Source organism: Choristoneura fumiferana, chromosome 23 (genome assembly GCF_025370935.1).
Source record: "Choristoneura fumiferana chromosome 23, NRCan_CFum_1, whole genome shotgun sequence".
Lineage (NCBI taxonomy): Eukaryota > Metazoa > Arthropoda > Insecta > Lepidoptera > Tortricidae > Choristoneura > Choristoneura fumiferana.
The window spans coordinates 5,667,238-5,811,416 of NC_133494.1; the positions used below are offsets into that span (position 1 = coordinate 5,667,238).

General features: G+C 38.1%; 6 protein-coding genes across 6 annotated transcripts; 2 read left to right on the top strand and 4 right to left on the bottom strand.

The window, feature by feature from the left end:
• Positions 1 to 2,855: 2,855 nt before the first annotated feature.
• Positions 2,856 to 25,988, bottom strand: LOC141440744 (uncharacterized). The gene is given in 10 exon segments (XM_074105290.1): positions 2,856 to 3,549; positions 3,552 to 3,582; positions 12,408 to 12,524; positions 13,471 to 13,577; positions 13,853 to 14,027; positions 14,884 to 15,109; positions 17,884 to 18,038; positions 19,996 to 20,214; positions 22,297 to 22,458; positions 23,249 to 25,988. Coding segments are annotated over 10 exon segments (3,843 nt in total). The 5' UTR covers positions 25,829 to 25,988; the 3' UTR covers positions 2,856 to 3,478.
• A 757-nt stretch (positions 25,989 to 26,745) lies between these two features.
• Gp210 (nucleoporin 210) lies at positions 26,746 to 53,429 on the top strand. Its single transcript, XM_074105220.1, has 28 exons — positions 26,746 to 27,019; positions 27,089 to 27,239; positions 27,441 to 27,561; positions 27,950 to 28,037; positions 29,375 to 29,605; positions 30,026 to 30,497; positions 31,115 to 31,200; positions 32,482 to 32,658; positions 32,784 to 32,915; positions 33,518 to 33,603; positions 34,382 to 34,545; positions 34,848 to 34,976; positions 35,607 to 35,749; positions 35,984 to 36,191; positions 36,380 to 36,499; positions 36,871 to 37,071; positions 38,987 to 39,229; positions 39,986 to 40,132; positions 40,647 to 40,757; positions 41,336 to 41,525; positions 42,034 to 42,134; positions 43,055 to 43,342; positions 44,588 to 44,760; positions 45,139 to 45,278; positions 45,757 to 45,938; positions 47,235 to 47,427; positions 48,184 to 48,651; positions 49,545 to 53,429. The coding sequence occupies exons 1-28, from the start codon at positions 26,856 to 26,858 to the stop codon at positions 49,760 to 49,762; spliced, it is 5,127 nt and encodes a 1,708-aa protein (XP_073961321.1). The 5' UTR covers positions 26,746 to 26,855; the 3' UTR covers positions 49,763 to 53,429.
• Positions 53,430 to 55,052: 1,623 nt separating this feature from the next.
• On the bottom strand, positions 55,053 to 58,625 carry OSCP1 (Organic solute carrier partner 1). The gene is made up of 4 exons (XM_074105233.1): positions 58,536 to 58,625; positions 58,304 to 58,443; positions 56,618 to 58,038; positions 55,053 to 55,306 (listed from the first exon to the last, which is right to left on the bottom strand). The coding sequence occupies exons 2-3, from the start codon at positions 58,413 to 58,415 to the stop codon at positions 57,224 to 57,226; spliced, it is 927 nt and encodes a 308-aa protein (XP_073961334.1). The 5' UTR covers positions 58,416 to 58,443; positions 58,536 to 58,625; the 3' UTR covers positions 55,053 to 55,306; positions 56,618 to 57,223.
• On the top strand, positions 58,472 to 64,415 carry Smyd4-4 (SET and MYND domain containing, class 4, member 4). Its single transcript, XM_074105231.1, has 2 exons — positions 58,472 to 59,877; positions 61,438 to 64,415. Exons 1-2 carry the CDS (start codon positions 58,472 to 58,474, stop codon positions 61,844 to 61,846), a joined length of 1,815 nt encoding a protein of 604 aa, XP_073961332.1. The 3' UTR covers positions 61,847 to 64,415.
• On the bottom strand, positions 62,072 to 83,848 carry LOC141441203 (trifunctional nucleotide phosphoesterase protein YfkN-like; the record flags this gene model as incomplete). Its single annotated transcript, XM_074105877.1, has 6 exons — positions 62,072 to 66,334; positions 68,886 to 69,852; positions 70,500 to 71,683; positions 72,616 to 73,902; positions 78,933 to 79,086; positions 83,685 to 83,848. Coding segments are annotated over 6 exons (5,187 nt in total), but the record flags the coding sequence as incomplete, so codon positions are not given.
• Positions 83,849 to 142,660: 58,812 nt separating this feature from the next.
• insb (insensible) lies at positions 142,661 to 143,939 on the bottom strand. The gene has a single exon (XM_074105259.1). It carries the CDS (start codon positions 143,629 to 143,631, stop codon positions 143,218 to 143,220), a length of 414 nt encoding a protein of 137 aa, XP_073961360.1. The 5' UTR covers positions 143,632 to 143,939; the 3' UTR covers positions 142,661 to 143,217.
• Positions 143,940 to 144,179: the final 240 nt, after the last annotated feature.

Sequence of the window (144,179 nt, forward strand, 5' to 3'; positions counted from 1 at the left end):
TAGTGACGGTGACGCCTATTTAAAATAATTAAATAAAACGTGATTTACTTCCGCAAATGTTTATTTATTTCGTTTATATGAACAATAATGTTAAGCATTTCGAATGTTTTTTGTATTCGAGTACAATTAATGACATTACAATGGGACTATACTACAATGGAACGAGGGACGACTCTTCAACCGCTAGTCTACACATTTCCAATAAATTTAATTTGAAAACAAATTAATTCATAATCAAGGCAAGAATATTCAAGTAGTTGAAGAATTATATTGAATATGATTGAAAATATGAGGGTGATAATTACGGAAACCACTTTACAATTTCATTACTGTAACTACATTAATTCACATACAGCATGATTTTATTATTATTATTGTTCGTAATAATACTTTATAATAGCTACCAATTATGCGCGACTTTTGATGCTAGTGTTACTTGTATCCAGTTCAGTGAAAAACCATGAACGCTGTCGCTTATTCGTTAGAACAGCGAGGAAAGTTGGACTGACATTGTAAGAGAAAACCCTAGCATAGGTTTAGTCGCGAGCGCACCATCGACACACCAATAGAAGATATTGTCATCATTTGAATTCATTTAATTTGGAAAAGAATCATAATATCACTGACAAAAACATTGCGTGCTGATATAGCTAATAAATAACATTAACTTAATACGATCATACATTTCATTATAATAATAAGCTAAAACATGGACTAATAATATTATTATGCAACAATAAACTTAATAGTGAACAACACAAATCACAGAGACGTAATCAAAAGCGCATAAATACCATATAAGCGCTCCACAACGATTATAATATAAAATTGATCATTATTAATTAAACAAAAATAGGCCGATAAAAAAATTACACCCTGTATTAAACTAAACTAATGAAAAACTTGGTAAACATAATTCATAAAGTAACTTAAAATCGCATAAAAATATATAATCTTGAATGTAAAAATAAACATGCATATGGTATTCGACAAAATGATCATAACATCTATTGATTCACTAGAGCCTACCCTAACATATATTAATATCACACGGCCATACAGTGGCCTTATGCATATACGTAATGATATCATACATTGATATATTTGGTAACAATTTGAATAGCAACCACTGGAAAAATTGTTCTAAGCGTAAAGGCCGGGCCCAAAAATACAAAATACAACCAATGGTACTTCACAAACGAGTCAAAATAATTTTAAAGTCAAGTAAAAAAAAAGAAACCATTAAAAATAGCTTTAAAAAAATAAAGCTACAAAAGGTTCGACATTTTTTTGTTCACGTATAAAATCTACTCTACTTTAGCCAACATCACTCGCCAAGCGGCCATATTCTGTAAAACTTGCAAGAGTTATTGTTGTCCGTAATGTCCATACGCAAAACTCGCGAGTTGAAGTAACGCGTTACTTCAACGTTTCGTCTCTGAATAGGTACTTATGCACAGCAAAAACATCAAGTTCAAGTTTCAGAATGGCGCGTTCTCACAAAACTCTGCCAAAGCCAACTGCGATACCTCCAACATACAAACAAAATAAAACGTAAATGTTACGCAGCATTCAGTTTTGAAAAACGAAATCGAATTATTTCAGTTAAGATATACTTGGAAGATATGCAATTATCATTTTTAATATAATAAATAGATCAAGCCGCGTAAACATCGTCATAAAATACTACATATATGTTTACAATCGTTAAAAGTCCGAAAACGTCAATATCCATAAGTAATTTCATTTTCTAAAGAACTTCTGTATTACAAGGAATGGCTAATCGAATATTCCGTTAAATATCGCGTACAATGCCTTATTCTACAAATATTAAAAAGTTATGAGTTATTTTGGGAGTATTTGCTACGCTGACAGGTTTTTGTATGATCGTGTGGGGAAGGGGGTACAATTAACTTGATCGTGCTTTTAGCATGTTTCACAGAAAAACGTCTAGGATAGCTTTGCGAACAAGTTATTTGATTTCCACAATCAAACTAGTCAAAACTAGGGATGAGATAAAACAATATAAATTTCCAAAAATAAATTTACCATTAATTGTGAGTCGGCAGAGTATTTAGGCTACTTTGAACTATCAACTTGCCTTTGAAAACCAATATTACTAAACTTGAACCTTTCAAGGTTTACCTACTAAAGGCAGCATCATACAATTTCAATTTGTTCGGTCTGTTATTGTATCGTGTTGTTGTATTTGTATTTTTTGTTATTGTTTCTTGTGGAAACTGACTGTTTTTATTACAGTAATAAATAAATAACTTGAAGCAAATCGACAATATTCTGTACACAGTCAAAAGCTTATGAAATCATTAATTTTACTACTGTTAATCAGTTTAGTTTAATTTATAAGTGTACTAATACTTATTATGCCAGATTACAAACGTTACAAATTTACATACATAATTAGTATTTTACATAAGAAGCTTATCTGAGATTTGTGCTTCCGAGATCTATTATTTGAAGTTAGTAATTTATGTATTTCTCTCCATTTTTGGCTATCAAACGCCGCGAGAGCGGCTCCAATCACAAGTAAGCTAAAATTTGCTTTTTAATTAAAAAGCCAAATAACAATAACTAAACGTTTTTTTATTAAGAGGAAATCAACCTTCACCTGACCGAACAAGTTTCTATAGTGTTTATAAGGTTAATTTCCTTTTATAATTGCATAAGTAAGCTGCTTATCGACGTTTTCTATCTCATTCTGATAGTCTAATTTTACATAATCATTTATTTTTAACCACTGTGTACTTAATACCGGGAAATCGGCATCTATATTTTCAAATACAGTTTTTATCTCATATAGTTGATACATTGGATTTATTTTAACAATGATGTCTCTGTTTTCCACTTTAGCTGTGACAGTAAGAAAGGCACAGTGTTGCTGAAGTGAGACTGCCAATACTATAGCGTTTTAAAACAGCTTTTAACAACGCTTTTTTGTGACAAGAAAATTCAATCTCGACTTTCTTTTTCTTTAGTAACTTATATTAAAATAAATCTACTCTTACTTTTCGACTGTTGGTCTACAGACCGTTCGCTCCAATAGTCTGTATGGGCAACAACGACATATTTAATATCCGATGCAGGCCCTATACGACGAAGTGCAAAATTCGAACTTCGTATCATGCCATCCCGCTGACGCTAATATAATTTAATACGAGAGTGAGAGGGACGGTACGATTCTCGAATTTCGGAGTAACCCCCCCCCCCCCCGTCTTTCCAGCGCAGACGTTGAAACGAGACGGCAGTATACTTATAGCGGCTGCTCATGCAAACTATTAGAGCGGACGAACCGTACACAATTCAAACTAACTTACATTATAGTTGCGTCGAAAGAATTGCACGAAAGCTACGGTATCATAATTTATAAATAGTCGATTTAAGTCGATAATCCATCTGTTCATTAATCTAGAGCTCATTTACAAACGCGGATATCCGCTATCCCTACGTTACCTTACTGTATCTACTGCTGAGGCAACATGTGCGTCCATTCTGCTTCGAATTTGGAGTGGGCTGTGCTACAAGCGGACTTGAAGCTTCCACTACGCTCAGTGGGAATGGCTCGCTCTGCAAAACAATATACAACATTAGAATGAGACCAAGTATTAAAACAACCTTACTCCCTTTCGTTGAATGGTTTATTATGTTCAACAATGGTGCCGCAATATACTATGATAACAATCTGATATCTGTTTCGGAATCACCGATGGCTCGTTCCTTACAATTTTCCTTTTTTAACACCCAAACTTCTATTTTTGCATCATCCTCCTTTTCAACCAAAAACAATCCCTCCTTCTCTCTTGTTTTTTTTTATCATCCGAAGCCAATTCCGGAGTTGCCTTTTAAAAAATCATAACATTCGGCCATCCGACATCGTGCCGACTCCTGGCGCACGAATTTGTATAGTCGATCAAGAACTCTCTTGGAATTGCATGTCACTTGTGCGGCTAAAACATCATGGACTAATGTCACACACATGTATTTATGCATGTATGTTGTATATTATCTATATATATATATGCACACACACATATATATTTTAGTACTCATAAAAATAGTAACTTGCTCGACTATACTTAATTAACTACTATTACAATTCGAACGGTCATAAATTACACACATCACAGATCAAACACAACCGACTGTACAGTTAGTACAGGAATAATTTAAGCCGTAACATCTTTTATTACCAAATTGTGTACTAAAATTATTTTAATCATAACAGATCATCAACTAACACAGCCGCGTCTTACCATTACTAATTCTTAGAACAAATTGTTATTAAATTATACCAAGGAAAACAATAGGGTTCATAAACCGAGACACAATTATATGAGAAAGTTAAAACCTTATTTAACTTTTCTATGACAAAATAAATATATCAATGAAAATCATAACATTCTGCTTAGAACTTTCCTCATCTGTGTAACAATGACATAAAATTATTTATTACTATTACAACAACATCAATTAATATTCCTTTAAGAGTTCTAATTAACTTGCACAATCAAGTTAGCCAAACATATACACATAAAATGTTAGAACAATCAGTATTTCAACAATACAGTTTTATTCGTCACTATCAGTCAGGTTGCTCCCGCTATTACTAGTGTCGCTGTCATGTAATTCCAGTGTTTTTACGTGTATCCAAGGCCTAATTCTGTCTGCTGCTATGACGGTCTTGTAAGGTTTACCTTTTTTATTAAAACCTGGAACGTCAGCTATCCTGTACCGATCGTTACCCAAGATTTCCGTTATTTTGTACGGACCTATGAATTTAGACAATAATTTAGTACTTTGGCCGCAATTTCCAAAGTTATTCCTTGAAACTTTTACTAAATCGCCAATGCTGTATGTGGCTGCTGGAATTCTGTTTTTGTCATACCTTAGTTTCATTTTAGTTTGTTGTTTTTCTATGTTGGAGCTAACACTCTGTCTTAATTCGTGTAAGTCAGTATTTGTGTTATTAGTCACGTTCACGTCCAGTTTGTTAGCTAGGTCATTTCGCATTTTTAAACCAAACATAGCTTCTGCTGCAGTTTTCCCTGTTGAAGCATTAATTGTGTTATTAATGCCCCATTGGACTTTACCCAGGCACTTGTCCCAGTCCCGTTCATGGCTTGGAAAATTCTGAGCTGCCAATGAATTTAAAATTGTGGCGTTGAACCTTTCGGCCTGCCCGTTGGCCCTGGGACAAGCGACAGAGTTTAGTGTATGTTTAATCCCATGACTATCACAAAATGCTTTAAAGCTGGTCGAGGTAAAAGAGGAACCGCGATCTGACACTATTCTGGCTGGAATACTGAAGTCATGAAATATTTTATCCAGAGCTTTAATCGTGGATTTGGTCTTGAGGTCTCTAACTGCTTTAACAAAAACATATTTGGTGAAAGAATCGACCACAGTTAATATATAAGAGTTTCCATCTTTACTCTTAACAAATGGACCGAGGTGGTCCATGTGTATAGTATGAAATGGAACGGGTACCTTTTCGATTGGATGTAAATGACCAGATTTTTGTCTTGATGCCGAATCCTTATTGTAAGCGCATTCCAAACAAGCTGCGACGTATTTTTTTACAAATTTTCGTAACTTCGGAAACCAATATTCGCCCTGTATCTTGTCAAGAGTCTTGTTTAAACCTAAATGTCCAATGTCGTCATGATTGGCACGACACACTTGCCATCTAGCGTTTCGTGGTACAACTAGTAATGTCTTATCGCCTACTTTTCTATGCACCGTATGGTTTATAATTACATAATTTTTCCGAATATCCTTACTTTCTTGATCGTCCTCGGGTTTAAGAACTTTTACAATGCGACAAATGTCGGGATCAGCCATTTGCAGAGAAAGCAGCCAATTTTCTTTCGTTATGTTATATACGCCGACAGATGTACTATCCTCGGGTTCCGCGGGTAGCTTGGTGTTCCGGCTTAAGGCATCGACGTGCGCCATTTTAACGCCTGGACGATATTCAATATCGAAAGTGTACTCACTTATTTGTAACCACCACCTTGCTATCCGCGGAATGAGATCTCTTTTTGTCAACGTAGTGCGGAGAGCAGCACAATCAGTGTAAATTTTGAAATGGATGCCTAGCAGATAAACCCTAAACTTTTTCAATGAACATACGACGGCCAGAGTCTCTAGTTCGTAGGAGTGCATATGCTTTTCTTCTGGCGTGGTCTGGCGACTAAAATAAGCTACTGGCTTTAGAACACGCGTAACAGGTTGCCACTGCATGAGAATACCTCCTACTCCCAGAGAGCTCGCATCCGTATGGAGTTCGGTCTCAAGTTTCGGATCGTAGAGCGCCAGAACTGGGTGTTTGATAAGCTTTTCCTTCAATAGATTAAATGCCTGCTCCTCTATATCGGACCATTGCCATACGGATTCTTTTCTCAACAATGATGTTAAAGGACGTGCAATTTCCCCATAGCTCTGAATAAATTTACGAAAGTAACCTGTTAGCCCAAGAACTGCCGAACCTCATGCACGCTCCTAGGCACAGGAAATTCTTTAACAGCTAAAACTTTAGTTTTACCTGGCTGAATACCGTCAGAGGACACCTCATAACCGAGATAATTAACACGAGTGTCGAAAAAACGGCACTTGGCAAGTTTTAACGTCAATCCATATTCTCTAAATAGTAGGAGAATTTCTTCCAGGCGTTGAAACATTTCTTCAACACTCTTAGCTGGGATGAGAACGTCGTCAAGGTAAGCCAATGCGTATTCAAATCGTCTATTCCCCAAAATCTTATTCATCATCCTTTGGAAGACTGCCGGTGCATTGGCGAGCCCAAACGGCATCCTTTTAAATTCATAATGCCCGTCGGGCGTGACAAAACCAGTCAGATGTTGACTATTAGCCTCCATAGGGATCTGATAATAGCCCGACGCTAGGTCGAGAACGGTGAAGAATTTGCTACCACTCAAGTTTGATATTTGATCGTCTATTATAGGTAAAGGGAAACGGTCCTTTGTTGTCTTATTATTTAGTGCCCGAAAATCGACACAAAGCCTTTGCTCACCAGTTTTTTTCTTCACCATCAAAATGGGACTAGCGTAACTAGAATTTGACTCCCGAATTATATCATTACGCATCAACTCATCAATTGTCTCTCGTACTTGTTCACGCTCTGAGTGAGACAGGCGATACGGGCGATAAACTATTGGTTTATTATCCATCAGCTGTATCGTCATTTCTACGTCAGCCGCACGACCTATCTCACCCAGATTCGTAGCAAAGCAGTCACGGTAGTCCTGTAGAAGTGTATATAGACGGTCAATTTGGTCAGCGTCTAATCCTGGGCCTACTTGAATCTCGGACTTATCAAGTGGATCTAATGCATTAGTGTCAGTGGCTATTCTGTTAACTTGCCGGACTTGGCTTTCGGTGAAGGGGATAGATCGCGCTAAAATAGTGTTTTGATCGAACTTTATAGTATTGTGGGACAAATTAGACACAAGCACATCGCCCTTACCTTCTTCAACGTGGTACGCTCCCTGAAGTAACCGATACTCCCTCCCAGGTTCTAATGCGGTGTAACCTTCGATCAGGACATCCCCAGTATAACTGGATCCTACGTATATCGGTACAGCGCCAGTCTTTGTAACGTCTGTGGAACTGTCTACATATAATTTAAGGCTACCTTGGTCAGCATCGACGGTGTCGTTGCCAGGACTTCTATAAAATAGTAATTTCTGATGATTTTTGAGAACAGTTACAAATGGAAGCTCTGTAAAGTCCTGACCTATAATTAAAGGTGTCTGTAAATGCTCATCATCTACAACCAACGCTTCAATGGTTGAATCGATTTCGTCGACCTTAAGGTTAATTTGCGATTTGTACAGAGGTACAACGGATCCTTGGCCAAACCCCTTCACTATCGGAATGCCATCAAAATTTTTCTCCAACTTCAAAACGTCCGCTTCAGTTTTACGTAGTAAAGTGCATTCACTGCCGAAGTCGATATAACCTACGAAGTTAAGGTCATTTACTGTGACAGTCTTGTAAAATTTGTCATTGCCTCGAGTTGTCATATCAATTTTCATAGTTTTCCTTTCTTTACCACTGTCAACACGTCTCGCATTTGAACTAGATATGTTTAAAGGTTGTAACCCACAATTGTCAATGTCATGTCCTACTCTGTTACAACGTTTACATCTCACAATTACTTTTGTACATTGATAATAAGGGTGACCTTTGGTCTTACAATTATAACAAGTGATAGAACTTGAAGTCGAAGAATTGTTAGAACCGTTTCGCCCAGTTACATTAGCTCTGTCTTTTAAAATACGGTCGCGCGACTTACTGTTAGTATTGAAAACAGGTTGAAATTTCTGTGAACAGAGAAAATGAAGCAAATCTTCCGGTTCTGTACAACTAAGTGCTTGCGCTCCATTCCTAATAGACCTGTCACTGATACCATACACAATACAATCAACGGCCTTTTTGCCTTGAATTTCGCAACGAGTAAGTAAACTAAACTTATCATGGAAATACTCTCGCATACTTTCGTCGCTGCGACTCGTTCGATTTAACATTTCCTCCAAAAGACGCGCATAATTCTCCTCACTGGGGAAGGCCTTTTTTAGCTTTAATTGCCATTCGGCCCAACTATTTACAACAGTAGGTAAAGCCTCAAACCATTTCTTTGCCAATCCCGTGAGTTTCTGGAGCGAGAAGTGTATAGTTTGCGTTTCGCTCCAATCGTATATGATGGCGCACTCGTTTACCTTACGCAACCAGCAGTCAATGGTTTGAGCTCCATTAGACGGATCAAACTCAGGTACTACGTTATTCATATTATTGCTACTCAAATTAGTTGACTTATTCTTTTCGCCCCTCCATGTGTGTAGTATCTTCAGGACATCTTCTGCGGTTAACCTGCTTGAAGTCTTGCGACGCTCCCGTGTTGCGTTTTCATCAGAGGAAGTCGAGGATGACGGGCTCCTTCGTTTCGTCTTCCTCTTATTCCGCTTTCGTCTAGGAGGTGTATTGGGTGGGGTGCCGCCTTCCTCCTCACTAATCGAAACGGGTCTACGTCTGAAATCATACAACAACTTGCCAGTTTATGCTCCCAATTCAACGTCATTTTAATATTTATGCATCTTCCTGCATTCTTCCTTCATGGTTAATGTCTAATACCAGAACTAATTCAATACTATTAACCAAGAACTAAATTAATGGTTAAATCTGTTTAATCCTCATGAGATGCTTTGATTAAACATTATTATTATTATTATTATTCTCAAGTCATAAACTGAATCACAGCTATTGATTCAAGAAATTAAAATCTGTACTATTGTCTTCTAAAGTTCTAAAGTTACCCTATTATTACACACATATATATATTTTAAGTATACAGTGGTATTAATTATTTCACTGTACATAGTGAATTAAGTGGAATAAATAGTAACAAACTGAGATCATCATATAAAGTAGCAAAATCCTCAGGAATTCAGTTCACTCAGTAGCCAATGAAAATCATATTCACTGAATTACTGGCAAACATGCATATTCCATTACTTCATTTGTTTATGAAATAACTAGTCCTTGTACACCGATGAAGACATGCAGTCTACTCAGTAACCAGCGAATAACATATCCACCAAATTACTGGCAAACATAAACACATCTGACTTCTGCAATCCTTAACTGATGCAAATGTGCAGTCTACTCAGTAACCAGCGAATAACGTATTCACCATATTCACTGAATTACTGGCACACATAGACACATCAACTTCCACAATCCTTAACTGATGCAAACATGCAGTCTACTCAGTAACCTGCGAATAACATATTCACCGAATTACTGGCAAACATAGACACATCTGACTTCTACAATCTATAACTGATGCAAACATGCAGTCTACTCAGTAACCAGCGAATGACATATTCACTGAATTACTGGCAAACATAGACACATCTGACTTCTACCATCTTTAATTGTTGCAAACATGCAGTCCACTCAATAACCAGCAAATAACATATTCACCTTATTCACTGGATTACTGGCAAACATAGACACATCTGACTTCCATCTTTTCTAGTAATTAAATGCCTTATTTGTTTACTTATTACTATTATTATTTTTCTGTGTGTGATCAAATTTCATATGTAAGATTTGACCCACACTTACATACATACATGGCAGTTAAATAAAAGCTTGTAAAATAATCACCAACATCAGAATTTGTTAACCTTTGAAATTACCTGTTAATGTGTAGCTGTAGTAACAGGATAATTATGCACAATTAAATTATAGACTAAATTAATGAGATCATCTTTGCAAATGTACACAATTATTATCTTGTATATGAAATGTTTTCATGGATACTTTTATCATAGGTACCCAGGTAAGTTACTATAAGTATACAAAATGTTTCTTCCTCAATCGGTCATGGTTAGAAATAAAACCAAATAATATATTCAATGAAACACATCAGTATTGCTGAACAGCCTGAGCTTTTAGGTATATAAAGGTTGGTATGGGTATATCCTACAATATATAGATGTTTGTTCTCGGGTCTTGGGTGTTTAATATGTATTTAAGTATGTATCTATATCTATAAAATAATATTTATCCGTTGCTTAGTACCCATAACACAAGCTTTGCTAAGCTTACTTTGGGACTAGGTCAATTGGTGTGAATCGTCCCGTGATATTTATTTTATTTATAGATAATTAACAGATCATGTTTAATATATATATTTTTTTAATTGTGGTCAAACTTCATTGATAATACTGTAATTACGTTATCGCTGCTTATACACCGTAGACACCGCGGTCTCTTAGATAATCTAAGGCCGCGGTAGGCACAGTATTTTTAGAAAATTTTATTCGTAAAATGAGAGCCATCAAGCATCGACGCTCAGCATAGTACCTGGGTTCAGATCAGGCCTAGCGGTGGTGGTTCATTAGTAAAACGTTAATGCTAGTAAATATTACAGAATTATCGTGACTTTTAGGGAATAAAACAATATTGTTTGATATAGAAGTAAGTAAGTATCATGATCTCTAAGACATAAAATAATTCGTACCTTTTTCTTCCCTTCCGGTTCATTGCCACTTCTGAATTATTAAAACAACCTTACTCCCTTTCGTTGAATGGTTTATTATGTTCAACAATGGTGCCGCAATATACTATGATAACAATCTGATATCTGTTTCGGAATCACCGATGGCTCGTTCCTTACAATTTTCCTTTTTTAACACCCAAACTTCTATTTTTGCATCATCCTCCTTTGACAACCAAAAACAATCCCTCCTTCTCTCTTGTTTTTTTTTTATCATCCGAAGCCAATACCGGAGTTGCCTTTTAAAAAATCATAACACAAGAGGACAAGTAGATCAGGAAACAGTCAATAGACCGGTCGGTTACAATTTTGTGGTAAAAATTAGCATTAATCTTTTTAATACCCTACTATTTCTACTGATTAGTTAGAAAGAGACATTTTTGTTTGCTTGTGACAAAACCTAACATTTTCGTGGGATAAGTACTTTTTATTAATGCGAGAGGAGGCCACAATAGAAATCTTCCCCGAGGGAGATGCTATGCCTGGAGTTCGAAGTGGTATTTATACTTCAGATTTGATAAACCTTACTTACACGATGGGTAGTCCTGTCAGCATTTTAACTGTTATCATTATCAGTATGCTGTTGTTCTACACCGATTCTAAGGTAATCATAAAATGATACAGCATGCTTGAAGTACGGTCACATGCATTCAAATCTGGCACAGCTGAGCGTGCAAAAATATCTGACATGTTCTACTGGACTTAGAAATACAGTTGTATTAGGTATTTATGCACGCTTTGTTGTATCAGATATTGGTGGAAAACTGTACAATTTTAATGTATCAAAACTTCAATCTAAGGGGCTGTTTCACCATCCATTGATTAGTGTTAACTGACGGTTAAATGTGATGCCGTCTCTATTTGTTTTGTTCGAATAGACGGAGACGGCATCACATTTAACCATCAGTTAACACTAATCAATGGATGGTAAAACAGCCCCTAACTGTCGCTCATTTGTCAGGAAACTGATAGCGATTGAAACGCTCGTAGAACTCCCCTGATGTTTTAGTTTAGTTGTTCCACATTTGAAAGAAAGAGACAGAGACATTGGATTAGGTAGGCTGCATTAGGATCGCCAAAGTACTACAAAGTAGGTGCTACACGGGAATGTTTGTGGGTATTTTAACTCAGCCGGCCTCAGACATGGCGTTAATGCTTTTTAGGTTGGCTGATGTGACAAGAAATTAGTTATCATCAATTGCGAGATGTACATTTTTTTCTGGTTAGTTAATGTTTTGCCCCAATGGACAATGTGACTAATTTGTACGTTGCCCGTTTCAAATAAAATATTAAAGTAGGTGCTGACCGTGAGATTGCAGAAAGCGCGCTCGACGGCGGCGATGAAGCGTTCCAACTCTGCGCCGCTCGCCAGCACCAGCGCCAATCCCGAGCCGCGTTCACGCGCCTCGCACACACTCCACTCCTGCGCAAGACAACCAAGTATTTTTTTGACATTGGGTCCAAAGAGGCTAGGTCCTTGCCTGCTGTTTACTTGTTTTTAGCGTTCTTTAATTGTATATGAGGTGCTTATACGTGCAGTCGGGAAAAATCCAAGGGGAGGGGGGAAGGGAGAGCCCAGACAGTGCCAGATTATCACCGGCTAAAAAACCCGGCTGCACGTCCCCACAAACATTATTACCTTCGTGACAAAAATTCGAATAAAACTGTTCAAAAAACTGGGTTAGTGTAGAAGGAATATAATGAAGTGGATTTAATTAGGTATGGTTGACAGCATCAGCCAGTATCTGTCATTGTTTACTTTGCGTCTAGCGCAATAAGGTTTTTATTGCATTGGCGCTTACATTCGGTTTAGTCCGGCATTTTCAATACTCGTTTGCGCCGAGTTGCCGAAGTATAACTTATATTTGCGGCCCCCCTGTACGCAATTCAGTGTCCTCGACGGTACTTAGGAAAAGAAACAACATAGCCCTCCTTCAGACAGTCTGGTAAAGAGCAAGACGGGTGGTTAAAATCGTGTGATGAAAGTAATGTTTTCTATATTGACATAAGAATAAGTTTTTGGTAAAATTTTAGTTTTTAATGCAAGCTTTTTTTGCTGACTGTACTTTTTGTTGACTGTACTTGTATTGTCACCCAAATTATATTTGCATACCAAATTTCAAGTAGATGCCAGTAATCGTTGAAGAGTCCCGTCCTGTGGAGACGATCCTGGCCCGACTAACAGGATGTCACTACCTGATTATTGTATTGTCACGCAATTTACATAAGTATACCAAATTTGAAGTCAATCTAACTACTAGAAGTTGGTCGAATTTAACTTGTAAGATTTGATTACAGACAGACAGACAACGGGACAGGTGAAACTAAATAAAAGCTTGTAAAAAAAGTAATGTTTTTTTTTTACTTACCAAACAGCACCAATTCTCGTCCGTGTCGGGTATTTTGAACGCGGTCAAATTCTTGATCGAACCGCAAGCCAGTATCTCAACATCTGATCGCATTTCTTCCATGTATTCTGCAAAAAAAAACATGTTTCTGTAAGAGACTCGTTTGGTACAGTCGAGGTCAAAGATATCTTTAAACTTTATTACCTTGTCGCTGTCACTTCATGTTTGACAGTTTGTATAAAACTATCAGAAGGCTTACATTGATAAAGTACTAAAGTGTAAAGATATCTTAGATCTTGACTGTACATAAAAATAAACTGTCAGGAAAGAATAAAAAAAAGTTGAACGGGGATCTTGTGCATCGGAAGCGTTTGGCGGTGTTTTTCTCTTACGATCTTAATACCTTTGAGCAGTGCGTCGGAGCCGCGATCCCGGAGGTAGGCGGCGGCGCCGGCCACAAAGGTGAGGTCCAACGTGTCGCGCACGCTAATGACTTCCCGCGGCGTCACGAGCACCGTACACGCGGCCGGGGCGCCGGCACGCTCCGCTTTCGCTGCGCCGTCCTTTTCTTCGAGGGCCTGCGAAAATTGTTATTATAATATAATAGATTGTACAAAAAGTGAACAAAATGCGTTAAAGCCGGAGGCGAGGGTTGAGTTAAAAGTCGAGGGTAAAATGGGTTTTATCAACAGAGTTATGTAGTTAGGTTTACATTTCGATTGCAAGGAAATTAAACAGCTGCAAGATTTGAATCGTTCAGATCTTTAGGCGTGGTAAGAAGCCATCGCCCGCCGCAATTTAACCCCAACAAAAAAAAAAGCGTCACCGGCTTAAACGAGATGGCGCTGTGGAGGAGAGAGTCGCGTGGTCCCCACGGGTTCATGGTGTCAATTTTCCTATTGTTTACCTGTGCAGCGTGTAACAGAAACGACTACAGCCAGTTGGAGGTGATGGGATCGTTGGACGCGGTCGCGGTAAGAACGCAATCCAACCCAATCTCGAAAAAAAGCAGCCACCAATGAGCGCGATGGCACTGGGGAGAAGGGTAGCTAGCCAAGACCCCACTGTAATTATTGGTTATCGATGTCAAGTTTACCTGTGCAGTGTGTAACGACTGCAGCCAGCTAGAGGTGGTGGGATTGTTAGGCGTGGTAAGAAGCCGTCGTCCCCATGGTGCTAGGGAGAAGGGTCGCAAGGACCCCACTGTAATTATTGTTTTTCGGTGACAAATTTACCTGTGCAGCGTGTAACAGCAACGACTGCAGCCAGCTAGAGGCGGCGAGGTCGCCGGGCGCGGCGAGCAGCAGCAACCCACTGGACCTTAACGCTATCTCGAAAAAAGAGGCCACCAATTTGATCGCGATGGCGCTAGGGAGGCAGCCGTAAGTACCCTATTGTAATAATTGGCTAATGGTGTTACGTTTCCTTGTTTACCTGTGCAGCGTGCAACAGCAACGACTGCAGCCAGCTAGAGGCGGCGGGGTCGTCAGGCGCGGCGAGCAGCAGCCGCCCGCCGGTCCCGAGCGCGATCTCGAAGCAGTGCGGCCGCCGCGAGACGTCCACGTGTCTCCGGACGCCGACCACGGACTTGAGCGCAATCGCGTTGGGGAGAGGGGTCGTGCCGTCCGGGGAGTGAGGGCCCCATTGGAGGACGCCCGCGCTGTAACAACGTCACATTTTAAGATACAACAGATTTTATCAGGGGGACGAAAAGTTCTCGAATAGAGACCGCGCATCGGCAAGCGCAGCGTAGGACGTTACGGCCACGAACGAAATGGGCTGATGGATGAAGCCATAGGTGCACGATGGATGCAAGCCGCTTCCAACCGAAGCAACTGGAGGTTTATGGGGGAAGGCCTGGCTGATATGATGACATTTCATAAATGCGAAAGTTTGTCAGCGTGTTTTTAAAGAAGAGAAGAATCGACATAATCTAAATAAATAAAAATTAATCGTAAAATGTGTAGCAACACAGTAGTGTAGTGTGTGTGTAGTGTGTGTGCTTAGCAAAGCGCAAAACTCGTCAATGGCCACAACCCCATTCTGACGCAATGTCAGGCCGGTTCTTTGCGTACATGTTCTTTTTGTACTTTCACTTTCCATTCAGTCAAGCTGTGGAACGATTTACCCTTGGCTCTAAGGGAATCTCCGTCTGTGGCCTCGTTCAGGGAGAGTTTAAAGAAATTATGGCTGGACACCGACACCTGAGATGAGACTGTTTCGCTTTTGTAATTGTTTGTTATATTTCCTTTGATTTATGTTAGTGTTAATGTCAATAATGTTGTATTTATTTTATCTCATTTGAGTATTTCTGTTTTGTCTCTTTACCGCACGTAATTTTCCGCTTATCCTCTATATAACCAAATGTTTTTTCCTAACTAGGTTAGCTGGAAGAGATCCCTTTTAAGGATAAGCTCGCCTTTGTTCTCCTCTCTGTGTATTTGTATTTTTATTTTTATGTGCAATAAAGAGTTTACATACATACAGTTGTGGTCATATAATTAAGAACGATTTTTTATAGAGAAGATTTTTTCAAACTGACAAGTGTTACTAACTGCATGTATATTTTTGTACTTCTCTCGGTATCGTAAAACTTTTCCGTACTAGCGGTAAATTCATTTATACATATAATTGGCTAAAAATAAATAGATAAACTTTATACATTACATCTAAACCTAGTATTACTACTTACTGGCTGGTCATATAATTAAGAACGCTGAATAGTTTATTTTTTATTCAAATTTAAATAGAGAACGGACCGCCGCTTTGTGGTTTTAGGTTATTATTCGAATAATTTTGGCGCCATTTAGTGCCGTAATAGTCTTAAAGGCGATTGCTTCATATAAAAACAATGGGGAAAAATAAAAGTTGTGATAAATCTACAAGAGAAGTAATACTAAAACTTCGCGACAAGAATTGGTCGTATAAACACATAGCCGATCATCTGCAATGTTCAAAAACTATGGTTTTCCACGCCATAAAGCATTTTGCCACGTATCAAACTACTTCAAATGTTCCGCGTGTACCTAAACAAAGAAAGTCATCTCGTCGAGATGATCGAAATATCGTTCGTTTGGCAAAACAAAATCCTTTTAAAGGGTCTAATGAGTTGAGAAAAGAATATTTTGGCGAAAACAACCCTTCAGCAATCTCGGCACGCACTATTCGAAGGCGTTTGGTAGAAGAAAAGTTGCACGGAAGGATAGCAAGGAAGGTGCCTATGTTGAAACGGTGTCATAGGCAAGCCCGGCTTGCATTTGCAAGAAGATATGAAACTGGACAGTCAGACAGTGGAAAAACGTTCTTTTTTCTGACGAGACAAAAATAAATAGGGTATGTTCTGATGGCAAACGATATGTAAGACGGCCTCCAAATAAAGCATTCGACTCAAAGTACATAAAAGTGACTTTAAAGCATGGCGGGGGAAATGTAAAAATTTGGGATGTTTTTCTGGACATGGTGTTGGACCTGTTAGGCTGATAGAAGGAAACATGGATCAATTTCAATACAAAAACATACTGGAAGAAACAATGTTACCATATGCAGAAGGCGTGCTTCCGGTTATTTGGACATTCCAGCACGACAATGATCCCAAGCATACTGCATGTATCGTTAAGGAATTCCTCACATCGCAATCAGTTTCTGTCTTAGATTGGCCAGCCAACAGCCCCGATCTTAACCCAATAGAGCATCTTTGGTGCGAAGTCAAGGAAAAGGTTTCAATCGACAGTGTGGCAATTTAAGAGAACTGTATGACGTATTCTTAGAAGAATGGAACTCTATCTCTCTCGCGAAATGTCAAAATTGATAGATTCAATGCCTCGCCGGTGTAAGGCAGTAATAAAAAGCCGTGGACATGCTACTAACTATTAATTTTAGTTAAAATGTATTACATTGCTTTTTTTGTGTACAAACTTCACGTTAGTGTGATTTAGTTAATCTAAGTTTCAAATAAAAAAACTTTCGAACAGTTCAATAAATCGTTCTTAATTATTTGTCCAGCTTCATTACTATTTCAATTTGTTACTAAAGAAAATAAACACAAAATTTGTAAAAAAATTACAGCAATTTTATTCTTAATCCCGTTTGCTCTATTCATGTGGCTGTTTCATAACGTAACTAGTTACTTCTAAGAAGGAACCACGACTACACATGACATAATTTAGTTAAAAATAAACTGGAACTTCAAATCGTTCTTAATTACATGTCCACCACTGTACATACATGTCCAAATCGTCCCGCCATTGACGACGCTTGCCGTTCTCCGGCAGCGACTAGTGACAAAGTGAGCCCACCTTTGCGGGTGCATACGACAGACGTGACCAATGAGTGTTGCTCTTATTAAAAAAAAAACTGAGAGGATGCTAGAAATATGGCGAGAAAAGTGAATAAATAGATAAGTAGTGGACATCCTGGAGTTGGAAAGAAGATTACCGTAGCAGAAAGTAGCAGGGCTCGAAGCGGCGGCTGCGGTCGGTGCGGCACATGAGGTAGCCCTCCAAAGGCGGCGCGAAGGCCCCCGGGGCCTCCATCAGCCTGTCCCCGGCGTCCCCTGAGCATGCGCGCCCGTAGTATAAAATTTCATCCAGCTGAAAAATAAAATACAATGAGATTTTGTCAAACAGAAAAGCTTGATGATGTAATAATGTTCGCAAGACCGGCAATTTATACCTACAGACATTGAGCGTGCCAGTCACGTGCCGTACTTTTATTGGGTGTATAAGTTTGAATTCAATTTTCTCATAATCACCTTTTCTGGCTTTTGAGCTTCAACATTTTTTTTTTAAATATCTATTAAACCTACATGCATGTTTCTTACATGGTTCGATAGCTAAATGCATGTAGATTATGGGGATATCAATAACTCAATACCAACAACAAGGTACCTTTTCCCAGATAACGCCACAATTTCATTAATAAATTGGGTAGTTTGAATTCAAGACATTACAGTACAGAGAGATTCCACCGTTTATCAAGGCGATCTTGAAATATCTAGAGCTCTTTCAAGGTACGAGTAATCACGGTCTCCATTCTATAGCAAATATATCTAATATAATTAAACCGTAATTGTTTTCGTCAATTTATTATGAAGCATTTACTTTAAATATCAGACCGTTGTTTACCTAATTTAATCATCATTTAATTTAACGTAAAAAAACAAGACATGAAGCTTGACTGTATTTTGAAGAAAGAAAACTTAGTGTAATCAGAATCACCGTTCAAGGTGCCCTTAATTATAACTTATAATTACGATTGGTAAATGTCAATGTATGTATTTTGAACTATCTGTTATGGGCGGAGAGCAGACGGGTCGATTACCTGTTTGATAACATTCAATGAGATAGGCCAATGACTAAGTATGCGTGGGTTATCGTATATTATTCTAATTGTATCAATTCTGCCATTGAAACACATAATGAGTATTATGGGCATGATTGACATAATAGCTTTTGTACCAACAGTTGATTAGAACTGTTTCCATCTCTGCAGTAGTACCAGAATGTTAATGTCGTGTGGGACTCGTCGATTATCTTCTTTTTCCTCAAGTGTGAAACGAGACGAGCGTAACTTTTTGAGTTGTGAGCCGCGATAAGTCAACTCATTTTGAGTCGCCGTGTAGCACAAACTGGACTTTTGTATAAAACCGAATGCAGCAGAAATTACGCGACATCTGAAAAAAATATGCTCGTCTGGCTTCTGGCTGGCCGCAAAGCCAACGAGTTTGTGGTGCTCAATCGAGGGCCGCAATGTAATGCAACTTGCACAATTTTTCTTGCAAGTCTAAACTAAAAAAAAAAAAATCGATATGGGTTTTACGGGATGACCGTAAAAGTAACAAAAATTTTGGAATTGAAATAAAAAATACAAAAAGATTCCAAAGAAACAATCTTAATTTGATTGCTTAATAACGACATCTCTTGTCCGGGTGAGCGGTTAGTTAGGGGTGCTGAAAGTTTCTCGATGAGGGCTAAAGCATAGATGTCGCTAGTGTCGCTGCTTAAATGACTAAATAAGAAAACAAAAAGCTGAGATATGTGGTGCATAGGAGAAATTCGTGTCTGTATCACTGTCCAGTGGTGGTGTAGCACGTGGCACGGAATGCCGAGGACCTGGGTTCGATTCCCAGCGCTGGTCTTATTTTTCTGGTTTTTTTATGCATCTATATTTCAGTTTGTATTTTCGACACTTGAATTAAATCAAAAATTAACAAAGAAAAGTGGTAATAAATCATAACAAATATCGTGCTAATTATAATAATCTAGTCGCTTTTATCATTAAATTATTTGTATTATTGTTGTTTCATATAAAAAATTCAAGTGGGCGATTACTGTAACATGGCCGAATTACCTACTTTATGGTTTACCATATTTTGTGTCTAATTTTAATGTGTAGCTATTAAAAGTGTTATTTAATATAAAAAGCTCAACTTGATAAGTTTTATTAATTCTACCGTTTTCACCAAATGGACTATAGTCGGCCTCATGTGAAGCCAAAAGTACTTAACTAACTACTACTACTAAACTAGTATAGAGATTAAAAACTAACCTTATCCTGATGCCGTTGCCTAGCAACCGTAGCGGCCAGCTGCCTACAGCTGAGCGGTATAATGGCTGGAGGTCGTTGAACCTTCAGCGGCGAAGTACGAGCGCTCCACTCCAGAGAGCTGACGAGTCGGTTGCCAAGGGACGCTTCGCCCGTCACCACGGAACAGGCTACGTTGCCTGATATGTCGATGACTTGCACGTATTGAGCTTCAGGACCCACCTGATAACAAAAATGGGCGAATTATTAACATATTCGTTTTTTGTCTCACTAGATGAGCACTGTTGCGTGAGGTTTTTAAGTGTGGCTTTCAGAGCCTGTTATTACATTTAAAACAAAGTTTAGAAAAATCATATTTTAATACACCTTAAAACCTTACATAAAAATATCAGCAACCACAGTGTTGCTTCGTCCCGTTTTGTTCGGAAAAAGGGAGGACAAAAGTTTCCGAAAGACAAAACTGTCTCAAAACACAGACATTAATTGCCCATACCGCATATTGCCATAATTAATTTCAGGTAATGCAAAATATTCACAAAATTATTCTAATTATAAATAAACCCCGGTAGCTCACAAAAAACTATGAGAGTTGACATTTCGGAGACTCACGCTCACTAGCGCCCCTAGCAAAAGATTCGATTCGCGATAGCCCTCATTCTACATATTTCTTTTTAAGCCGTGGTGGCCTAGTGGTTTGACCTATGGCCTCTCAAGCAGAGCATCGTGGCTGCAAACCGGCTCGCACCTCTGATTTTTCGAAATTCATGTGCGAAATTGGGCCAATCAAATTTACAGTGAAGGGCGTATCGTAAGGAAACCTTTACGAACCTACGAAAAGTAATGGTGTGTGAAATTTTCAATCACTAATAGGCCCGCGTGGGGACCATGGCACGTATGCATTACAAGATCTATTAAAGCAGTGAAAACATGTTTAATACAAAATCTGCAATTGTGAAAAATTTCGCGACAATTAGTGTCGGTAAAAAAGCAAGTGACACCAATTACATTTGAAAGTTAGAGCCAGAGGGGGGGGGGGGTCGTGAGATGCACAAACCTGCGAAGCGATTCAATGGTTCGTGCGAAGTTCCCAATCCGCACGGTCGAACGTGGGAACTATGGCCCAATCATGTCCTGAGAGGAGGCCTGTGCCCAGCAGTGGGACTATATAGGCTGGATGAAAATGATGATGATGATGTCAACATGACATTAGTAGCACAAAGGTCCACCCTGGGTCATGGTCATGATTCCATTTGTTCAACTGTATTTCCATGATAATATTTCCCTACTTATTTTAGACAGGTAATATAAAGCTGGTCCAAAATAAAATCCAAGTAGGTACTTTATGTACGTTTCGATTCAGAGTGACGTACGGTTATTTCCCCAACTAGTATGTTATTGCTAGGTGTAGTGCATATTTGAAATAGTATTCAAAACATAATGAATGATACAATACCTTGTTTGGTAAATTGAATTCTAATAAACATTACTTACTGCTGTGCAAGCTTGCAAATTATATCATTACGTATGTGTAGTATCTTATACTTCTTTAATACATTACCTACCATAAACCTTTTACACTGCCTTTTACTTAATAGTTGTATTTCCTATCTCAACCGAGTATAGTCCAAAATATAGACTGGTTTGCACCTTTTATAACAATGTACATGACTTTACAATGAATAAATGAAAATGAATTTAGTGTCGAGTTTGACGTTGTCACAACAAGAATCTAGTGGAGTTAATGTATGAATTATTTTCGCCCCATTATTTTGGCGTTCTAAGGGGGAGAGACCTTTCTTCGACAATGGAGTGGACGTCTTCCAGCTGATGAGGATGATGACACGAATTATCGCGAGTGCATTATAGTCATATAAATAAATATTTAGGTCTACATTAGCTGCATCCAGTGCGAGGTCTTTAAAGCATAGTATAAATAAAAATTATTCTTATTCTTATTGGATAACGTGTTAAAACCCTTTGAACATGAGCTAGTCCAATAAAAATAACCCTTTTCAAAGCCACCATATTTTTTTTCGTAACAAAATAAGGCTTATTTTGATAAACTTACCAAAGATTAAGAAGTTTAGTTACGGCCTTACCATACTTTGACCGCGCCGAAATGTGTCAACTCCGAAATGAGTGAGCTCACTCTTTTGGAGCCATGATAGAGAAAGTAGTATTTGCAATTACTGTAAGACAGAAAGGCCTGGTACTACTTTCTTAGTACAGCACTGTAGTGTATATATTTCCTTTCTTTTTCACTGCGAAGGCATGCCTGAACTTCGTAAATGTTTTGAAACTTACAGCAATTGCGTCAAGTTCGTTGTGTGGCAGACGGCAAAGGATGTCATACTCGTTGCCGCCGGGTGTCAGGCCCGCGACGTATAGAGCATAGTCTGTTATGAACACCAGGAGTGGCGTCCAGGAGCCATCGTCCATGTTGTAGGGAGACTGCACTTTCATCATCTGGAACAGATGTTTATTTATTAATTTAGACATGACAGACAGTACAAAAACAAAACATTTAAATTAAAAGAATTACAATTATTTTTTCGAACTTCCGCCAGGTGCCGCTCAAACTTCTCTTTGTGCCTTAGACGCATATAGGCATTCATTCTGGGTTCATAGTAATATAGTAACATTATATGAACTCACAGTAGGGTTTAAGGGACTGGGTGAAATTTAACAAAATGATTTTATGCAGTCACATACATATATAATTATGGAGAAAAACTGTAAGTAACAACTGAGGAAAATTTGTTCTAAATGCATGTTTCAATATAAGTAAATAGTTAAATCAAAATACACGACTAAGGAAAGTAGCAGTGCTATTGAATTTTCAAAGAGTCATTACAAATCAAAGAAAGTGGGTTATATTTGGACAAGTAAATGTAGAAAGTGGTTTGAATGTAAAATGCTGAATTAAATTGTAATTTCATATAAATGAAGTTGCAATTTAGCCACTTTATTGTTGTTATGGTAAGAAATTTTATTAAGTATATAATTATTCTTAAGGCACTATAATCTCGCGGTTAGTAAGGGGTCATCCATTAAGTATGTCTCACCAATTTTGACCATTTATAGCTCCCCCTTGTCACACCTATTGCTAAGAAAATCAACATTATTTTGTTTCTGCATCAAAAAACTGCCTGACCCTCCCCCTAATTATGTGACCTAATTACGTAATTTATGGATGACCCCTAAAGCAAAGGCGACGCTGTTTGGCATTAGACAAAGAAGTAAACAGTCAACTTACCCTGTTCAATGTTTCATTTGGATATGAGAATATCTGCAGTCTCAGCTTTTCATTGCACTCAATGGCGACATTATCTTCAAAGCTGTCAAAGTACGATGGTTCTTCGGCCGTGAGCAGGCGCACTGAGAGCCTTTTGTTCTCAATCAACTCTTTGTCCACAAGCCGCGACATTCGCGCGGCGGATATGTGGAATGTTTCCGACACATCCTCAAATGGATATATGATGGAGGGAAAACCTCTCTCCATGCGCAACTTATTATGGAAGAATTTGTTATTACGTATTTTAAGTTCAAGATCTTTTCGTTGACACACATTTTTCAAGTATCGGTTGAGAAGTGCCGATTTGTCAGACTGAAGTTTCTGATTGGAGGGACTGTCAAAAAACTCATCATTGAAATCTTCACCACCTTTAAGGGTAGAATTGTCAGTGTTAGAACAGTTGTCACTGTTCACTTGCGGTTGTTCATCATTCTCTTTTTGTACCACAGTTGTTGTTGATGCTGATTTTCGACTGTACCGGTTCACATTTTGTCTTTTTGGGGAAGATAAATGCTTGGGAATACCATTTTTTTGTTCGGTTTCTTCTTGAACATTCTTGTTAAAATGCCTCTTTGGTGTAGATGTCCTGCTAGAAGAGTCTGTTTCAGTCACCTTGGGGTTCAAATCAACTTTAGTCGTACTTGTTATTAGTTCTTTGACTGGTGTACTCTCAGGTATGGGGACAAAGGTTTGTTTGGGAGCATCAAATGCAGTTTGGAATGTATCATGGACATAGCTGTAAGATACCCCCTTGTGTTCATAAACTGTGCTTTCACAATTCACTACATATTTGTTCAGTGGAGGGAATGCATCAGCTTTATTAGCAGTTTTCTTGTCAAATTGGGTTTTCATATTAAGAGTAAGTTTGTGACGAGGGGAGCCTTCTTTAGGTGTCCTGTCTCCAGTGATGCTTTTCGTTGATGACACCAAGTCCTTAGGTCCTGCCTCCAATGGGGTTCCATTCAGATTGATCTCCACAAAGTCATCTTCATCATCGATTTGGAAACCTGAGTCTAAACTCTTAGACAGTTTTTTGTTCTGATTTACATCACAAGGCAAGGCTTCTACCACATTGGTCAGCTCAATACTGTTTTCAGGTAAGCCTTTCTCTGGTGTAAAATTGAAAGTTTTATAAAAGCTTTTCAGTGAATCAATTATATTATTAGCATCTAATAAATTTAATACTTTCATATTTTGCTTCCGTTCTTCAACCACATTGGTAGTTATATAGCGTTTCTTCTTCAAAACAGATTTAACTGTATTTGGACTTTGTGACACTTCTAAGGGTATCTTTGCTCGGTCATGGGGCTGGTCTATATCAGCCTCTGAAAAGTATGTCTTCCTCATGAAGGCTACATGCGCATTGTTTTCAAAACCATCACAGGAATATGATTTTTGAGCCTTGTCACACTTCCTATGTAACAGAGTAGCTTCAGTTTTATTAGAATGGGAGGAGGATGAGTCACTGGATGAAGTCTCAGAATCGCAGCTAAAATTAGAATCAGAGCTGTTTGAGTCACATCCATACAGTTTACCCCTGGGTCTAATCTCATTATTATTGTCTTTGTCCTTGTTGTCATTTTCATGATTTCCATGGTCATAATTTTTGCAGTACTCAAATACCCCACTCCTGTCACTTTTGGAGTCGCCATAGACCAAGAGATCCGACATAGTCTGCTGTGCCACATCTGCAGCATATTTGGGGGTCTTGTCTCCTGATGCACACCATGAAAACCTATCAGTCATAATATTATTCTTTTGCCTAAATCTATCACAGTATGAGCTATCTGGTCCATAGGAGATAAAACCCCGTTCAATGTGAATATTGTCAGTTTTAGTATTGTTCAAAATATCTTCATGAAATGAAACTCTTTTTTTCTGAGAACTCGCACCATTTTGTGACTTCTTTCTACATTTTCTCCTATACACAATGTCTTCAGAGAGAGACTTCTTTGGCTCGTTGGGTCTAACGACTGGCTTTTCTATATTTTCGACACATACCTTTTCACTTTCTAAAGCTTTCAACACTACATCTGGTAAGTTTTCGTAGACAGGGGATTTTTTGTTAGCTTCCACAAGTAGCTCGGGCACCATGTCGTCAGATGCGGGCGCGTTCTGGTTGTCGATGTCACTGCGAGTCATAATGCTGCTAGTGGTGCTTCTTATCATGTCCTGAGAGCAAGACGGCGCAGCATCGTAAAGGCTGTCACACGCTAATTCTTCGGCTCCTACCAAGCTGTGAGACATTAACGCCTGGCTAGTCACCTCTGAAGCCTCACTGTCCAAACACAAAACACCAGAATCACCGGGCGTATCGGCCAAACTGCTCGTAGTACTCGACACCAAATGTAAATTGCCTTGTAAACACAATTCTGTAGGCTTCCCCGCTCCGTCCTCCACACTCTCCATCTTCACGTAATGTTGTATATCTCCCCCGCCACTCAATGCCGCTGTCGCAACAACAGTGTCGTCAGTTCTGTGACGACGTTTGCTTTTATCGATCTCATTGCTCCTTAACTCTACAGCCTTGTCGACCGACATTGCCGATTCTGGTGTTTTGCTATAGCTGTAATAATGTTTTAGTTTTGGGAACCTTTATAGCGATGGTTTTCAGTTAGTAATTGCATACATTCCCATTTTATGTGTAAAATTCGCGCAAAAAGGACACCAAACATAATAATGACGAACACAAAGCAGCCATTTTTCTATTTTGACGTTTTGGTTTTTTTTATTTAATTTGACGTTTTGTAGTGCTGCCCCACAAAAGTGTTTTGTTAACGGTTTTCATTACCATTTTTTTTTAAAGGTGCGGCCACATGCAGTCGCACGTCGCTCGTTTGCAGTGATAAATCTGGTCACGTGACCCCATTTTGCATGTGGTTTTGAATTTGCCGCGACTAAAGTAGCGTCAAGTCGCCGCGTCAGTAGCAGCTCAAGATGGCAGCATCTTGGTCTTGGAAGCTGATTTCTTAATATCATTTAGTAGCAGTCATGGCAGTGGTACAAATAAAAGAAATTGGAGAGTTTTTTTTTCCAGCGATAAATCTCAACATTTTCAGCTTTATTGCTATATGTCAAGTGACCAGATTTATCGCTGGAAACGAGCGGCGAGCGATTAGCATGTGGCCGCGCTCTTACGCTTAAAATGTGTATATTTTCAAGGTATTTAGTTTTCTCTTAATCATCCCATGATGATAGTAGTAAAAACTTTATGTTGAAACATTTGTTTATGTTGAACTTTATTTATTTATAAATCAACATGTTCTGACTTCCGTTCAAAATATATGCGAAAATTAACATATCGACAATTATAAAAGCAAAGGAAAATAAAACAAAAACTAATTTAAAGGATTCTGTAACCATAAAAAACCTACATTTACAATATTTACCCTTTATGTAATATAAACTAAACTATTGAATAGAAATTATGAAATTGTAGTTGGTAACACTGACAGACTGTCAAAAATTTTAAAATGCGCTGCTTCAGCTGCTTGTTTTTGTAGGTTAGAGGTGATCAAGAAACTGTTAATACTCTAGTTTTACACATGTAATTCTATTAATAACAAGTATGGAGGGATTGCAAAGGACTCTTGTACTCACATTAATTGCGTGTTTGTGTGTACATACTTGTGAAAGTGCGAAAATAAACACTCCAAGGGTGCTCTTGCCTTGGTTTGATAAATTGACTGTGAATTTCACATTTGAGATCATAGAAGGCGGCTGTTATACCTGGTAAGTAGTCGTGGGATTATTTCTTGATGATGATATGTGTAGATTGGTTATACAATAGTTTTTTTATAGGAGTTTATCTCGCGATGACATCATCGACTTGGAGCCGATTTATGAAGACTCCTGGGGGCATTGTTCACGATCCGCAAAGGTTTCCGTATCCAAAACATGCGTACCACCGGGCTCCGTGATTATTCTTGCCGAAGAAGTGAACAGCGGCGAAGTAAGTGCTCTGTTTGTTATGGCGGGAAATCGCTAGTGCAGCAATAACAACAAAAATAAGTTCTCTTTTTGTTATCTTTCCTCAAAAACAAGATAAATAAAGTGAATTTAATTGCAATATATTTTTGTCTTAGCATTTAATGCTACAGAATAGCATTTCTACTTCAAAATATACTAAGAAAACAATGAATATTCATTACAGATACTTCGAGGTGATGTCAGCATTGATAAAATAAGCTCTCTCAAAGTGATGAGCACAACATGGAAATTGTATTTAGAAGAGGCACCTGAGGCTTTTGAAGTAGTTGCTTATGATGAACTAGGTAAATAATAGTACATTGTTACTTAAGGACAATAGTAAAGGACTGCAAGAGTTTTTGTATTTCATTGCCAGGCCATAAAGTTAATGAGTGGTTAACAAGTCGAAGTGGTCCATCGAGTGCCACAATGAAATATAACCTGTATTGTCAAGGCTAAAGCTATCTTTATGCTTTAGTGCCTTGCCACTGTATGCCATCTGTCAATTTTCTTCAAATGTTCAAACATGAAGTGATAGTGACAAGGTAGTAGTGTAAAGATATCTTTGACCTCAACTGTACAATTTCACTTGTAAGTCTAAACAGGGGTCTAAACAGTGTAATGCCATATAGTGTAACTTTGTCTTGCAGTTGAAAAGATCAATCAATAATACCATTGCTGTTGTTATTTCAGGCAATAAGTTCTCAACACTAGAAGGTGTGACTTTCGAATGGACCATTGCCAATCTGGGCAGTAATGTTGGAGAAGATCCACTGGTTACGTAAGTGATACATAACTGAACCAGATTTTAAAGGCTTTGGTTAGATTATTATCATCTTTGACTTTAGTATATTGGTTATAATTAATAATAAGATATGTCTAATTCATAAAGCCTATATGATCACATTACTACTTATGATTACTGTCCTGTATTGTATTGTATTATATTATAATGTGGCACTAGTGGTGGCTTTATTGCTAATAGTATTCATTACTCTAGAAATTTTGATTCTGTACTTAACGCTACTGTAATTAAGTGGTGTCAAGGAAAAAGGAGATGAGTAAAAAAAAATATTGACTCATCTCCTAATTGCCGTGACACATAATAGTGTTTTGAACCAATGAGTGCAAAAATCTCATTTTAAAATTTTTTTTTACTCATCTCCTTTTTCCTTAACACCACAGAATTTTAAATTTCAATTAGTAGTTATTCTACTGAGTAAAATTTTTGTACTATATGATATCATAATATTATTATTCATCATATGAGCATATATTTTTGCATCATCAGCATATATTTTTGCATCATCATCATTATCATCATCAGCCTGATATTCTAATTTGCACAGCTCTTTTTAGATCATTTTTTAATTGGATTCAAACACGTTTTAAGTGTTTTTTATAAAAGGTGAGGGTTTACATTTTGCCTGCTTTAAAATAAAATTGATTGAAGAAAGTCATCTAATTATACTAGTTATATATATATATTATATATGCAACCTCAAAGTAATTATAATAGGTGAAAAAATCAACAAAACCACAAAGTTAATTGACTCTCCCTCTATATTTTTTTTTAAATAGCCTATTATTGTAATAAAATTCTATAGTTTTCACGCAAAATAGGCGCACTCAGACGTCGAGTTGCGGAAAACAGCGTGCTATACATGTACCATAAATTCTATAGTTAATTTTTTTTTTCTATTTTTTTTGAGGCTTAAGTGCACTTGTGTGACTATGCCAGCCTCATTGAAAGACTCGATGTCCACATTCATCAAACACTCCTATTGCGATGTCCAGATTATCTGGCTGCAAAGGAGTGCTTGATGAACCTGTAAATTCGTACTGCATCTTCCGATACCAGACAACTCAAAATAACATTCACTGCACCATTGAACAGGTCCAAATCACTCAACCACCTATCGCGGATATCCTTAGTCAATACACACTCCACCAAAAAATGTATTAAGTCCTCAATCTTATTACAATCCGTGCACATTGGGGATTGAACTACTTTCATCATATTTAAAATAGTCTATAGTGTCTTACTGCTGGGCAAAGGCCTCATACTTGTAATTGACTTTAATTTAATTTGCGTTCACTCACAATAAAAAATTCTAGGCTAGTGAGATGGCGCGACACAGACTACGAAGCGCCCCGCAGCATAGCTGAGCTGGAAAGCCTCGGAGCCCGTTCCTACTCTGTGCTACTGTACGGGCAAGCCATGGGAGAGTGCCTCGTCACCGTCTGCCTTAAGGCTATATGCACAGATTTCCAGCTGCATGTAGTTGCTAGCGTGGTGCTTACTCCTGCAACAGCGAGTATCGCTCCAGGGGATACTTTGCGCTATAAGTAAGTTTTTTTTTGGTCTTGAGACGCCATAAGGGCCACTACATCAGGGCTTCCCAAACTGTGCGTCGCGACGCCCTGAGGCCTTGCGATATTGTCTCAGGGGCGTCGTGTGTCGGTCAAAAATAGATGTAGAAAAAGAAAAAAGGCTGGCAACTGGGCTAGTACTAAAATTGGTAAGTATTTTTGGGAGCTAGGTTGAGGGGCGTTGTAAAAACATGCCCAAGTCCCAAGGGTGTCACAGTACAAATAAGTTTGGGAAGCCCTGCACTGGGTTGTTGCTTTTATTTACTTGTTTTTAGTTTTTTAATTTTTATAAATATGTGTTTTAGGCCTGTTTTCGTTTCTCATTGCTCTCAAAGATGCCTCGTTGTAACTCTAGTATTGTTTGAGGATTTAATCACATTTATTAACCGTTTCCAGAGTCGTAAGAGCGCGTGCCGGTCGCCTCACGATCCAAGACATCGCAGACACCCTCTACTACATAAAAGTACCATCCACCGACGTAGCCCGCCTCGAAGACGCCATCAGCCTCGTGAGGGGAACTGAAATAGGCACAACCAATATTCACCTCATGTCAGGTGCCACAGAAGTCGCTACAGCCATCCTAACAGTAGCAGAACCATATAGAATCCGAGTTTCAATACGACCAGCAAATTTGGTGATACAGTCTGAACCATTTGTGATACACAGTCTTGTGTTGGATGTGAATGGGCATCCGTTGACAGCGGGTGATGAGATGCTGGTTAGACTGATGGTGGAGGGTGAAGCTAATGTGGATTTGGTGCGGTCTACCGAGAATGGGACCATTACTGATGCTATTGCTCAGAACGCTGGCCACTTTACTGTAACGGCTAAGCTATATTCCATTGCTGGAAGAATCATTTCTAAGCAGGTGAGCTATTGTTGCCTATTTTTTTGTAATTCTTTTGCTTCTTTTTTTTCCTCAATAGAAATAAGGTCAACAATTTTGTCATGCCCATCCCATCCCAGCCTATATACGTCCCACTGCTGGGCACAGGCCTCCTCTCAGAACAAGAGGGCTTGGGCCATAGTTCCCACGCGGGCCCAGTGCGGATTGGGAACTTCACACGCACCATTGAATAGCTTCGCAGGTTTGTGCAGGTTTCCTCACGATGTTTTCCTTCACCGCAAAGCTCGTGGTGAATTTCTAATGTGATTCCGCACATGAATTTCAAAAAACTCAGAGGTGTAATCCGGGGTTTGAACCCACAACCCTCTGCTTGAGAGGCGATAGGTCAAACCACTAGGCCACCACGGCTTACTTTTATCATGACCTTTAACTGAATAGCGCTTTTTAAAATTTAATGATCTTATATCACAACACTGTAATTTACTTGTCACTTGCAGTCAAATATATTCTGTAAACATATTTTTCAATAAAAGGACAGGTCAAGTTATATTAAAATTCAAAATTGTTTATTGCATGTCACATTACAGGTTTACCTTATTTCTATTGCTAAAAAAATAATTAATGTATGGTGGTTCCAGGTTGAAGGCACAGCGTCGGCGGTTGCTGTGGAACCCTTGGCTGTGGTACCTCCAGAACTTTATGTGGCGTGGACAGATGCTATTCAGTAAGTTAACATTATTTTCTAGGGGAACACCCAAATACTCCGAAATATTTTATTCCGAATTTGTTAATTCCGTTTTTCACAATTCCTAAGACATATAATTCCGATTATATAAAAACACGAAGTTTATTTTTCCGAATTTCAAAACAGTTATTATTGTTTTAGGCCAATCTAAACTACATAGCTTACGTTAATAAGTCGGGATTTGTTATTGATCGGTGTAATGATATTCGGAATTTTGAACATGATATTGTAACGGATAACTCACGTCTTAAATCGAGTTTAGCTCGACATGTTTCAGGCTATTTCGTAGTGCGCGTGTTGCGGCAGCCGCCGAGTCACGTGCTCCTGTGAAAAAGGGCTACGAAATAGCCCGAAACATGTCGAGCTAAACTCGATTTAAGACGTGAGTTATCCGTTACAATATCATTTAACATGATATTTGGAATTTTGAAAATCGGCATTTTAGTAATCGGAATTCGTATTTTTGGCATTTCGGATTAGTATTGAGTCAGACTTCTTATCGTTCGGTGTATTAAAATTCGGAATTATGAAAACCGTAATTTTAAATTACATATTCCTAATTTTTGGATTTATAAAGAATCGGAATAGTCATATTATACTGACTTCTACTTTGTCTATTGTATTAAATATTAAATATTGGTGCTGGCTGGTGACTACTGTATTGGTGCTGTAGGATAGTTGTATCCTTAAGAACACCCTAGAATAATGTTACTAATTGAGATTTCGTGGTACAGTCACCACCACCAATATCTGACACAACAAAGCGTGCATAATATCCGATACAACTCTTTCTAGGGCTGGTAGGACGTGTCAGATATAAATGCAGGTGACTGTACCCTATGTGTTATTCTTAATCTCAAGATCCAGCTACACATCAAATCCATACTTATTATATTAAAAATACGAAAGTGTGTATGTTTGTATCTTTGTCCGTCTTTTACGTCAAAACGGAGCGACGGATCGACATGATTTTTGCCATAGAGATAAGGCTACTTTTTTATCCCGAAAAAATGTATAGCTATAACCGAATTCCACGCGGGCAAAAGCTAGTTTCATCTAAATACACCCAGCGCTTTTAGCGTGAAAGATTAAACATACACGCACACTAACAAACTGTCGCATTTATTTATAAAATTTGTGGGATAATATAGCTTACTTTGACCTTATAACACTCGTACAGTGATGATGCCCCTTTATTGAGTGAGTGTTGTATTCTCTTTTATTCTCCCACTCGTTACTAACCGTGAAACGTATTTCAAGGGATATCCAACTAAATCACCGCGGCGGCGGCGAAGAGCCGGTCGCGTGGTCGGAGCTGGAAACAGCCTCTAGAGCTGTCTCGCTCGCACCTACGGGCCTTGTCACTATCCGAGGTATCGGCGAGCTCGACGTGCGCGTGCAACTGAAGAAGTATTCTCATGTGCGCGCTCTTGGAAAGTGAGTAGATCTTTCTTTTTTAATGATGGATTGTTTGCTTAATGACTAGGATATTGGCGTAAGCAAGTGAAATTCTGCCGTTTAGTTTTCAGAAGTATTTGTGATGTGTTTGCATTATTCTACAGAGTGTTGTCCGCTCCCCCGGAGTTGATACAGGTGTCGAGTTCGGGGCACGCGCGAGTGGGAAAACCGCACCAACTGCATATTGCGTTAACCGCCACACATCCCACTACCGGAGAATATTATAACTTCCACAAGTAAGTATTTAAATTTCAATCATAATATTTCAGCTTCCGGCTTCAGTCCTATTAAGTTTAAGCAAAAAAAAGTTTTTCTGAAAAAAGTTCTTAGTATTACAAGATTTGACCACATACAAACAAGCGGGTGAGCAAGGAAATTATTTTAGTTCATATAAGTAATGATTTACCAAAAACCATAAAAGATAGCAAAACACTAAATATTTATAAAAACAAAGTTAAAACACTGTGCACTGTATAAATATAAGTCACTGTATCTATCAACTACTATGAAACTTAATAATTATTCTACTTCTAGATAGAAATTGTCTTGTAAGTGAAATTAACTGTAATTTCTTTAGACAATAAATGTTCTTTTAACTGATTTTGAATAGCCGTTCGGAGAATAATATCACAGTTATTGTTGCAATGTTTATTCATTATTAATTATAATAAGTTAACTTTATTTGTGTGCTTCAAAGTTTAGCTTAGTGTATATTATTAGTTATATTTGTTATACGAGTTTTTTTTTAAATTAGTAACGATATTTTTCCTCAATTTCGCGACTTATGACGGCCATAAATCTATAACAAAAGAGCACCTAAAGAGTAACCGATTTCTAGGTGTAACTGCGCATCATTCTCAGTGTCCCTACTGGAAGGGCCGGAGCCACAGAATGTCACTGCCGCTCCTTGGGTGCAGCCTATTGGTAAGTTCACTTTATTTTTTTTTAATAACTCACATGGCGTTTTAATATGCGTAAATCTCGCCCTGGATCCGGTTTGTATGCGCGGAGTGGCAGTGAGTTGCATGTTTGGATCGAGTGATAAGTGAGAATCAAAGGTAGTGAGTGACTGTGGACACAGTCAACGTACAACATTTACATCCACCCATAAAATCCACATTTTTTAAATACCAATCTCAATTTCTTCTTAAAATCCGTATATTAGCAAGAATTTTATTAAATATTTGTGATGCCATTTACCTTTCCACATCAATGCAGGTTAACAGTGTCTCAGACAAATACGTGTAGTGATTGAATTAACAGAATGTTAGCGTGTGTTAATGCTCAAAGTAATGACCAGATTATTATTAGTGTATAATGGTGTATGAACGAAGAAGAACGAGGGTCACCGACAATTTACCGGCGATTTGGCTTCTTCAAGTGACAATCGGCAGGCCGTATAGCACGGAGAACAGATGGTTATTGGGACCGTAAAGCTCTCAAATGGAGATCGCGGATCGGCAAGCGCAGCGTAGGACGTCCACCATTGAGATAGCAATCAAATTACAGATTTCACATACAAAAACTGTCATTAAATTGCGATTGCGAGCGTCAGAGACGTTAGGCAGTACGGCGTCTGATTAAAACCGCGGGTTCACGGTGGATGCAGGTCGCTTCCAACCGTAGCAACTGGAGGTCTATGGGGGAGGCCTATGTCCTACAGTGGACGTCCTACGGCTGATATGATGATGTGTTGTTTCAGACGGCGCGTGCTGCGTGATAGAGTGCGCGTGGGGCGCGCGCGGCGTGTCGCTGCTGCGCGTGTCGCGCGGGCGGGCCGGCGACACGGCGCGCGTGGCCGTGCGCGCCGCGCCGCGGCTCGTGTGGCCGCCGCACGCCGCCGCCCTCGTCGGCTCCGACCTGCCTGTACGTATACCTGAGATCGAATGGCGTGCATTGAGTAGGCAGCAGGATAGGCAGTGCCTACTCTGCTGGGGGGATGGCGGCGCGCTGCTGCGGCGCAAACTCGGCGTGAATTGACCCAATGCACTCCTGTAGAGATCGTGGCCTATTCTGGAACCTTTTTACAGCTAATTACATTTTCGCGAATTCACATTGGTGTTAAATGGTAGCGCATCGGGACCCCATACATCCCTAATTTTTTTAATGTAATTTTTATCTTTAATTTAATGCCTATATAATTTTTATCTTTAATATTTGGTATCCAGGTATTAGCTGAAGGCGAGGCTCTGGAGCCCCGCTCGAGCGAGCCGCGCGTGGCGGAGCTGGCCCCGCGCTCCGGCCCGCCGCCGCACCGCCACCCTGACTTGCAACTGTTCACCTTCACATGCCGCAGGGTACGAACTTCTTTATCCTACTAAGGTCGTCAGCTGCGTTAAGCTGGGTACACGGACCAGGTGCCCTCGTGTCGTGCAGTTTCATGTCATCTAATTGGATACGCAGTGCTGCTCTATTCAATGGCATGAATTTTGCACTAATTTTCCAATCAACTGCCAACCCTTAACGGTTCACGCAAGCAAAGCTGCGGATAAGTAAAGGCTGGTAAAGTAAGGAACTAGGTCCGGTAAGTGTACAACCCCGTATTGGTCGATCCGGAATGAACGACAATAATTCACGACCCTTAGTTGCAAGGCTGCGTATAGAAAGCGAATGTTGAGATATTGTTCCGCTTTTCGCACCTCACGTCGGAGGCATGTAGGAAACCGCTGTTCAATCATTAAAATTACAGTTCGTCTTAACTTTAAGACCAGATGCCCTATTCTCTAATGCATTCGAAATTACAGTCGTTTTCACCACTTCTTTCTGTCACACGATATAGGATGATGGTAGAAAGGGATAGTATATACGATCGTGAGCGTCGAGCGGCCGGGCGTTCGATAATAATTATGGCAATCGTATTGAGAAGTAGCTAGGTTTAAGTTGCTTCAAATCAACGATGATAACTGACTATTTCTTGTTGTTAATAGAAAGGTGACTCTCGTCTTGCGCTGGTAGCGAGCGCAGACGAAGAACAAGAAACTGCGGAGTTCGAGGCGGCTTGCGCGCCGTACGTGTCCCGGATACGGCTGGAGCCCGCTGACGCGCCCACCAACTGCTCCGGCGGGCCCAGGTAACTATATAAACATGAGACACAAGACGGTAAGTAGGACCCCGCTCGGCATGATGAACACTTTGTCACAAAGACGTAGCTGTTTTGCACTTTTAGTTGCAAAGTAGCCTTTTTTATCATAGATTTGAACCTTTGCAAATGAATGCCTAATTCAATCAACTATTTAAAGTTACGCAGTTATACTGTAACTACAGTTTGGAATATTCAGCCCTGAATGTTTTCTTTTTCCTTCAGAATTTGGCTCCGTCCCGGTCACGAAGTGACAGTCAAAGTAACTCTCCTTGACGCGATTGGCCGAGAGCTGCTGGACGAGCGCGGGCCGCGTGTGTCATGGGAAACTGACCCTAAACACCCCGGCATAGAGTTTAGAGCGGTCGACAGACTGTTCATCGAGACGCATCCAGAATATGCGCCGGTGCCGGTGCCTTATAAGTATTATCAGGTGATTATTTTAAATATACAGGTAAAATAATCTGAATGTAAATTACATTTCACGTAGAGAAATGTTTTCAGAACAACTAACATTTCAGTATAAGAACTGCCATAAATCTGAACAATGTCTTTTATTCTTGTCTGTCACGGTTTTTTTGTATAGTTTCAAAACTTAGCTTAAATTTTTTTTTTTTTTAGCTTGTAGTAGCAGATGAGCAAGCCATCGGTTGGAGCGGGTCTCTGAAGGCGAGCATTCCTGAAGCCACAGCCAGCATCCAAGCCAGGGTCGTGGCGCCCCTGAAATGCGACCCTTCAAAGGTTTGTCCAATAAATAAATATAATAAAATAAAACTTTTTTTTTTGTTTAAAAACTATTTTTTATAACAAAGATAATATACAAAGAACTATCGGAAAATGTCATCCAAAATGTCGTTACGCGTTACTCTTTGAATATAGAATACATGTATAAAATCATATGTCGAGCGCAATTAAAAATTCTTGATTTTATTTTACAAGTATGTTCAGTCATACTTAGCCAAAAACTGGCTCAAATAATCTGGATTTATTTTGTGATATCTTCTGAAGAGATGCTTCACAAACACTCCTTTCATTCACCAGGTTCTTTACTGCTCCAATACATATTTTAACCTTGCTTGTACTTCTAAGTACTTACAATACTTATTCCTCAGGTCAACATAGCATGGGAGAGCGAAACAGTGTCCAACATAGCGACTATAACAGGCGGGAGCGGCCGGTATGCCGTAGAGGCGCCCAAAGGCTCGTCCGGGACGGCAGACGGCGGTAAACTGACGGCCGTCGTGCCGGGACCCGGCAGTTACGACCTGGTGGTCGCCGATCAGTGCGTCAGCGGCGATCGGCAGCATGTTGAGGTGAGGTTTGATGCCTAGTTGATTCCTGGTTGTGACGGAGGTAATTGACCTTGACATATTGAGCCAAGGGCTACTATTACTAGTACTAATACTCGCATAATAATAATTATTAAATCCACCTGAACCCGCGTTGTCTAACGCTCGAGCGTCTGCAATGAAGGCTATCGTTTTTTGTGTCACTAGATGGCGCACTGTTGCGTGAGGTTTTTAAGTAAGGCTTTCAAAGTCTGTTATTCCGGCCGTGAAAACAAAGTTTAGATTTAAATCATATTTAATACACCTTAAAACCGTACCATAAAAATATCGAGCATGCCACAGTGTTCATAGTCCCCGTTTTGTTCGGAAAAAAGGGAGGACAAAGGTTTCTGAAAGACAAAACTGTCTCAGAACACAGACATTCATTGCCCCGGAACGCATATTTGGGTTACCTAATGATTCGCCGACTATTTTTAGGCAGATTATTGATTGGCAGACAACGTTTCGCCGAGTAACGGTACGCCGATGAATTTGTACGCAGATGTATTGTTTCGCAGACTAACGTTTCGTAACTCAACCTCTAGCAGACTATTTACTTGGCATATGAGTCAGTAAGCGGAACAACTATTCACAGAAATTCGTTTAGCCTATTAATCACTACACATTTTGCACATTTGGTCGAACAACCTTTCGCTTTTGTAACGGTTGAACTATTATTCAGTGCGCATATCAACTTTTCGCATCTTTTCGTTTCGCATGGGGAATGGCATTCAATACCGCGAATATGTGTGGATTACACTATGGCTTATTGGCATTTTTACACGCCGTGCTGACCGCGCATTCTTTATGATTTTTTTATGTACCCTCACAAGTTTCAAACGTATAACGCAAGTAATAAACGTATTTTTGACCATAATTTGTATTTATTTTATATTCGAGTTTAAACAAACCAAGTCGCGATGCTAGCAGTTCGGTTCTGGCACTTCGCCGGCCGCTACCGCGGCACGCTCGCTTCGCTCGCTCGGCTCGTGCGTTGTTGGTCGCAATTCTACCTAACACTCCTCCTCGCTGACGCTCGTCGTCGCACCTAACTACATTTTGATAACAGCTAGTATATATTGTCAACTCAGTAAAATCCTACCTGTCGTTTGGCCGATTTTATCTACGCAGATTACGAAACAAAAATCGACTGAACATTAAATCTACTTAACAATATGAATGCCATGTGATAACTCTGCTTATCGTGTCTCGACGAACAGTTGTTCGGTTAACTGAAACAATTACGAAACAAACAATCTGCTAAACGTAAATCTGCTTATCGCTATTCTTCCTACCGACTACTCGGCGAAACGAATAATAGGCGTAATGAAATTATACCAAACGTTGCTCGGCCAAAAGAAAAATCTGCCAATAGTTATCTGCGAAACGAAAATCTGCGTAATGAAACTCGGCAAAACGACAGGTCACCGCATATTTGCCATAATTAATTTCAGATATAGCAAAATATTCACAAAATTATTCTAATTATAAATAAACCCGTGTAGCTCACCCAAAAACTATGAGATTTGACATTTCGGAGACCTCACGCTACACTAGCGCTTCTAGTGGCGAATTCATACGCGATAGCCCTCATTTCATTCACAGTCTCTTTGCTGATTTCGTGTGCGTCAGACAGTGCTGTCTCAATGTCTTTTGTATTTCGAATATAGACAGAAAAGGTCCGAGCAAAAAAGTGTTCGAATTCATCCCATTCAAAACCACTAGTGCTCATATCCGAATCCATACTAACTAGACGACATTAAAAAGTAAACGTTCTAGAACACGACGTGCTTAAAAGTTTCTTCTAAATATTACTCTACGAAGTTTTATCGTCTGATAATCTGTTTATTAATAAACGATAAAAAAGTGTCATTGATAATTCATATCCAACATCTCTCAGGTCCACATAGAAGAAGTACAAAGCGTGGAAGTGTCAACATCGCGGGCAATTTGCGTCGGTGCTTGTGTGCCCATCGCAGCGATAGTTAGGGGCGTGTCGCACACGCAACTGAGCGCCGGCCGAGCGCCGGAATGGAGGCTCAGTGGACACTTCACTGTCAAAGATGGGCTGCTGTGCGGAGTGAAAGAAGGCGCCGGGAAAGTCAGAGCGACTTTCGGAGGCGTCTCTAGTGCTGATGTTGAGGTGAGAATTGTTTTATTCATGTTTCATCTTTGTTAATTTTAGCTACTTAACTTTAGAAGTGATTGCCAGCGGAAAGTACCAGGCTCAACCATATTAAGGGGGTACCTGACCTGACTCGCGAGTGAGCGCCGGCCGAGCGCCGGAATGGAGGCTCAGTGGACACTTCACGCTGGTGGTGCTTTCTTCTGATGTGCGGAGTGAAAGAAGGAGCCGGGAAAGTCAGAGCGACGTTCGGAGGCATCTAGTGCTGATGTTGAGGAGTATTAAATATAAGATAAAATGATTTATTGATAGAAAAAAACAAACTGTTTGCAAAATTGGTTAGGAACGACAACAGAAAACTCTTAAAACTACGTATCAACATTTATGTTTTTTCTATACAGTAGTATAGAAAAAGCATAAATCTGAAATAAATAAATCAGACTGTCAAACGATACCAAACAAACTAGATATACAAATTGCCGAACGACGAAACGAACTGGAAACAAAAGTCCTCATTATGCTCGTAGAATTGCTCCTCTGAATGGTTATGGAGATCTACTGAACAAGCCACAACCCTGAACGAGAATATTGACGATATTGTTGATTAGCGTTTTGTTTTTATCACTTAGCGTGAATATCATCAAGTTACTCAAACATTAACCTTTTCACTGCCGAAACTATATGAGCTGGCTAATTTGTGTCTTATAATTGAGACAATGGCGGTTAAAGGGTAGGCCAAATCAAAGGTATTCGAATGTAATTTGTACGTTACAGGTGCTAGTGTTCCCGCCTTTGAGCGTAGTGCCGGAGCGGGCGCGGCTGCCGCCGGGCGGGCGGCTCCAGCTGCGGCACGCGGGCGGGCCCCCGCCGCACCTCGCCGCGTTGCACTACAAACTGGTCTCACACGCTGCTTCTGTCGAGGTATACAATACATTACATTAAAAACAATAGAAATAACATGACCGCCTTGCGCTAGCGAACACAGACGAACTTGTATGTCATAGAGTCTGCGAAGAATTCGTTTATGCGTCACTATTTTTTTTTATTTGTTATTCTGTCCCGTTGTCTAAGAGACTACTAATGTGATTAGGAGTCCATAAACTCATGGTTTTAAAGAGTTGTCCAGGGGATGTAACCATGGCAATGAGGTGTTAAAAAAAGTTGATGGACCCGTATCGATATCCCGCGGGAATAAAGCAATTTTCCGAGATAACTATCCTATGTCCTTTCCTGGGACTCAAACTATCTCTTCCACCAAATTGCACCTAAATCGGTTCACCGGTTTAAGCGTTAAGAGGTAACAGACAGACAGATACGCTTCCGCATTTATAATACATATAATCGTCGGGATAAGTCCTAGTTGTGGCATAATTACTAGTAGAAATCGCAAAAATTTTAAACTTTATCAAATATTATTTTGTGCATTTTTTGATAGGTCAGTCAGTCAGGCCTGGTGTTGGGTCAGGCGGCGGGAGCGGCGCGCGTGAGGCTCGTGGCGTTAGACATCGCGGACGTGGAACTGGCCAGCGCGGAAGCTGAACTCGAGGTGAGATTACCGCTGAGCAATCCTGCCCGATTCACTGAGTCATTCCTTCCCGAGTGGCTATAACCTAACCAATGGAACCAAGACGTACTTGTTTGTTACTTAACTTTGGGGTGGTTAAATTTCTATGAAGGTCTTCATACACTGTAACAGCTCAACAGCCACTTGACTCAAAGTTAAATATGGAAATTTAAGCCTTGTGTCGTATTTACTACGGTACAATTTTCTAAATTTATGCAGTGTACGACGCGTGGTCCATGCGTCAACTATGCGTCTTACATTTTAGGTCCACTAAAAGCCATACGTCGGCCCGGCGGCGGCTACGCGTTTACGAGTGGTGGGCAACCCGCCATGTCCAACCGAGAATTATATTACCCACTTGTTGACACCACGTTGTCAACTAGTGACCATTGGGGGGATTATACCTAGTTGACTACTCAACCGAGGAGTGGAATTGGTGCCACAGTAATTCGGAGTTGATAAGTGTGCAAAGTCCTTAATTGTCTCCATGTACTCTATGACTTAGGCACACTTGTAATCAGATCCCGTACTAGAAATTCATGTAGTAAATCAATTGGCAGGTTATCCCAATAACGGGTCTGCGCGTACGTGCGGCGACGCAAACCTTGCTCGTGGGCGAACCGGCACCGTTGTGGCTGGAAGCGACCGGCCTCGGGGCGGCGGCGCTGGCGGCCTTGCAACCTGCGCCGCGAGTCGCCTGGGCTCTGAGGGATACGCGCACGGCGCGGCTGCACGTCTCGCATATCGATGGTAGGTTGATGCTCTTCTGACCCGTACTATTAAAGCGAGATACATAGCTGTACATTACACAGCAGCTATACACTGTCTGGTGTTGCTTCAAGCGAGGCTGCGGGTAGTTACGCTAGGGGCCTTGGTTGGAGGTTCATCTACACGACTCGCAAAAGCCGTTCTGCTCTGACCCGTACTCTTTAAGCGAGATAGCTGTACTGGTGCTGTTTTAAGTGACGGGGCACCGGGTTAGCGGCCTTGCATCTGAGGGAGGTTCATCTAGACGAATCGATGATATGTTGATCAAGCCATTCTGCTCTGTCTGACCCGTACTCTTTAAACGAGATAGCAGTACACTAGCTGGCGACTGAGACTCGGCTGGTGACGCTGTGTCCATAATCGACGGCGCTAGCCGCTTGACTTCGACTGTACAGTAGCACAAGTGGCAACATGTCAATATGGTTCACAATTTTGTTGCTGTACCTTCTCTCAGAATAAAAATATCTTATGAAATTACAATTGGTTGCAGATAAACTGGAGAGAAGCGTCGCCGAGGGCTTGTCTGTGAGGGTGATTCCTCTCAAGCCTGGAGTCATCACGATCGACGTTAGAGTGCGGAATATGGGACAGGTAACAGACATACATAACTAATCTTTATTAGGACTATATCTTTGAATTATTGATTAACTAGTTACCTTCACGAGAAACATTTAGGGGCTGTTTCACCATCCATTGATGAGCGTTAACCGACGGTTAAATGTGATGCCGTCTCCGTCTATTCGAACAAAACAAATAGAGACGGCATCACACCTAACCGCTAGTTACCACTAATCAATGAATGGTGAAACAGCCCCTTACAATCTTAGATAGGTAAAGTGAGATTGTCTACACCGCTTCCTCGACTCTTAAAAGGCGCCATTAAAATTTTATTTCGCACTGGAAACTGAAAAATGGCGCCCCTTGCCATCTGGCGCCGAAGAGCGACCACTCCTCTTGCTCTACTCCAGGGCCGGCGCTGAGTAGGATTAAGAGGATGTTTAATGAAATAAATCCGGAAAACTCACGTCTTAAATCGAGTTTATCTTGACGTGTTTCGGGCTAATTCGTCGTTGGGGCAACACGATTCGGCGGCTGTTGCAACACGCGCGCTGCGCGCCACCGCTCTGCTCGCGCTACTACCGGGTGATAAACTCGATTTATGACGTGAGTTATCCGGATTTAATTAATTAAATAAACAATTTTTCTTTCTGTGTACTTGTTTTCTGTATCGCTTACTATTTGTGGTGTACAATAAAGAGTCATTGTATTGTATTGTAAATATGAGTGGGTCTCACGTTAGTTTCATGTTAGGAGGATGTTGTCAAAATCTCACAAAATTCTAAGTGGCCACGTGAAGAATACCCGTGAAGCGGTGTAGGCAATCTCGCTCTAGCTTGATCAAGGGCTAGAGTCGACGCTGTCTCACTAATATATGAGAAAGTTTGTGAAGATATTTTAATGTTTAGGTACTCAATAACGCACTATGGACCTTTGACAAATTTGAATGCCAGGTAGCAGAAACGCGTTCCTGGGACAGCACAATAGAGATCCTAGCCGTAGCCGACATCCGCGTGTCGGTGCACGGGCACCCGAGCCCGGCCGTGGCCGCGGGCGACCGGCTCGCCGTGGCCGTCGGCGCCACCGTCCGCCTCAAGTCGCTGCCTCGCGGCGCCTGGCAGTCATTCGGAGACGGCTCCTTTGAAGTCACGCCTAACGGGGACTTGAAGGCTTTGAGTCCGGGGTACGGAGTCGTCGTGGCGCAGCATAAGGATGATCGGAATAATATTTACAGAGAGACGGTGAGTGCTAATTAAAGTCTTGATAAATATGTATTTAGTTTAGTAGAACGTATGTTTAGTCAAGTGTAAAAATATGAACTTATTCAAAGTTTCAAAAATAAGTACCACAGACTCTTATTCCGATGCAATAAGGCCGTAGTAACATATTTTTGAGTGGTTCGAATAGATATACTTATTTTTGCACTTGACTATACAAGATTTGCTTGGTTTGGAAGTAGTTCGATTTAAGTCGAATTGTCCCATGATATTGGCAGTCAGTAAAAAAGTTTCTATTTTTTAATTTTTGTCAGAAAAAAACATATCTTCCCTTGGGTGTCGTAAAAGGCTACTAAGAGGTCTAATCTGAGAGTGGACAGCGGCACCAGCAGCCAGCAGCATATTTTTGCGCCACTGTGTAGACACCATGACCCAAATATACGTTGACAATTAAAAAAGTAAACATTTTTAAAATGGAACGCGTTATGAGTTCATTTGTTTATTTTTCTATTTTGAAAGAAGAAAAAAACATCACACTATTTTCCCAAGAAAGTCCTCATGAAGATTCACTACTGATCCTGATCCGACGACCACGTTCGCTCTGTCAAAAATAAAAAATTACGAACGAGAGTATATTAGAAGCCCGAAGTCGAAGACTGGTTCTAGTACCGCCCGTGCGACAAACAATGTTTTTCATCACATAGGGGGAAGGCGGCGGGGAGCTGGCGCTGCCAAGAGCGCAGTCAGCGGTATCGGCAATATTTTAAAAATATTAGTTTTTCTTTTACAAATATACAATTTTACTCGCAAATGTTATGAAAAACATTGTATGTCGCACGGGCGGTACTAGAATTACGAACATCGACACACTAAAGCCCTCAGTCTTCAACTTCGGGCTTCTAATAGACTCTCGTTCGTAATTACTTATTTACCGCCCTTAAAACACAATGTACTATTAACATTTGATTATCTCCAGTGACTGGCGACTCGACCTCGGTCTCCTAATTAATAGACTCTCGTTCGTAATTCCTTATTCACACACAATGTACTATTACAAAAATGCCGCTAACTGCTTGCGTGTGTGTGTGTGTGTGCGTGTGCGAGCTCCTGCTGCTGGCCGTGCAGCAGCTGCGCGCGCCGCAGTATAGTACGGGCAGTGACTCATTTATCGACCACGGGTTTCATGACAAGCACATTTGGGGGGTTGCAACCAAGATAGCCTCCATGTTACGACACTGTTTACGGAAAATAATTGTCTGCTCTGTACAGGTGATCCACGTGGAAGTGGCGGTGCCGACATACTGCACTGCGGAGCCGAGCCTCGGCGACGAAGGCGCGCTGCGGCTCGTGCTGCGGACGGCGCTGGGCCGGCCGCTGCTCGCGCCCGCCGCCAACGCCAGCGCCGCGCCGCTGCCCGCGCACGTGCGCCGGCTGCCTGACAGGTTAGGGGATTTGGGGCCAATTCGAAAGCTATGATAATAGCCCCCAATATTTTAAAATAAAGTCAACCGGGGTTTTATTTCTAAAGACCTTTCTTTCTTTCGTAAAGACAACGCGTTTGCTGTCGTCAAATAAAGTCAACCGAGGAGAGAAAGAGAGAGAGAGAGAGAGAGAGAGAGAGAGAGACGAGAGAGAGAGAGAAGAGAGAGAAGAGAGCGAGAGAGAGAGAGATTAATTTACACATAGTCGATACACAGAAAAAACACGTTAGGAAGAAATAATAATTAAAAAAAAACCCCACTGGGCATTCTCAGCATAATGTTGCGGGCAAGCTGTTTTTTAGTGGTACCCGTATTTAGTAACGATATTTTACCTTACAGTGCATTAGGACCGGAGCTGCTGATAACGGGCCTGGATGCCGCAGGCGCGTTTATGACGTTCCACGGCACGGCGAGCGGCGTCACGGTGAAGGATGAGGTGTGGGTCACTGGATCCGAGTCCAACGCTGACAGAATCGCTGGTCAGTGCTCAGATTTATTTGCAGCTAGAATTTATTGCAGCAGAATTCATTGACAGCCAGGTCTGTCCAATGTAGTTGACGTGCCAAAAAAAAACATGAAAAGGAAAACCTTTCTAAAACTTCAACAATAAATAAAATGACATCAATTTATTTCCAGTCCAAAGCTCAATTTAGACCTGCAAGAAGAATCGCGCAAATTGCATTATATTGCGAGGCATCAAAGGGAACATGTTTGAATGTTCTGCAACTTGCACGATTATTCTTGCAGGTCTATACTGTACATACATACGGCCCCACTAGAATAAAACAGATTCTGTAAAAAAAACACAGAGCGTTCTGTGTGTACAACGACGTACCCACACCCACAGGGAGCTCTCTATTTATGCTACTCTTGAAGTTGTCTCAAGTTATGCGAGGATAAGAATGTGGATTTGTATCCGGTGGTATTTATTTAATTTTAACATTTGACTATCTCCAGTGACTGGCGCGTGGGGGGTTTGCCTGGACGGCGTGGGATGGGCGGCGCCGGCCGGCGTGAGCATTTACGCGGGCACGGGCGCGTCGCTGGCAATACTGACCCGCGCCGATGCCGGCAAGCACGCGCTGCGCCGCGACCGCCCCGCCGCCGCCCGGACGCTCATACAACTGCCAGTAGACAAGGTATTTACATCACCATTTAAAAAAAAACACGATATTGGAGGTCTATACCGGTTGGAGGCGGCCTGCATCTACCTTGAGCCTGCGGCTTTAACCAGTTCATCCGTCTATCTCGTTGGTGGACGTCGTTCGTGGACGTCTTACGCTGCGCTTGCCGATCCGCGGTCTCCCATCGAAAACTTTTCGGCCCAAACAGCCATCTGTTCCCCATGCTATATGGGCCATTGCCACACAACGAGCTAATCTGCTTACTACTATATCGTAATCGTGACTAAAGACTAGAGTCTTCGACCAGTGTGCGTTGCCAATAATGATGATGACAATACAATACAATAACTCTTTAATGCACACCAACACAGTAAGCAGTACAGAAAACACAAGTATATACATAGAGATTTTCTAAGGTAAGCAATAGGCGGCCTTATCGCTTCAGAGCGATCTCTTACAGGCAACCTTTACAATGGACAGAAATAAGGAATACATTTTAGCAGGTGGTGCAATTTACAGTAGATTAAAGCTGTATCAATAATACACAAGAATACACATACACAACAAATCTAAACAGATAGATAGGTAGATAGATACCATAACAACATATAAATAAGCTAACTATAACATTCATACGCAAGATGACAGATAGTGCTCTCTAAGCATAGACTTAAAGATAGGCAAGGAGTTCGCGCATCTCAAGTCTATCCGTAGGGAGTTCCACAACCGAGTGGCCTTGACAGTGTAAGAATAAACATAGAATTTAGAGTTTGAAAGTGGGACAGTAAGGAGAAAGTTCTGAGAGCAACGGACAGAAGTAACATAGCTAAATCGCTCTTTGAGGTAGCAAGGAGTGACCTATGGCTCTGAGACGTGATCCTTGACTGTTGGAGAGGCTCAGAGTCAACAAACTTTGGAGAGAGCTATGCTTGGAGTTACTTTTTTATTTTTATTTATTCTCCTCAATATATGTATGTTCTCATAAATCATATTTCATAAATGTTTTCTTTCTTTCGTAATACGGAAATTCGTCGAAGATCTAAAATCACCGACATAGCTATAAATATGCAAGTTGAAGTGGCAATGGGCGGGCCACATCGCTCTAAGAACAGATAGCCGTAGGGGGAGAAAAATGCTCGAGTGGCGACCGCGAACCGGAAGACAAAGCGTTGGCAGGCCTCCCACTAGGTGGACTGACGACACCGTGAGAATTGCGAGCAACCGGTGGATGCAAGTGGCGAGTTGTCTTTCATTGTGGCGTTCAGCAGTGGACGTCTTCTGGCTGATGATGATGATAACCGTAATCTTCAGATGGAGTTCCTGCAAGGCGAATGGCCGTCATCAATGGTGCCTTTGTCCGTCGAAGCGGTGGGCCTAACGGCCGGCCCTCTTCTCTGCTCCGAGGAACAGAAGTTCGCGCTCGAGGGCGTTCCCGTCGAGCTGCCTTACTCGTGCCGCACCAAGCTGCCGCACTCCGCTAAACCTGTGTTGGACATACTCAACGGTAAGACTGGGATTGGAATTGAATAGCTTTGATTTTGATTTCCTTCGTATCACCGTCGCTCGCTAAGTGTTAGAGATGTATTTGGCGAATGCGATTAAATGTATTTAACTTTATTTTTACGTTGTACGATCTAAGTAAAAACCACGTGGAAGGTTACAAAGGTGTTCGTTAATTAAATTAAATTCAAACATTTAATTGAATTTAATTAACGAACCATGGTTAGTGTTGTGAATCTTACTAATTGACCCGATTTGATTTTCGCGATCTGTGGTCAAAATACACCCTAAAAACCCCAAACATGGTTAGGTTACGTCGTTCTATCTTGGAGTACCAGTGTCTAGCTTCCGACTCCATAATCAAATCAGCTCGATGGTACCATATTCTTGTACATCAGGCCTTAGTATAATACCCAAGTTTCTTAGCATTACCACAATAAGTACATGGTGGAAATCAAATTCAAAGATTTCGTTACATGGAAAGATTTAGAAGTTTAAATATGCCCTCGCTGCGAAAAAGTGTAGTAATATTAGATGCTGCGGTGCGATATTGAGAACGTAGTGCCATCTCTTTCTGTCTTACAGTAATTGCCAATACTACTTTCTCTTGATTCCACATGAGTGAGCTCACTCATTTCGGAGTTAACACATTTCGGCGCGGTCAAAGTATGGCAACGGCGTATCTAAACTTAAATGTTTGGTTACATAGAGACAAGTGAAGCTAATATAAAAGCGTATTAAAAAGCACTTTTAATTTCAGGTCAACTAGGTTGCTCAGTAATTCCCGCGGGGCCTATCACGGAATCCTCCGAAATCGAGCTCTGCGCCGAATGGGGCGTATTCCGAACATGCACCAAAGTCTTACTACTGCCACCGATCCGTGTATCGAGCACCAAAGTCTCGCTACTCAATCCGCCGGCGATATTCACAGTGTATGGAAACACGCACGCGTTGAAATCAGTGCGGTTGACACCGTCGCCTGCTTTGAAATTGGAACAGAAGACGTCAAGTGAAGAGATAAGTGTGACAGTGAACAGTGAATCGTCTGTGTGTGGGTTGGGGTGGGTGAATGTTGTGTCGCGACTGACGGCCCAAGAGTTGCGAGTGGAGGTGGAGAGGGAGTGTGAAGTGGCGTGCGGGACGCTTCTCGGCGCGTTGTTCGCGCTGCTCCGGCCTTATGTGCCTACTATGATCGCGGTTGCTGCTGTCGCTGCTGCGTATACGTTTAGTGAGTAATTTGATCATACTGTTGTGTTAGTTCGTAGTACAGTCACCAGCAATAATATCTGCAACAGCGGAGCGTGCAAAAATATCTGACACGTCCTTCCTGCCCTAGGAATAGAGTCGTATCAGATATTTATGCACGCTTTTTGTGTTAGATATTGGTGCTCGTGACTGTACCAATATCTGACACAACAAAGTGTGCATAAATATCTGATAAGACTTTATTTCTAGGGCCGGTAGGACGTGTCTGGTATTTCTGCACGTACTTCTGTGACAGATGTTAAATAATGCAGCTTACTTCCATAACTTAGATTTTAGACGTGTGACCATGCTATGTCGTTTTATTGAATTTGACATAACTCCATTCTGTTTTCAAGAAGGCTTATGGAGTATAGGAAAGGACCAATGTAATTTAATTAACTATCAACATCATCAGGCCTTACATCTCCCACTGCTGAGCACAGGTTACTACCTCTCAGATGGAAAGGGCTTTAGGGGGTGGAAGAGGTTGTAGTTCCCACACAGGTCCAATGCAGATTGGGAACACGAACAACAGTTAATTGTTTTGTAGGTCTATACAGGTTACCTCATGATGTTCTTCTTTACCGGAAAGCTCATATTAAATTTCATGTACAAATTTCGCATGTGAATTCCGAAATACTCGAGAGGTATGCATGAACCCGGGCTAGAATCCCGATCCTCTCCTTGACAGGCCTTGAAAAGTAACAAATATTTAAAATAGAGATATTTTTATCAAGTGATTATAATAAGTAAAAGTTTTTCCCAAGTTTAAAAATAATCTTTTTCCATTCTTAAATATACTAAACTCATTTTAATGCGCTATCTCGGCATGTCAAATAGGCAGTCCCACTAATCTTGCTCATCCTCTTTCCACAGTCCAACAGCGTCTCCACCAGAAGTCAATTCTACGGCAACCGTCTCCTCCAGAGACGGTGCTGCCTCCAGAGTCCCCGCCGCCGTTCCCGCGCCGTAGTTGGTCTCGCAGTCCGTACGCTGCGCCGGCGCCGGCCCCGGTGTACGGGGACGCTTCGCCGCCGGACCAGAGCTTCTCGCCTAACAACACCCGCCTTACACGCTCCATGTGGACCAGTTAGGTATAACCAATGTAGACATGTCGCAAGTGGAGTGAAAGTAGTGTGTTTCCCTGCTTACAGTTACCTGCACTTAAATTGACCAAACTGAAAAAAGTTCATGATTCAAGCCTCGTCGTTACCATATAGTCCAAAAAATTCTATTTTTTATTTTATTTGACTGGATGGCAAACGAGCGTGAGGGTCTCCTGATGGTAAGAGATTACCACCGCCCATAAACATCTGCAACACCAGGGGTATTGCAGATGCGTTGCCAACCTAGAGGCCTAAGATGGGATACCTCAAGTGCCAGTAATTTCACCGGCTGTCTTACTCTCCACGCCAAAACTGCTACCACCATCTTGCTCACTAATCCTAAGGTCCTACCACCTGCAAAAAAATACAAAATATAGTCTTGAATCGTGTTCGTTGTGTCGCACACTGTCAACTTAAAGGTGCCACAGCGGAGCTTGCAAAAATATCTGACACGACCTACCGGCCCTAGAAATAAAGTCGTGTCTGTTATTAATGCGCGCTTTGTTGCGTCAGATTTTGGTGCTGGTGACTGTACATCGGTAGTACGAAGACTCACGAATGTGTTTCATTGGTCCGCTCTCGTGACTAATATTTAAATCATATTACTAGAAAATACCATTCGAAAGTAAACTCAGTATCATGCTAGTGTCTTAAAAAAACGTAATGAGTCAGTAAGATTATCAGAAAATATCAATCATCTTTGTAATGTTTTGATTGATTGGCAAAAGAAAAAAATACTTGTCGAATATTTTCGGACATTTACCCCCTGTTTCACGATCTATTGATTAAAATTTATCTGACGGATAAATGTATGCCGTCTCTGTTTGTTTTGTTCGAATATACGGAGACGGTATTACATTTATCCGTCAGATGAAATTAATCAATGGGTGGTGAAACAGCCCCAATCTAATTGACGGGCTAAATAGTGTAATTTATTTTTGCTCTGGAAATTGCCCAGTTAAAGTTCAAATTAAATTGTCGACTATATGACACAAGCAATCAGACGTGATTTCAAATAATATGGACGATGTACCTGCATACACACTGAGCTAGTGAATCCACTAGTTGGTCTAATGTGTACAGTAGAACAAACTGAATCGTCCACTGTAGAACCTTTTCGTAGGCTTACGGCCTGTTTCACCACTCGTTGATAAATTTTAAGTGATAGATAAGTTTGATGTCGCCTCCGTTTATTCGGACAAAACGGACAGAGACGGCATCAAAGATCTGTCATCTATGTGTGATGAAAGGGCCCGTAAACTCGTCATTTTACGAAAGTGTGGTAACCATTTCTGAAGTGGTTATTCCAATTTAATAAAATTTCTTATACAATACCCGTCGATAAGTGACATCTTTAACAAAGATTTGATAGACGGTGTGCTAGTAAAATGTCGTTCCACATCTATTGTTATGAAGGATTTTTTTGCATGATTTCCATTGGATGGAATGTCAGCTTTATGTAAATAGTAAATATGCGAAGTCGCTGAAGATGTTTTGAATTTTTGTAAATATATTGAGAACTTTGTTAAATATTTTAGACTTATTCTTGCATGTAGTAAACTGATTTGGGATTAATGTATTTTTTTTTAACATGAGACATCGACTTACCTACTGAAGTTACTGCTACATGAAAGAAGGGTATCTCTTAAATTTTTTAACCAATACAGTTTTTGGACTGGCATATTGAAATCAAAAACAACGTCCAATTGTAGACTAACAGGAAAAATACTTATAATTATAACAATCGTTTTGTTTTATGCATAACTCCACGTTATTAGTAATGATGGGCCGAACTTTGGTTTAAAACATGCCTCTAGTGAATTTGATATACGAGTGAATAGATAAGAAAGAGATTGTTAAATATGATGGTTGAAAGCACCCTTTCATGATTAAAAATAGGTACTTAATATTTATCAATGTTTAATTTGTGAAAATTTTGAACCAAATTTTTTTTTTTATTAAATTTACGGATTGTAATCAAGATTGTTAATTAAAAATTTATAACAACAAATAGAACCCACTACAAAAAACCATGAAAATAATTTTCTGCCAGTCTGAAGTCGGTGCCTCAGCACGAGCCAGCAGGAGTGGAACTATAATCGTCTATCTCACCTACAACTATACGAGTATATTGGGCTTCAATCGCTTCTGCTGGCTCATGCTGAGGCACCGACTTCAGACTGGTAGAAAATTATTTTCTTGGTTTTTTGTAGTTGGTTCCATTTTTTGTTATATTTTTTTTTACGGTTTTTAGTGTAAAAGATCTTTTCATCACTTAAGCTCTGAAAGTAGGTTGGATTTAACTTGAAATCCGTGTTGTAAATTCGATTTACATCTTTAGGGATGTAAGTAAATTTAAAAATCGAATGGTGCTCCTTTGTATTCACGAACTGGTAAATAAGGAGATTGTAATGCGTTATACTTACCTCGAAACCTTCATGCTGGCATAATGCTGCTGGCCAGTGCTGGCTGAATGTGCCAAAGCCAAAGAGCGCGAGACCATTAAAAAAAAACAAAAGACGGTTTGGCGCGATACATTTTCTTCCGCTCTGTTACAATTTGCGTATACATTTATAACAGTTTTTCTTTATTTCCTCGCATTTGTAATGAAAAGTAGTGTTCAACTCGAGTGTAAATGATCAATTGCACCTGCGAACTATAAGCACCCTCGTTCGCTTTGCTCGCTCGTGCGCCTAAATATCTTGGGTGTAATTGATCACTTAGAACCCTTGTTTATCAATCTACAGTTACTAAAGATACAATAGTTTAATGTCAACTGCTCGTCACCTTTTACGAAAAATTGCTTTTTCCGATGCAGAGACGTTCATTATCCTTCATCACCCGTTCCATTTCACATATGAATTACGATGAGCTTAAATTGCTTAGCAACTGCGTTAAAGTAATTGAAATTTAACCCGTGAAGTATTCATTATTGAGTAGTCGCTCCGTTGGTAAAATTTGGTCTTCATCATCAGTTCCACTTCACCAAATGATGATTTTCAAGAGCAAATGCACGAGTTACTCCTAAATATATCGAAATTGCCATAGGCGTTCCGACGATATTTGAAGAGTTCCCTCGATTTCCTTAGGATCCAACCATCAGATCCTGATTTGGTGCTTATGGAACCTAATTGAAAGCATTACTAGACGAACGAAAAAAAAATTTTCAGATCAGTTCATAACTGACGGAGTTCTGAGGAAGCAAACATTAAAAAAAATACAACCGAATTTAAAACCTCCACTTCATTTTTGTTGCATATTTTACTGATATTAAAGATATCGTCGAAATAGTACAAGGAGGCTCTTTTCATCTAGTTGGATTTCGGCCGAATGCCGAAATGCGGTTAAACCTAATTTAAAACGAATTTCGGCCCATCCCTAGTTATTGGTCCAAAATTTGGTCGGTTTTTTATTTTAGTTCTCCCTATGTTGATAAAAACAATAATTTAATGCTCTGCATGCTTTTTTCTAGCATACCCCTGATGTTGACTTATTTTGTTATGATAATTATTTTTATTTAGCATCATCATTGCGTCCTGTTTGTTATCGCTAATGAGGGACTCAGTATTATTTTTTCCATTTTATTTTTATAATGTATTAATTTTGAGACATGTACCTTACGCACATTACAGCTACATACCTACCTACACACATATTTTCATACAAAATCGTTCCAATAGGGCTTTATTATTTTTCCAAATCAACTCGATTGCTAATCCTAAATTTATTTACGTGACTATCCAAAGAAAGGAGTATTGTTTCAGGATTTATACTTTTGCCAATTTGTAAATTCATGTCAACTATTAATTTCTAGTTCACGTTTTTGTGAGACTATTCCGTATGATTTTTTTATGTTAAATGTGATACTAAGAAAGGGTAATTTTAGTCAGGACTGTGTAAAATATTTACTTGTTACACTGTCATTACATATTAATTGATTGGTTAATATTTGGGACTTCTTAAAATAACTCTTTCTCACACTGTTGTACTTAATTCTTTTGTTTCTTACTTTAACCTATTTTTACCATCTAGCTGGAGCTAAATTTCTAAATACCTATAATATTTCTAAACACATTTGTTGCTTGACACAGAAGCGTTTATTCAAAAGGGGCTTATTACCATTTTTTTTTACAGAGTGCAGTTCTGTTTAAAATAGATAGATGATAATTATTCATGTTATCTGTAAGACTAAGGCTCTAAGAAGCATTTCATTGTTTGAAATAAAAAAAAATCAAGGTTTGTATTAAAACGGCTTTATTCTTCTTTGTTACCTGCATCAAAATATAACCAGTATAGTTGTTTTTATTGACTTCTAAATCAAGAAATAGTGGAAATAAACCCCTTTAAATAAGACTCCTAAAATGTTTTGTTTTGTAACTTCACTTGGAAAAGGAAGGTACAATCTTTGTAGACGTTTTGTAAAAAAAAACTGTTTTGATAAATTAGTCTGTAATTAGTTTAAGATAAAGACAAACACACATTTTTATTATGTTATAAAAAAATAAAAATGCCAAAGGAACTTGACTTTTTCGTATTATTTTGTGATATACATTTTGGTAATAAAATGTGTCAAAAATTTGTGTTTGTTACCTATACTGGGTATAGGGGTGAAATTCACATAATTCTCATAGGTTGTAATGCTGTTTGAGTAAGGAATAAAGTATTTTTCAAAAATCTGAGTTTTCCTATCTTTACCTCATTATTCAATCTTACAGTGCACTGTGTAGTACTTGCAAGTGTTAAGAACAACCAGGGCTTTACCTTAAAGTTGCCAGGACACGTAGGATCTGTTTCACCAGTCTGATATATTTTTCGTAGGTAGGTATTGCATGCGGCAGATTTACTCGAAACATACATTTACATTTATTTAGACATAACACAATTTAAGTAGACAGAGTGGCAGACGTCTGCCACATAAACAAACAAGGAAATTATGAGAGGTGAACAGGCAGCAGGCTCTTAAATGAATAAGATCTCATAGACCAGCAGTGCTTATTTTTTTAGGATGACAACGCAAAGTATAAATACATTATTTCAAGTTCGCTACAATAAGATAAGCGCGAAATTTAATTTATAAATTATTAAAAATATGTATTAATATTTTGCACATGCTTTATTTAGAGAAGTCTGCGACCCATGCCAATACCGCCCGCGACCCGAATTTGCGTCACAACTTGAGGTCAAGAAATGCTGATCTAGCTAGACTGTTGTTTTTGTATTATGCATCTTCCTTACATTACTTCAAACATTTGGTATATTCAAAATCAAATCATTAATATTAAAGTTCACATGTTTATTGCTGTTAGAATCTATAAAATTATGGACCCATAGTCCTTGACATAAGAAGAGAGATAATAGTGCCAGCTCCAAGGCAACCTCCGTACCAGGAGTGAGCAGAAGCAGCCATGCTCCCGGCTGCTATTCCGAGCTTGGTGAAGCCGAGGATGGGAGCAATCCATGTTGCTCCAGTCAGCAAGATCATACAGCCAACGGAGTTGACAACAATCAAGGATATAAAATTCCCCATTTGTCCTGTGAAGTGAAGGATAGTTATAATCTTACAAGTACACAATGCTTTTCCTCCTTGTGTTGTATTCCTCAGTGATGAGGGTCGTGATCGTGACCTTCCTTCTGCATTAATCTGCATCATGAACAAACATGATGCTTTTAGTCTCGATAGAATTCAATCCAATGTTTTTAAAATATAAATTCATCAAGATTATCAGTTATTACGCTGTTTGGTAACTGAGTAATGTTATGTACTACAAAGATTCTAATTTCACACTTAACTGCCATGCAAAATGGACCAGGAGGCGGGATCGCTGGTTCTCTATTTGGTAAGTTTAGGGTTGTGTGATCATTTGATCAAATCCAATAACTCGGTGTAATAATTCGTAAAAACTTCTTCGGTTTCAACAGTCAATTATTATGACTTTTCAGGTGTAATCACGCAACCCTGTGTTTTTATGTATTTGCTTAGGCAGAAACACATGGCACGTTCAAGGACTACTCATGAGGTTCATGAGCCACCATGCAACCTTTTCAAAGGCATAGTCATTATGATTTTCCTTGTTAATTAATGCGATGTTACTCACTATGACGTTTACTGTGAAATGGTTCCTCCATGGTGGCTAATGAATTAAAGTTCTCTACTGTAACGACTGTACGTAGATAGATGTCGATGCAGAAAGAAACAGCACTTCCTACCCGGACTGCACACCCCAAAGTGTAGTAAGTACTTACCAGGAATCTCTTCTAAATGAAAGTAAAGCAGTAAATATTTTCTGTTATTAGCAGTTTCAGCGAAATGACGCAGCACAAGTTAGTCAATACAGAATTGATGTAGGTACAATGACAATATCAAAGGGAACATTCGATTTGTCCGGACCAGATGCACCGCGTAGTTGATTTATACCTACATTCATACTCTTTGGAATGCACGGGCCGTTTTCATAAAATATTTAGCTTTTATTTCAATTTCTTTTTACCCGACTGCTCGAAGGAGGGTATTTATTTCCGTTCTTCAGTAAATCGTTTTTGATCAAATCGAGTCTTTTTCTTTTTGCATACCTTTATAGCGACTGAAAAATTGGGTGACCTTTGAGTACCTACAATAAAGGCTCAAGAGGTTCGCCCTTGACAAAATATGAGACCTACTTAATAGATTTATCGCGTCAAATACCTATCGACTGTGAATTGCATCAAAATCGTTAGTCGTTTTCAATAAACGCACCTTTCTTGTCAATCAGGATCTTGTCAGGAATCATTAAACAAAAAGAATAATGAACTAAACGACGGCTTTCCATGCACTATTTCTTTTCTAAATAATAATTCGTATTATACCTTCTCTCTTCCTCTCATATTTAAAATCATTAGCGTGGTTAAGATGGCACTAGTACCTAACCTAGTTAAAAAAATAGGGCTAAGGCAGACCTGTCAATTGTTTATTACAGTGCCGTTGGTTTATTTAATACTAAAAATACTTATATGTATATATCACTTTTGAACTTCTGTTTTTTTTTCTATTTTTGTATTCAATTAAACTTTTAGGGTTGTAATTGTAATTTAATGTACTTATCTTCAATTTATAGAAAAAAAGATGTGTAAGTACAAATTTTATGAAAACGGTCCAGATATTTGCAAAGCGTATGAAGCTGTTTGGGGAATGTCCCAGCATAGACAATTTCTTTTAGTTTTATTTTTTGTGTTGCCATTAAAACATGACTTTACCACTCAGAAAATATTAGGTGAGCGTAAATAAAATAATACATTTTTACGTAAGTCGTCACTGAAAAAAAAGTAGGTAAGTACTTAGGTACATTTGCTACAGCTAAAAAGTAAATGTAATCAATCATAAAAAAGTAGGTAAGTAAGTACATTTAATATTTAATTAAGTACCAGTAAAGCAGTGATTGAAAAAGAAGTGTCAGAACATTTACTATTTATTTACTAAGTAATGCTCAAATCTTCCATCATTTCTAATAAATCTTCCTGAGGAGATTTTGGCATATCAGGAACAAAACTTAGGTCAGTGTTTTTGTTCCTTACTTTAGTAGTAGTTATTGTTTCAAATTGGGTATTTCTATTAATTTCAAGAGTTTTTTTCTCAGACTCTTGTTTGCAGAGTTCAATTGGTAATTGTAACTCAAGCACTGAGTGAACGGGAGAGATTTCTATTGGACCCAAGAGGCAGCTAATTTCATGCGTATCGGCACACTGGCTCACATATTCCTCGACAGAGTTTTTCTTATGATCATATTTATAAATATTTTCACCCAAATTATTAGTTATATTTGATGATATTGTAGAGGGTAAATTAAATGTTCCGTCTTTTCTTTGGAGCCCAAGTCTAAGCAAGACTGATATTTTGGTATGATATTCTGAAAACCAAAGGATCAAAGTATTATTCAGGCACTTGTAGTCATCGTCAGTGAATCGTTGGGCTAGTGCTTCAAATTTCCTCATAGTATGTTCTACAATGCATTTGGGGAAATTTTTTGGCATTATAGTGGCTACACCTTTTAAATGTCGCAGAGTAATGTCAAAAATGTTTTGATTAGTGGCTACCGCCAATTGCCACTTGTATATCATGGTCATTAGATCCCATAGTTTGCTCATGGAATAATCGTCTAATTTCATTATTGATGTGGCGGAGATATCTTGTAGAAGCTGCTTGACAACCGCGTGTGTAGCGACAGGCTGAGGTATAAATAGCTCTTCTAAAAGTGTCGGATGTAGCAGCACTGTGACAACTTCAGTGAGTACTGTAACGAAATAATTAAATCTTTAAATAATTACCTCTCAAATGTTGTATTCTAATTTTTTTTTACTAAAAAACGGCCGATGTTTATAACATAACTGCCTATTACTCGACATTATCCACCTAAGGACAGTTTCATTGATGATCATGATGTTGACGTCCTGCTGTCTGTAGGGATATAGGACTCGAATAATACTTCACAATATGCTAAGTAGTATCGATAAAGCAGTTAATGTTCATAATTTCTTTCTTTCAGTTTATTAACTAACCTCTTTCGGATTTTTCTGCCGGGATATTCTGAGCTTTTAATCTTTGCTCAATAACATAAATCATCTCGCAGCCCAAGTTTACTACGATACACGGCGTCGCAAAGTGAGACATTTCTTTTGAGTATATATCCACTTGAACACTGAAAATCAATATAATAACTTGTCAAAATGAGTATTGATTTCTGTTATGAAGATGTAATCAAAACATTAGTTAAACAAAAGAGAATTCAACCTGTTTCTCAGGCACTACTATCTTGTAAGACTGATAATGAAAGAGTTAAGCATGTTTATGAAGTTCTAAGCAGTTTAAATGCTTTTCCTGAGGTACTGGAGGTTAGTAAGACCAGTGATTTGTCTACATACTACCGTAACCATGGCAATGAGTGTTTCAAGAAATCTGAGGATTTCAAAGCCTGGCAATACTACAACTTGTCCCTTCTTCATGCTCCTGTGGAATCAGATGATTATACACTAGCCTTATCAAACAGATCGGCAGTATTTTTTTCAATGAAAAAATACCAAGAGAGTTTAAAAGATGTTGAACAAGTGTTGTCCTTAAAATACCCTGAAAAACTTAAAGATAAACTAACTAAGAGGCAAAAATCCTGTGTGGAGATTCTTAAAGGAGAATCTGAAAATGTAGTACCAACCATATCAGATAAAATTGACAAGATTTTGAAATTACGGGGCGATAAAGACAGTACTTATTTATGTGCTAGCAATAAACTACAAGTGGCTTATAATGAAGATATGGGGCGGCATGTTGTTGCTCGAGAGGACATTAAAGTTGGTGAAGTCTTGGTGGAAGAGGAGCCATATCTAGTTTTACTGCAAAAAAGTCAATACTTATTTAGTTGCAGTTATTGTCTTTCAAGAGAAATGAATCAGTTCCCTTGCAAGAGTTGCTGCTTTGCTCTGTACTGCAGTAACCAGTGCAAAGAACTGGCATGGAATGAATATCATTCAGTAGAATGTCCACTAATGGCCTCTTTAGTTGACTTAAAATTCACTAAGCTCGAACTACTTTCATTGAGAGTTACAATCAAGGCACGCAGTGATCATGCCGACTGGGAAAGCCTTTTAAAAACAGTTGAAGATGCAGAATCAAATTTAAATTCAGAACATAGAGGTTGCATTCTAAAAGATAACAAGTGGATATATGATTCTAAACACTACACAGCAATTCATACACTTGCTTCCAATGTGGAAAAGCGCTCCGTTTCAGATATTTTCCAGAAAGCTGTGACGGCGGCAGTGTTTTTGAAATTTTTGAAAGACAAGACTGATTTTCTTCCTGAAAATGAGGAGATTCATAACTTTGTTGGTGGAATGCTGCTTTTACATGTAATGACAAGTCCTACCAATATGCACGGACTAAGTACAGCCATGGAGGATGCTTACGGCAAATTTGTAGATGATGTGAGTCTGGCCAGTGCTCCGTATGCCTATCACAGCCTTGTGAATCACTCCTGTGCGCCCAATGTGGTGAGATTCAGCAAAATTGGGTCGGGACAGATGAGCTTATTTGCATTGAGACCCATTGCCAAAGGAATGCAAATCTTTGACAACTATGGGTAAGTTTTTTACCAATAACGTTAAAGGCTATAAGTAATTATAATATTATAAAGCCAATATCAGTATTTTTTTGACCATTTATATTCCAACAACCGAAGCAATACTATATGAGGGCAAGGTCTATAGGTACACACATATTATAAGGGAGGCCTATGTTCAACAGTGGATATCCTCTGGCTGATATGATGACGATGATTATAAAAGTCATATAAACAATGAGTCAGTTAGTTAGTTTCATAGTTATCATCACTGATGTTATCATTGTTTCATGTTACAATTATACAAATTCTGAGTATTGTAGAGTAGTTACCTACACCACTTGAATAAAACAGAACATAAACCACAGCCTTTTTATTATTTACCATGAATCAAAGATGTTTGATAAAATGTAAAATACATCATCTCATCTTGGCCTATATACGTCCCACTGCTGGGCACAGGCCTCCTCTCAGAACAAGAGGGCTTGGGCCGTAGTTCCAGCGCAGATTGGGAATCTCACAGTAACCATTAAATTGCTTCGCAGGTGTGTGCAGATTTATTCACGATTTTTTACTTTACCGTGTAGAGGTCATGGTAAATTTCAAATGTAATTTCGCACTTAAGTTTCGAAATACTCTGAGTCAGAGGGTCTCTGCTTGAGAGACCATAGGTCAACCACTACCACTGCTTTATAATACATTATGTTCGACAAACAATAGCCCTCCTTCGGGCCGGCGGGAAAAAAGGAAGTTTCTAAAGTCTATGTTATTTGGGCACGCTTTCATTCGCCCCAACTATCTGCATATTTTTGACCAAATCTGAGTCTTAGAGGCTTTGCACACCGCGTTTTTTAAACGAGCTATCGACTCGCGTTTTTATAAATAAGAATGTTTTTTAATTAATTTTAAGAAATCGGTCCTTTTAACTTTCCATTGTAGTATCTACTCTTGTTTCTGATGTCCTTTCAATTGTGCCTTTGTATATCTCTTTATTTTAATAACTGTTATTTTCATATGTTTTATGTACAGTAAATTAAGAGTTATATAATACAATACTCTACCTGATAATTCAAACTTACCGGCAATTACATGAGGTCCTCCTGAAAAAGCCTCCAGCTTCAAAATTGTTGAGGTTCTCATATGCATACGCGGCGAGTAGTGTTGTTTTTGTTTAACTAAAGTCTAGTATGTATGTATATTTACTCGTATATTGAGAACTGAGCTCGCGAAACTGAGCGAGCGGCCGGATGTAACTGGATAGGGAGATGTGGTCAAGAGGAAGAGACAAACACACTCCATTTCTTCCGTGGATGTTGTAAGAGGCGACTGAGGATATAGGTTAAGGTATACCGTAGGCGACAGGCTAGCAACCTGTCACTATTGTACTGTTTTTGTCAAACTTAGAACCTAAAATTGCTAAAAGTGGCTCCGAAGCGGTAACGTTTCGTATGCTCTGCCTACCCCATTTAGGAATACAGGCGTGATGTTTGTGTGTGTGTGTGTGTGTGGGACACAAATATAAGCTAAGAAATAAAAAAAAATATTATTGTGATAGCTAAACTATGCCTTTAATCCTTACAGACTTCACCATGCTCTTCAAAATCGGGAGGAACGGCGAGCGCTCCTCAAATCACAATACAAATTTATATGCTCCTGCGAAGCATGCGTCGATAATTGGCCTACATATTTACATATGAAGGCAGGATTTACAAGGAAGACATTAACTACAAAACTTCATAAACGCGTAAAGAGCGTCTTAAATGAAGACGCAATAGAAAAGCTTCAGAAAGGAGATAAAAATACTGCCTTCGATTTGTTTAAACCTCTTTGCAAGTTGGCTGAAGATTTGGATGCCTTTGCTCCTTGTACAGAACTGGCAGAATGCCAGGAGTCCTTAAAACAATGCATTGTGATATTTCAAGGATTAGTGCCTTTTGGATACAGTGAGCTGGTTGAATGGGAAGCAAAACCATTCCATCACTCTAAGTAAAATTTTACAGGGGTAATATTTATTAGTATGTACAGTCAATAAATACCTATACAGCCATAGCGTCAAATATATGTATACATCGACCTTACGGTAAGTAGCATAAAGGTTTATAGATATTTTTGACGTCTTAGTAACGTACATATTATTATACTTATTTATGCCGTTGACTGTACTGAAACTAGATCTGGTGCTTAAACGGTAAGCTTGCAGGAAATAAAAGTTGAGTTAAGTTTGTAAATTAAGTTTATTGACGATATTTTATACGTAAGAGTAGCTTTTATATATAACACTTTTAATCAAAATATTAATATTTTCTAGTATAAACAAACTAAGCGTAAAAATAAATAAAATAATATAGAGTGATTCGGGAGACATGAGCAGGACCAACCCTAGACCATCAGTAATTTATAATTGATCTTTCACAATCATATTTAATCATACTAGGTGGACTGACGACATCGTGAGAATTGCGGGTAACCGGTGGATGCAAGTGGCGAGTTGTCGTTCATTGTGGCGTTCTAAGGAGGAGGCCTTTGTTCAGCAGTGGACGTCTTCTGGCTGATGATGACGATGATGAATCGTATTTAACTAAAACCCCCACATTCTAGTTACAGAGAGACCATGAACTTAGCACATAAATTACGTAATTTAATAATTTTAGTTTGCAACATTAGGGGGCTGTTTCACCATCCATTGATTAGTGTAAACTGATGGTTAAGTGTGATGCCGTCTCTATTTGTTTTGTTCGAATAGACGGAGACGGCATCACATTCATCATCAATGGATGGTGAAACAGCCCCTAAATAAAACGTTAATCTCACTAATACTGGTACGTTATAGCAGCCTAAACTAACGGAATACGGTAGAGTTGGTCCTACTCACGTCTCTCGAATCATTCTGTATAATAAAATTCAAAGCTTGAAAGCAAGAATTACAGTTATTTGTAAGTGATCTAATCTGTTATTAGCATTACCATCTGCCAAATAAGTGGTCTATCAATTTTTAAACAAGTTCCTATCAAACGAATAGAATATGTCGCTAAAGTCGAACTTTCAAGTTGACAGACACGTCTATTGGCATTATAGTTTTATGAAATGCAAACGATTATCAACTTTATGGTGGTAGACCACATATTGGGCTGATGGTACTTCGCATTACCAAAAGTGCTGTCAGAGAGAACGCGATTCCTGCACGGATTTTGTGTGGCAATAGCAAACGGGCGTCACTTAATTGCCAACACAATTGTCTATAATCTATTCTAATGTGAGGGATGCGTGGTCAAACCCGATACCCAAGTCGATCTATTTTGTAAGAATTTTAAATTTAAAAGGCTTCATAGTAATCTTTTTTCCACTGTCAATCGTTCCGATTTATCGGGTTTGACCACGCAACGTACTCCTTTATTTCAATAAAAAAATAATTTTAGAGCACTGCGATTCGTCGCAGCATCATGCTGAGTGTGACCCTTATTTGTGCTTTTCAATAGGTACTACTGATATTGACCTGTATTTTCACTTTTTTTTTTATTTTAAAGATAGTTGAAAACTAATCCAGTTCTTCAAGCTAAATAGTAGTGATCTTCTTTTATTAAAATTGTGTTTTGAAATCATTGTTTAGTAGAGCTTGTCTAATTTAAAATGACTCTACTAAATTAGTTAATTATGACTAGTTAGACAGAAAATCTTACGATTCCCGCCTGAGTCTAAAGGGGATTTTAACGCGTCATTTTAAATTAGACAAGATCTAGTGTGAAGTGAATTACCCAATGGGGAATGTCTGAAAAATTTAGAAACACTTGAAATTTTTTATATCAATAGGAATAACCTTTCTAATAACGGCATCAATTAATTAAAAAAATTAAAGAGTTTTCTTTACCGCCAAATTACGACAGTCCGGTCGATTACCGGTTGTTCCATAGTCCAGAAAAAAAACATTAAAGAAGAATTTATGTGTCTTTGACTAGATCGTTTTGACAGGGGACACTCTTTACCGGGCCGAATAATACTGACATGGAAATACCGACCCTATTTTTTCATGTACACGCCCATATAAACTGACATGAATGAGCTTCTATGGGTGTGTAGATGAAAAACAGGGTCGGTATTTCCATGTCGGTATTATCCGAGCCGGTAAGGAGTGTCACCTGTCAAATCGATCGAGTCAAAGACACATAAATTCTTTTTTTAATGATTTTTATTCTGGACTATGGAACAACCCCTAACCGACCGGACTGTCGTAATTTGGCGGTAAAGAAAACTCTTTCATTTTTTAAAATTATTTTTTAATTGATGCTACTTAAAAATCTGTCATTTTTTTCTGTTCCTAAAATAGTTGTTCCTATTCATAAAAATAGTTTTAAGCGTTTCTAAAATTTTCATCCATTCCCCATTGTGTTCCGTTAGACTATTGGTTGAATAACTTTATGGTAAACATTTTTCGTTTAAAAGTTCCTGCAAAATGTTACCTTCAATTTTGTTTTTGTAAGCAATTTATAGTATAGCATTGTTATTAAAAGTTGAGTATTATTATAAGTATTATTAAATAAATATTGTGCCTTACGTTTATAAAATATTTCTATCATTTGAATGTAAAAACCCGTACTTAATAACTTAAACACTATAGACGTATACCTAGTTAATAGTTATTTGTGTCACAAGGGAGCAAAATGGTGTATTTACGGCGAGGGCGTACATTGAATCCAGAATGTAGCGAAGGATTCTACAATAGAATCCTGAGCGTAGCGAGGGATTCTAAAGTAGAATCCTAAGCGTAATGAGGGATTCAAGTGTTAACGCCCAAGATGAAAATAATTTTGCTCCCGAGTGGCTCATACAACTTTTCACACCGAGCATTAAGAAACTTGAAAAAAAAACAAATTCTAAATATTATTAAAGAACAACCAGCATAGAAAATGGCATGGCTTTACAATTATCAATTTCAAAAATGGCCTTTGCAATAAAATACTTAGAAAAGCCTTGAACAGAAAAGTTGCACTTTGCTCCCTCTCCTCAGGGAGGAAAAGTTACTTTTCTGAAGGAGAGGTGTGAAAAGAATATTTTACACCGTAAGATAAAGTATACAGAAAAGTAGAATGATTATACTTTTCCCATAACTGCTTGAGTGCAGAGACTGGCTATTTGATGGTAATCGTCTATCCATTCTAGTATTGTTATCCTTGAAAATACGGACAGCTTGGTCCTCATTTAGCAATTTAATCCTGCCCGTCAATGTTGGGCTTATCGTAGGATATTTCTCAAGGAACTCATAAATGCACGATAATTCATTATAGTTACAAAGTTCTTGCGGCAAACCGACGAATATGCTAAAGCCATCCCCACCTTCGGCGAGGAAGGACGGCATCATAACTTTGTACTCGTAATTATCTTTTAAAGCTGTTAACTGGTCTCCACATTCGGAGCAGACCGCGTAGGCTTCGATGATCCTGGCTCCAGCTGGTTTCAATAAGTCGTATACAACGGTCATTCCCGAAAATTGCAGAAATTGTCCAACGCTATCGATCGGTCGCCAAAGGGCCACTGAATGTTCCAGTACAATCCTCAAAACGGACCCGTTCATTGTCACTATAGTCATAGTGTCCGTAAATGGCAGGACGCCCATCCAGTCTCCTTTTGTCAGGTTGAACGGTTTCTCTAGCGCATCTATCGACGCTCTAATTCTGCCGCTCTGGCATATTGCGATGGTAACATCTGGGTACTGACCAGCTGAACAATTTAACAGTATGTCAGTAATGAAATTTCCGATATTACACTCTCTCAAACGGCAGTCACCGTTCAAAAAGACGTTTGAGACGCCAACAACTTCGCTACTTATACGGTTTATGTCGTTTCTGTAGGTTTCAACAATTTCTAAAAGCTCTGGGTCCTCCGGTATGCTGTTATCTAGTAATATAGGTGAACCATCAAATTTAATTACTTCTCCTTTAGAATCAAAAGTCAAGTGTAAGTTTCCCATATATTTCGTGTAAGCGTATGCCTGTACGACTAATACTTTCCTGCCCGATGGATCATTCACCACAACTGGATAAGGACCTTGGGGTATCTCCGGTTTTTCAGTACTCTCTCCATTCCATAGAAATGTGTTCGAGTGTCCTCCGATAACTAAATCAAGTCCTTCCACATTTTTAGCAATTTCTACATCTTTTAAGTATCCGGAATGTCCTAAAGCTATAATGATATCGACCCCACGATTTTTTAATATTGCGACTTCTCTTCGTATGCCTGGAATTTCATCTTCATATAAAATTTTGTTTTTCGGAGCGAGAAATGCAGTGTCTGGTGTTAAGTACCCTATTATTCCGATTTGAATACCGTTTTTCGCTAGTATCACAGAGTTATGTAAATTTTCTATTTCCTTTAATTGCGGTACTTCGTCCAGGATAAGGTTTGCTGCTACTACGGGCGGGGATATATTCTTAACGAAAGGAATCAGTCCATCCACTAACTCGTCGAACTCGTGATTTCCAAGTGACTGCAAGTAAAAACAATAACAAATTAGTAAAGATATTTCCTTTTCACACTAATGAACAAACTTCAATAAACACCCACCTTAAATTGGACTCAAGGAATGGGAAGTATTTCTGCTTTTAATATATAATAAGAATAAAATAATTGGAGGAATTAAAACACTGATTCATTTATTTATTCAGAAGCAGTCAGTACATGGCTAATTATCTACTTAATATTAAAAGTACCGGGTAGGTACAGTAGGAACGCGACAATATGAAGAAGTGGTGAAACTTCTTTTATTTATTTATTTACACCTTTCTACACAGAAGTGTACTGTCATGCTTGTATACTTGTATACCTACATACTAAATAGTTAGATAGTAGTGTAAAATAAACTAAGTCTTTTGAGCTCGTTTTAATACTTAAGTAATATTTTCTGACTGATAATTTGTCATGCTTTATTTCCATCAGTACTATATGCAGATCATTGTACTTAATTACAACAGTTCCAATACCTTTCAATATACAAATACCTACTGATTTTCATTATTATTAGGACGGCTAGAATTAAAACGCCTTATTCTATAGCACGTTGCGACGACCACACATAAAATATAAACAGCCTTTCAATTACTCGAAACTTAATTAAATTCACCTGTTAGCACTATTTTGACCGAAACATATTTTTTTACTTCTCATCTCATATTCGTAAACTTCGTACTTAGACTCTGCCCAGCGCAAGCTGTCTACGCATTTTTTACGAAACTTTAATCTGGTATCATTTTTGAGACTGTCAAAATTGTTATGTTGTGCCGACAAACTGCTCTGTAGTTTGGCACAACAAATGTAAATTAAACATGTAACTCTTAGCAGAAATAAACTATTCTATCTATTTATCTATCTTATATTGTTATCCTACCCTGGCTTAGATAATTTTGATACTTCTGCTATAAGAAAAAAAAATTTTTTTTGTTTAATTCAACCTCCTATACTATCCTCAAAATGCAAATGCTATAAGATTATGTTAGAATTAAAATGTTAGTAGATATATATTCAATGTCAATCTGGTCAAAATGGTCCAAAAATGTATGCGTCTGGACTGTATGTAAATGGGCATTGACAAAGATCATAAAATTTACCAAGGGACTCCTAAAGTGCATCATCAACTTTCACACATTAAGTACTACATGAATTTTGATGCAGCTTGAAGAATTCGGAATTTAATATCTGGAAAATTTAAATAATATCTAAGTATCAACATCGATTAATCAGTGTATAGAAAGTGTTGTCAGCTCCATTTTTTTTAAATTTGCCGCGGTTTCTCGTGGACAGCTTTCGTTGGCCAGAGTTTATTTATGCTGGATCTAGGCGACATAAAATTACTTTCATGCTCTAGTGCAAAAGTAAAATATTCGTCATCGTCTAAGACCAATGCCATCAGGTGTCAACAGCCAGAAACAAAAATTTATAGTTATATAGCAATGTATGAAAAATAAATGTACCAAATAAGTGAAAAAATTGTTTCCACTGTTGCTATGTCAATTCCTCGCATTCGAAGTGAAAAGCAGACTGTAAAACAACACTGTGCATTAAACCCGTTTTCCCCTCGACGTGTCTAGTCTATCCAACCTCGCTGTACCGGCTCGGGTAGCTATATGTAGGTCTCGGGTAAAATGGCTCGTTTTATGCTCTTTTGAACAATCTACTATTAAGCATCCCGTAGACGTTTGGTAAAATAATGTTTTAGAGCTTGAAATGTGGATTTGGATGAGGACGGGTTGAGGATGTGGAATTGTTTGTTTTTCTTGTTTTACTTAATCCCGTCTTTACGGTCATCAGTGGCAAGCACAGAAAAATCATGAATCAAGCCGATAAAAACTGTTTCTGAAATGTAGATTTAGTTTTCGTTTCTAGGGAATTATTTAGTTAATTATAGTAGCCTCGTTATTTTTCCATTTGTATCATGCTAACATATTCTTTTTTATCTGCCATGCAATAAGACTAAACTTACTCGTAAATGCTGGCACAGCACTGGAAAATTTATGAACGTTCTAGTGAGTAGGTAATTAACTATAATGTTCGCTTGGCACACTGATCGGCATCGTAAAGAACCTTACGAGCTAGTAATATGTAGGAATAATTGTCAGATTTATTGCGAAGGTTAGAATTAAACTTAGAGGCACTGATAAACTCTGAGAAGAGTCTTTATGATAGTCATCATCATCATCATCATCACCAATTGTTATAATTCTTCCTTCAACTTGAGGAAAGACGGGACTTCTATGCCTGACGTAATATTCTGTACACTGCAACTCATTGAAATACAAAGTAACTTTGGGCTGCGTAATAAGCATGGAATACCCGTCCCCGCCATTGGCGACAAATGAAGGCATAATAACTTTGTATAATTGTGTTTCATTAAATTTAAAGTAACGAGGTATTTGACATTCCGAGCATCTCACGTATGCTTCAATTACCCTGGATCCAGGCGGTTTTTTATAATTATAAACCACTTTTACCCCGGAGTACTGAAGGAATTCTCCCGGTGGAGTTAGCGGGTCAGGTTTAGCTACAGAATGTTCAAGCATTTGTAATAAAATGCTGCCATTCATAGTTACTGTTACTAAATATCCTTCAAATGGCATAACAATAAGCAAGTCTCCTTTGGTTAGGTTTGCTGGCATTTCCATGTATGATACAGAAGATCTTATGCCTCCTCCTTGAATAACAGCAATGGGAGCGTCTGTCCAGTACTGTCCCTTGTAGAGCATCGCGTAATGGTAAACCATAGCATCGGTTATCAAATTTCCCAAATTGCATTCCTTAAATTTACAACTTTCCCCGTCAAGCACAACGGACGTACTTCCAATAACCTCATCTGCCACATTAAGAATATCGCCTCTGTATCGTTCAATTATTTTGACAACTTCTTCGTCTTGAGGTATTGAATTGTCAAGAAGAATCGGTTTTCCAGTTATTTGCTTGATTTCTCCATTTGAGTCGAAACGAATCAGTACGTTGCCAAAATACTTAGTATACGCGTAAGCTTGAACCACAGCTACAGTGCGGCCTGAATCTTGCTTAACGTATGTTGGATAAGGGCCCTGGGGCTGCTCTGAATCAGGACTCGTGCCGTTCCAAAGGAACGTGTTAGTATGCCCACCAATCACTAAGTCTACACCGTCCACTTCCTTTGCTATTTCTAGGTCTTTAACATAACCTGAATGGCCAAGTGCAATAATTATGCGTATTTTATTGTTTCGTAATTTCTTAACTTCTTCTCGAAGAGCTAAAACTTCATCAACGTACTCGACGTCGTTTGGAACAGCTAATGTTTTGGTATCTGGCGTAAGATATCCGATTATTCCTATTTTGACTCCATCGACATCTATAATGGTAGATTTCTTAAGATTAATTTCCCCTGCTAGCTCTGGCACTTTAGTGAGGATGAGATTGGCGGCCAGCACTGGACATCTCAAATTTTCAATAAACGGAGTTAGTCCCTTCACGCCGTTGTCGAATTCGTGATTTCCCAGAGACTGTAACAAAAAGATGGGGTTATTGCGTGCTAATAGAAACTATATATTAACATAAGATAGAGGAGTATTACCTGTTGCCTTTTGGCTTCGATTTCTATTAAAATTAGTTTATCTGAACAACACAAACAAACAAGAAGGGTTCTCGTACGAGTTGTAGGAAATTACATAGTTAGAAATAAAATATACGTTTGTGACTCGAGTGAAACATGCAGGAAACTGAAATTCATGTCTAACTAAACAAACGGTTTGGAAGTAACATTTTATTAAACTTATAAAAACAAAATCTTTCTTAACTAACAAATAGATACCTACTGGTAACAACCTTTGAGGTAGGTAGGTATTTCTCTCTACATATTTTATATTGTTCTTGATGAATTTTGTATAAAGCAGACAGTGTACTCTACTTGTAGGTATTTATCGCATCGTTAATTATATTAAAATTTATTTAAAAGATCACTTAGTAGAATTAACAAAGCTGAACATAAAAATCCAATAGACGCAGAAATAGCGGAAGCAGAGTTTGCCATGTTAAGTATTATTATACGACCCTCAGTGGCTGGGTATACTGGGCTACTTTTACTGATGTATTCAGAAGTCGCATGTAACTCATCATAATGCAAAGGGGATGCTGATCTTCCCTCAAACATTGAAAATCCATCGCCTCCCATTGATAAGAAAGATGGCATTAGAATATTGTACATTTCGGTTTTGTTCAAAACGGAATACATTGGTATAGAACAGTTCCCACATCGTACATAGATCTTTAAAACTCGTTTACAAGGCGGATATTTGAAATCATACTCTACTCTTAAACCAGAAACTTGCAAGAATTTACCAGGAGCACGAATAGTGTTATAATTTGCAACAGCGTGTTCAAGCATCTTCCAAATAAGCGTACCGTTAAGAGCTACCTTAACCATGTTTCCATCAAACGGCATCACTGTCAGTAAATCACCTGTCGTTACCACAGCGGGTAAAGTTATATGTGCTATAGACGATCTTATACCACCACCCTGAATGATAGCGATCGGGGCATCAGTCCAGCCATCCCCCTCGTATAATGATGCATATTTATGGACCATAGCATCGGCAATGAGATTACCTAAATTACACTCATTCAATCGACAAGAATGTCCGTCTAATAAAACTGAGGTGTTGCCAACCGCCACTTCGGTTATCTTCATTACTTCACCTCGATAGCGGTCAACTATTGTTAACACTTCAGGATCTTGCGGCACTGAAGAATTTAATAGTACTGGATTACCATCATAAGATATAATTTCACCGTCAGAATTAAATACTAGATGTAATTTTCCTAAATATTTTGTATACGCATAAGCTTGTACTGCAGGGACCAATCGTCCAGAACGTTGTTTCACCAACGTCGGATATGGCCCTTGAGGTGTTTCCGTATCCGGAGTGGTTCCATTCCACAAAAACGTGTTAGTATGACCACCTATAACTAAATCGATACCCTCAACTTCCTTTGCTATTTCTAAGTCTTTAGTAAAACCTGAATGCCCTAACGCAATTAATATGGTAACGTTCTCGTTTTTTAGCCTAGCTACTTCTTGTTTAATTGCAATTGTTTCCTCGATGTACTCTACATCGTTTCTTATGGCTAGGACTTTAGTATCGGGTGTGAGATAGCCTATGACCCCAACTTTAGTTCCGTTTATGTTAAAAATGACAGATTTCATTAAGTTTTGTTCAGTTTGCAGCGCTGGCTCGTTGGTGAGGATGAGGTTGGCTGCCAGCACTGGGCAGCTCAAGTTGGCGATGAAAGGTGTGAGCCCAGAAACGCCTTTATCGAATTCATGATTTCCGAGGGACTGAAAAATGAACAAAAAACATTAGTAAGTACATTTAACAGCCTGTTGGCATGCACCCGTTAAATTCATATTAGGTGTTTCAGTTCATAAAATAGCATTCCCGATAGTTAAATCAAACAACATAAACGTAGAAATTGCTGCAGAAAATTTAGTGGAACTGATACCTAACTGCAGATAATTAGCTTATTGAACTATATTTTGTTAGCATAGCATGTTTTACAAATATATTCTTACCTCTGTTAGTACAAGCCGTAGTATTAATAAACAGATAAAGCAGTATAAGTAGTTGCTAAATTAAAACAAATTTAATCATGATTAATTAAATTAAAACGTTCTCCCACTGACGTTCTCCCTTAAGAATGCCATTAGTTTACACTTAAGCTATATTTGCTTCATTGGTATGTTTTTTCTAGTAAATTAAGAGATGAATTTCTGTGGTAGCAGTGTTTTATTTAGCTGCTCATAGCAAGTATTTACGATATTGTTTTTTTTTAAACAGTCAGTTCAATGTCATGCGATAGAAATCAAAATTCAAAAAATAATAAATATTTCAATACGATTCATGCTTCATATTGAAAATTATAATGAACTTACTTTCCAAAACAAAGTTCAGCATTTGTGTCTAACTAATAAATTAGTGTATTTAATAAACAAAACGTAAAATTATGAAAAGAATGGCTTCATTGCCAAAATTAGCTTTCTACGTTTGATCTTTGGTTACATTATAGGGAGTTTACGTTCGAAAAGTTATAAAACTGTTTTTTTATCACTGAGTTTGCACTGGTCTCTCATAAATAAAACGACAAATTATCTTTGCACGAGTTTAATTAATATTATTATTGCACTAAGGAAAAAGAAGCAGATATCGCTGCCAAGAAGGTCATTGTACAAGTAGAAGTAAGAGAAACCGATGAATCATCTAAAGAGTCTACGTTGAGTAGACTGATTCGTCCAGAGACTTCAGGGTACACAGGACTGCGCAAGCGGATAAATTCATCGGTACACGTTAGCTCATCATATTCAAAATCTACTCTTGGCTGACCTCTTAAAATTTCAAAGCCGTAGTCACCATTTGCTAATGCCGCGGGCATCAGTATCGGGTAATCCCTCCAGCTATCAATGACGTAGAACGAAGGCAGGTAACAGTTATGACAGCGAACAACTGCACTAACCACTCGCGAGCCCGGCTCCCGAGCTAAATCGTAGACCACACGGACACCAGAGAAATGCAAGAATTGGCCTGTAGGATTCCGTATGCTGTAATCGGCAACGGCATGCTCTAGTATTTGGTTCAACACAGTACCACTTACGGTCACAAGTGCAACATTGCTTTCAGTAGGTAGAGCAGACATGAGATCTCCTCTGGTGACAGCCGCCGGTCTGTTCGATGGCGCTATGGAGTCAGCTATTGCTCCGCTGTGAATTATTGCTATAGGAGCGTCAGTCCAACGTTCTCCTTCGAAATCCAGGGCATGATGGTAAACCATAGCATCTGCTATTAAGTTTCCTAGATTGCACTCTTCAGTCGCACACGCGTCACCATCCAAGACTACTGCTGTATTACCAACAACTTCAGTTGACCATGCTGCGACGTCATTAGAGTATTTTTGAACAATTGCAACGGATTCTGGGTCTTGTGGAATAGATCCATCTAAGAGAATTGAATTTATCTGTATATTTTCCAAATTACCGTTAGCGTCAAATTTAATGCTCAATTTTCCGAGATATTTATCATAGGCTACTGACTGCAAAACAGGAACTTCTTTACCGGATTGCTGTTGTTGGGCAGCGACATTGCTAATAACTGGTAATTCATCGATCATAGATCTTCCATTCCAAAAGTATTGGTTCTTGTAACCGTTTATGACCAAATCGACACCTTCGATTTCTTTGGCAATTTCTTGGTCCATGTTCGTATTAGAATGACCCAAAGCAATTACAATTTTGGCATCTTGAGCTTTAAGATTGTTAACTTCATCTCTTACAGCTATGAGCTCATTTATATATTCAACGTTTTTGTTTTCAATAATGTTATTATTAGGTGTCAGATAACCAACTATGCCAACTTTAACTCCGTTTATATCAAAGATTGAAGATTTCTGTAATTTCTTGTTTTCGTTGTTTAGAAAGACGTTGCTTGTTAAAATGTTGGTTTGGATTTCATTGAGGAAGGGGGAAAGTTGGTCCGATCCTTGTTCAATATCATTGATGCCCAGTGACTGAAAAAGGAAATGTTTGTTAGTATGTTAGTAGCATGCAAGCACAGTACCTATCGAAATTATTTTAGTAACGTATTAGTTTATTACTGTTAATAATATTAGAGATGAGGTAGTAAACTATTAAAGAGTAACCAAGAAGAGAACAAATAATGGAAATCGCGGCTTGAAGTGATCAGAAGTAAAAATATATTAAATTAGTTAAAAACTAGGAAAAATCTATTTTTTTTTTGCAATAATTAATTTAAATAACTATGTAAAAGCGTTAATGTAAGTATTATTAAAGATTTCTTCAGAGGATTTCGATTCGAATAAATATTATATTATTAATAATATCCACCACCATAAACGCAAGCATCTATTATTACACCACAAATAAGATGTGAAGATAGTTGAGGATACGTACGGATACAATAGTAAATAGTAGATCGTTAGATGTCGACAAGAGTAGGTAAATAAAATGATAATCGTCACTACTTTGAAAAATCTCGTATCTAAAATCAATATGTCAACAAAATTGAACCTTGAAATAATGTTCATAACGTTCACTCAGAAAATTATCTATTATGAGGTACGAGTTTTTATTAAAGTAGTGACTAGTTAGGTAATGTTAGTATCTCAGGATGAGTAATCAGAAAGCAACGTGTGTTAAGTCTTAGAGCAAACAAATTTAATTTTAGGTTAAACTTACACTTATACCGGAACTTATACTCGTACCGGTTATACTTAGGTATAGCGGAAATCCCAAACATCCTGTGATAAAAATATTGACTTACGCAAAACCTCTTTTACTGAGAAGTTATACCTAAATGCAGTTCAGTTCAGTAGATAAGTACTAAACTACGAATAGACAATATTTATCCTGTTTTTTTTTCTTTTCTAGTGAATACACAATTCTGAAAAAATACTTCGTACAAACACTAAAAACATTTTTGTGTTAATGATATTTTTTTTTTAAATTTAATCGCAGAAAAACAGCAACACAGAAACGCAATTGAAGCAAAAAAAAACTACAATGTCTAACCGAAACAACTGTGGAAATTACTTAAGTTTAGAATCGTTTTACAAACATTCTAAATTCCAACATTAGCGGTTTGTTGGCGAAATCAGGACAATATTTGTCAACAAAATCGACTTATTCCCTCCTATAAATACGGATTGTTACATTGATGGTGTTTTAAAAACAGCAGCTCGTCCGGTGGATTTAGTGCAACCAAATTACGGGGACAAAATATTCCGCGAACGATGCTCGAAGTTAAATTAAATGCAGACCTATGTACAGGTGCTGTGTACATTATGTAGCTTTGAGGCTAGAGATGGGCATAGGCTAAGGTAATTAAATAACGCTGATATATATATATTTTTTTAGTGTAGACGTACCAAACAATGATAAAAGTGTAATTACAGACAAACTAGCTGTTGTCTAGGAGCCATTCACCGCTATCGCTATCTCGCGGGAACTTTCTAATTCCAAGATAAAAATTATTTTATGTCCTTTCCTTTTTAAATTTCATGTAAATCAGCTCACCGGTTTAAACAGGCAGCCAGTCAGACAGACAGAGTTACTTTCGCATTTATAATATTAGATAAATAAGTAACGATATGACACAATTAAAGTTACATTCTGTGCCTAAAAAGAGGTTCCTGGGTGCTTTCATGCTGCACAATGGGTACGTATCTGAATATCGAAAATTGAAATATCGACGGTCAAAATATCTCTAAACTTACCTAACCTAACCTAACCCAACCTACCTTCGATATTTTGACCATCGACTTTTTAACTTTAGATACATATTAATTTTTGATATTCAGATACGTCCCCCATACGTTTGATATCTTTTGATATAGATATTTCATTCGCATTTAAAACGCCTTGCCCGAGTAAGATGGTAAATTAAACAGTTTCGCAAATTGCATTAGTGATGGTAGGTACATACATAAATACATAAGTATTCCTTGTATTCCTCTTTATACTAGAGGCGAGCATGAAAATGAAGATTCAAAATAGACCTAGTGTATTACTTTTCCAACGCCCATCTCTAGCTGTGACGCAACAAGTTGGCTATGTATTGATTTTTCCTATAATTCCACCAACGCAGGGATCTGCCAAACCTTATTATGCTCGCGTTGGGAACAAAACATTGGAAAGCAACGCTACGGAATGTAAAAAAAACTTTTTTCAAACATGCTCGGAAATGTATGCGTTACTAATGTCATGAAATGGAGACATGAAGTTTTTTATTTATGGCTCCCTACATAACTTCTTGGCCTAGGCCATGAAGTATGTATGAGAAAAATGAAAATCCGTTATTGTCCGCTGCTCTAACTTTTCATGTTCTAAATTGCTCTAACTTTTTAAATTTGCTCACTAAAATTAAACCGACAAAGGAAAAATTACAAACAGCCAACTACCACTACTCTGTAAGCATTTGCGATGCGATGCGATGCGATGCGATGCATGGATGGATAGACGGATGGATGGATGGACGGATGGTCGGATGGTCGGATGGACGGATGGACGGCTGGACGGATGGACGGATGGACGGATGGACGGATGGACGGATGGACGGATGGACGGATGGACGGATGGACGGATGGACGGATGGACGGATGGACGGATGGACGGATGGACGGATGGACGGATGGACGGATGGACGGATGGACGGATGGACGGATGGACGGATGGACGGATGGACGGATGGACGGATGGACGGATGGACGGATGGACGGACGGACGGACGGATGGATGGATGGATGAAATATCTCTTCACATTGTTCGAGAAAAGCACTATACAGACCTCGACCAGAACAGGGATTGCTGGACTCGTTTTATCCCGAACTCGTCCATCAATCCCTTACCACAATACAATACTGTTACTTGTATTGTGCCCTTACGTCATGGCCTCTGCCTGCAGTAATGTACTATTGGGTTGTGTACCCAATAACTCGATCTAATAATTTATAAAAACTTAGAATTAAAACTTTGTAATTTTGACTTATCGGGATTTACCATGCAATCTTGAATCAGCAGTATTTTAACAAAATCCAAGTGATTTCAATTAAGTAATTTGGCAAAATTAGTAAATAAGTTGATATTATATTGTCATTCATGTAGTTTTTTTATTGGTTGATATGACGTTTACTGCGAGGCACTTTCCCAGTGTCATTTCAATAGATGGCTTTGTTAGTTTCCGATTTTTTATCTCATCTTGCTTCTTTACCGAATCGACTGTTCCTTTATTCGGTTAAAAAAAAAACTGAGGTTGCAGAGGTATCAGCAGCAATAGAGACCGCTGTCGATTCAAGGAACTATTCCTACTTGATCAAGTTTACTGAATACTGCATAATTGATTGGATCAGGCATTACTTTGCAGAAGGCCATATCGATGAACAACTGTAAGGTGACCCGAGGCTATTGTAGCTCGGGGGATATTGTATCTGAGCCGTCTGATGGCGTCCTTACGACGCCATTTTCTTCTCGGCCATTTAACGTTGTTTTCACCAAAAGACTCTTCACACAACACATGAACATGGCGACGTAAGGACGTCATCAGGCGGCTCAGATACAATATCCCCCCAGCTACAATAGCCCCGGGTCACCTTACCTATTATATACGCCCTGTTTAGTAAATATTGAAAAAAATCAATTATATACTCGTAATACTTCTATTAGTTTATCCTAAAATTAAAGCGTACGGTTAAGTTAAAGTAACTATTCTTAAACATACTTAAAGTGGGCAATATTTTTTAAAAACTTGCGCATTTTAATATAGGTATAATTATTCATAAACATCACGAACACAAATCACGATAAACAGACACTTTATCACGGCACAATGTCACAAGCAATTGAGCGATAAAATGGCCCTCTTCCTTTTGTTGCAGCTAAATACTTGATTACGGCACACACAAAGGTAACATACAATATTTTACATCACTTATCTTGACTGAAAGTGACCTTACTCGAAATTTGCAGCTATTAGATTGAGAAACGAAAGTTATCATTATAAATTCAAATAAAATCTAAAACTTCGTGATCGAGTAAGTTCTCTTTAATAAAACAAGTGTCAAAATTAAACTTAGGTAAATTGTTTTGACTTGTTTTAAGCGAAAATGAAAAGGTTGACTTTGCCGGAAAAAAAAAAGTTTTATTCAGAATAAAGGGTTGTTCTCTATGCGCTTGACAAACGTTAACTATTCCTTGTACATAGTAGAAAGGAGCTTGCACTAATTATGTACTTTCACCAGCATCAATATCTGAGACAACAAAACGTGCATAAATATCTGGTACGACTATATGTCTGATGTGGTAGATATTAATGCAGGTGACTGTACAAATATAGAACAAATACTTTATAAAGGTAGTTGCTTAATTTGTCCAGTTAGGGCTTATTGTTCATTGGTACGTGCTTTGTTGGCAATTCACTAGTGACTCGTAAACATCATTTACGAGATACTTAATATAATTTTCAAAAAATAACTTTACCCTTGAGCTCACTCTTACATTGTTTAATAAATTCCTATGTGTTAGCCAACCATTAACTATATAGCGCGTAGAGTTCACCTTACATTTGCATCTACAACGTGTGACTTTCATAAGAACATATATTTTAAGGGCTGAAAGCATATATAAGCCCTAATGAACGTAAATTAGTATTTCTAGTAAAAAAAACAATTCGGCACGCAATGTATCGGTAATAAAGCTAACATTACTGACACTAGTACTTGCTGCCTCTCTGAAATGTCAAATAAATGTTTGCATTACATCGCGACGCGAGAAAATTAAAAAAATTAATAACTCTCCATTAGTAAAAAGGTAATTGTTATATTTTTTCGATAAAACGGTTCTCAATAGTTAAAACTATCTTTAATTAAAATTCATGTTCTTATGGATGTCACACGTTGTATATTAGTCATCGAGTTACAAAAGTTTCTGTCCTTTTAAACAAACGTCATGTTTTTTACTGGCCAGAGACTTAAGAACCTTTTAATAGTGTTTAACGATAATTAGTTGTTAAGGATATGTAACTTACCACGGCGTCTGGCCTAAGAGCGTTGATGAATTCGGCTGCGATCTTCCATTTGTATATGGTGAACCACGCTGTCCCTGTGTATGTATCGCCTGCGTTGAGGTAGAGAACGGGTGGTCCTTCGCCGCTTGCTGCCTTCCTTCTCGCCTCCTTAACTCTGGAAAGAGATAAAGTAATCATCAGCATCATCTACAGTCTAAAGGTACTAGTGTGTAACCGAATTTTTAATTTCGGCAAGTTTCGGCTTTAAATTGGAGTTTTGGTAAGTATCGGAAAAATTGCCTAAACAAAAATCGAAAAATGAAACTGGCGAGCTCGGTTTTCAAGACACAATCCTCTGCTTGGGAGGACCTGGGTGAAGCCATTGGGATACCATTGCTTAATTAAGGTTAGGGGAGACCGGGGACAAAAGTAACATTTGGCATTTGTGCTCCAATTACTCGCTATCTATTATGTATTTGCTCAAATGAATATGCGTCCATTTTTATTAAATAAAGTTCAATTTTTTATAGTTACAAGGCTTTGAAAAATTATTGACGATTGTTACTTTTGTCCTCTAGGGGTAGGGCGAAAATAACATGGTTAGAATCGAAAGTATAACCCATGAAACACCACTTTACTGAAGTGATCTGCATAACCTATGGTCACTTCTTTCCGTTTCATGTAAGTAAGGTACTTTATATTATGGAATTTACGATGTCTAATTTTTTCTGCAAAAAATGCTTCCCAGCTCTTCATAATCCTAAGCGCCATATAAACATTTAGAGGGAGAATTGAGTGTAAGTTAATGATTTTTGGTGTACTTTATGAGCTCAATGCAATTTATCAAGTTTTTATGATCCAGCCCGGGCGTTATGTTACTTTTGTACCCATCCCAGTTTTTCTCATTTCATACGTCCTTAGCATAAAAGTAAATGTTTTGCATAAAAATAACTTAAAAGGCTCTATAAGCAATGTAATAAAGAATTACAATTAGTAGTAGTCTTGTTGATACTATCGCCCTTATGATAAATAAGCGCCAAATAGATCAATCTGTTTATACTTGAGGTTGAGATATAGGGTTGATACCTGATCACAAGCAGAGAAATGATATTTGCCAGCTCTGGACGGCTGCATGTGGTATTTTGATCACTGCATAACTCTACAAAGTCGTTGTTACTTTCAACCCGCTGTTACTTTTAAAATATCATAAATCATAAATATCATGGGACACTTGACACCAATTGACCTAGTCCCAAACTAAGCAAAGCTTGTTCTATGGACACTAGGCAACGGATAAACATACTTATATAGATAAATACATACTTAAATAGATATTAAACATCCAAGACCCGAGAACATACATTCGTATTATTCATACAAATATCTGCGCCGGCCGGGATTCGAACCCGGGACCTCAAGCTTCGTAGTCAGGTTCTCTAACCACTTAGCCATCCGGTCGTTTTGTCCCCGAACTCCCCTACTTGTAGGTCTTGCATGATTGAAGTTGGACCACTTCAGGGGGGCTACTACGACATTCGATCGAGAATCGAAGTTCGTATCGTACAATGCATCACTCGTATTAAATAATCTTTATAAGCGTCAGTTGGACGGCAAGATACGAAATTTGAATTTTGCACTTCGTGATATAGGGCCAGGCCCATGTTTATTTGGAAAAAGGCCATTAAAATGTAATCATTCGTGTATGCGAAAGACACAATGTACTGGATAAAGTCTGGTGGACTTACTAGAGCCTATGAATAAGTAGTCATCAGGGCACAAGCTTTGAAATCGATTGGAATGAATGAAACAAGCAAAAGGAATTCGCAGGAGGTGTACTGAGTATAGTTTTAGATAGTAGGTACAGTCGAGCTCATAAACTTGTGAGTAAAAGTTTGATCAAAAATATATGAACACGACTATTGTTAACGGTGTAGAAGCGGGTTCAGATATTTTTGATCAAATTTTTGCTCAGAAGTTTACGAACTCGACTGTACCTAGAAGCTTTTAGAGGTTGTCTTATTTTGTTTTTCGTCGCGGTGATGATCAGAACAAAACCAATTGAATCGTTACTCGTCTTAGAACGTTCTGATAGTAAAGCTACCATTAACCATTTTCATTATTATCAGAGATCGTGATGTCGTTAAGCTTCAATATGAAAAAGAGTTCTACAAGTCGTGTGCGTTTGTGTAAATCGGTATTGAGTGATATTATTCAAGTAGTCAGGCCATTATGTATTTCCACTGTCTCTTGGACCTAGCTTTGACACGAACTTCATTTCTGTGCTCAGTGGCTTGCCTAGTCTACCCGAAAAGGAAAAAGCATATTAAAAAGCAAGATTTACCCCCTGTTTCACCATCCATTGATTAGATTTAGGTATTTGACGTATATCAATGTGATGCCATCTCTGTTTGTTTTGTTCGAATAGATGGAGACGGCATCACATTTATCCGTCAAATAAAATTAATCAATGGGTGGTGAAACAGCCCCTGTCTATCGATCGATAAAAGTTAAATATAGCACATTGAAATTTTGTTCTAAATATAGGCTTCAACTAGATACTGCATGTGACACTGTAGGCACGATAGCAGACAGTTAAAAATGCGGAACATTTTAAAATAGCAATAAATTGCGAAAAGGCAGATTAGAGTACAATTAAAATACGAGCGTAGATTCGTTTTAATCCCTCGGATGCGGATTAGTTGAATCGTACGGTATTTGTGATGCTAGAGGATTAGTACCTACTCACTTCCTGTTATACTGTTCATTTTAGTCATTTGTGTGTTTTATTTAACGCATAGTATTTACCTGGCCTTATCATATCAACGTTAAAAGTGCACAGGTCACTCACGTATTAATAGTCGAGGAATGTCCGACATGTTTCGACCCGATTCATTGTTCGTTTTCAGGGTGAGCACGAAATGAAAGTAATTTAAAAGTTAATGTAAATTGATTTTAATTGTTTATCCTGCTAATATTACACTTTCACGCTAAAATCTAGACAGATTTAGATGATATTTCCTATAAAGAAATCTGAATTTTGGGAATAACGATGGGATACTTTCTACTCCGATATTAACACGTGATACGTGATGTACATACATATTATTATGTAAAATCGGCCGCTAAGTTAAAGACATGAATTATTACGGGAGTTCTTCAAGAACACGATGTAATTGGAAATAAATAAGTGTGATTGGTTTTTTGGAGTCTTTTTGTATTTTTTATTTCAACTCCAAATTTGTTACTTTTACGGGTATCCCGTTTCGAAATAAATAAGTGCTCATGGAAATTAATAAAATTCTGATATTTCATGGCAAGCGCATAATAATCCACTTAAGATAAATAAACATTTCATTTCATTTTTCGCGAGCGGACCCGTGGTTAAAGGTAGGTATAGGTACATAAATATTTTTGAAATTGCATTATCAGGTTGGTGAACGAGCGCATGAATACATAGGTATACCTATAAAATTTTATTATTCTATGAAATTACACCGTAAAGATGACTTCATACAACCTAAGCTGCAAGTACCTTTGCTTCAACATATTTGTTTGATTTGATCAAATTAAGAAACATTTTAAAATGATAATCTTTCAGTTTAATAGTTATTTGTGACACAAGGGAGCAAAATGGTGTATTTACGGCGAGGGCGTACATTGAATCCAGAATGTAGCGAAGGATTCTACAATAGCCCTCGCGACGCTCAGGATGTAATGAGGGATTCAAGTGTTAACGCCCAAGATAAAAATTATTTTGCTCCCGAGTGGCTCTTTTCACACCGAGTATTAAAAAACTTGAAAAAAATATCTAAATATTATTAAAGAACAACCAGCATAGAAAAAGGCGTGGCTTTGCAATTATCAACTTAAAAAAATTACATTGCAATAAAACACTTAGAAAAGCCTTGAACAGAAAAGTTGCATTTTGCTCCCTCTCGTCAGGGAGTGAAAAAAACATTATTAATAGCAGCAATGTGAAATTTGAAATTTTGCATAGAAGTATTGCGAAATGGATGGTAAAATAAATATTACTTGATTTTTTCGTCATGGCTACGGAACCCTATCTTGGTTGTGTCCGACACGCTCTTGGCTGGTTTTTTTCTATGAAATACTATGAATGGGCTGTAGAATTTGATGACATTTTCGATTATTTTTTAGACGTCCTGTACTTCTACTAAATAGATAACCTGGAAACAGTACCTGCCTAGCAGAATCTGTTAAGCGCTCGGTATTAGGGTTCTAGGGTTCTGTTAAAATAAAATTTATGGTCTTAATGATACATTATATATCGATTTTGTCCTTTAAATCGTATTTCGTCGGACTAAATGAGTTTTAAAGGGCCATAAGCTACGTTGTGCCTTTTATCGTCGCAAAGTTTGAGGCCACAACTACCATTACGACCAAATTGTAGTTGTTAAAATATTTGCGTTTCAACATTTTTTTAATTTTAGTATTTTTCTTGTAATACAGAAAGAAGTGGCAAATAAGAAAGTATATTTTATTTTTATTTTCTAATTTTTTTAAACCATAAAGCGTAGGTATGTATGTACCCAAGTAATTCTCTAAAATAAAACAAGTCCCATATAAGGAAACAAGTGAAACATAAAAAAAATCATAAACTAAAAAAATCTTATATATTCTTTCTCTATTAACTAATTCAAAAACGTGATTTTTTGCCGTTTTTTGCTAATGTCTAATGAATGTTGTATAAGTAGATGGAACTCTGCGTGCGCGAGTCCGACTCGCGCTTGGCCAGTTTTTTATTTTACTTACACATGGGCAACTCTAGGGAACCCTCCATAGCACTTCCCCGCAGCTCTGTCAGCCGTAGTGCAAGCGCCGCTCAGCTGCGAGGTCTGTTCGAAGCGCGCGTGCATGTCATTGTTGTGGAGGATCAAAAGCTCGAAGTTAGGGGGGATGGCTCCATTCTCCGGCGACTCCGGCGACTTTATGACTGTACTGGAGGAGAGCACTGCTGCCCCCAGCACGATGGTTACCGTTAGAATGTTCTGGAATTGAGAAAATTAAGTCATCTGTAAAAGGGTGATTGTAGGTAATGGTTTTAGTCCTGAAATATCTATGAGAAATAATTTATTGAATCAGGCGTTACTTTGCGGAGGTCTATATCAATGAACTAAAAGAATTTCTTTGCTCACCCGCGACCTTATGATAACTAAGTTTATGCAAGATAATCGTATGCATGTTCATGCAGTTCCTCCACCTTCATACTGTAAGAACACACACAAATCATACAAACCCATCTATCACCACCACCACAATACACTGACGCGTTTCGAACTCAGCCAGAGCTCATCTTCAGAGCGACACAACCGTACACCATGCTACCAGATTTTAGACTCCAGATTGGATTAGATCCAGGTTGGATTAGAGTCTAGCATCTGGTAGCACCCAGAAACTGAGAAAATCGTGAAATAGGCATGTTTTATTCGACGCAAAATCTCGCATGTAGTGTGTCTACTACCTACACAACTGCTGACGACACGTAAAAAATTTAAGCGACCCGGTGGGAGTCCAGTTATTATTGCTTTATGCCAATAGACTCACATAGCTAGGCTAGGTTAGGGTCAAATGTTGAAGAAGTTGTACAGCTTTTTTGTAGGTCTATATCAATATAGCAAGATTTTTCTGTTATTTTTTTTAAATATCATGGGACACTTGACACCAATTGACCTAGTCCCAAACTAAGCAAAGCTTGTGCTATGGACACTAGGCAACGGATAAACATACTTATATAGATAAATATACATATTAAACATCCAATACCCGAGAACAAACATTCGTATTATGCATACAAATATCTGCCCCGGCCGGGATTTGAACCCGGGAGCTTGAGGTCTGCGTAGTCAGGTTCTCTAACCCTTGACCATCCGGTCGTCAAAATGTTTAACTATTATTTGCATTTAACGATGGATAGTACGTAAGCTATTTCGTATTCATTTTCTTAGTGTCTCGCTGGCCTCCAGTTGGTCTCGGCGTGACTGCATCTCAATTGGTGTCCTCTGTAATTCTGCATACACTCATTGTATGAATGAAGGTGTATAACGACTGAATTTTTGTGTGGTAGGCGGCAATATCCTGTTCGTGCTATAATTTAATCCTATATGTCCCAATGGTACTAATGCAAAAGTTTGTGTGTGCTTGCATGCGTGTTTCTGTTACTCTTCGCAATAAAACAGTTGAACGGATTAAAATAATACTAGTACAGTCAAGGGCATAAATAAATGTACGTTAAAAATTTCTAAACCTTCACTTTTATACCACTAACCATAAGATCGATGTATGTATATATAAAACGCTATGGCTGTATAGATATTCTCGAGTATTTATACACTAATTTTTATTACGTAATTCCCATGATGTCAGGATAAAAACTCGAAAATTTAAAACGTCAATAAAGACCACGATAATAATATCCGGGCTATGTCCTGGTTTCCCGCGAAATTTTAGCGGACTATAGGAAATTCTATTCAAACGCCAGTTAATATTTAACGAGATCGAAGCTGCGGGTAAAAGCTATGGCAGGGTAATAATATTGGCGTGTGTGTGTCTCTTTTTTACTGCGCAGGCTCATAATGGGGATATGGGGGTGTTTTCTCACTAATGAGTATTCCATTTTGTAGTATTTAACCCTTAAATAGATAGAGGCAATTTGACGACCACATACATTGACTTGGAAATTCAACTCTATTGTTTTAATTATAAGTTACAATATCCATTGTATACATTGAAAATACTACTAGCTTCAAAAATATCCTTGGTCAAGTATGTATTCGATAGCTGCTTTTAATTCTGTGGTATTATGCTCCAAAAAATGGGGCCTTATTAAAGGTTAATACTGGGAATTCACCATTATCAAACTCAAACTCACAACATTTATTGACATAAAAAAAACACACTACATCACAACAAAAACACAGTAAAAACATAAATAGAAGAAGAGAGAAAAATTAGAGAAGTTGTGTTGTAGTGTGATGCCAAAAGGACTATGGGCAGCTGATACCTTCCACTTTTCATTTGATATATAAAACGAACTATTTATCACATAGGGCTTTGGTTGCCAAAAGGTAACTACGGCTCAAAAGATATGTCAAAATTTAGTGTATATTAGTGCATGTGATATAAAGTTCCATTTACCTACTCAAGAAGTAAACTTTTTTTTTGTTTTTGTTTTAATCTGCAATCAGTCGCCAGACTATAATCAGGAGGTGTATGAAGAATGGCGGTATGTAGGTAAATTTAGAGACCAGTGGCTCTTGCATTACTTAAATAATGGTTACGTTTTAATCTTTTTTTTAACCACATTGGCATTTTGGAGCAATCCTGAAGCTAGAGGATTGGAGTGATGGGTGAGGCGAGCGATGTGTTGTTCTTTATAGCGTTCAATCTCTGTTGACACGGTTGCCATATTCACATATTCGTGTATTTCATCGTTCTTTGCGAACCACGGAGCTTAGCAGAATTAGCAGACTTATTAAAACTTAGCAGAATTATTAATATAATTTCAGACATAAATATACGTCCAGTTGCGGTTTGGCATTTCTGTATTATACTTATGGGACAGCCATAACCAACGTTTTTTTTTGTATGGGCCTCAAATGGGTGAAGACCAAAAAGTTGCACAGCGTTGAAGCTGCGTTAGCACGTAGTTTTTTTTCCACTATGACATTGTGACACGAAAATTAATCATACATTTGTATGGATAATTTACGTGTCACAATGGAAAAAGTTAATGGAAATTAAAACTAAGTGATAACGCAGCTAGCTTTTTGGTCTTCACCCAAATGGCAAAGGTGCAGCGGGCCGCAGCATTGATTGTCAATATCATTAAAAGTCAAAATGGTTGAGAAATAGATATTATAATTTTTATGCACGGCACGATATGCCACTAATAGAAGCTGTGCAGGAAAGGTTGAGTATCTACAATTCATCGATCAATTTTGTCAATTTGCTATTTTCCGGTAGTCATTTACGATTCCCGTCAGCGATCGAGCTTGCGTTGATCCCTAGCCAATTTGGCCAGGGCCGGGGCAATTGACTCCAGATGCCTCATTCTGCTCAAAACGACACGCTCTTGTTCTTGTTACCAAATAAGCAATTTGCTGCACGAGCATGGGATAAGGGAAATTGAAGTGTGAAATGTAAATAAAAATGGATTTTCTTACACTAAGGACGAAGAAATTGGCGTACATTTTTTGACGTGCTCTAAGATATTTTACATATGGTTCCTGTCTTACCAATATAAAAGATAATACAATGATTTTTTCATCACCTTAAGCTCTGACAGTAGGTTGCATTTAACTTGAAATCCGTGTTGTAAATTCGATTTACATCTTTAGGGATGTAAGTAAATTTAAAAATCAAATGGTGCTACAAACGTACAAATGTATTCACGAACTGGTAAACAAGGAGATTGTATTGCGTAATACTTACCTCCAAACCATCATGCTGGCATGATGCTGCTGGCCAGTGCTGGCTGAATGTGCCAAAGCCAAAGAGCGTGAGGCCATTAAAAAAAACAAAAACTGTTTGGCGCGATAAATTTTCTTCCGCTCTGTTACAAATTGCGTATACATTTATAATATATAGTGTTAAACTCGAGTGTAAATGATCAATTACACCTGCGAACTATAAGAACCCTCGCTCGCTTTGCTTGCTCGTGCGCCTAAATATCTGGGGTGTAATTGATCACTTACAACCCTTGTTTATCAATCTACTATTTTATAAAATACCACATTAAAAATAACCCTCCTTCGGGCAGTCGTATAAAAAACAAAAAAATAGTACATTGACAAAATTGCCAAGGTAATGGATGGCCTTGTCGCTACAGCGATCTCTTCTAGACAACTTATGGATACCTACGCTATCTATATATATCTAAGAATTTCAGCTTGATCTTCCACGCGTTCCTGAGACAAAGAACGTACAAACGCACGGGAAAGTGGACCTTTAAGGGTTCTGTTTTTGTCGACTGATGTACGGCACCCTAAAAAACGACTTGTATACATTTACCTACTGTATAATTTAAACGGTTTCAATCACTTTGTCTGTATGAAGTATGAAGCCATTTAGTTATTATTACAACTTAACTGGTAAGATTGCCGGTTTATTATGAAATTATGCAACACAAGATGGCGTTTGGCGGCAAAAAAGTCCGCCACGTTCATTGTACTCCCTAATTGGTCTCCAGAGTGCTACCTGCGCTTCTGAGAAACGATAATGTCGGCAACGGGATAAAAAGTGCCTTTCGGGAATAACGGCTGCGGTCAAATAAAACCTATTGTGAATAAAACTTCTTAAGTACGTAAGCGACGGAACGTTATTTAAATGATTATAGTTTACGACCAGAACGAGTTTAGAAGTTCGAAAGCTGAACGAGATAAGAGAGTGTTGAGATTATTTTGAGCACCTTAAAGGTCTCTACCTATTACATCGTATCATACCATGATCGTAATAGAAACGTGTCCGGCAAAAATATACGCTAGCACGTTTCCTAACCAACCGTCGCCGTCGCGTGTCATGTTTGCGCTTGACATTCCGTTCCTAACACGTTTCTTATTACGGTCATGACATGATACGGTGTGTAGAGACCTTAACCGCTTATCTACTTCTGTTGCAGACTGTACAAGATGTCTCAACCATCGCCAAATTAAAGTGAGCTGGTAGAGAAACTAATAAGGCATGCCATCAGACCGAATTTGATATTGCTTATATTTGAGGCATGATTTTTGGCTCGAGTATTTCTTAATGCCCTTTAGATGTGGTGCTGGAGGCGCTTGCTGAGAGTAAAATGGACTGCTTGCAGCACTAACGTTTCCATCTTGAAAGAGCTTGGCATCAAGCAAAGACTTTCGTCAATTGTGCAAGTGCGAATACTCAAAATGTTTGGATATATCCTTCGCAACGAAAGCTCTGGAGCGATTGGTGGTTCAGGGAAGATTAGAGGGGCAACGTTCTCGCGGCCGATCTCCCACAAGATGGACAGACTCCATTAAATCTTCCACAAAGTGTTCCTTTACTGAGTGTGCGCGCAGTGCCACAAATAGAGAGAGATGGAGAAGTCTCGCAAAAGCCGCAACCAATCTAAAAGACAATCCATAACCACCACCACTCCGTCAGAAGTGTACGACTGAGAAGAAGAGAGATTTCTTAAGCAACTTGAATAAAGACCACGATGTGATTTGTAACTATTCTTACGGGAATTTTAGGTAAATCCTGGATTCTTAGGTTACCATTGAGCGAACCCGCGGGTAAAGGCTAGGTAATAGTCATGATCGAGTTCCGGATGTGATATTAATTCTGAGCGAAAATCGCGAAAGTTTTTATCAATTTTGATATACTTATGATGAAATTATAGTTTTTTCGCGAGATTAATTTTTGTTAGTTAAATATAACCAAACCAACCTAGAAATGTTGAAAAGCCCCCGATATTGTCATTTTAAAGTTGAATATGTCAATCACGGCTGAATTGATTTAAATGAAACATAAGAACCACCGCAAAAAAAACTCGCTTTCACAAGAAAAAACCACATCGTAATCGGTCCATCCGTTTGAGTGTTACTGTTACAGACAGACATATACATATAACACCCCTTTTTGATTCGGGGGTTAAAAAATGGGAATCACACAGACTTGACGGCTATTTCGCGCGGATCGGTAAGCCATAATATTTATTTCAAATACAAGAAGCTGATAATTTAATTATCATAATTCGTTGCGGATAATGCTAATCTGCATCTTTATCAGGTTAATAGTCGTAAATGTTATCACAAGGTTTTAGATTACTTTGCAGGCCAGGCTTCGAAACAGAAATGAGGTAAGTAAGTCAAATGAACACGCCCTTATACAAAGACGATTCATTTGTCATTTGTATGTATGAATTTGGTAAATTACATAAGTAGTTCAGTTAAGTATACTACATTATATTTAAAGCGTGCTATTGTGTAATTTTTGTAATTTTATTCTGATTTATAATAAACAGTTTAAAAAAATTTTTTTATTGATATATTTCCGGCCTTAGAAATAGAGTCGTATCAGATGTTTATGCACGTTTGTTGTGTCAGATATTGGTGCTGGTGACTGTATCTAACTGTCTCTCTGTATGATACCTCTTCACGCTTAAACCGCTGAACCGATTTAGATAAAATTTGATAAGGAGATAGTTTGAGACTCTGAAAAGGATATAAGAAAGTTTTTATCCCGGAAAATAGCATTTACCGCGGGATAGCGATTAACGAATTCTTCGCAGAAGGAGATTCTGAATAATTTTATTAGATACCTACCTGTATTTTTTAGGGGTTTTGTCAACATATTGGAAGCTCAATAAAGGGTTTCAGTGTCTACATACGACTAGTACAGCAAAACAAATGTAATTAACCGTTGTCAATACACTAAAAACTGTACCTAATTAAAATAACTCTACTGGCTAATTGAGAGGCATTGTATTAATGACTGGCTTGTTGTTTTTCATTTTATTTTTTTATTTTTGCGCCTTTCTGTCTATTACTTACCTAATTCCTTTAGCAACTTCTTATAATAGGGTAGGTATTGACAGTCTTTTATAATCCACAATTGTTAATGGACGACAATAGAGTTAAAATTAATGTATTTGGAAATGGATGATGCATAGCTCTCTTTAAGAATTTCAATTAAAAATATTTGGAAAAAATGCCGTCTACCGCTGTACTACCAAAGTATTGTATGTGAGTACTAGAGGTTACCCGCGGGTTCGCACGCGTAAACTATTCGGTCTGGTTGTTACAATTGAAATTCAGGGATTTCACAAAATTCCCCTGAGAATTCCCAAAATTTATTATCATGGTCTTCATTGAGGTTGTCTTAAGAACAGCTGTCTAAAATTTCAAAACTCTAAACACAGCGGTTAACATTTTTCAAGATTTTATCCCTATCCCGTGGGAATATCGGGATAAAAAGTAGTCTATGTTTTAATCCAGATTATAAACTAACTTTTTGCCAAATTTCATCCTCATCCGTCCAGCCGTTTCAGCATGAAGAAGTAGCAAACATACTTTCTCACTCATTAACTTTCGAATTTATAATATTAGTAGGATAACTTCAATTTTGTTCTGAATTCATTTTCAAGACTTAGCATTTATTGTGCAAGGTAATTTAGATATCACAGCGCACGAAACTGAGCGCGTTATTCTTAATTATTTAATCTCAAGTCTACCTATATAGCTGGATTCATTATATTTAACGATGATAGACAGTATCGCATATTAGGCAGGCGATAGCCTGTTTCGTTACTTTGCTGATTTTTATCTGCAATTTTAGTTTTGTCACCACGTACGCGATGGTATTAAAATAATAAAGTGGTTTACAATCTTCCGCTTGTGGACTGTGAATAATGATTTGAGATTTGCTGATAGCAGGCTCCATAAAATGACACCATGCCCAAAACGATAGAATCAGAAATAGCGCTGACTCTATGGTACCTTCCGGTAGGTAACTACATATATAGGTGTACTTCAGTTTTACAGTGTGAATAAAATCTTGGCTGAATAGTACTTTTAACGGACTACCCGAAGGAGGTTTATTATAAAACTAGCTTTTGCCCGCGGCTCCGCCCCCGTTTTATTCGGTTATCGCGCGCTGTTCTCTCGGAAACTGTGCATTTTGCCGGATAAAAAGTAGCCTATGTCACTCTCGGGCCCATAAACTATCTCTATGCCAAAAATCACGTCGATCCGTCGCTCCGTTACGGCGTGAAAGACGGACAAACACACAAACATACAGAAACAATTTCGCATTTATAATATTAGTAAGTAAGTATGTATGGATAATTAAGTATAGTTAGTGCCACCAGAGTTGAGGTCACGCACACAAGAACATGTCATGTAATGACAGCGGCATTTTGACACTCATTCATTTCATACATTCTCCTTTTATGCAATCAGTTATTCATGTAGCTGCGTGTGTAAGTAATCATTCACTTCAACTCTGTGGCACTACCTATAACAACAAATAATATATATGTTCATGTATCATCAGCCAAATAAGTGGTCTATCAATTTTTAAACAAGTTCCTATCAAATGAAAGTGCCGCTAAAGTCGAACTTTCAAGTTGACAGACAAGTCTATTGGCATTATTTTTTATGACATGCAAACGATTATCAACTTCAGGGTGGTAGACCACATATTTGGCTGATGGTACCTATAAGTAATTAAAAAAAAGTTTCTCAATTGTAATCCGAAAAAAAATCTAGTTAAATTACAGGTAAATCTATCTGCTTTAATTCCATTCGATTTTATTTTAGTTTTTTGTTTTCAATGCGTAGCAAGAGAACATAATAAATAATAGTACCTACAAGAGGCTTGAGGAAATATCTTTTAAATTAAAATAAGACTATTGCTTACCTTGTAATTTTCTCTCTGTGTATCTGTTCTCTGTATCACTTACCTACGATTTTTCTGGTGTACAATTAAGAGTCCTTGTATTGTATTGTATAAAAGCACAAAACCAGGAATTATATATTGTATTGTTTTTACGTATCATTATAATGCCATCCTTTTGTGCTGTTGAACACCTTCGATGAATTTAAATACCAGTGCCAACCATCCATTCAACCATTTAGGTGCGTTTGACGTGTTTAATTAATTTCATAATTATTCGTTAATTGAATTCTGATTTACCGCTCTTTTAACATACAGGCATGCAATTTGATGAAATAATACGCCGTAATTTAAAGGGAAATGTAATATTGATTTGTAAATTTGAACTAGGTAATCCTAATCAGAACGTTTTGAGCTGGCCCCTGTTTAATAAAAGTAATACAAGTGCTACCATCCTACTTACATTATAAATGCGAAAGTTTGTGAGTGAGTATGTTCGTTACTCAATCACGCTGAAACGGCTGGACGGATTTGGATGAAATTTGGTATATAGGTAGATAGCTGAACATCTGGAATAAAACAAAGGCTACTTTTTATTCCGATATCCTCATGGGATAGGGACAAAATCTTGAAACAACAACCGCTAGAGTCATGAAATTTGACATCGTCAATGAAAACCACGATTTAGTTTTCGGGAATTCCCACGGGATTTTTCAATAATCCCATAATTTCAATTCAGCTGCTGGATCTAATCATTTAAGTGTGCGAATCCGCGGGTAAACACTAAGTAGTTCTACATAATTGTCACTTTTATGTATGAGAAACTTAACAGTTATGTAGAATTGTAGCACTTGTAACTTTTATTAAATAGGGACCTCTTCTAGGTGGAATGGATAAGAGAAGATCTTGTCATTATTAAAGCCTAAAATTGGATAGTTTTGAATGATATCAGCCAGACCTTTGTTTTAAAACACTATTTGGATATGTTATACTCATCAGATGAAATCTGTTGCCTGTTGCGTTTAAAACAATGAGTCCTATTAGTTATTTAATACTCATTTACACTAAGTCCGAGTGGTGATGGCTTATCGCGTAATTGCGATATTCTAGGAAATACTAGGTTTTATACTAGTTGAGAGTAGAATCTAGGTCACCCAGTGCACCGGTTAGGCTCTGTCGATCTATGGAGCGATGACACAAGCGTATTTCTTTATGTTGAACACCCTTCTAGGTAGGTATTGGGATTTTGTTTTGATATCTGGTAGGTAGGTTCTTGTTTGTATATTTCTTTATTCAATTGTAAAATCATGTACATTTTAATATTAGATGTTATAGTTGTGTCAGTAAGTCCATGACGTCTTGCAAGGGCCCACAATATGCTTAAATCCAAATTTATTCCCATTTCAATCGTGAGCTACTCCTCAAAGTTTTCACTGTGAAGTAAGTAAGTATCTAAGTATAAATATTTTTTGTCTCAAGCGACTATAATACTTTACTCATCATTTTACATTCAGTATTTTAGTAGGTACATGCGTACCTACAATGATTTAGCCATTTGATTCGCATGATTGATGCATGAAACACGTGCAATAACGGTAGTTTGTTTTGCAATCAGCCTTCTTAGTGACATTTTTTACTTTTTACTTCAATTCAATTCTTGAAAGTATAGCTCCATCGATACTTTCGATGATTCCGCCAATGTCGAGGTTGGAAAAGACAATATCAGTTTAGCCGACGTTCGGTAGATCTGGGAGCAAGATAGTGCCCCCGTAAATCGAGCAAAACAAAAACAAAGGCTCGGCCGTACCATACTTTTCACGAAGCCATTCAAGCTATTTTCAACATACTTTTTACTTCCAATGATGGGTACCAATTTAATTAATCAATTCGGGAAATGGAACGAATGTGATTAAAACGATTAATTCTTTGGCTGAAATCAATTATTGAAAAAAAAAAACAAAACAAAATGAGTCAAAACAAAATAGAATTGCTACTTTGTCTTTTTCCAGTAATTAATTGTTCGTTTGAATATTGGATACCATTTATTCTTAATTCGTAGTCGGTTCCAGACTAACCTAACTTTAGTTTATGTTTAGAAACGTATTTAAGCTTACCTAACGTATTCAGATTGACTTGATTTTTTTTTATTCTGCTGGATGACAAACTAGCAAGTGGGTCTCATGATGGTAAGAGATCACCACCGCCCATAAACATCTGCAACACCAGGGGTGTGCGGAGGCGTTGCCAACCTAGAGGCCTAAGATGGAATACCTGTATTAGCTAACCTGGTATAACTGTAATAAATTATTTTTTGTAGCATTGAAACAAATAAATAAGTTGTCAATTGGGTTGGCTAAAAAGTGACGTCAATTTTTAGCTATCCTAACGCCCCGTAGACATGTGAATGAATCGGATGTGTTTAAAATTCTTAAGTTTCGGAAATAGAGATATTTTAAGGCAAATTAACTAACGTAACCTTCTTTTGTATTTACAAAACTAGACATACAATTATACATAAAAAATTTGGGCTTCAATAAATAAATAAAATAAATGTTAATGCGTGTCTCAAGTTTTTGGCCAAAAACAATGTAATATATAAGGCCAAGGTTGAGTTGAGAGGTCACTGTAGTTGAAACTTTGTCACTATCGATCGACATCACATTTTTCATTCGGTACTTACATTGTAAATTTTTAACACAACAAACCATCTCAAACACAATCGCGTCAATATCTACCTATTCTTAAATTTAAATTTTTAATTTTATGGAATTCTGTCAGTTTGTCATAATCAGATGTTTTGGGGACAACAAAGTTTTTTTATATGTAGGTATTGTGTAAATTATTTACTGGTAGACTGATGTTACATTTTGAACTGGTCAATTTAGACGAAGAAGAAACCTAGAGCAAACGCATTTGAGCATTTAAGTTACTAGCCGAATGACATAGCGTACGTTTTTTTATGTGGCTTTTCGATGCATGTGATGATATAAATTAATGCCAAGGATCAGAATGATGATGACGATTTTTTTATTCAGAAAAAGAAGTATGTATTTCAATAAAGGTTTTTGAATAAGTAGAGCCGTAGTATAACTGAGTTTTTTTTGGGAATGTAGAGCATAACTGATAACTGATGAGAACTGATAACTAGATGTAATAAATAAACGTGACATTTGTTCAGGGAACAAAACATTTCGAAGCATTACACCGTCTGTACTTATTACCGTTTGTTGACAGAGCGACTGTTATCTGTTTTTCAGTCTTTATCAGTTTACGTAATTAGCGCGACTGCCTGAAGTTACTTCTTCCATGGTCTCAAAGGCTTTGTTATGCAAATAGGGAGTGGAAGATAATGGCTGCTGACAGGATCTTGCGTAATAAAGTGACCATATATATACCTTATTAATTTTCCCTTATTAATTCGTATCTGGAATTTTAGACGTTGTTTTTTGGAGAACCGTATCCGTGAATTAAACGAATTATCTTAAAGATCTTACTTTACATTTTTGGTACCCAATACAGAAGCAAGTGTTGTACTTAGTTACTACTTCGTGACAGCAACGTTTTAATACAAAACAATACAAAATTTATTCGCTTAATAATTCACAAGTTTACAGTATAGATTAGGTAGGACCCCCAAATTAGGGGAACTTGTTAGCTATTAGGTTATAGTCATTGGCATCTATGTAGGTATGTACTAGACCGCATATGTTTCTTACATCAAAACGGCGCACAAAATTAGCGCGGCACGGTTTTGTGAACAGTTCACTATAGTTTGTTGACGTCCGTGACAGGGGTTGTGTGTGTGTGTGTGTGTGTTGTGTCAAAGTAATATTGATGATTGATGCGCCGCGCGTTTTGTTCTAAGCAGCCAGTCTAGTGCCGTAAGGTACATACATAGATGTCGATGGTTAGAGTGCTAATATAACAATTGACCCCAAACTAGGCTGAACCTGTATTTTGGGACCCTGGAGTGCAATATGAAGTGTGCAATATATTGAAGGGTAGTGAATTAAACCACCGTATGCTTAGGCATGAATCCGTTCAAGATTTAAGGCTATATTGTTATAGACCTATTTTTAGTATAATCTGCAAGGTTGGTATTATTTAGAGTGAAACGAGTCTATAATGCAGTTTTTTTACTTCCCACATACGATGGGTTAATACATAAATCATATTAATCCCTCATATAAAACATGTCATTAATACGAGTAATATATCTAACTCTCTCACTACTTTTAAATTCAATTATTGACGCGGATTAATTCAAAATGTCTCTGATAACAATTACCTAAAATGTAAATATTCGTTTTTGAAGTATCTGTGTGATACAAACACTGTTTGACCCCCAGCAAAAAACGTAGCCGTAGTGACTCTACATTCTGTCTTTTTTATACGGAGCATGATCATATTAAAAGTTTTTATCAAAGTGAAGCCGTGGCAGTAAGTTTCGATAAAAGTTTTTTACAGATAATTTATTAACGTTCCAAGAATTCAATTTTTTATTCTGAAGAAGTATATTTTTTGTATTGTAAGTCTTCACAAAGGACATCATAAAAGTCACTACACCTGTTTATTTATTACTAGCTGTTGCACGCAAATTTGTCTGTATCTACCTATCCCACGGGAACTTTAACACTTCCCCCACATGATGCTTGTTATTCAGAAATAGTGTACATAGGTACCTATATAGCATTGGTGAAAGATTTTTTTTTAATCGGTTTCCCGCTGCGTCCGATCCGAATACGGTAAAATACAATTCGGAGTAATCATAGAGCACCCATTATGAGTTCCATTTGAGCATGACGGTAATGGGACTTTTGGGACAATAATATGATAAAAATATTAGTGCCACTTGTTCCATGGGACTACTGGGAGTAAATCGTCTCAGTTGTCCCATCAATGGGACAACTCAATGGGACTAGTGGGATAGACGGGAATATTGCCGTCTATGGTAGTATTGGTAGTTTACTAGGTTACCTTACCTACTTCATACTTTATGAACTTAAACACTCTACCTAGACCTAGTCGGCTTAATTATTTAAAGATGTGCGCGGGTCAGACTAGCCTTGGCCGGTTTTTTAAATCACATTCTGATGAAAAAAAAGGAGCAAAGAATAATTACGCTACAATGTTACACTACTGTACTGATAGGTTCATTTGACAGTCAGTATCAAATAGCGAAGACGAAAGCATTGCGATTTGAAAGCCATTTACCGTGAATGAGACGTTCCGTTGAACAGGAATACGAAACCTTCTGTTTTAGTTGCAATTGCAATCGTAAGACCCGTGACCGTGAAGTGGATCACTCAATGGATAATAAAGACGAGGTGACGGATCAAATGACGTGAATAGTATTAAGAATTTTTCAATTAATGGCATGTCCAAATGATTTTATAGCGACATTCGAAAATACGTGACGGGCGGGACGCTAACCCAACCTAACAACTCGATTCCCAGCGGACAGTACGGTTAATATACGTCCGAGTATTTGTCGACCCGAATTGTGTGACAATAATGTATGATCTGATAATTCGAGCTTTAAAATGGCAATTTATGAGGGCATGAATTACCAGGTCGTGAACCGGTCACGGGGTTGCTAATTCTTTTACGTGACGTCTGAGATGACAATCGTTGCAAAGGTTGTGTTCACTAAACGCGGGCTGTAATTTATTGTAAGATGATGGGAAAGAATTATAAATAAAAAAACATGGTTAAAAAGGCATCAATTTATTTTTCCGGCCTTTCAGCCTATAGCGAAATGGGTTATTGCAGACTGTGCTTCCAAAACACTACCTATCAAATGTTTACTTAGATGATTTTATTCGTTATTGTTTCCAGTTAAAAGAACATATGCTATCAGGGATTAGTCGTTGTAAAACGTAATTATAATCTCTTTAATAGCACTTCTCGTGCTCAAAGCATTATCGTTCTATTTATTTCCAGCGTTCATGCAATCTCAGAGAACTTGATATTCTCATTATGATAACACGAATGACCTGTAAAAATCTAAATGAAATGAAAAATAATCTAACCATAAAAATTGCATTTTTAATACAAGCTTTTTTTGCTGACTTTATGTTAACTGTACTTGCATTGTCACCCAAACTACATTTGCATACCAAATTTCAAGTCAATGCTATTAACCGTTAAAGGGTTCCGTCCTGCGGAGACGATCCTGGCTGGACTACCAGGATGCCACTACTAGATTGTTGTATTGTCACGCGATTTACATAAGTATTCCAAATTTCAAGTCAATCTGACTACTGGAAGTGAGTCAAATTTAACTTGCAAGATTTGATTACACACAGACAGACAAACAATGTGACAGGTGAAACTAAATAAAAGCTTGTAAAATGAAATGAATCAATTAAACAAAAAAATATAAAGATATAATCAGTTAAAGTTCCGCGTGACGTCACAGGCCGCTTCATCTTTAGCATGGGGTGACGCCACAGGCCGCTTCATCTTTAGCATGGGGTGACGCCACAGGCCGTTTCATCTTTAGCATGGGGTGGCGCCACAGGCCGCTTCATCTTTAGCATGGGGTGACGTCACAGGCCGCTTCATCTTTAGCATGGGGTGACGCCACAGGCCGCTTCATCTTTAGCATGGGGTGACGCCACAGGCCGCTTCATCTTTAGCATGGGGTGACACCACAGGCCGCTTCATCTTTAGCATGGGGTGACGCCACAGGCCGCTTCATCTTTAGCATGGGGTGACGCCACAGGCCGCTTCATCTTTAGCATGGGGTGACGCCACAGGCCGCTTCATCTTTAGCATGGGGTGACGCCACAGGCCGCTTCATCTTTAGCATGGGGTGACGCCACAGGCCGCTTCATCTTTAGCATGGGGTGACGCCACAGGCCACTTCATCTTTGTCATTTTTTGTTTTATTGACGAAAGAAGCATACGTGTCCAATGCTTTCTGACAATCTAATTGACACACTAAATAGTTTATTTTAAATTGGTCAGGAAACTACCAAATATTTAAGCTAGAATTTGTGTGTAGCAAGATACCTACTTTTTTATCAATTCAGAATCATCATCATCATCTCTCACCAAGATAACACCCTACTGCTGGGCACAGTTCTCCTCTCAAATCGAGAAGACTTGTTCTACAGTTCCCGCACGGGCACAGAGCAAATTTTGAATTTCACTCACACCATTGAACTGCTTCGCAGATGAATACAAAGTACTTCAGGATGTTTTCCTTCGCAGGTAAGCTCATTAAATGGATTCGAACAGACGCCCCTCTACTTGATACCTATAATCCTAGAAATCAGGAATTTTTGAGAGAATAATAAAGGACAATAAAATAATGTTCAGAAATTTTAACAACTAATCGATACAAGATAATAAAGGATACTTAAATTTATCTCTGATAAAACTGTTGATTAAATCTTTATTTGAATACGCGCCATACGCGTTGAATAGGTTAGTAGTTTGAAGAATTGTGTTTTTAAGATAAAGTTTGAACAATGTTTATTTATATTATGGGTCCTTGTCAAAGTGTCTCAAAGAAAGATTGAGCTATGTTCGGAGTTTCTCTGCGTGATGCAAGGTCACTGACGTCTCGCAGAACCTACGGCTGATGAAGCAGTAAGGTTCAGGAGTTGGAACCGCGAACTGGAAGACTTAACATGAAAAGGCCACTAACAACTTGGAGCAAGATATGTTGAAGGTCACGGGAAGCAGTTGGTAATGGGGACCGTAGGACCAATCTTAGTGGAACTCTTTGGGGGAGGCTCTTTGGGTCTTTGTCGTAAAAGGCAACTGAGGATATAGGTTAAGGTATACCATAGGCGACAGGCTAGCAACTTGTCACCTTTTCTGTCAAAATTAAAACCTAAAATTGCTAAAAGTGGCTCCGACGTTTCATGTGCTCTGCCTACCCCATTTGGGAATACAGGCGTGATGTTTGTGTGTGTGTGTGACTCTTTGGGTCTGCAGTAGATTCTTTCAGCTGAAATGATGATGCTAGATACTTAGCTCGAAGGATCGAATAAAGGCTTAACAATGTACACAATCAATTAAGATTACATAATCATCAGTGGAGAGGAGTGGAGTGTGGAGCTCTGAGAGGAGGCGTGTGCCCAGCAGTGGGACGTCCCCAATATAGGCCGAGATGATGACGACGAATCATCAGTGGATGGTCAGGTATTTCCGTATTAAAGCCGAAGCAAAGATGGCTAACATTTTTCATAAATTTTGTATTACCTGTTGTCCTATTTTGAAAACATTGGGCAAACCGGTGGCAAGAGCGTTTTATGCTCACCATAGAGATTATAAAGATTTACAATTTTAATTACCGCATCTTACGAACGAAGTTTAGCAGGAGTATTGTACACACCACTATGTCAGGGCTGTATTCTGTGCCTGTGATTAATTGTAAAGCACTTGTATATTTAGTTAACTACATTGCATCTAGTACAATATTTATCACGACAACTGCCTCTAGTCACGATATATTTGAGTAGTTGAGTATGATATCATAACAACTACTAAGGATTTCCCTGGGAAAGTAGCACTGCTACATCGAACCTAAGTAATAAGATCCTGTAGCCATCCTTTAGACATAGAGCCCTAATTAAAATGATTCTTCTCAATTATTACATTACATGTTTCCTACCTACCCCCATAGATGGGAGCTCAATCAAATAGTACTGGTTTTAGGTACCACACAATTTTTTACAAGAATAAATGTAGGGATGTTTGTTACCTACTCTTTCATGTTAAGACGGTTAATAACCTGCATTAACATAGGATACTTTTTGTCTCGCGAAATTACGTAGTCCTGTGGAACAGCCATAACCCAATTCTATGCAGACAAGGTCGTAGGTAACAGCTAGTTATCTATAAACTGATATGTGTTAAGCACGAGTGCAATGGTTGACGACGGAATAGGTAGTTAGTCTCTACTCTACCTCTTAATTCACTTGATCGACAATATCCGCCCAATGTGAGGTTAAGCGAAAGGGGCTTCGAATTGTTTGAAAAAAACTGGAAAAGAGCGTGTCGGACACGCCCAATATAGGGTTCCGTAGCCATTACGAAAATATTAAGTAATATTTTTCTAAGGATTTCGCATTTTGTACGGAATATTCCAAGTTCAGGTATATTTTGTACCTTAAGCTGCTATTTACACTTAAACTACTAATAATTCTCAAGAAAACTTAACCGTTATAGTTTTCCTTGTAAGTTTGATATACTTAATACCATCCTGAATTTTTTCAAATTTTTCCACCCACCGGTTTAAATTTTAGAGGGGGGGGGGACGCGATTTAAATGAAAATTTGCACTTTAAAGTTTAATATTTTGCAAACAAATCACTGAATCGAAAAATCGTTTTAGCAACCCCCTAATGATTTTAAAAGAACTATCCAACGATACCCCACAGTACAAGGTTGGATCAGAAAAAAAATCACCTCCACTTTACGTCTATGGGAGGTACTCTAAAAAATTTTTTTTTTAATTTTTTATTGTACCGTTTTATCGGCATAGTTTATGCATATACATATATTCGTGCAAAATTTCAGCTTTCTAGAATTGATAGTCCCTGAGCAAAGCCGCGGACGGACAGACAGACAGACATGGCGAAACTACAAGGGTTCCGTTTTTGCCATTTTGGCTACGGAACCCTAACAAGGTGATCTTTGCAATACGTGTCTAGCTAATATGAAATATACCGTAAACATTTCTAGCTTTATACTATTTCATCAGTGACTTTATCTACATACGTCGCTTTGGGAACTCTTAACTCAAGGTTTGTTCGACGACCGAATGGCCAAGTGTTTAGAGAACCTTACTACGAAGCTCGAGGTCCCGGGTTCGATTACCGGCCGGGGCAGATATTTGTATGAATACTTAATACGAATGTTTGTTCTCGGGTCTCGTATATATATATAAGTATGTTTATCCGTTGCCTATAGTATCCATAGTACAAGCTTTGCTTAGTTTGACACTATTGGTGTTAGGTGTCCCATATGATATTTATTTATTTAATAGTGTTTCAAACATGCATCCTGCTTAGTTTGGATTTCTCGTGTATTTTTGTCTGATAATTATGTGTGTGTGTGTGTGTGTGTGTGTGCGCGTGCGCATGTGTGTGGGAACTATGCAAGTTCTCTGAAGAAAGAGCATTTAATGGCCATCGTTGGGTCACCTGTTTATCTATTCTATTCTATACCAATATAAGACGTGACCGAAAGCATAGCCTAAACAACTGGACGTAAAATCTTGAAATTTGGCAGTTATAATCCTGGAGTAACATAGAGGTGCACTAAGATGGAATTTTTAGGGCTTCAAACAGGATAGGGAACCAGTTTACTTTTTATTCCTCTGCTGGGGTGAAGCCAAGCTGGAGTCCAATTATTCACACAAATCCGTGCTGTTGTTTAAAACCAAAAACTAATAAAATCACGTTTACATTTAATTTTATGGCGTTAGTAAGACACAGTCGAGGAAAAAATATACCTGTCTGGACGAGTATTGCACCTTTTTACAGTAGGTATGTACTTTGAGGTAGAGTCACCATCAGAGATTTCGAAGCTGCCAAGGTGATCAAAAATATCGATACATGAACTGTAATACCTTAATAGTAGATTATTGTCGGCTGTAGGCTTGCTGGCTGATTATGAGTATTAAACGGACGAGCTTGCGAGAGACTAATATAAAGCTTTTCTCAAAAATGGTGAATAATTCTGAAATAGAACAAACTTTTTCCCAAAATATATTATAACATTTAATTTTATTTCAATATTTTTCTTATGCTTTCCCGCCTTTTACATTAAAAATAAACTGCAGGTGTATTCTTCTACCAAAAACACCACAAGCTGTTTCAGACTCAATAAAAAAAGCCCAGAGTTCCAACAAAATATCTGATACCGGCCTTGGCTGTATACGACTTGTGTCAACACTTCTATGGCCTTTTTAACTTTTAAAAAAAATTGTGCCTGATTGCAGGCGCGCTAATTTATTATTGTCGAGCTAGCGCGCCTGCAATCTTTTTAACTTTTAAATTGTTCGCTGACCATAAACTATGGACTTCACCTTCTGATATGTAAAGAATAATGTCAACTTTTACGGACATTTTTGAGAAAATTAATAAAATTAACACTCTAGTGCATGTGCTGATATTTTGACCACCTTGGCCGCTCCCAAATATCTGGTGGCGACTGTACATCACTCGAAAGGTGATGTGATAGCACTCCAACCTATTTCAAATAATAATATCCAACAAGAAACACTTTCCTCTTACTAGAGTCAAATGATCCTGGCAAGAGACCTTGATTTTTCGCGGCAATCCCATTAATATTATAAATGCGAAAGTTTGTAAGTCTGTTTGTTTGTTACCTTATTACGTCTAAACCGCTGAACGTTTCGTTAAATGAATCAATGTAAATCGAATGTAAATCGTTAGATGAAATTCGGTATACAGATAGTTTGACTACCGGGGTAGGAGATAGGATAGTTTTTATTTCCCGGGAAAGCTGTAAACTAATTCTACGCGGACGGAGTCGCGGGCAACAGCTAGTTAGCAATAAATGATTAGTGCGATTTAATGGCGTTGCAATTTAGTACTCATAAATATTACTCAAGTGTGTCTAGGATAACTACAGTACAGTCGAGTTCATAAACTTGTAAGCAAAAATTTGATTAAAAATATCTGAACACGTTTCTACGCCTTGAACAATAGTGTCCAGATAGTTTTGATCAAATTTTTGCTAACAAGTTTATGAACTCTACTGTTCCTAACAAAAACGTGGAGAGCTATTGCAATTACTTTAAATTAAAACACACAGGTGACACACTTTTTATACAAGAGATATCAAAAAATTACGCGTGTGCAGGCTACATTCGCAGTTTTACGATGATTCGATGAAACAGTTCGTTCAAACAACCTCAAAAATCCGTGTCAAATTATGTCAACAGCATTCACGACAGGTGTTAAATTGTAAAAGTTTCTTTACTGCAAATTTATTAGCCGAAGTCTGCAGTTTTTGCTAAGTTTAACCTTAATCATCAAACGTGTTTTTCTTTTACCATTTTGTAAAATCCATCACGTGCTTTAAGAAAAAAAATGGAACGATACACCACAGAAATTCACAATGGTCACAGGGCACTCACCATGATTTAAGTTAACACGCGATCCCGTCTCGCTACGCGCGTGCGCTTATGTCGGCGGTCAGCACGCAACTGCGCGCGCGCGTTTTGATCGAGGATAGAAAAGACTGCGCCGACGCATCTCTATTGATAATGTTGATAACACATTTCCCGCCGATCCAGCTGTGTCTTATTCTTATAACACTAATACACTAAACTAATTGAATCAGGCGTTAATTTTTTACTTTTTCGCGTTTCTGAATAAGGGTTCATCCATAAATAGCGTGGTGGGGAGGTGTCAGGCGGGGCGATTTGTGACACAGGAACAAAACGATTGCAATTTTTACAGCAATACGTGCAACACGGGGGGGGGGGCTAAAATGGTCTAAATTGGTGTGACGTGCTTTATGGATGGATAGCCCCTTATAATTAACTAGCTTTTGCCCGCGGCTTGGCTCGCGTTAAATTTAGGGTAACATACATTTACTTTTGCGATCCTTTTTTAGTTTTTTTTTTTTAATTTACTAACCAAAAATACAAACTGAATTATAGATGCACAGAAACACCAGAAAAATAAGACCAGCGCTGGGAATCGAACCCAGGTCCTCAGTATTTCAGTTTGTATTTTCGATATGGGTTTTAGGGGATGACCGTAAAAGTAACAAAAGGAGTTGAAATAAAATATACAAAAAGACTCCAAAAAACAATCTTAATTTAATTTATTAAGGCAACAAATAGTCACATAGTTCAACATTGCATTTAAGTGTTTTGATTGATTTTTGGAGTATTTCATGGAAATACAATAAATACAGACAGACGTCGTTTTAGACAGATGGTGCAAATTTTGGAATTCAAAAATCAACATGCATAAGTAATAATCATAAATTCATAATTCGTACCAACTTTGAAACCCTGTTGCGCTGATTCAGGGGTGGAATTTTGGAAAACGTTAATGTACTACGCGTTTCTTTTTCCCGCGACTTCATACACGATATAGGATTATGTCCCGAAAAATTGTAAAGTTCCAGTTAATTGTTAAATTACTGTTATGATCTATTTTAATATTCTTAACTGTCGATGAGAGGCACATTGTAGCTATCTATTATTGAAAGAATTTTGAAAATCGGCCTCGAAATTGAATTCGCTTATTTTTATTCAGCGGAAATTTTGCATTTTTTTTAAAGTAGTCTATAAGATGTCAATCAGGGATAGTGTAGCTTTCTATTGGTAAAAGAATTTTTTAAATCGGCTAAGCAGTTTCAGTTATTACCCGTAACAAACAAAGAAACAAACAAAGTTGAGATATTTTCCTATTCCATGGGATTTTCTAAAAATCTTTCCCTAGTGCACCTCTGTATTACTTTTGGTCCACTTATGCCACATTTCAAGTCTCTAGCACCAGTAGTTTTGGCTATGCGTTGTCTGTCAGTCAGCCAGTTATAGTCTGTAAGGTTATTGTATGGGCCAAGTTGCCTGAAATAAATGGATTTATTTATTATAAATAAATTGTGTTACATAATGAGTTGATTGATTTGGCGTAGGTATTTAATGTTTATTTTCGTTTTTTAGAGAATATTTAGGTTATAGCTTGTTTTTGAAAACTTTATTTTCATATTTTTAGCTTTATTTATTTATATTTTAGTCTCTCAACTAATGTGTACATCAAAACTGAACCTACATGGTAGCCATCCGGGTGGACCTTGCACAAGGTTCTACCACTTGCTGGTTTGGGCTGTGCATAGATCTACAGGGTGGAAAGGAGTATACCGACAGATTTTAACCATGGATTCCTGGTGGTGTAACGAGTAAATAATGTTATGTCAACATGGGTCCAAAACTGCCTTATTAACTTACTTAATTTCTGGAACAAAAAAAAATATCGATAGTACTTCCTTGTGAACGAAGCCTTAGACAATAGAGTGAAAAAGAAAACTTCACACTACACGAACGACTCCGACAAAATACGATAAACGACGAGTGGAGTATGACGTCCGTATGACACTTGATTTAAGAGCTCTAGACAACAAATTATTATGTCAACTAATAGGATTAATAATTTCTCTGAATTTCGACGTATTACGTTACTGGGACTTATTATCTATATTATCGAATTAGCTGTAAAGCCGCAACACGATCTTGCCAAAACGGCTGAACCGATTTTTATCAAATGTAGCAAAAACCGCATCGAAATAGGTCCATCTGTTTGAGAGCTTCGATGCCACACAGACATTGGCGTCAAACTTATAACACCCACCTTTTTGCATCGTGCGGTAAAAATACAATAAAACAATAACTCCAGCCCTAAAGTGTGTTCAATCTCGAAGTAGGTATGTTTGATTTCATTTTCATAAATCAAATCAATAACATCACAGTGCAGTCCAATTTTAGTTGCATTGTTTGACATTGCACAAATAAAAATACTTCGTCAGGTTATAATGTAACGCAAACTCGTTAGTTATTTATGCCACAAAACCGCATTAAAATTAAAAGAGTAATCGAAGCGAAATTCGTAAATTGGGAATACATATTATATGGTGCGGTTATTTTGTTTTACGTACGAATATTGTACAATAAAGCGTGCATTCGGCATCGTTTTAATGAATCCCTTTGCAACTCTGAAAATGAATTGTGTACCGGGAAATGACTAGTTGATTACGAAGAGTAGTCCGCTTTTAACTAGGTAGGCAGTGATCTCGATTTACTGTTCGCATCGGGCATTACTTGATTAATGAAACGAATTGCATAAAGTAAAAAAAAACTTTGTGGAAAAAGCTGTTATTTTATTTGTTTGTTTGGTTATAAATACTTCTTATTATTTAAAAAGGAAATAAAAAATTGTTATACAAAAAAAGAACTAAGTACAAAGGCGGACTTATCCATGAAGGGATCTCTGCCAATCAAGGGCTTATACTTTCCTAAAAGGCCGGCAACGGACCAATGACTCTCTTTGAATAGTTGAGGACGGTGGTGATCATGATCATATTTATTCCCATCAGACCGCCTCAGGGTCACCGCTCGCTCGTTTGCTGCTATCTCTCATAATAAAAAAAACCTTTGAGTGGCTTTGAGTGAGTGGTGGCGGTATTTTTTTTTAAACAAGCTTTTGTAGCTCCATCTGCAAAGAATTTGTTTATCGCTATCCCGCGGGAACTATGCAATTTTCCGGCGTGTTAAAAGCGTGCTTTCCGGTGGTTGTAGTGCACGTTTGGCAGCGGAGAAGCAAGCTAAGAATATTTAATTCCATAAATAAATGCACAACATGGATTTAGATCGTCCAAAGTTAGTTAATTAATTCTGTTTACTCTACTAGCCTAGGGTCAATTCTGTACTGGATGGATACAGAGCAGCTAATTATACAAAGCATTGCCATTGCGACCAGTCATGCTTGTTTAAATAGGATATACACCGTGAAAATATTATCGGATATGGAAATTACAGCGCACTTTATCTTGCCCCGTATAATAATAATTATTATAAATGTATGGTTTGTGAGTGCGTGCACGCGTATGTATTTGTGGCTCCTTCATTCATTCATCTTCTTTCCCTAGCTGGAAGTCTGGGATAACACATAGGCTACTCTTTATGCATATTCATGCGGAATAATAAAGTCCGTTAAATTTCAACCGTGAGTAGGTATTAAAAACATGAAATTTGGCGCAGAATTCCTTCGGGATTTTTTGCTAAATCCCAGAATTTAAACTCAACTGATAAAACTAATAATATAAGCGTGCAAAGCAAAGGGTAAATGCTAGTATAATTATAAAATTGCAACGAGCGACAAGCGTGAAAACGGCAAGTGTAAGAGCCGAGTCGGAGGTAATTTTTTTAAATCACGCCGGTGACAATAGCATTCGAAAGCGATAAGGTTGAACATACAACATTATCGCTCTAATTGAATTACATACTAATATAATATGCAGCCCTTAACGACGTCATCCGCCGGGCCTTGGTCAGTGCCGGAGCACCAGCCGTTTTGCTTCCTTGGTCCGCGACGACGGCAAGAGGCCCGACGGCATGGCTCATGCCATGGAAAATGGGACGGCCGTTGGTTTGGGACGCCACTTGCGTTGACGGCCGTCCCACCTTCCATCTACAACAGGCCCGGGCTGCACTCTGCGGAATCCCTCAAAAGGCGCAAATATGTAGGCATCAGTAGTGCCTACATTTTTGAGCCGTTTGGGGTAGAAACCATGGGTCCTTGGGTTTGAGTGCTGTTAATATTTTTAAATCATTGTCGTCCAAATTGATTACGGCTTCGGGTGACCAGAGGGCTGGCTTTTTCTTAGCACAAAGATTAAGCATTGCCATACAGCGTGGTAATGCTGCCAGTCTTCTGGGCACCTTACCACCTGGCAGTGATTTTTGGCAATTTTTTATTTATAATTTTAGTTTGTATGTAGTTTTAGTTACCTTTATTTTGTTTTATATTATACAGGCATTTCTTCGAATGTAATAAATAAATTTTATAAATTGTCAAAAAAAAAAATATAATATAAACGTCCCCATCCAAAACACCCTGCGATGCAGTGCAGCCCTCCACAAGCTGTTGGTGTCCAGGCTTCTCAGCAGGAATACAAAATGAAGTATCTATAAAACTGTCGTAAGACCTGTCCTTAACTATATACGGCTGTGACGCCTGGACACTAACACAAAAAGATGAATATCAAACTCCTTGTAGCGGAAAGGAAGGTCTTGCGTAAGATCCTGGGACCTGTCAAGAGAGACGACGGCACGTGGAGGATCCGTAAAAATATAGAGATCCAAGACTTCGCTGGTTCGGCGACCTACTCCGAATGGGAGAGGATCGGGCTGCCAAGAGAGCGTACGTGGGACGACCCGGTACCGCTGGGAGGACAGTGTCCAGGCGGATCTGCGACGTCTTCAAGTCGACGACTGGCAGAAGGCTGCGCACGATCGGGACAGATGGCATGCTCTCGTTTCGGAGGCCAAGACCCTCTTTGGGTCCCTGAGCCAAATCAGTTAGTTAGTTATATAATAATAACTCTCCTTGGGGTAGTCGGGTAAAAAGACGTCGTGTTCCAGCGGTACCGGGGCACAATGCCGCAATGTATAATAATAACTCTCCTTGGGGTAGTCGGGTAAAAAGACGTCGTGTTCCAGCGGTACCGGGGCACAATGCCGCAGACGAATGTAACGTCAGAGACGGTGACTCAACGGGCCCACGCGGTGTTGTCACCTAATTAGTTTTTAATATTTAGTTTTTTATTAATTAGATGTATGTTATATTAAGCCGTGTGGGTCATGTTGCCCGAAATAAATAGTTTATTATTATTAATATTATACATTTTTTTATTCCTCCCTTGTGCTACCACACCATTACATTGATATGGATATGACCCTAACGCATTCATCAAATCGGATCAATTCAATTTCAATTATCCAGTTACATTTTTATTACAGCCGTAATTTTCTACAAACCTTACCTACATGAATTTACATTTTTGAATGATATTTTCACAAGCATGATTTTAAAAATCGCCCCCCGGGTCGCTCACGTTTCTCGCTAAATGCAATCAACTCTGAAAAATTCTCACCAACGTCGGAAAATGTATTTCCACGTATATCAGACGAACGTAACGGTATTTTGAATGTTTTCATCCTTTATTAATACAAGCGGCCGTTTCTAATATGCATTATGATGGAAATGATTCAAAGTCCCCTCTAATTGCAGTGGTAGTATTGTTTACTAGTGTATTCCTTTTCAATTAAGATGCTCTATTTTTATGCTACTATAGACCGTGTATCTCCACAGAGCGAAGTATAAAAGCGGCAAAAGTAACGCAGTAAATACTATATAATGTAAAATAATTAACCAACAATGCCGATATTTTAGTTTAATTGAGAGAACTTAGAAGACTACTGGTCCATGAAGGAGCACATGAAGGGTGACCTAAAATATGTTTTTCACTTCTCATGCTCTAAAATGTTACTTTAGTCTCTGCATATCGGGAGTAAAGCTTCTCATTAATCACTAGGGATTAAAGTATTTTTTCAATTTACCAAGGAAACCCCTAAACAGCCAATGATTGTCTAAATTCAGTGATTGTCTAAAGACAATTTTAGAGCGTGGAAATAGCCTCAAAATGACATCTGTACATGAATATTAAAAAAACACAATTTAATTTCGTGAAAAAAAAATATTTTTTACAAATATGAATCTAATACTATCCAGTACGCTTAGTGTAAGTTTTCGGTTTTCGGTTACAAAATACGTCTCGATCGCGTTCGCGTTAAAAATCTCAATTTATATGGAAACACGAACAGCGCCTCTAGCGCAACGTTTACGATGTTCGTGTTTCTTGACAAATTGAGATTTTAACGCGAACGCGATCGAGACGTATTTTGTCAATGTGAAACACCGGTTACATCCGTGTGTATGGGTGGCGTTCACCTAAACGTCCGTAAATTTTCAAACCTACCAGCAATTTTTATGATCCAAAGACCCTTATAATATTACAATCGAAAATTGCAAAGATTGTGCTTCAAAAAGGATTAGTATGTTCTAACGGTACGCAACTAATTTAGTAAAATCTATGAATGTACAATTAAGTGTGAGCAGAAATAGCAGGAGCGCCAAAAAAAGTCGCGGCAACGTTCGCGGAAGAAATCTTCACTACTTTTAAAAAGCTCTTACCTCAAAACCGACCATTTTTCTGAGTAACTTTACGAACATCATCAAGGGTTACTTTAGTTTATTGATTTGAGTAAGTACAAGATTTTGTAAGTAATGACGAAATACAAACGATGATATTTCTGCTTCTCTCATATCATTATTAGATACCTCCACTTCTGTGGCATCGACCATAATAATAAAGTGCACATGTTAAAACTTACCTAAATGAAATAATTGCACTTGGATACTTTTCGTTCCCAAACTTGAACCGAAGCATCGCTCACCAAGGACAAACTTGCGAGATTCAAACTAAGAACTAAGTAATACTTAGTTTGCAAAACGATCCAACTCGAGCTAGACTTGTTATAAATCCCCTTGGATTAAAGTTGCACATAGATTGAAGCTATAGGTAGGTCCTGATAGATCGGAGACACTTAATCCTCTATCGCATTCGGTTGACGTATACACATTAATAAAATTGATCAATAACAGAAGTACAGTCGAGTTAATAAATATGTGAGCAAAAATTTGATCGAAAATATCTAAACACGACTCTATTGTTAACAGCGTAGAAGCGTGTTCAGATATTATTGATCCAATTTTTGCTCACAAGTTTATGAACTCGACTGTACATACGTATTACAAATATGATTTTTATATATTAATTTTGTCTGGAAAGTCACAAGGCAAGTTTATAATCCCTCTACATCTATAATATAGCAATTCATATATCTTAAATATGAACCTATCATTGAGTTTCTTATCTGGTGGTAGATTTTTTGACATTCATAAGTGCCTTTTATAGCCTGAATTGAATAAACATATTTTGACTTTGACTTTGAATATTAACAGCCTAAACCACTGGGACTTCAGTCTCTATATACTTTGAGTTTCATACTCACTAAGAATTGATTTAAACTAGCCGGGAAGGTCGGTTTACTATTTTTCCACGAAAGCAAAGTACGAGTACAGCTATGCTTGTAAATAATAAGCTCTTATGGCGGTTGATGAGGTTTACGTCGCTCTATCCTATAAGAGTGAAAGGAATCCGGTAACAAAGAAAAAATAGGTAAGTACTTCAACGACAAGACAGTTGACCCACAAAATAATCTCCTAACCACTAACTAGGTTTCTATGTATAAACGAATAGGTCGTACATATGTTGAGTGAAACTAGTTGGATCACATACAACACAATTATTTACTAGCTAGCGATTGTTGATTTGAGCTCCTGATTTTCTTCGTTAGTCTTAAACAACAGACACTATAATGTAGAGTCTACATTATAACGTTATCTGTAATCTCCCTTAATCTACCGTGGGATCTAAGATTTTTTAAATCAATCAAAACCATGGACAAATTATTTGCCAGTAATGTCATATGACATTACTCAAGACGATTCCTATATTATGTGTATGTATGTATGCATGTCTGATCTTAACTCTTTATTGAACCAAAGAAAATAAATAAAATATAACAAAGGCAGACTTATCCCTTAAGGGATCTCTACCATTCAACCTTTGTGTGGATAAGAGAAGCAATCAGGGACCGGCAAACAGTGAGTTTAAAAGTCAAACATAGTGGAAGCTACAATAGTTACATACAATACACTATAATTATGTGGGTTTAGGTGTGTTTTGTTTGTAGTAAGTAACTTGCTCGTTATACTAAAGCTTTAGTAGCAATCAACTATATATTTGTGCGTTGTAAATTTTATTCAACCTTAATATGGGTACATAGAACCAAGTCTGTTCGAGGTAGCGCGGTCTATTTCGAAATTCCTATTTTACTCGCTGTCCCGACTGCCCAAACATTTGTCTAACACGTAGTTTAGACACCTTTCTAAGACAACGGTTTTGGAAACAATTTTACGGGCCTATTGCATAATTAGACTAATAATATTAGAAAATAATACAAGTTACTAAGTTAGCAATTTACAAGTATTTGTGTTTTCACTGCTGTGTGTGAGCTGTGTGAGCTGTGTTGATGATTTAATTCTATGTTGGAGGGGAAGCATGCGACAGCTCGATTTGTTTGTGAATGGTTTGAATAACAAATATGTTAAAATAAAATTCAAAAAAGAATTAGAAGAAGATTTAATAATAAACATCAATTCAGAATTTACCGAAAGTCCACGTACACAGATGCCGTGATACCAGCATCATCTAATCACCCGTGGCAGCATAAATTAGAAGCTTTTCATTGTTATGTACATAGATAGCTAACTGTAGGTACCTCTTTAGGGAATATTTTGATTTAGAGTTAAATACTATTTATCAGATAGCGATGTCTAATGGTTATACTAAATCAATGGTAAATAGTTTGGTTCAGAAGAAACAGGCACGGATAGTGAATAACATGCTTTACGCCGTGTTGCCTTCGCAGTCTTCTAACAAATAATATATAGGTGTAGCATTTCATACGTTGGTCGTTTGTCTGATAGAATTTATGGCATTTTAAAATCAAACAATATCAAGGCAGCCTTTAAGACTAATAACTCTTTGTACTCTAAACATTGTAACCACAAAGAGAAGGTTGATAAAGGAACTAGATGGGGTGTATACAAGCTCACTTGTAATGACTGCAGTAAAGTATATGTTGGTCGCAGTTTTAATGCTAGATTTAAAGAGCATGTTTCGGCATATAGGAATGAGCATCCTGATAGATCGAATTTTGCCAAACATCAGTTAGAATTAAATTATTCTTTATCGGACTCAGATTCGTTGAAGTGTTACATTATTGTGGCAAGGGGTGTCTTCTCGATGTTTTAGAATGCATGGAGATAATTAGGTACAACTGTATGGGGTCTATTATTAATGAGCAGGTACCTAAATTTAGTTTCATCTACCTTGCTACGGTTTGGATCTAATTTCAGCAATGGTACTTAATAAAACGTGCCTTGACAGTAAACAAATAAAAATCAAGGTAGTTTTGAAGGACGGTTAAAATTTATTAATAATTTGTGGGTAGTTTTGTTTTCTTTGATAAAATATATGTGGGTACTTGGGAGTTACAGTGACAAATTAAAACGGTGGTTGTGGTTTGTTAGTCTAACAACTGGTAGCATGGTGTACGGTTGTGTTACTCTGAAGATGAGCTCTGTTTGAGTTCGAAACGCGTCAGTGTGGTGTGGTGGTGGTGTTGATAGATGGGTTTGTGTGATTTGTGTGTGTTCTTACAGTGTGGAGGTGGAGGAACTGCATGAACACGCATATTTTGCATAAGCTTAGCTATCGTAAGGTCGCGGGTGAGCAAGGAAATTCTTTTAGTTCATGCTATGTAATGTTTATGTTAGCCTGCAAGCCTTTCTTTTCGGGCCCCTGCAGTAATTAACTATCAATCCGAAGTTTTCATACTGAATTACAGCGTATTATAACCTAAATGTTTAAACTTGAATCTGGCCTAAATATGTAAGAATTAATTGGTAGCTATTGTACCTTAGAGGTGAGACGTACCTATTTACTGGAATAGGTTTTGGCTTGGACGCGTGAGTACGCGTTCCCGCCCGCGATTCTTTTAGCGTACGAGTATTTAGGAGTACGGCGGCTGACAACGTTCCGCCAACTTGAAAACAAGCATTAATGTACACTTTTCAACTGAAAAAATTATTAAAATTGCTGACAGTCCTAAGCTTGTATGAAGTATAAAGAGAAGTTTTTAGTCGGTATTTCAAAGCCAAAATCAAAAGTAAAAATATCTTTATTCAATTTAGGCCACAACAAGCACCTATGAATGTCAAAAAAAATCTACCACCGGTTCGGAAAAACCTCTGCTGAGAAGAATCCGGCAAGAAACTCAACGAGGTATATTTTTTTTAAACAGATTTACAATATTATTAAATGATATGTATACATCCCAAGTATTTAACACAACTTTATTTTTAACACAGTAGGGTCGCTATTTGAAGGGATCGCTAATGCGGATCGGAATTATTTCCAAATATCCCTGTCCATGATATAATCATTAACTTTATAATACGCCTTTGATATTAATGTCTTCTTGACATTTAATATACTTACCACGAAAAGAAGTCATTATGCCGTTATACGTAAGAAAAAGTCTTGAGTTTTATTTAGAGGATTGCAACCAAGTTAGCCTGCATGTCACGACATCGTTTACGAGGAAGTGCAATGAAAAAACTAACCTATAGTCTGTTTATCATATGTAAACATTCTACATGATTTTATTTATATTATAATTACTTTGACTGCTATCAAAAGAAGAATGCGTCTTTACCAAACAGCTATATTTTTTATACAACTCTTCGACATGCTTAGTCATGTCTGTATAGTTCGTCCTTTAATTATCTACTTTTTGGGTTCGGTAGTCAAAATAGTAAATACGAAATCCTTATAGTTTCATTACGGCTGTCTGTCTGCAGCTTAGCTTGGATACTCCAAGTCCTATTTAGAAAGTTGTTAATTGATATTTATTCAGTTAAAATCAAACCGGCACAGTGATATTAAAAAATTGTACCCCTAGGCATCAGGTCTCTTTAAATATTGCAGGCATTAATAATAAAAGCCTTAAAATATAGCAGGTCTACGAAAGCTATTTTTCGCTTTAGTGATTAATTTGAGTAGTATTGCCTGCCCCCTTCCATCCAGCTAAATGCTAGTTTTTACATATGTGAAAATGAAAAAAAAATACATATGTAGAAAACTATAAGAAAAACTAATACAACAGTGTAACAACAGTGTAGGCTTAGTACCTAATGATGGGTTAAAACATAATATTTGAATATTTATTTATATAGGTTGCCTGGAAGAGATCGCTCTTAAGCGATAAGGCCGCCTATTGCTCACCTTGTAATTTTTTATCTGTGTATCTGTTTTCTGTATCGCTTACTATGTCTGGTGTACAATAAAGAGTCTTTGTATTGTATTGTATTTACTTACCGCATATTAAAACGGGGGGGGCTACTACGAAATTCTAAAATCCGTCCGTCCCCTCTCACCCCCCCTCGTTTTAAATAATATTAGCGCCAGTGGACCGGCAAGATATGAAGTTTGAATTTTGCACTTATTATTAGGTAAGTATATATGGCCAGAGCCCCACATTCCGCATGATCGGACACGCGCTTGGCAGTTTTTTTTCCGATGGCCTTGGCATTGGCCTTCGAGATTGATGGTCGTGCTTCTATCGGTTTCATAGGCAATAATAATTGGATGATACGGAGCGTGAATCGAAGTTTTTTGTGCTAGTCGTAATGGCGTATTTAGTTAGTTGTAGCAAACCTACGTTGTAGTTAAGTTAGCATCTTGGCCGAAGAGGAAAAAATTGATTATTTATCACTGGTTGTAGTCTTAGGTACAATGAGGGCAATTATGTCTCGTTTTTTTCCAAATTGACTGCAAAGGCAAAATACTTATAATTTTGCAAGGAAGTCATGTATTAAATACAATTAGTCCCTATAGTAACGTACAGTCATCTACATTGATATCTACGACAGCGAAGCGTCCAAAAATTTCTGCCACGTCCTATCGGCCCTAGAAATAGAGTCGTATCAAATATTTATGTAGGAATGAGTGATATGCTGAATGACTGATTGAATGAGGGAGATGGAGTGAATGAGTGTCGGGGAGAAAGACGTAAGACGTGTATGCGGAAGGACGTGTTGCTTTATTATTTTAACTAAGATTGTGTTTTTTTGAGTTTCTTTTGAATTATATTTTATCTCGCCAACTAAGGTGTTTTCTTAAAGTAAAACTCTACATTTATACACGCTTTGTTGTGCCAGATATTGGTGCTGGTGACTGTACCTAAGTGTTAATAAGTGTAGATGTTCGCAAAAGCTCGCTCGTGCGTGATGTATCGGACGAGTACATTTTATAGATAATACCAGCATCATCATCATCAGTCTACTGCGGAATAAATATATCCCACAAGGGGATTATTATAATATGACTAGCTTTTTCCCGCGGTTTCACCTGCGTAGAATTCGGTTTTTCCGGGATAAAAAGTAGCCTATGCCCATAAACTATCTCTATGCCAAAAATCACGTCGATCCGTCGTTCCGTTTCGACGCGAAGGACGGATAAACATACAAACGTACAAACGCACACACTTTCGAATTTATAATATTAGTATGGATGGATATTTGTACGAAATATACAAAAATAACCGTGTTTTTTTTCTTTGTACCCTTTGGAGACTAGAGACTAAAAATATTAACATAAGTATCCAAATGCTATCTACCTAAGATGATTATTCATTAGGTATATATTTTTTTATTATATTTAGCCTAACAACTGTGTCGCACTGCTGGGCCTTTGCTAATCTTGAATTGTCAGGTTTTATTAATGAAACTTATATTACTAAGTTTTGAAGATTGATAAATAAAATGTACACCTCAGCACCTCAAACGAGCAGGTTTTGCTATTAAAAATCATTGAGCAAAAGCGCATTTTGTTCACTCCATGAGACAAAGTAACTTTTTAATGTTTTTTTAATGCTGAGCACAGAGCTGGGTCTAGGCTAGGTACTCACTGAATCCTAAATATTTGAACTTCACTTTGATCTGTCATTTTCACTCCAACATGAAAAAAGGTTTTGGTAAAAATTTCATTTTAATACAAGATTTTTCTGCCGACTGTACTTTTTGTTTACTGTACTTGCATTGCCACCCACACTACATTTGCATACCAAATTTCAAGTCGATGCCATCAACCGTTGAAGAGTTCCGTCCTGCGGTGACGATCCTGGCCGGACTACCAGGATGTGACTACCAGATTATTGTATTGTCACGCAATTTACATAAGGATACCAAATTTCAAGCATACGCACACAAGCTCAAGAAGAAGGTAAGAGGTAATGAATGAGTAGATATTATCTTAGGAATACCTAAATATATGCTGCCGAAACTGAATTAAGTATACAAAATTAAATGTAATGTTACAGTCGGACCGTTTTCGTAGACTTTTTCTACGAAAAGGTTCCACTGTGGGTCATGATTCAGTTAGTTCGAGTGTACCTACAGCTAATGAGGTCTATGTTAGGTACTATTGATCTGTGTATAGGGGTTGACCGATGCAAGATAGATATCTCGACTCGGAGGTAGGTTATAGATCTTCACGACATTTCCACTTTTACTGTTACAATGCACGGAACGCTCTTTCGTCTCGTTTATCATAAAATTTTATTGTGTGTGTATGCAATACAAGAAGTTGGATACTTCTATAAAAAAATATTTTTACAACAAAATCCCGTAAGTATTAAGATACTAAAATCTCAAACCAGCAAGAACCTATTCATCTGTTTTATAAGATCTTTAGTTACGAGTAAATCTAGCGTTTAATGAAACTCGAAAGAAACCAATTTTTTTCAGTATGTTTTGTTTATTTCCAGATTTTATTTGATAAGTTGCAATGTTTCAATCGAGTAAATTTTCATGTTTTTTAGATATATTTTTTTAATGAAACCGACCGGCTTATTTCCAAGGTTACGAAATACCCTGAACAGTTATTTTGGCCTAAATTAAGTTTAAGTCTTGACCTGTTGACAAGATTATCTACGCGTAAAGTTAGGCATACATTATAGACAATTATAGCAGTGAGGCAGTCGGTACGGTGCCTATGTATGTTTGCATTCAAAGCTGTTCTGTTCAAACACAAGCAGATAACACAGTTTGCGGAGCAGTGTTATGTACAAAGGCGGGCGTATCTCCCCAAGGAACATCTTCCGGTTAACTTCAGGGTATCGCTTAGCTTCTATTCAATGAGAGATTGGTGTGGTGAGGCTCGGAATGCTGATGTTGCTTTTTCTTTCGAATTGACATTGCAATAGGCCAGTGCTCCTATAATCCCCTTTTTATAATGAATGGTATAATGACATCTTTATACTATATTTCTTATTATTGTTATTGTTTTTTAAAACCTAAGCAAGAGGACGGCCAAATTTTCTTGCGCCCCGGGCGGCTGATGCTGATACCCACGCTACGCCACTGGGACGCGTATTTTTTCTTTTTTCAATTAAACAATTGCAGCAGTTGCAGGTGGTAGGACCTTGTGCAAGTTCCGCCCGGATTGCTACCACCATCTTGCTCGCTAATCCTACGTGAATCAGCAGTGCTTGCACTATTGTGTTTCGGCGTGGTGAGTAAGACAGCCGGTGAAATTACTGGCACTTGAGGTATTCCATCTTAGGCCTCTAGGTTGGCAACGCATTTGCAATACCCCGGGTGTTGCAGATGTTTATGGGCGGTGGTGATCTCTTGCCATCAGGAGATCCACTTGCTCGTTTGCCATCCAGTCGAATAAAAAAAAAATACAAAGGTATAAGTAGCCAGTTAAAGTTCCGCATGACGTCACAGGTCCCAAACTTTAACGCGCTTCGTCTTTGTTATTTTTGTTTGAGTGACAAAAGAAGCAAATAAGTGTGCAATATTTTAAGATAATCTAACAGAAGGACTAAATAGAATAATATATTTTAAGCGCAGAAAACTACCCATACCCAATTGACCGATACCTTTTTTATTTATATTTCATCCGTTTTCTATACCTTATCTCCCGCGTACATCATCTTCAGTATTTAGTTACAAGCAAATGCGAAAAATGTCTCGCGGCTTCTTTTTATAAGTAAATACCCACTTCTTCAAAGACCAGCATGTTTTTCTGTGCAAAAACAAGCTTGGTTTTTCCTGTCAGTGACAAACCAGTTCACGTTTATAATAACAACATGAAACACGGAAAAAATACGCTGCGTATGGCGGTTAAGCAGTTAAATTGAATATTTTTAAACAACTCATATTCTATGCAAGAAAAATTTTCGAGTTAGTGTTTGTCCGTGACTTGCTTACGCAGAAGTCGTTATGATAGCTTCTCAGAGACGTCAATTCAAGTTCTAATTAACTGTAACTCCGAGTGTGACAGAACGCATTCAGGTATTGACGTACCAGCTGGGCTACTCCGAAACTCGAAACTCGAAGTTCGTGTCGTGCGGTCCCTCTCACTCTCGTATTAAATAGTGTAAGTGTCAGAGGGACCGCACGACACGAACTTCGAGTTTCGAGATTCGGAGTAGCCCTGCTGGCCCTATACTACGAAGTGCAAAGCTCGAACTTCGTATGTTGCCGTCCCGCTGACGCTTATGTCATTTAATACGCGAGTGAAAGGGACGGTGCAATAACTTCGATTTTCGAGTTTCGTAGTAGCCCCTCAATTAAAAATTCTTTTTCGTACACAATGCTTGCTAGGCAACAGCTATTCAGAACATAATTAATCGACTTCCAAAAATTGCTTCCAAAATACAAGCTAAAAAGTTGAAAAAAATTGTCATTTCAAAGTTCAATTACTCAAAAACAGCCATTTTGCCATTGGAATGAAATCGGTTCATCTGTTTGAGAGCTACGATGCCACAGACAGTCAGATAGACGTTGGCGTCAAACTTATAACACCCCTCTTTTTGAGTCGGCGTATATAAGCTCTAGTCCGCGTATATAAGCCCGCCTTAGTGTTGTTTTTAACACGCTTTTGTTTATATCTTTTTCTCGTAATCCTTTTTTCCTTGAATGACAGATTCTTGAAATGGCAGATTATAGGTAGGATAATAATTGCACATAATTATTAATGTCCTTTTATACTAAAACAAGCAAATTACTATTTTCCGGATTAAAAAGTCCTCTCTAGGTTTTGTTATCTACGAGTATGATATTTTATTTACTTCCTTGCCGGCTTTTACGCGTGATTTATAGAAAGAAACATATAGGTAGTGGAAAGTAGGATTTACTCAATACCAAGCTAATATCTGTTCTTGATGGGTTATAACATCTTGCATACCTAATCCTTACCATTTTCATTAGATATAGTTCAGGAAATATGAATTGGGAGCTTGTTATGTACTTAGTGAAGCTAACAGATGGTCAATTCATATTTTCTGGACTATGATTGGAGTAGGTAGAGAGGTAAATCCTTTCGGATTAACTTGCCTGGACGTACTAAATTTATGGAACCCATGCGAAATTGTCCGGAAAATGGGCAACAGAGGTAGGTACTAAACTTGTACCTAATAGCTATTGACAGAAAGCTGTGATGAGCAATGGTGACGAAGATTTGAAAATTACTTCCGTCACCATCGTTATTGATGCATAGTTGCAATAGACGAACACACTACTAAAAAAACCGGTCAGGTGAACGTTGCGCCGGCTCTCTATAGTTTGCCCGAATGTATCGGTTTCCCATAATTTTCATTGTTCATAAGGTATTTTATTTTTGAAATAGTGTTTTCTTTAGAGTTGTTATTAAACTAACTTAACCTATCCTATTGCATTCTATAAATGACATTTAAAAAAATCTGAAAACACGCATATTTTATGGCAAACGTTGGCATGACAAGTGAAATTATGGCAAATGAAATTATGGTACGTGAAGTGATTCGCGTTGCGCCACGCGCAATGTACACATACTAAACGGCAAATATTATAAACAAGATAAGCTTCACCTGTTTAAAAATAATGACGAGATTGTACCTAATATAGCGCTTCATTTAGAATAGTATAATAATTCCAGAACAAATGGGTTACTTTTTTTGCTATGCGAACGTTCACCCGACACTTTGTCGATTGACGCGCCAAAAATACACTGTCTCTAGTAGAGTCGCTTGCATTCCTATAACTAAGCATGAGTCGTCTCGTCGCGACATTAGATACTCAATCATTCCCAAATAGAGATTGAACTATATCGACGAGTCTTTGACCCAACCTAGTTTATAAAATTTAATGAAATTGGAATATCTACTTTAGGATGTGTAGCTAAAACGGTATTTCTGTGGACGTCTATTATTAGCCTTCAGTTTAGTACCTAAGCCCTATTATGATGTACTGTATTGCTGTTGATGCACGAGATAAATTGAAAAAAAAATACAGTTATTGAAATTAAATAAATTTCATATACGAGGTTGAGGCAACAAGATGAAGATGTGAACGTGGGTGACGTTTGCATAATGGCGCTTTATTTTAGTTTCATTATTAGCATCTAGCAGGAGCAACTAAGTAGTACTAAAAAGTCCTAAGCTAGTTAATTCTTAATTATCTTTTTAATTTAATATCTTCAAATCGCCGAACTCAAGGCGACTCCCTGCGGAGTAGAACTCTCCGAGGTCTCTTCTTCATCATCTGCACCTCCAGTATCCACCTGGACAGCGCACCGGCTGCTCAAGAGGCTCCGTCCAGCACGTCCAGCAGACACTCCACTGCGCCACCTCGGCACTCGAGCCAAGGGAAGTACCTGCCAGGAATTCCTGAACCAACCACTCGTACGAACCTTCACCCTGAAGTCTCATGCCGCGTACCGTAGGTGAGACAATTTTATAAATATTGAATAAATCGTGTCTTCAGAGGATTCATTGTTTACTTCCTTTCCTACAAGCTGACCCGCTAGCTGCTAAGCGCGACAATGTTTTTATTAGCCTTATTTTATCATTTAATTCCAAAATACACTATACACATGGAATTAAATAAAAGATTACAACAAACAGCGACATTCACTGCGAAATGTAAAAGGTAAAGTTTTACAAGATTGCCGCGTTACAGATATAAATAAATAGTGAATAATGTATTTCCCTCGCGAAAAGTCGGATCTCAATCGGAATACGATGGCACTTAAAGTGCCAATCAATTTTTTTTTCTTTAATGCCTTTCACTCTTGCCGTTTTAGCAAGACGTATTTTGCCAATGCCGACGTAGAGACATTAAATTAACACATGAGGAGACTGTTCGGTTTATCAAAATTAGTTTATGTTATTAATGAATGACGTTTTCATATTATGCTCATTAATAGGAAACTTTTTTTATTTATAGTCAACGACCGTTATGAAGTAAATCCTAACACATTGAAAAACTATGAGATTTCTGAATATTAACAATGTGAATGATAGACAATAGTAGATTGATTACCAAAGGTGGAAAGTGATCCATTTCACCCGAGATATTTCTGGCGCTCGAATGAAGTGAGAGCGCCAATAGTTCGAGGGGAAAAGGGTAATTTCACCCGAGTTAGACACTCTACTTTTCATTTCGACTGTGAGGAAAGTAAAATAAGAAACTACAAAAAAAAATGAATTTACTTATATCCAACCTCCAACGGTACCTTTTTGGCTGGACACTTGCCACGGCTGACTATAAATAAAATCGAGTTGGTCACGACCAAAGAGCTTATATACAAAACTGGAGGTTGAACGCCGAACGAAGAAGTTTGACCTTTATTACTTATTTATATATTTCATCTCTTTCTTTCCTAACTAAAGAAAGAGATGGAATATGTTCGTGACATAATAAAGATCAAATTTCTTGTTTCTAACGGATGTTCGGCGTTCAACCTCCAGTGATGTATATAAGCTCCTTGGTCACGATGTGCATCTAGATGGCCATGCCGAAACGTGGGAAAAAAAGTTTCATTGACTTAAGTCAATTATCTTCGACTCCGTGGCTAATCGAAAAATAAAAAAAAAAAAACTTTTCACCCTAGAGATGAAAACGCATTTTTCCACCCAGCTATCCATGAAAATTATACTTTCCGAACAGGAGAGATGAAAAACAAAAATACAATGCTTACCTACTTGTTGCGTGTGGCAGAGTAGTAAGTATAGCTTTTTTTTTCAATGGTTGACATTAACAAAATCAGGAACTTCATAGTTGTGTCATGTGTCAGGATTGACTTCTTAGCGGCCGTGCACTATACCTTAGTACCAAATGTCAAAATGAAAATGTACAGTACAGTCACCAGCACCAATATCTGACACAACAAGCGTGCATAAATATCTGATACGACTCTATTTCTAGGGCCGGAAGGACGTGTCAGATATTTTTGCACGCTCCGCTGTGGCAGATATTAATGCTGGTGACTGTACGATTACTTGGAGTTAACACTTGACAGATGGGCGTGCTTTCAGTCAATTTTCAACTTTGAGGTCAAACAAATAAAGCCATTTTTAGTATACCGCTACCCACGTTTACAGATTATGTAAAAATTATTTTATTTGTATGACCTCAAAGTTGAAAATTGACTGAAGGCACGCCCATCTGTCAAGTGTTAACTCCAAGTAATCGCACTATACGGCTGTAGGAAGACCTGCTGAAGCTAATTGTAATTGATAGAGAACGATCAATAACGTTAAATAAACTTTCCGATAAAATACGATTTAAAACTATTACACACTACATCTATAGATAATAAATAAATATTAATATAGAACAAACTATTTACTGAATTAATTTAACAGAAACTTTTAACGCCTAAACATGTATAAGAGCAATATCTACTGTTAGCGGAATACAGGGCACGGAAACAGCAGGAAACTGCTGGGATTCATTGACCGTTGCCAGACAGGGCTTGAAACCGGGGGAAAAAATCTGTATGTAGCGTTTTCGTACCGATATTTTTGGTAGTAGTGCTTGAAAAAAGACAGAAAATACCGGAACTAGTGTTATAGGTACTTATTATAGTTTTTTCGACACCGTTTTCAAGCCCTGTGTCGGATAGATAACGACAGGTCCCAAAAATGCGGGACTTTAGTCAATTCGATTAAATTCTGCGTCGATTAAGGGATTGGGTTATAAGATAAGGTAAGATGGAAACACATGGTGCTCAATCGATACCTACATAATAATCGTATCCCCTAACAACGTATTTGCCAACGTGAAAAGCCGCTAGTACAAGGCAGTTACAAGTCGGGAAGAAATGTCTTGAACTTACCTACTTAATTAAAACTTGTTTTTTTTTTGTTTGACGATTTTCGTAACATGAAAAGACCGTGAGACTCATTCACTTTAAATGATATTGTAACGGATAACTCACGTCTTAAATCGAGTTTAGGTCGTCATGTTTCAATTGAGCGGTGGCGCGTAGTGCGCGTGTTGCGGCAACTGCCGAGTCGCGTTGCTCCTAGGAAGACAAGGGCTACGAATTAGTTCGAAACAGTCGAGCTAAACTCGATTTAAGACGTGAGTTATCCGTTACAATATCATTTAATATGATTTTCGTATTGTCGTACTATTCAATCTAAAAGTTCACGAATGACTCAATTAGAATTATCAAATTACAAACATAAAAAAAGAAAACTAACCAAAGAAAGCGCAATATTAATGTCTGGTCGTAGGTATACTCGTATTCCATCCTATAAACAATACACTTTTTTTTTCTTCGGCCAGTCGTATAAAAGGCAAACCCAATTAATTCGATACTGTATTCGATGTCACGAATCCAGCCACGTTTTTTTCAACCAATGAATTAAATTATTTTTGAATCAAAAGGGTAATTGGATTCTTTGCTTCCTAAATTAATCGCTGAGTTAGGTAGTTAACGTTGTGTCGCAACTGAGCTTAAATCAGAATCTCGAAGGTTGCCAGTTTATGTAATTCCCGTACAAAACGGAAATTCCAATTTAACATCGCCGGGGCTGGAACTTGGGGGGCTTCCTGGCCTCCATCTTAGCTCTGAGCTACGATTTGCTTCGTTACTTATTTATGTAGATTGCACATAACATAACAAACAATTATATTTGAATACTCGAGTAGTCTAGTGGACTTCTGGCCTCTCAAGCAGAGGATCGTGGGTTCAAACCCCATTTAAATTTTTCCACGAGCTTAACAGCGAAGGAAAACATCGTGAGGAAACCTGCACAAACTTGTGGAGCAACTCAATGAAGTGTGTGAAGTTCCCAATCCGCACTGGGCCCGCGCGGGAACTATGTCCCTTCCATTCTGAGAGGGGGCCTGTGCCCAGCAGTGGGACGTATAAGGCTTTGTAATTTGCAAAAGTTGGAAAGTCTTAACTGAAATTGAATTTTCTTAAAGAAAATGGCTCATTTTTAGGGTTCCGTAGTCAACTATAGGAACCCTTAGGTATAGTTTCGCCATGTCTGTCTGTCTGTCTGTCCGAACGTGGCAAAGCTCAGAGACTGTTAATACTAGAAAGCTGTAATTTGGCATGAATTTACATATCAGTCACGCCGACAGTGATAAAATTAAAAAAAAAACAAAAATTTGACTTGACTTGAATTGACGTAAAGTGGGGGTGTTTTTTTTCTCGACTAACCCTCTAGTATGGGGTTCCCAAGACGATTTTTCGATTTAGTGCTTGCGAAATACTCAAATAAATATCTGATACGGCTTTATTTCTAGGGCCGGTAGGACGTATCAGATATTTTTGCACGCTCCATTCAGGCACGTGACTGTACATTACGATGACATAGATAGCGTGATTCGTATTCCGGACAAGTCACGGTTGAAGACTGCACGTAATAAATGGATTGAATACCTATAGTAGATCTGTGGTCTGTGCCTACAATAGCGTAAAGGCAAGCACCCAACCGCGCACTACCTATACCACAATCCTATATATAGTGCCCTGGCAAAACACGTCTAAAAAACCACGCATTGGCAAAAAAAAACTTTTCAGTGTATACCTACCGTTGTGTAGCTTAAGAAATTCTGAATCAGGTAGTATAAGTAACTCAAAAGAGTTTTTTTTGTGATACCGCCTTTTGCCTTCACAAGGCCATGTAATGCACTTCCTGAAGTTAATACACGTATGTATCTGACTTGGCTTAAGGCTACTCAAATAAAAAAAAGAAGAGCTGAAAAGAACTCAAATTTGCCTATACATAGTATCCCTGCTGTCATGAAAATTACATTTTCGTCAACACCATAAACCACTGTAGAGTCTCGCGGAGAGAATCCTGACCGGACCCTCAGAATATCATTGCCAGATTTTTGTACTGTCAACGGATTCATATAAATATGCCAAATTTCAGTTTAATCGTATTCCAGGAATTGTATTAAAAATGGTTTGCAAATTTTGAAACCACGGCGACCTACAAAGTGACAATAAAACAAAGTTGCAAGTCAAAATAAAAACTTAAAAAAAAACTACAATTTGATAATAACCAGTTCAAAACTTGTTTTTTAAAGTAAACAGTTCTTTAAACCCGAATGCATGGCAGCGACTCTGGTGAAATATTCAATACCTAACTTAGTGTGCTAAGACGCGTTGGTACATCTTTACGAGCCGATTGACACAATTAGCAAGGTTTATGGCATTGAAATGTTATCAAGTAGGTACTTTCACCTCTGAGACCATAATTCGAACACGCTACGTATTGAAATGATGGCGAAAGATGGTTTCTTTCATTACCTTTGAAAATAGTAAAACGTTTTTTATGCAATATGGAAATGAGCAAGTAAGTAGTTACCCAGGTAACACAAGTGGAATCACAGTTACATTGCCAGCTTAGAAAACTAAAGACGAAATGTCTCTTAGTCTCTTGTACCAGTATATAATTTCTTTGGTTGAGTTAGTAAGCATGGCGGAACTAAGGGCTTGATTCAATACTCAATGCCGTCTCTGTTTGTTTCTTCCGATTAAACAGAGACGGCAACGCATTTATCTGTCACCTAAAATGTATCAATGAGTGGTGAAATGAAAAAGGCATAGGGCTTAATTGACCGAGCGAGCGGTAAGCGTAAATGAAGCATCTCCGTTTCAGCTTGGGCTCTAATGTTTTCGTATGTCCGGCTGCCCAGCTGTCTACTTTTCTCTACAGGCCCCAATGCTAAACAGATCCTCGTGATGTGAGCAATTTCGATAAATAATTATATGGATTTTTTTCGTCGATTCAGTTTTTGTAAATTTTTCGAAACATTAATTCAGTTTTAAGCTATGGAACGACGGCCTCGCTATTTGATAGCTTTTGGAACTGAGTTACTATTAATATAAATAAGAAATTATAACTATTTACTAACCTTAGATTACTTACGTTAGATGAGGAAGTGTGTGTCAACAATATGCTTTGTCTGTCTACACAGACGGCAGATTCATCTTTAAGGAAGGTCAACATGTCTACTGAGAAGTTATTATAGATATAAATACCCTCTTACCGCCCAGCGTCCTTTATAATTATAGGACTTATTGTAATTAGACATCGAACTCTTATAAAAGACACAAAGTTTATCAACCATTCCTGTTTACCGATGTATGCTTTATTACCGTTATGGCACTCCAGGCACCTTACCATATCATGTCTTAAATGCAATGTTTAACTATGTAACTGTTTGTTGCCTTAATAAATTAAAAAAAAAAGTTTCAGTTAATCTATCACAACAGGGCTGGAGCTGGATCTTTTGAACTGTACGGTTTTAATAGGTATACCTGAAGATCCTCAGAATTTGCATTAGATACTACGACCGCTATACTAACAAAATTAATAAAAGTAAAATAAAGTAAAAGTTTTAAGGAAGACCCATGCAAGAAACGTATTTTATTTGTACGGAAAGTACTATGACAAAGTCCCTATCGTTAAACTTGTTCTGCGCCCAGTTGTGGGTCGTGTAATAGGTACTATAACTTAGGTCCACTTTTAGTACCCGGAAAGTCAGTTGAAATACCCCACTAACATAATTAAAAAGCAGAACTAACATTGAGGGCAAAATACTTAATAAAAAACATTATTATCAACAAGAGATTAAGTCCGGTCAATAGACCGGGAAATGAAACTACTTAAGTTATGTTGACCTGTTATTTATATGTATTCTCGTACCTACATATCGCTCTCCTAGACCAAGAGTGCATCAACTCAAATACTACACTGGTTCACTGGTTTAATTTAATAAACCTTATAGAAAATCAAAGAAACCTTAATTAAAATGTGGTAGGTATAATAATTATTTTGTGTTGATTCACTCTTGATCTAGGAATGCGTTATATGTCTGTAGCGATTTTTTTTTATTCTTCAGGATGGCAAACGAGCAAGTGGGTCTCCCGATGGAGAGAGATCACCACCGCCCATAGACACCTGCAACACCAGGGGTATTGCAGATGCGTTGCCAACCTAGAGGCCTAAGATGGGATACCTCAAGTGCCAGTAATTTCACCGGCTGTCTGTGTGCTTCACGGCAGGATTAGCGAGCAAGATGGTGGTAGCAATCCGGGCGGACCTTGCACAAGGTCCTACCACCTGGAAAATGCGACGGCTATTGTACTTGAGGAGGGCTACGGTTGTTCATTTTATACCCTTAGAGAGCTGCAATGGCCAACTTAACAAGAAAAGGTGCGGATACAGTGCGGTCGTGACCTTAAACTGTCTGATAATCTGTTGGTAGAAGTTGTAAAAAACATGTGAGGTGTTGCATGGTACTTTTTTTAGGATCATTTTTTGTTTAGATGTTTTCTTTTTTAGGGTTCCGGAGTCAAAATGGCTAAAACGGAACCCTTATAGTTTCGCCATGTCTGTCTGTCTGTCTGGCTTTGCTGGCTATCAATGCTAGAAAGCTGTAATTTTGCACGGATATATAGGTAAACTATGCCGACAAAATGGTACAATTAAAAGTAAAAAAAAATTTTTTTAGGGTACCTCCCATAGACGTAAAGTGGGGGTGATTTTTTTTCTCATCCAACCCTATAGTGTGGGGTATCGTTGGATAGGTCTTTTAAAACTATTTTTCGCTTCAGTGATTTGTTTGCAAAATATTAAACTATAAAGTGCAAATTTTTATTAAAATCGAGCGTCTCCCCCCTGTAAAATCTAAACCGGTGGGTGGAAAAATTTGAAAAAAATCAGGACGGTAGTAAGTATTATCAATCTTACAAGGAAAACTATAACGGTTAAGTTTTCTTGAGAATTATTTGTAGTTTAAGAGTAGGTAAATAGCAGCCTAAGGTATAAAATATACTTAAACTTTGAATATTCCGTACAAAATACGAAATCCTTAGAAAAATATTGCTTAATTTTTTCGTAATGGCTACGGAACCTTATTTCGGGCGTGTCCGACACGCTCTTGGCACCGGTTTTTTGTATACGAGTATACGATATACTTCGTTTGTTTAAGCATTAGAAAAAGGGTAGGTAAACAATCTTGGCGATTTCTTTTTATTGAAATAAGCTTAAAAAAATTGTACCAATAATAGTACCGTAATAGTAGTAGTGGTATTACTTATGAAACCAAAAGAATGTAAATAGCCAATGGCCATATTATGTTCTTGCTATAATTTGTTATATTATTTGCTGTGACTTACATTATTTTTAACCGACTTCAAAAAAGAGGGAGGTTATTAATTCAGTTGTTTTTTTATGTTTGTTACCTCAGAACTCCGTCATTTATGAACAGATTTGATTTTTTTTTGCGTTCGTCTAGGAATGTCTTCAATCCAGGGAACTCCTCAAATGTTGTAGAGACACCTATAGTAAATTGGATATATTATTTAGTAGTAACTCTCGTGCATTTGCTCTTGAAAATCATCATTTGGTGAAGTGGAACGGATGATGAAGACCACAGTTGACCATCGGAGTTACTACTCAATAATAAGTATTTCACGTGTTGAATTTTAATTACTTTGACACAGTTGCTAAGCAATTTATGCTCCTCGTAATGCATATGGTAAAATGGGTGGTGAAGCACCAGGACTCCTCAATAATGAACGTTTCTGCATCGGAAAAAGCAATCTTTCGTAAAAGGTGACGAGCAGTTGATATTAAACTATTGTATCTTAAATTATTTACACTAAAAAGCGTGAAAAAAATTTATAACAAAAAATTTAACCGACTACAAAAAAACCATGAAAATAATTTTCTACCAGTCAGAAGTCGGTCGGTGCCTCAGCACGAGCCAACAGGAGTGATTGAAGCTCAATATAAAGTAGGTGAGGTAGATGACTATGAGTCCACTCCTGCTGGCTCGTGCTGAGGCACCGACCGACTTCAGACAGGTAGAAAATTATTTTCATCGTGTTTTTTGTCGGTTAAATTTTTTGTAATAAAAAATTTGCAAAAGTGTTTTTCAGTAATTAAAGAAACATCAAGATCGCTCATCTTCTTTCGAATGCTAAATTAAACGAAGTGTAAGTGATATAAAACAGTCTCATCAAAATCGTTGGTGGCCGCCAGGAAAGCCGCGTGTTGCGTTATATATGTAGCAAGAAGCAGCGCTATGAGACGACACTGATCGATATAGTGCACGTCCTATGTATTTATGTCTTAGCATGGATACTAAGGTTTAGTTTAGTCAAAATACAGTACTCATAATCTTATTCGATTTTACGTCACGTTTACGGCCGAATATACAGAGGGTTAATAGTTACATCTTTATATAGTTGCACCATATATCAATTCAATCATAATTAGGAACGAAGGAAATTCAAAGAAAACTAATAGCAATTTCAGATTTAAAGTTTATTTCGTTATACCGGTCTGATTTGATACACTGCATGATTTACATCAATTAGGGCAATTATTAGGGACCATGATTAACTCGTGGCTGTCTATTGTCCAAACATCAATATCTATTCAAGGCAAGCATGGCTATCATTCAGCCACACCATGGATATCACGTGCTCGACCATTCTAATCAGAACACAAACACACATTTGACCCATGGTATTGTTATCTAAACCACCACGGATATCGCTTCGCCATTATTAAAAATATAAACAACAATTTGACCCATGCCATGCCCATGGTATTGCTATCATTTGAGATAAGAAGATTCACGTAACAAATTATTGAAATGTCGAAACACAACCACAGTAAATTGGATCGTTTTCAATGTTTTATCAATCTCTCATCTTATCAATCTCAAAGTTTTTAGGCTTTTACATATCTAACGTCAGAGGAGAACTGACCTTATATTATGACTTTAATAATTACAAAAAGTCCCTACCAAAAGTTGGGATTTACAAGTGGATAAAACGGATTTCATACTGAAATTTTATTTCTATTTATTACGTTGCGAAAATATTTTATATATTAATATAATTAATAATAATATTATCAGAAATTATTATTGTTATTATTAGGTTATCAGAAAATATTGAACACGACTTTTTTGACAATCAAGCAAATAATGACAAGCAAAGTTCGGGGCCCGTGACGTTACGACGTGCTAAAAAATATCGCACGACGTAACGTCACGCAGATTTTTAACTGGCTATATTTTCGTAATTTTTCATTAAATTGTCAAAAGAAAAAAAAACACTTATGGACTAATTAGACTTGTTTATGACACTGGCATATTATGGTTTGTACCTATTGTTTGTATATTCATGATACTAATACAAATAAATTAATACGCTACAAATAAATAATAAGTCAGGAAGCGTAACTCAGAACAAATTCCACACAAAAAGAGGCCATGCTATAAACCAATACGACTTATGAACGAATCATTTTCGAGGTTGCAAAAAGACGTGCCTCTGTTGATTGGTTAAAATTCAGAAACATAGCAGGGATTGGTTTGCGCGCGTGATGCAATGTCAGATGACGCGCAGAGCACGATTTTTAAGCCTCGCCTACTAAGAACACGTAAGGCCATTTTTCTAACCCAGTTACATTTCCTGACTTATTATTTATTCGTAGTTAATACGGTTACAAAGTCTCCTGAAACATTAAGCACAAATGCAATCCCACTGAATCGGCATTAACAAACCTAATAAAGATGACATTATGATGGAGACAAGTCCTTAGTACCTACCTAACGCATCGTTCATTGAAAAAAGAGGGCAATCGAGCACGAACGAATCATCGCGACACAAATACGAAGATGCAAAAACACCATCGACATAGTGTAGTACTCGTACCTACTCGTATTATTTAATCTGTGATTAGTAGAGACCGAATTGTATGCAACATAAGAACAATGCTTGCAAATAAATGCGTCATAAATGTTAGAAATTTGCACGAGAACTGACAAAATTATGAAGTATTAAAGTATTTTTTAAAATTTATTGTAATATAATTTATTTTTCGACAGTAAAGTAGTAATTGGGTATTTAATATATTTTTTTCATTTTAGTACACGTCAACAATAAGATGCTGTTCCAAATGATCAGTACAAAATTGTGCCTTCGATCACTAAAACATTTTCATAAGTGGAAAAATGCCGTTCCAGATCCACTGCGGTGATTGGGCTGTATTTAAATTTCAGTGACACCAAGGGTGATACAAATGTTAACATTTACTGCCTTGACAACGAATCATTAATCCACTGACACAACATCTTAACTCACTGAGAAATATTGTAAATACAGTAAAAATATGCATCATCACAAGATTTTAGACAAATTATGCCTAAACCGGTGAAAACGATCTAAATATGCAAATTCACAAGCAAACATGCTACTGCATATAATCCGGTCTCTAGCGATTAACATCAACAGTTCGCTTTCCTTCGTTCCAAGATCAACATGTTCATCTTATATGTTTCAAAAACTTTATGACATTTTAAAATATCTACTGTTTGAACCACACACATAATATAACTTATATATTTTATACTTAATGTTCTTCGTTTGATGCCATCGCAAACGCGGGACAATCCCCATGCAAGATCTTACTTCACATATTAATCAATGTCACAATAATAATCACGATGCAATAAATAATACTTCAATACATTCACATCCTTTGACAAGTTTATCATCACATGACTTAACTTTCTGCTAAGGCACCAGCCAGTTTTCCAGTACTATACATGGTGCTATATAAATGGAAGAACAGATACAGGAGCAATCCCACGCAGACTATGAAGAAAACTATGCAGAAACACACCACACATTCTGACAGGTACACTCTTAGTCTGTCTGTTCTGCTCATGTGGGGTCCAGGGAGATCCACACTTTCGTAAGACCACATCTTCGCGACACTAGTCTTGCTCAAATTTGATCACAGTTATCTTGATAAATTTTCACCGGCACAGTACGTTCGTTATCGCCTTATCTAGTTTTAAATTAACGTCAGTCTCATATTTGCTTTCCGCATTACGTTCTGTTAGATACATTATTTTTTCCGTCACTCACGATTTAGCGGAGCGTTGTTTTTAAATAATGTGGACGATGCGCGGGCGGCTGTTCGCGACGGTAGATTGTATACGTTTGCGTTATTTGCTCGGCTGAGCTCGCCGTACTCGTATTCTGCAGTATAATAACATTCACTCGTGCACTGTGTGCGTATTACTTCACTGATAACGCATTGGTCGTTATTTCACTGTGTATACTGACACAGCCGTTTATTGCAGTTAATTTGACGTTAAATTGCTTTCAGATTAGATTCCGAATCTGTATTGTTTTATGTTTTAACCTTATCTTCGAGTATTGTTATTTCACGAACGTAAATATTTAACTACAAATTAAAAGTAAATTCTGCTAAGATATATTTCGTATCTGGCAAACAAAGTGCTGTGGAATAATATCAAATCGGTGGTGTGGTTCGTTTATTTTATTATATCGTTTGTTAAAATAAATCCTTACGTTTTTTCTACTCGTTACCTAACCCCAGTTGTACCCTATTATTCTCTGGCGAAAAGGGTAAAGGTAGCACACCCATGCGGCATGCAAATGAGGCAGCCGAAGGCCGATCGATCCCCTCGCCATGCGCGCCCGCACGCTCGCCGCATGCATTGTAGATCTCTGCCAACGTGCCTTACGTTGGGCGTACAAAAGGTCATGTACCTACTTAACTCTACATTAAACTAGGACTGTAGTTATTGACATGTTCATGATCATGCATGACACTTTGTAATTATGAAGATAATCGATTCAATTTTCGAATCGACTATTTTCGAAAATTATCATTTCATTTTGAAACTCGTGTTTAAATAAAAGACGTGTCGACATTATGAATTGAGCTAAGCCACACGTTTAACTCTTGCTGAAAAAATGTTTTTTCATGATTTGCTACGAGTGAACTGCCCAAACCCCCCTGAAAAATATTTATTTTTGTCATTTTGTTACTTCATCACACCTAAACCAATGAACCGATTTAGATGAAATTCGGTATACAGATAATTTGAATTTCGGAAAAGGACACAGGATAGTTTTCATTGCGGATAATTGCATAGTTCCCGTGGGATAGCGACAAACGAATTCTGCGAGGACGGAGTCGCGGGTAACAGCTAGTCTAAACTAAATAGCGGCCATCACAAGACACTTATATACCTACTTTTATCAATTTACGTCTTATAGTTTTTGAGTGAACTGCCTGTGACATACGGACGGACGCAAGGACGGACGGACAGAGTCCGGACAGGAGGAAATTATAAGGGTTTCGTTTTTTGTTATTTTGACCATGGAACCAAGCGACATATCGTCACAACTTTGAAAAAAATGTCGTATCTAAAATCAATATGTCAACAAAATTGAACCTTGCCTTAATGTTGATAAAGTTCACTCAGAAAAGTTATCTATTTTGAGGTGCGAGTTTTCTAAAAGTAGTGACGATATTATTTTGACTGCCGTGTATGTTTGCGTTTAACCTCCATGTGTTCCTGAGAAAATGGCCTTGACCGACAAGCAGAAAGACAAGGAATGATACCTTATGGGTTCTTTATTCCCTTTGAGGTATGAAACCCTAAAAACAAACAATAATCCACTATCAATAACTCAACGCGTCTTTATTATACCTAAGGCGTAATCGTTTTATTTAATGCTCTAGGATTATTGCTAAGCCTTTACGTGATATACTTCATATAACATCACATCAGTCGATATACCTTTCCTATAAACAAATTGAATAATGTACACATATCAAAACATCTTATGACACTATTATCCCTTGACAAATTTGATGTTTTGACGCAGTAGTAATATCACCATCATCATCATCAGCCTACAGCAGTCCACTGCTGGACATAGGCCTCTTCCATGGCGCGCCACAACACTCTGTCTTCAGCCCCTCGCATCCATCCGCCGCCAGCGACCTTTTAAGTTCGTCCGTCCACCGTGCCTCAGGACGCCCTACACTACTTTTTCCCGTCCGTGGTCCCCATTCGAGGACTCGTCTGCTCCACCGTTCATCGGTCCTGTGAAAGACGTGGCCAGCCCAACGCCACTTCAGCGAATTAATTCTTTGAGCAACGTCGGTCACTTTCGTTCTTTGTCGAATAATGTGATTTCGGATTTTATAAGTTTAGTAATAAACTAATACTTGTAAAACAATACCTATTGAAATGTTCAAAACTGTCTAGAAAATATCCCTTGGCACTTTGATGAGTGTAGTACAAATAAGTGTGCGTGACCAATCAAAATCGACTGAAATAAAAGTAGGTACATATTTCATTTTCAGTTTGGCTGTGGAAATACAGCGGGTTCAATTTCAAGTACAAATAACGAAGGAGCTAATTGGGCACATCGCAGTATGTAACTGGAAAATTTATTCATTCGTTGGATCTGTGTGACATAATGCTGTATGTGAAAGTGGATGAGGGTGAGTTTAGCATGAAAATATATATTCGTGTCATTCAGATGTAATCGTTTGTTACGTATATCGTATGGTTGCGGCAAGGTAAACAATTGATCACTTTTTTATAATGTGGTCTAATTCCCAACCATTTCGAGGAATAGGTTTATTAAATAATTTTATCACATTTTAGTAAAAAAATACTAAATCATCGTGTGTATAATTTGCAAAATAACGTTTGACCTTTGTTTGACCTTCATCGTAAATAAACGTTATGTAACTAAACTGCCTAATCCTAACACTGACAGGTGACAGATGACACTACGTTTTTTTAAATAATTGTTACGGGCAAAGATAAACGTAGCTTTTAACTCCATAACAACTACGGTTAGCTATAATTCCGGTTAACTTATAAATGGGAAAAAAATTAAAATACCACCAACGGGACTTATCACGCTAACACACACGAGTAATATTTACCTCGACGTTTCGGCAACATTGAGTGAAAATTACGAAAGTTTAAAACGTTATAAAAATTTAAAACCCAATTAAAACCAAAACCCTTCAAATAGATGTCTTAAGTTCACAACCGAGTAATAAGTAAGTATAACAAAATTTTCCCAAAATTTCCGCGGCATAAGGAATAAAGAGGATGCGAAGAGGCTGAGAGCAGCGCGCTTTCCCTGCTTTATCTTAAAAACGGTTAAGCGTAAAAACAAGAGAAAAAACAGAAAAAAATATAAATAATTTCGTAGTACATGTAAATGTAATCAATCAAAATCAAAGGAAGTGAGATTAGCAAAAACCGATTTTAGACACCATACCTTGAATATCTTAAGAGAGATTCAGTGAGACTTTAGGGGTAATTTTTAGAATGCCAAAATAAAAGTTTCTAGCCTGTTATCTCTTATTACGAGGTAGGCAACTCTCATATTGCTTATGCGACTGCATTACAACGTGTTATTGTCAGTCCAAATTCTTTTCCCTCGCGTGCTCCGTTGTTTCTTTTGAAACCGATTTCATTTCGTGCTCTAAACAAATTAAACCCCACCACGCCACATGTTGGGGTAAATCGGTCAAATGGGCCAGACAGCTCCCAGATGCACCCCTCGTTCATACAAACAGACCAAAAGGAACTTTAGTACTATGATGTAAAGTAAATTTTATCTTACCGGGTTGCAAAAAGTAAAAAAAAAATGTTGTGAATGGTGGCAGGGTCTTTCTGTGGCATTTGGTCGACGGTACGCGTACTATAGAAAGCTCGGAAGTGTGTTGGTGTGTTTTTTCTTGATACTAAAGGTGTAAGCAGGTTTACGCAAGATTTCACTGCGAAGGGGCACGGACGCAAGGTGGGTAATTTTTTTTGCATAGGTAGCGTGTGTGTGTGAGCAAGCAAGAGCGAGAAAACAAGTGAGTTAGCAGATGGATGGCTTCATTGACAGCTGAGTTATCTTCCTGCATCTGTCCTTTTTCGCTACAAATATTTTATATCTGATATCAATGTGAAATATGTAATGTAGGTATGTGGTTCTGAGATTAACTAATCCTTGTGATAAATTATCATTGAAATTTAAGATAGGTAACGGTATAAGTAAGACTAGGTATAGGTCGATAATTCAATTCAACGTCTCTATTATGAAAAAAAACTCTCGTATGTAGATTTTGATACCTATGTACTCGTACATACTGTTGATTTTAATCGGCAAGCGTCTAATAAAAAACTTAATGCCGCAAGCTGTTACGTGTTTCAGGATATTTTAAAAAGGCAATGACTAAAGTATTATCAAATTATAAATACAGGACGGTTTGTGAGTTTAAATATGGAGCTGTGGAGTTCGTCAAATAACAAAACTCTTTTATAAAACAATGCAACTAAGCCGTGCTAGGGCTTAATGGATTCGTTGTGAGATGCACTTTGGAAATAAATCACTAAAAAGTAAGAAATAAAAAAAAAAGTAAAAAAAAAAACTCCAAAATTGTTTTTTAACAAAAATAGAACCGATTACAAAAAAACTTGAAAATAATTTTCTACTAGCTTGAAGTCGGTGCCAGCAGGAGTGGAACTATAGTCTTCTACCTCACCATCGTACTATACTGGGCTTCAATCACTCCTGTTGGCTCGTGCTCAGGCACCGACATCAAGTCAGTAGAAAAACATTTTCAAGATTTTTGTAGTCGGTCCTAATTATGTAAAAAAAAAATTTGGACTTTTTCACTTTTACTTTTTTTTGTGACTTCGTTCATTACACTTAAGAGGGTTTATACCTGCTGACCTGACAACGTTGCATTTTTGTTAGTTTATCTCGATTATTCCATAAAAATTGAATGAAAATTAATAATGTTGTCTGATAGAACCCTTCTTAATATATAAGTTAATGTGTCTACTCCAATAATTATTCGTTATAGACTTTTATTTTCTTTAAAAACCGGTCATAAACATTAATTCGTTTTTAAGGAAAACATTGAAGATATTTAAATCATCTACATTCAAATTATTTGAAAATATTATGACACAAAAATAGCTCAGTTATATGCGAGGAGAATCGAACCTTGCATTTAAAGCCCCATGGTCGGAGGCACTCCAAATATTATGTTGATTAAATAATGCATGTTCTTTAAAAGTAGGTATGCTATAGTTGAGTTAGAAGCCGTGGTGGCCTAGTGGTTTGACATATCGCCTCTCAAGCAGCAGCTGGTCGTGGGTCCAAATCCCCGGCTCGCACCTCTGAGTTTTTCGAAATTCATGTGCGGAATTACATTTGAAATTTATCACGAGCTTTGCGGTGAAGGAAAACATCGTGAGGAAACCTGCACAAACCTGCGAAGCAATTAAATGGTGCGTGTGAAGTTCCCAATCCGCATTGCGCCCGCGTGGGAACTATGGCCCAAGCCTTCTTATTCTGCGAGGAGGCCTGTGCCCAGCAGTGGGTCGTATATAGGCTGGGATGATGCTATAGTTAATTTTTATATAAAATTTTGAATGTAAGAAGCCTGGAAATTTCGCATTAAGAAGACCAAAGGTAACTTGTGATTTGAATATGCGTTTAATAATCAATAATCAAAGCCCAAGCCTTTTTAATCTGAGAGGAGATCTGTGCCCAGCGATGGGACGTAGATGGCCTGGGATGGTGATGATTATGAATCAACAAGATCTCAGACTTGCACTCTAATACGCCTTCTCCATGTTTAGAAGACAGTATCCGAGATCCGCTCGATATAGCGTATATACACGAATTTCAGAAACCAAACACGAGTTGTGAATTGTTGAAAAGGCAGTGTTCATTCGTTAATCTCAAATTCCATCACAATTAGGCTTTGTGGAACTTTTATTAGGTATTCTGAAAATAGAGGGCACTGAAATTAAAATCATTTCACCAAACAAGATCGCTATTCAATGCAGAAATGTATGTATGTTTGTATGTGTGTACAGTCGTGAACCGTGATTGTTAAGCATTGGCATCTATGTACCTTACGGCACACATATACACATACATACATACACAAGTAGATGTCGATGTTATTGAGCCCTTGCCACGGTTCGAAATTTACGTAATGCTATATCGCTTGACAATATTTACACAATATGACAATTTGAAAACCGTCCAGCCCTTAAGGTTACAGAGAGGACCATACAATTAGACGTACATATTTACAGTCACCATCATTAATATCTGCCACAGCGGAGCGTGCAAAAATACCTGACACGTCCTTCCGGCCCTAGAAATAGAGTCGAATCAGATATTTATGCACGCATAAATATCTGATTTATTTGTACATCCGATTGAAAAACATAACCCTCTTTCGGGCGGTTGAATCAAAAAAGCTGAAACAATTATCACCTCAAATTCCTCGTACCATGAGACCTGCTCGAAGCCTAAACTGTCGATAGTAGAGTTTTTCGTAATTAAAAGCACTCGACACTCGATTCTATTTTTATGTTCGTGCCATTTCAATGTTAATAATCCCCACAGTATTAAAAGTACATTCATTTGAAAATCCGTATAAAATGAAAACTTATTTGATGCCTAAAAATATATTGAAACCCTTGTCGTTCAGCTAAAAATAGGCCACGAATCAAAAGCCTGCCTACGTCATATCGGACCTTGTAGGTTGTAGGTAGATGCTGTTATTATAATTCAGCGTCGATGCCGACGCCAACGATGGGTTCACTATTACGAAATATTCTTAACAGGAAAATAATAATTGGGCTTATGCGGAGATCGGAGATGAAGAGGAGCAGGCCTTTGCCTAGCAGAAGGACAGACATAATAATTAAAAAATTGCGCGTCGTGAGCGTACGTGCTACGTTTGTTAAAACATACGCATAACAACCATTAGCGGGTCTAATTTAACGTGGAAATTTAAATAATTAGAGTTCCGTACCCCAAAAAGAAAAAAACGGAACCCATATTATCTCGTGAGTCCTCGCGTATGTACTTTATAAAGAACAAATCCGCACTGAGAGTAACAGCCGAATATCCCATCCCACTAAAATTACACTAATTCTTTTAGTTCATTGATAAGGACCTTTGCAAAGTAACGACTGATTCAATAAATTAACTATCAGGTAGTTTATATCAATGAACTGAATCGTCTGCTTAAGTTAACGGAAATAAAAAAAAACACGGTGTAGACCAAGAAACTTATCCAATCTAGCCCGTTATGTGGTCTCTGACCCATCTAGTCCGTTATTTGCTCTTGGTAGGTAAGTACATATACATGGTGATTATATACAAGCCACAATACGCCATACAATAGTTAATCTAGTAAGGCAGGGTCTGATTAGACTCCAAACGTGCTAATACCGTCTAATTCAGCTTCAGGCAAGCATTAAGGCATGTAGGAACCTACTGAATATTAAAGCGTAAAGCATTAAATTTTAACTGGTTAACTTAGTTTAGTTTATTTTATACATTCAATGTATATAGTAAAAATACATAGGTATAATGAAGTAAAGAAACAAACTATAAAAATATGAATAATAATTGATTGAGTTCTCCTTTTGTAGATTTTTTTGACGTCCATAAGATCTAAGTTAAAGAGCAACTTAAAGCTGACTTAGTCAATTTACTGGTAGATTAGTACCTAGGTATATTACCTGCTAGATTTGTCTGTTGTTTGTTTATAGCTAAGCTTAATACTCAGCAGCGGAGTGGTGAGCGAGATAAAAATACACCAATAGAATTGTATACCTAAAATCACCGCAGTGCAGTGCAATCAGTGGACAGGGAGTTTAATTAGCTTAAAAAGTCATACAAAACTGGGAAGCGGAGCAAGGAAGAGGAGCGGGGAAGTGGGGCGGAGAAAAGTCTAGGAAGTTAGAGCGAATTAAACTCCATCTGTTAAGTCCATCTCTACCTACGTCTTTGGTCTGAGTACTAATAGTAAATAAATAATCCAACAGTGCACGTTCTACGGCTGGCAAGATGATGATGATGATATATTGTTATTTGCCTTTTCAGAATGATCCCCGATATCACCTCTCCAGCGACGCCTCCAGAAGATCAGAAACCCAAGTTGACAGCCCACGAGTTCCACAAAACACTATTGAAAATGCTTTCAAAGTACGAAGGCGAGGTTGATGAGCAAGTCCACAAAATGCTCATTGAGTACGCGTACAGAGGCAGTGACGTCAGCTATAGTTCACGAAATGAAAGTGCACGTCGATAAGTGTCAAGATTTTTTAAACAGAAGGAGGTATTTGTTAGCAAAACGAATCTATCTATTCAACTCGGTAGCTTGAGGAATTAACGCTAATGAAAAACAGAATCTCATTTAGGTATCTAAAAAAACCGCATCTCTTTAGAGTTTTTCCTAAATACATAAAACGAACGTACTATCATAGTATATTGTAACCACAACCAATGTAATCACTGTAGATCACAGGTAGATCTGTGCTTAAAAATGGCCAAATCGCTTTGAAAATTTGACACTGCATTATTTGATGTTCTTAAACAAAGCTAATTTAAAGCACGAAACGAAAACTAACACAAAGTAAGTACATAGCCAAATAAAAATATTCTTTTGTGAGAAATCTTTACCCTTCATAAGGGCCCCAAACAAATTTTTATACGGGGCCCCGCCAAGGCACGCTACGCCACTGCCGATTTGTATAGATTTACACACTTTGGTATGTACTCGAAACCGACATTATGAGCATTGCTGAAATGTGTATGAAGTTCAACTGTCGTAAGAGAAATCTATAGGTACAAATTAAAAAAAAAACTTTTTCTTCCTCGAATTGAATAGCATTAGCCAAAGTATTTCTAGTCTAGCTTAAGATTTATTTATCTACTCATATAATATGAATTAAGTAATTGAGATTTTTATGTGCTTCAATTTGTAATACTCATTAGGTATGTTAATGAACTATCTAATAAAATTAACTTAAAGAACGTTTTTAATGTCTACTTTGTTAAGCTCTAATTAATATTAAATGGACATGAATTCGTAATTAATGGAAATAGAGTGTAGAAATAAATATACTATTTACACATCATCGTGAATTTTGATTTATTTAATATTCAAATCTTTATCTATACATAATGTATCGCCTAGATCTTAGTCAAAACCACAGTGACTTTTAATCGCCATATTTCAGAAGTTCTAAACGAAATCTGGTAGGTACTGCATTTTGTTAATTACATGACATAAAGTTCATAAATTATACTTAAAAAAAATACACAAGTTTTTAGAATGAATAAAAAATCTGTACACTTACAATGGGACGATTCATTCCGTACACAATAGAGATTTACTTAACAATTATATTTCGTAATATTTGACTAGGTAGTGACTAGATTAGACCATTGGATCGGGCCACCTGTTGCTTCGATTCGCAATTTTCCACCTTACGGCATCCGTCTTAAATACTAACCCGAGCCCGGTATGGAAAGGAATGTACTTATACGTAGAACTTGGTCGAAACACGAAAAACAATCACTCAAAATATAAGCACAGAGTCACAGAGTCGTTTGAGGAACAATGGTTGGTCTGGAATGGGTACATATAGTTAGTTTTGGGCGGGCTCTGGGCCCAGCAACACTCAGGCGACGGCCATCTCGCCGATGCCGCGCAACAGACGCGAGCGCAGCCGCGCAAACACCGGGTGCTCGATGGGGATGCCGCGACCGTGCAGGAACCGCAGCGTTTCTTGAGCGCACACCAGAAATCCCAACTGCTCGGGGTCCATGTCCACTGGCACCGAATCCAAAAGCGGGTCCTCGTTCTCGTCTCCGAACTCTTCGTCCTCATCCCCCGAGGACGGCTCGCGGCGCTGTGTATCATCCAATTCCACTGAACAAATGCGCCCGAAAAGTCGTTTCAACGCTTGCCGCTTCTCAGCGCTCTCCGAATCATGCAGCAAAGGCTCGCTGCGGGAGCGCTTGCGGCGCCGCTGCCTCTTAACACGCAAATCAGCCTCCGTTTCATCAGAATCGCGTTTGCGCTTACCAGTCATTATCGCAGTTAGTCTGCCGGCGTCAGATTGCACACTGCGAATGGGCCGTACTCAGGGAATTGAAGGGCCACGACGCAATTAAACGGGTGTCGTCCTTCCCTTTTTGCCGGCGGGGCGGGACGCGCGTGCGAGCGAGACGGCGACGGCAGCTGCACCGGGAACAGCTGGGTGACCAGTTGCAGGGAGCGGGGCACGCACGCTTTGTTTGATAAAGTTTATTCGGTGGAATAAAATTGTTAGCCGCGATTGCGCGAGCCGGCGGGGCGCGGGCGGGGCGAGACAGGACCGGCCGGGCCGGCAGCTGCGTGGCATCTGCCGCCCCGGCTTCAGGTGAATTCCCCATGCTTCGTCTCAAGGCGCCTTCTATCGACTTAGCTCGGTGTAAACAAAGCTACCTGCCTTCCTAACCTGCGTAACTAAACCCTACAAATTGATGAAACAGACAGAGGCGGACGCTCGGAGACTGATTCCGAATGCGATGCCTTTGTTTACTCAACAAATCGGTCACTACAGTAGGTACTTATGATCTACAATTTCGATGGATTTTG

Bases quoted from the DNA above. Each gene is read 5' to 3' on its own strand.
- Gp210 (XM_074105220.1), top strand. From the start codon at position 26,856: ATGGAGGGATTGCAAAGGACTCTTGTACTCACATTAATTGCGTGTTTG. The intron at 35,750-35,983 runs GTAACTATATAA...TTTTTCCTTCAG, and splicing joins AACTGCTCCGGCGGGCCCAG to AATTTGGCTCCGTCCCGGTC. The intron at 45,279-45,756 runs GTCAGTGCTCAG...GACTATCTCCAG, and splicing joins CAACGCTGACAGAATCGCTG to TGACTGGCGCGTGGGGGGTT.
- OSCP1 (XM_074105233.1), bottom strand. From the start codon at position 58,415: ATGTCTCACTTTGCGACGCCGTGTATCGTAGTAAACTTGGGCTGCGAG. The intron at 58,039-58,303 runs GTTAGTTAATAA...ATTTCGTTACAG, and splicing joins GGCAGAAAAATCCGAAAGAG to TACTCACTGAAGTTGTCACA.
- Smyd4-4 (XM_074105231.1), top strand. From the start codon at position 58,472: ATGAGTATTGATTTCTGTTATGAAGATGTAATCAAAACATTAGTTAAA. The intron at 59,878-61,437 runs GTAAGTTTTTTA...TAATCCTTACAG, and splicing joins CAAATCTTTGACAACTATGG to ACTTCACCATGCTCTTCAAA.
- insb (XM_074105259.1), bottom strand. From the start codon at position 143,631: ATGACTGGTAAGCGCAAACGCGATTCTGATGAAACGGAGGCTGATTTG.